This window comes from Vipera berus (genome assembly GCF_964194415.1).
Source record: "Vipera berus genome assembly, chromosome: 4".
NCBI classification, from domain to species: domain Eukaryota; kingdom Metazoa; phylum Chordata; class Lepidosauria; order Squamata; family Viperidae; genus Vipera; species Vipera berus.
The window spans coordinates 529,710-651,605 of record NC_138206.1 but is presented as its reverse complement, the minus strand read 5'-3'; the positions used below and the strand labels follow the sequence as shown (position 1 = coordinate 651,605).

The window sequence follows — 121,896 nt, the reverse complement described above, 5'->3', positions numbered from 1 at the left end:
GTTGCTAGAAGGCAAAAAAACGCTTTTAGTTGGACTGTATGCTCCTAATCAACAACAACAACAGGCTGACTTTTTTAGTTTACTTCATACAAAGCTTACTCAGTTGGATTACAAATCGTTTATTTTTATGGGGGATTGGAATGGCGTTTTGGACGTACAGATGGATAAGGCTGGTTTTTTTAAGCGTATTCCGTGTCATGCCAGACTGCCTAAGTCTTTTTTCGAAATGAAGGATGATTTGGAATTGCGAGACATTTGGCGTGACACACACCCGCATGAAAAGGATTATACTTTTTTTTCTGATAGACATCAATCTTTTTCTAGGATTGACTTTATTTTGCTGACTAATGATTTTTTTTCTAGGATTAAGAAGGTAAAGATTTGTGCAAGAGCTATTTCTGACCATAGCCCAGTATGGTTAGAGATTAATAAGAACAATAGAGATAGGCCCTCGTGGCGCGTAAATGAGAATTTGTTTAGAAACCAGAAAAATGTGGAAGAGTGTAAACAGCGAATGAAGGACTTTTTTGAAATTAATATGAATAAGGATACTTCTATGGATATGGTTTGGGATGCTAGCAAGGCCTATATGAGAGGAGTGTTGATATATATGAACAATAAACATAGACGTACTTTGGAAGCTAGAAGGAAAGAATTGGAGAATGAAATTAAGGAAAAAGAGAATGCTTTGATTTTGAATCCATTGGATGTGAAGACTAAGGAGGCTATCAAGCTATTAAGAGGACAATTTGATAAATTAATGGCTGACCAAGTGGCAACCAACTTGAGGTTTGCCAGGCATAATACTTTTTGCAATGCTAATAAGCCAGGTAGATGGCTAGCTTATAGACTAAGGAAAAAGCAGAGGGCTTCTAATATAGACAAAATTGAACATAAGGGGAAAGTAGTGTTTCAACAGGATTTTATTAAGGAAGCCTTTGTGGATTTTTATTCTAAATTATATGCCAAGGAGAAGATTAATGAAAAAGACATTGATGAATATTTGGAGAATGCTAGCATCCCGGTTCTTACGCAAGTACAAAAAGAGGAGATTAATCAATTGATTACAGAAGAAGAAATATTTACAGCAATTAAGGAGTTGAAGGTTGACAAAGCGCCAGGTACAGATGGTTTGACTGCGGCCTACTACAAAAACTTACAAATAGAGATGGTTAAACCGTTAAAGGAATTGTTCCAGACAATCCAGAGAGGGGGAAAGGTGCCTCCATCTTGGAGAACTGCTTTTATCTCTTTGATTCCGAAGGAAGACCAAGATGCTACTCAAGTAAAAAACTATAGACCGATATCACTATTAAATACAGACTACAAGATATTTGCTAAGGTGCTGGCTAATAGATTGATGAGGGTTCTGCAACGGGTGATTCATGGGGATCAAACTGGGTTTATTAGTGGTAGGCAAATGAAAAATAACGTAAGGCATATAGTTGATGTGTTGGAATTTTTGGAAAGGAACAACCAGATCCCTGCGGCGCTAATTTTTTTAGATGCTGAAAAAGCTTTTGATCAATTGAATTGGCAATTTTTGATGAAAGTTCTAGATAAAATGAATTTTGGGGAAAATTTTTTGCAACCAATTAGGGCATTATATCAAAAACAAACTGCCCGAATAATAGTTAATAATAGCCTGACAGAAGCATGTAATATTGAGAAGGGCACAAGGCAAGGGTGTCCGTTATCGCCCTTGTTATTTGTGTTAACATTGGAGATATTATTGGTTAAAATACGGAATTTGGAAAAAATTAAGGGTATACAGATTAGAGATCAGGATTATAGATTGAGAGCGTTCGCAGATGATCTGGTTGTTACAGTGACCCAGCCGGAGAACTCTGTTGTGAACCTGATGGAGATAATAATACAATATGGGAAGGTTTCTGGATTTAAGGTTAATATACAAAAAACTAAGATTCTGGCCAAAAATATGACAGCTTCGCAAAAGGCTCTTTTAGAAGGATTAACTGGATTTGAGATTGTTAAAAGGGTCAAATATTTGGGGGTGCTTCTGTCACCCTCTAATACAAAATTATACAAAAATAATTATGAAAAATTATGGGGAAAAATCCAAAAAGAAATGGAGAGTTGGGAAAAATTGCAATTGTCTTTGTTGGGACGGATCGCAGCAGTAAAAATGAATGTCCTGCCTAAATTCTTATTTTTATTTCAAATGATACCGGTTCTTAAGAAAGATTCTAATTTGGAGGAATGGCAGAGAGGTATCAATAAATTTGTTTGGGCAGGGAAAAGGCCACGAGTTAAACTTAAGATTATGCAGGATACTCGTGAGAGAGGTGGTCTTAAAATGCCCAATCTTAAACTATATTATGAAGCTGCTGCGTTAGTAGGAATAAGTGATTGGATTAATTTGACACAAGAGAGATTATTAAATCTTGAGGGCCACGACTTGTTGTTTGGCTGGCATGCATATTTGTTATATGATAAGAAGGTAGATAATGTGTTTAGAGTGCATATTTTAAGACAGGCATTGCTGAGGGTTTGGAAGAAGTACAGACATAAGCTAGATTGTAAGATACCATTGTGGGCAATTCCAAAACACGCAATAGAAAATATACATGCTGGTTTCAAACATGATGTGACTACGTACAAGGAGATTCTGAGCTTGGAAATAAATGTCTGGTGTTTGAAATCATATAGTCTCTTGCGAGATGAGAAGATTGTTCAGAATTGGTTTCAATATACTCAGCTACGGGCCAGGTGGAAAGAAGATCAGAAAAATGGTTTTACAATGACTGATGAAAATCTGATAAAGCAAATCAGAAATCAGGGTCCAGCACATATTAAACGGATATATCTTGCATTGATAGAGATTGACTCAGAAACAGAACTTGTTAAGGATTGTATGATAAAATGGGCCCAAAATATTCAAGAAGTTATTACAATGGACACGTGGGAAAAGATTTGGGTGAGGAACGTTAAATTTACACAAGCTCAAAATCTAAGAGAGAACTTTTATAAAATGTTTTATAGATGGCATTTAGATCCTAAAAAGCTTGCAAGTATGTATCCGAATTATCAACCAAAATGTTGGAGGTGCGGTGATGAAGATGCAACATATTTTCACGTATGGTGGACTTGTAAAAAGGTTAAGGCCTTTTGGATAAAAATTTGGTGGAATATGCAGAAGATTTTCAAGCAAAGGATAAAGTTTTGTCCGCAACTCTTCTTGTTGGGAATAATCACAGATGCTACGGTTGTGGACACTAAGTTGATGTTGAACTTAATTACGGCAGCAAGACTTTTGATAGGCCAATATTGGAAGAAAGAGGAACTGCCGACTATAGAAGAATGGACTTTAAAGGTTTCCGACCTGGCAGAGATGGCAAAGATTTCGGCTTATTTGAAAGATTACTCGCAAGAACGTTATATTATGGAATGGAGAAAATGGGTTGAGTATATCCAGAACAAATATAGGGTTAAGAAGTTTCATGTAGCATTTGAATAAGTCTTCCTTCTTTTTTTCTTTCTTTATTTCCCTTTTTTTTTCTTCTTTCTTTATTCTTTTCTATATATATTTAATATTACTAAGGTTTGTCCTATCCTATATAAGCTAGAGAGTGATGGATTTTAGAGTTTATGGTTGTTAGTATATGGTTGTTTATGATTTTTTTTTATACCTTGTATTTAGCTCTGGGAAGTCGGGGGGGGGGGAGGGGGGGAGGGGTAGGGAGGGAGGGAGAGGGGAGGGGGAGGGGGGACTGTTAAAGATAAACTGTATGTTAAAACTTTTCAATAAAAAAAAAAAGAATCAGACATTTATCTTTCTGTAGCGTCACAATGTATGGACTCTACGACATGAAAACAGTGCTGGACTTAAGATATAAACTAAACAAGCTAGACGAGCTTCAGGCTTTGCAGAATTTCAGATTTTCTTTTCCCAGTTTTTAGAATTTTACGTGGCTTTTTATGTGTAATCCGAGAGAGCTCCAGCAGTGAAAGGGTAAATAGGCAATCAGGAAATCATTTGAAAATAAGGTGTCATTCTACTTAATGTCTACTTTTGCTTTTAAATGTACATTTAATAATTTTTTTCCAAAAAATAAAATAAAAATAAAATACCACATTCTTCCAAAAAAGAAAAAGAAAATAGGGAGAAAGCAGAACTATTTAATTCGTTTTTTGCATCTGTCTTTACACAAAGGGAAAAAACAGTCCAACCTACCCAAACCAGTGCCATAAAAAACAGAATAGAAACGCAAGTTAAGATAGGCAAGAAAATGGTAAGTGAACACCTGTCCAGCCTAGACGAGTTCAAATCACCAGGACCAGATGGATTGCACCCCAAGGTTCTCAAGGAACTGGCAGACGTGATCTCAGAACCACTGAACTATATTTATCAAAGATCCTGGAGCACTGGGGAACTACCAGAGGACTGGAAGAGAGCTGATGTAGTTCCCATCTTCAAAAAAGGGAAAAAATAGATCCAAGAAACTACAGACCTATCAGCCTGACCTCAATACCTGGGAAGATTCTGGAAAAGATAATCAAACAACAAATCAGCGAACACCTTGATGCAAACAAAGTCATTACCAAAAGCCAACGTGGGTTTGTCAAAAACAGATCATGCCAGACAAACCTTATTGCATTCTTTGACCAAGTGACAAAATTAGTAGACCAGAGGAGTGCTGTAGATATAATTTACTTGGACTTCAGTAAGGCATTTGATAAAGTAGATCACAACCTACTACTTGATAAGATAGAAAAATGTGGGTTAGATAGCATCACCACCAGATGGATTTGTAGCTGGCTGACAGGCCGTACTCAGCGTGTGGTCCTCAATGGAACCGCATCTACATGGAAGGAAGTGTGTAGTGGGGTGCCCCAGGGCTCTGTTCTGGGCCCAGTGCTCTTCAGCATCTTCATCAACGATTTGGATGAGGGGATAGATGGGGAACTCATCAAATTTGCAGACGACACCAAGCTGGCAGGAATAGCCAACACTCCAGAAGATAGGCTTAAGATACAGGAGGATCTGGACAGACTCGAACACTGGGTGCTATCTAACAAAATGAAATTCAATGGTGAAAAAAGTAAGGTTCTGCATTTAGGCAGGAAAAATCAAATGCACAGGTATAGTATAGGTCAGGGGTAGGCAACCTCGGCTCTTTTATGACTTTTTATTGGTAGCAGTACCAAAGCAAAACAAAACAAAAGGGGTTACCTGTACCCCCTTATATACGGTCAGGTGCACTGGCAGCCAATCCTTTATTTGGGTTCCACCCTCAGCTAGGTGGTCTTTGCGCAAGAAAAGCCCACCAAGAAAGATCTCGAAATGAGGCAACTCTTCAGTGGATCTTACGACAGATCGGCACGCAACCACACCCGCCTGGAGCACCTTGTTTTCTTCCTGTCTGGGATTCCTGGCCTGGAACGTGCTCACCGCTGGATCTCCATCCCCTTCTGCTCCGTGTTTGTCATCTCCCTTCTGGGCAACTGCAGCCTGCTCTACGTGATCAAGACAGACCCGAGTCTCCACAAGCCCATGTTCTTCTTTCTCTCCATGCTGTCCTCCGTCGACCTGGTGTTGTCCCTCACCACCACGCCCAAAACCCTGGGCATCTTCTGGTTCAAGGCCGGGGAGATTGGGTTGGCTGGCTGCCTGGTGCAGATGTTTTTCCTGCACTCGTTTTCCATCATGGAGTCTGCAGTGCTCTTGGCCATGTCCTTCGACCGATACGTGGCCATTTGCCACCCTCTGAGGTACCACAGCATCCTGACCCATTCCCTGGTGGCCAAAGCCGGGCTGGTGGCCTTGATGAGAGCAGTTGCCCTGATGCTGCCCCTCCCCTTCCTGCTCAGGAGACTGTCCTACTGCCACTCCTTCACCATTGCCCACTGCTACTGCGAGCACATGGCCCTGGTGAGGCTGGCTTGCTCCAACACCCGCTTCAATAACCTCTACGGGATCTTGGTGGCTCTCCTGATTGTTGGCCTTGACTTGGGCTTCATCCTACTGTCCTACGCCAAGATCCTCAGAGCCGTCTTGAGCTTGGCCACCAAGGAGGAACAGCAGAAAGCCTTCGGCACCTGCCTCTCCCACGTGTGCGCCATCTTGGTCTTCTACGTCCCTGTGGTTCTCTCCTCCGTCATACACAGGTTTGGCCACCATGTTCCCGCCTACATCCACATTCTCTTGGCTAACTTCTACCTGCTCTTCCCACCAATGATGAACCCCATTATTTATGGGGTGCAGACAAAGCAGATCCGAGAGAGAGCTCTCCATCTCTTCCATCGCCAGCAGCTCTTATGAAAGGCAACCTTGTAAAGGAACTGCCTATTCTCAAGCTGCATATATATCCAACATATAAATTAGGATGCTTTCTACTCCGCATCTTCACATTCGTGAGGAAGAGCCCCTGGCAGGCAGCCTCCAGCTTGCCTCTCTGGCAGGAGCTTTGAGAACCTCAGTCCTCGCTCCGGCCACCATCACAGCTGGCCAAAGTAAGAAAAAAGTCTCCTCTACTGAGGCATTTTTGTTTGGTTTTTTGGGGGGATGCCCCATCGACGTCCGCTCTGAGCTTGACCCCAGGGCCAATAGGAGGCAGAAAGGAAGTGAAGGGGAAAGACTTCACACAGTGCCTGGATCTGTTGCCCACTGGACCTGGGATTATTAGATGGGTCTTGTTAGGCATGAGTCTCAGGTCTGGCCCAACACAGACAGAGAGGCAGTGTCCAGTTCTCTCCGAGTCCATGTTTATTCAGATCTGGTCAAAGGTGGGTCCTCTTGGTAAAGCTGGAAGAATGGAACTCCCAAGGATTTATTCAGCATCCTAGATACTATATTTCAGACATGTCAAACACAAGGCCCGGGGGCCGGATCCGGCCCACGAAGTGGTTTCATGCGGCTCGCGAAGCCATCCTGGAAACAGTGAGGGAACGGCCCCCGCTGCCTTGGCCCTGGCCCAGAGACCCTCCTCCTGCCAGAGACCCCCAGATCTGTCCCACTCCTGCCCAGGCCCCCATAGGCACCCTTGATGCAAACGATGTAGAGCTGGCCATGCCCACCCAGTAGGCCATATGCACTCTAGCCACGCCCACCCAGTAGGCCACGCCCACCCAGGCCATACCCACCCGGCCCCTTGAGGGCAACCGCAATGCTGATGCGGCCCTCAATGAAATTGAGTTTGACACCCCTGATCTATTTGGTTACATAAGCAGGAAATACATCTATTTGGTTACATAAGCAGGAAATACAGCCGTTTTTACAGCCAAAAGTAGGTAAGAAGCAAAATGTCATGGTTCCGACAGATGAAACTCTTCAAAGAACTTTGAGGCATTGTTTACCTTAAAGAATCTTTATTTGAGTAGCACAGCATCAGCACTAACACAGTCGAAGCCAAAAACTGAGTTCCTGTCGCCTGAGCACGTAGTGTCAAAGCACAATTCCCTCCTCCAATTCAGTCATAAATCACATTCCCCAATTAGTTTGAAATGCAGGCTTCCCCTCCAGTTCTCCAGTCCGCCAATTCTTATCATCTCTTATTTCAATAACCTTAGTTCTCACACTTGGTTCAGTACTGTTATGTCTAGCTACACTCTCATGCACATTCCTCCCCCCAGCATCATATAACTCTAACTCTAAGAGTAAAACATAAGAAGAAAATGGTTGCATCTCCATCTGTTGTCAAAGCAAAAACATTCGACGTTAGCAGCATTGACACAGAAGTTGTTACAATGTCGTTGCTCATCAAGTATATTTAGAAGCATATTTGGAAAGAAGCCTATTTAGCAAACCCATTGCAACCTATCTCTGGTTTCCTGTGACACCTCTCCTGAAATGTGGACAGTGACATTACAACTCATTCTCTTTCAGTGCAGGAATCTTGACCAGGGGTCTTTAAACTTGGCCCTTTTATGACTTGTGGACTTCAACCCCCACAATGCTGGCTGAGGAATTCTGAAAGTTGAAGTCCACAAGTCATAAAAGGTCCAAGTTTGAAGACCCCTGATCTTGACCATCTTAATCCTGATCAACAGTTTCTGTGGCCTGTGTAAATGGAAGGGAAGCTTTTCTATCTCTGTGTAATTCCAATATAAATTTGATTTTTCACTTCCAATAATGTCTGCTAACGTTCCTTGATCGCTATTCAATTCCACCCCGTTTTATCTTTTTAGTGGGATGAATGGATACTTAACTAAGGGCTCGAAGGCTGTGACCTCTCTGGGCATGGAAGGGATTTGATTTTGAGTTAGCTTGATCCATGTTCCCCATTTACTGGATTGCTTTTAATCTGTTTTAAAGTTTAACAAGATGCCTGGAGGATGATTCAAAGCGAGTCTGACTGGGCATAATTAAGACCTTGTGGCATTGTGAGTGATGAAACACAAATGCTTCTCTGCCCTTATTGTGTCTGCTGGTAGCTGTCAAGTGCAACCGCAGCCACTTCTGAACAGCACAACTCAGCAACTGTGATGCCTGTATTACAACAATCTACATAGGTTGCTTGCCTTCCGCTGGGAATGACCACATCCATAATTCATGGATCTTGGGGGAAGTCAAGCTTCTGCCTCTTATGTTCGTGCAAGGACTCCAGGCTAGGCCCTCACTTGATCCCTCCTTCCAGCCTAGCTGGTGGTTTCCTGACGTCCTGTTTAGAGGTCCCTTATTGTAGAGGCCCCCAACCTTTTGGGCACCAGGGACCAGTTTTGTGGAGAGAGGGTTTTTTCACAGACCAGAGAGTGTGTGGTTTTGTGTGCTGCCTGCTTCCCACAGATGGGACTTTGCTTGTTTGTGTGGACTGGTTGCTGACATGCTGCCACCCGGTACCACTCCACAGACCGGGGGTTGGGGACCCCTGCCTTATTGGGTAGGAAGTTCTCCCGGAATATCTGCTGGGGTATTGTGAAGATTATCTGGTGGATACCTTTGCTCGTATCCACTCTACCTTTGTTGTGTTGTGGGTTCATGGCCGCATGGTCAGACAACAGACAATGGACTCAGCATGGCAGCTTTTTATTGGTAGCAGTACCGAAGCAAAACAAAAGGGGTTACCTGTACCCCCTTATATACTTGGTCAGGTGCACCGGCAGCCAATCCCTTATTTGGGTTTTCCCGCCGAGCGCTTACCTGCCAATCCAGATGCAGTACAGCACCACCTGGTGGTCACAATGAGCTGCTGCTATATTTTATTATCCCCATACATAACAACCTTGGGGTCTGATACAACAGAGCAGACCGAGGTTCTTGGGGCTACAGTCTGGTGGTGTGATCTGGGATGAGTTGTCCAGCCTTGTTATGCAGGATCAGAGGTGTGGCTTGGTAAAACAAATGCAAGAAAATCGAAGTTGCCTTTTAGCTCTACGTGCTTATTCAGCTGAACAAAAATGGGCCCCTCTAAAAAAGAGGAATCCCCGAATGACAAGAAATCCTTGCATTTATACTTTTCGATTTCATAAGCAATCCTCCCAGCAAAGCTGGCACACATAAGATGAAGAATTCACCCAGAAAGGCTGGCACAGTATAGATAAAGGTAAAGGTAATGGTTCCCCCGCACATGCGTGCTAGTCGTTTCCGACTCTAGGGGCCGGTGCTCGTCTCCGTTTCAAAGCCGAAGAGCCAGCGCTTGTCCGAGGACGTCTCCGTGGTCATGTGGCTGGCATGACTAGACGCCAAAGGCGCATGGGACGCTGTTACTTTCCCACCGGAGTGGTCCCTATTTTTCTACTTGCATTTTTATGTGCTTTCGAACTGCTAGGTTGGCAGAAGCTGGGACGAGTAACAGGCGCTCACTGCTACGCGGTATAGATAAGACAAGAGGAAACAGAAATAGCGAAAGATGTTCTTTTGGGGTGTTTCCCTAAGGACACTGGGTGTTCCCAGGTGTCTCAGGAGATTGGGTGTGTCTCTGGGTGACCTTCTATGACTCTGCAAGTATCCGCACGTATTCACAATCCATGCTTTCTCCTGATTCCTGGTCAAAATCTCTAGTGATGGAGCACCCATAACTTCTGGAGGCAACCTGTTCCACTGGTTAATTGTCCTACCCTGTCAGCTGTGCCTTGGCCTACAATTTGTTATTTCTCAAGCCATCAGCACCATGGACCTCTCGGGGTTGAGCATGGGAGGGACCAGCAACTAAACCTTGGCGAGGAAGATATGGACACACAAACGGGAAGGGGCAGCCCACTTCCCTTCTGCTTGGGGACAGGCTGAGTTGGACCAACATGAGAGGGGATGGAGGCCTGGCCTGGGAGGGGAGATTGGAGCAAATCAGAGGGAGGGTCTTCCCAGCCTACAGGAGAAAGGTTGACCCCTTGTTTACCCCTGGTCAAGCTATCACTGCTGCCAGAGAAGGAGCTGTTGGTGGCTCCAGAGGGGAAAAGAGGAACCTCTCAACAAGGAGACTTCTTGAAAGGTCAAGGAGAACATCCAAGCAAACCCTACATCACGACGTTTGGTTTCACACGGAAACGGTTCATGTGGTGAAAGGGATCTGGTGAAACCTCAAGGCATTTCTGGACCCCAGGAAGTGCTGCTGACAGAACAGGAAGTGAAGTAGCTATTTTGCTATCTGGTAAAGTGTTTGTACGAGGAACAGAGGCTCCAGGGATGAGTTCATGACTGTCTGGCACAAGAAATCAGGAACCAAATGAGGACAAGTTTAATCCATGCTGCCTCGCTACAGGAATCTGAACTGCTGGTGGTTAAAGCAAATAGTCAGTAGACAAGAATCAACAAAATTCAAGGTGGGCTGGAATTAGATTTCTTGCGAGTGCAAAGGGATTCATGGCCGATGACATGTCTGATCCCTCCGTCCCTCAGGCTTATCCTGGCCATCTCCTATAATGGGCTAATTAAACTACTATCCATTAAGGGATGTTCTGAACATAGAACAACAGAACATTCCACCCACAACAATTCCTTCAAAACATTTTGGGAGAAAAGAATTTATTTGCATCCACATTGAACAGAAAGATCAAAATTCACAATATTTGTTAATTTCACACAGCACTATAATAGGTTGGCCAGTCTGCCTTGGACCTACAATTTTCTGCTTTGCATGCCCATAGCCATCAGCACCCGCACACGGATCTCCTTGGTCTTGGCCCCATAAACCATGGGGTTGAGCATGGAAGGGACCAGCAAGTAGAAGTTGGCCAGGAAGATGTGGACACTGTGGGGGATGCTGTGCCCAAAGCGGTGAGAAAGGAAGGAGAAAAGTGCAGGGGTGTACAGAATGAAGATGACTCCCACATGGGCCCCACAAGTGCCCAGGGCTTTGTGGCGGGCCTCCAGTGAGGGCAGGCGGAACACGGTCCACAGGATCCGTCCGTAGGAGATGAAGATGAAGGTCAGGTCTCCACCGGTAATGAGGAGGGACACAACCAACCCGTAGAGGTTGTTGGGAGTGGTGTTCCCACAAGCTAGTTTTACTAGAGCCATATGCTCACAGTAAGTATGAGAGATATTTCGGGAGTGACAAAATATCAGCCTCAGCAAAAGTAAAGGAATGGGTAAGATGACTACCAAGGCCCGGATAGCAATGGCTGCTCCAAGTTTGACCACCGTCCTTGGGGTCAACAGGGTTGTGTAGCTGAGTGGGTAGCAGATGGCCACATACCGGTCATAGGCCATGGCGGTGAGCGTCCCAGATTCCACCACACAGAGGGTGTGGACCGTGAACATCTGCACCAGGCAGGCAGAGAAGGTGATCTCTTGGGCCTTGGTCCAGAAGATGCCCAGCATCTTGGGCAGGATAGAGGTGGGCATGGCCATGTCAGTGAGGGCCAGGATGGAGAGGAAGAGGTACATGGGCTGGTGCAGGCTGGCTTCTGTCCAGATGAGCCAGAGCAGGGTGGCGTTGCCCAAGAGGGACACGGCGTAGATGAAGCAGAAGGGAATGGAGAGCCAGGCCTGGACACTCTCCAGTCCCAGGAGACCCAGGAGGAAGAAGGAGGTGGACGGAGCGTGGCCAGTGAGGTTGGTAGCTCCTGCCATAGTATTAAATCAATCAGATGCCTATCTCTCCAAGCTGCCCGGTCTTCTTACTTCTGAAACGTTTTGATACAATCTGCTGAATCTAAAAGTTGGCTTGCTTCCCCCCCATCAGCTGATCTGCAATTCCTTTGGACAATGCCTTCTCCTAAGCCACGGGACCTTCTGCTGCCAGTTGGAGAGTCAGTTTCCTGCCTCTGGATGACGAAGTGGGTGTTCCTCTCAGAGAAATGAAGAACGTGAGAAACCCCACTCCAGGCTTTGTGGCGCAGAACCTAAGAATAGCCCCCAACACAATTTCCAGAGCCCAGTTCCTCCTTAGGAACAATGAGGGGATTTCCTTGCTGCATCCAGCTGAGGCTCCAATTTTAGAATACGGGTTTTCCCAAGCCTCGCTATTCCCTTCTCACAATGAAGAATTTGAGAGCAGGGAAAGACTCACCCTGGCGAGAGAAGATCTGCGGAGAAAGGAAACAGGGACGGAGCAGAGCTCAGCTGCTATAGTTGGAGTCAAGTGACCCCAGCTATCGGTGCTCCCACCGCCCCTTGCACCGTCGGATGCTCCTGTCTGCGCTTCCAGTCAACCAGTGTGCAATTTCTATTCCAGAGCCTTCCGTATTTTAAAAGGTTTTTAGGAAGAGATTGGAAGCCATTTGTCTGAAATTGTACATGCTCTCTTCCTTAGGGGGTGGGGTGGAGGGTTGGACTTGAGGACCCCCAGGGTCCCTTCCCACTCTATTATTCTGCAGTGTTATTCAGCTGTTCTTTCTATGATCCCATGTATCCATCCCATCAAGCCCAAAGAAAGTCTGGAATGATGTAGGGGGTTGGGCTAGAAGACCTCCAAGGTCCCTTCCAACGGTGTTCTTCTACGTTGTACATTAGCTCTCTCCCCTCATTTCATCCCTTTTCATCCTGTTGGTTTGTAAAAATCAGAAGCCTGCACGTTATGGAGTTACTTCAAGGTTAACTATGTGGGGTCCTTTGTGCCCTCTGAGTTTGGTAATTTTTTTGCAGACGTTTAACCACCCAAACTAGGTAACATCGCTAGTCAAGTGCTAGTCAAGCTACGGTTAACTACGGTTTCCCAGTCAGGTTTGCACTCACTGGATTCATCTGGCATCCTTTGCTAAAGAGCTACACACCAGGCATTTTAAGGTGGTCATTTGCACACCTTGGTTAAGCAAGCGGTTTAGCTTATAATCATAGACAAAGAGGGCCTCAAACTTAAAGTTACTTGCCCCCACCCTGGGTATGCATTGGTTGCTTTTATCCATTTTAACATGGATTTTAATCTTAATTTTTCACATTTGATGCTTTAATGTTCTAATCCTGCAATTGTTTTGTTCTGTTATTTATAGTGTTGCAAGGCAGCCAGAGACACTTAGTAGAGAGATATGGGCAAATTTAAAAAAATAAACATCCGCATACTTTTTGCCGTGCTTAAAGAGGCAACACTGAGACTTCACATTCATGCACACATAGACACGCTCACACTGAACCTTTCCAAGCCACAACATGGACCCACCTGTGAGACTGCTAAGGTCCGGGTGACCCGGCCAGCAATGGGCCCCTCCATCTCCTCTGAAGAAGCAGCATACCAGGCGCAGAAACTTCCAGGGATATATAGCTCAGGTGCTGTCAGGTAGCAAAGGGACTGGATGAAGATGCCGGCCAGGCAAGGCCCCTCGGGGGCATTCTGGCTGCACCTGAGGCCCGGGGGCACAACGGCGTCACTGAAGTCCCACTGCTACTTGTGCCCCCCCCGAGGGGGTGAGGTCAGCTCTCCTCCTCCTTCCCTTCTGCAAGGGGTGGAAGACCTGGCTCTGCCAGCTGGCTTGGGGGGGGTCTGAAAGGAGGGCTTTCCCGTGGGGGGTGGCTGATAGATTAACAACAGATCCCATCTCCCCGCTTCTCACCATGCTCCCCACTCCCCATCTTTTTTTAGCTAGCTTGATATTTTTATAGTATTCCGTTTATATGACTAGGTTTGGGGCAATTTTATCTTTGACTTTGTAAGTTGCCCAGAGTTACCGCACGGTAAGGTGGGTGGCTAATATGTTTTACAAATAAATAAAATAAATAAAACGGGGGGTGGGTGGGTGGAAGAACTTCTCCAGGGTTTGGTGCCTCTGGGACAGATTCTGTCTTTAGGGTTACTGTTTCCTTTCTTTTGCTGCTGGTAAAAACCACAGGGAAGCGTCAAGTGGGGGGGCACCTCCAGGAAATCCCGGAGTGCGCTCGGTGCCTTCTCCTTTGCTGAGCCTCCCCAGGACCAACCAAGCACCTCACCTGGAGGCCGGGCTCGCCAAAAATGATATGCAGCTTCTGAGGTTTTGCTTGATAAAAAACACAGGAAACCAGATGTTGACTTTAATCTTTACGTTTTTATTCAGCTGAACAAAGACGGGCTCCTCTAAAAGAGAGAAGCCCCGAATGACAAGAAATCCTTGTATTTATTCCTTTTGGTGGCATAGGCAGTCCACCCGGCAAAGCTGGCACAGACGAGATAAAGATTTCACCCAGTCAGCCTGGCACACTTAGATAAGAAGTGAGAAAGCAGAAGTAGCTGAAAATGTTCCCTTTGGGGGGTTTCCCTAAAGACATTGTACGCTCTCGAGTGGGTTAGGACATGGGGTGTTTCCCTTGCTGCCCTTTCATGACCTGCGTCCAGGACTCTGCAAGTGCCCAAAGACAGCAGGGCCGTCTGCACGTATTCACAAGTGATACCCCTCCTAATTCCGGGTCAACAGGCAGGATCAGCAAACAGAGAAAGAAACCAAGATGGCAGCCTGGATGCTTTTTTGCACCCTCGGAGCGTTATTCTCAGGCCTGGTATGCAATTCCCGTGCGGAGGTAAAGGGAGCCGAAGCATTTTTTGACCCCAGAGAGACCACGTCTGGAAGTAGTTCAGACCGACACTCCCCTGATTCACGGGATGAGGAGGGTGGTAGGAGGAGAGCAGCAGAACCGGCCTCACAAGGTCCCAATCCTGCAGCCCGTCTCCATAAAAGCAGTTTTAGCCTTGCTGTGCAGTGGGTTCCCTGGCTCGATCTGCCTCGTGGGGCAGAATGCAGGGGACCGGAGAGGAAAGGGGGCGTCCCAGCCCAAAGAGTCCGGTAAGAGCTAGAAGACCCCAGTCCCTTCCTTGGCTTGGCTGCTGCCGCCTGAAGTTGGGCAACTAGTGAGGTTCAGGTAGAGGAAAGACAGGTAACGGCAGATGAACCTGCAGGCGATTCCTTTCCCCTCTGAGCCACAGGCGGGGACTCTGGCCTGGACTGAGATGAAGGTCGATCCTTCAAGGACATTTGGCAATCAAGGCTTGATCTGAAGGTAGGAGACCCATGTGTGCTCGAGAGGTCTTCATGGGAGTCACGTGCTCATGGACCCCCTAATTCTACCCCTCGAAAGAGCCCAGAGCCCTGGCGGTGCAGGGGTTAGAAGGCGGCGTTGCAGCTGACTGCCCACTGCCAGCAGTTCAGTGCTGACCAGCTCAAGGTGGACTCAGCCTTCCACCCTTCCCAGGTTGGTAAAATGAGGACCCAGATGGTTGGCAGTCAATATGCTGACTCTGTGAACCACTTAGAGAGGGCTGAAGCGGTATATACGTCTAAGTGCTGTTGCTATTGCTTGCATTTCCCTCTCACGACCGTGATCCTCTTGGGTCATCTGAACCTATTTCCCCCTTGGAGCGAAGGCCAAGGCAAATAGGACTTGAGCCGTGCTGCCTTCTCTCCAGCCGCCCAGCAGTGGGTGTCCACTTCCTTTCTCTACTGATGGAGTAGCATCACTTAAAGATGTGATTTTGCCCTTCGTTAAGTGCATAATCCGCACAGTTGGTACATTGTGAAGAAGCAACAGATGGAAAATGACCAAGGAGAGATCCAATCTAGAATTAAGGAGGAATTTCCTGACAATGAGAACAATTAACCAGTGGAACGGAAGTTGCCTCCAGACGTTGTGGGTGCTCCATCACTAGAGGCTTTCAAGAAGAGACTGGACGGTCATTGGTCCAGAAAGGTACAGGATTTCCTGCTCGAGCAAGGGGTTAGACTAGAAGACCTCCAAGGTCCCTTTGAACTATGTTATTCTGTTATGTCTTGTGATTTACATTCAGATGCTTGGCAACTGATCCATATTTATGATGGTCACAGTGTCCCAGGGTCATGTGAAGTGACCAAAACCTGCTGCAACCACCCAGCAGAGGGGGGGGAAATAAAAACCAAACACCCCCACCCCACCCTCACTGCCAATCCTCAACAGAAATGCTCACAACCATGAAAACCTCGGACAGGAGGAAGAGCGCTGTCAGGCAGGCAGGCGGGTGTCTTGCTCGGCTGTGGCTTGGGGGCACTTTTTTCAGTGCCATTGTAACTTCGAACAGTCGCTAAGCGAACTGTTGTAAGTCGAGGACTGCCTGTACTTCATCACTTTTTTCCCTTTTTTTTGGTCATCAGGTTTTTGACACCTTGCTAGGCGACTGGTGGTCCTCGGATGTTGCCATATCCTAAAAGTGGTACGGTGGGTGAAGAGGTTGAAAAGCCCTGCTTCAGATAACCCAGACTGATTGTGCAAAAGTGCAGAGTTGCAGGCCGTCAGTTATAACAACACAACCCTCTATTGTTTAAATCTCACTTTCATAACTTGAAACAAACCCTTCCAGGGGGGAAGAGTTCCTGGTGTGTCTCTTCATAATGAAGGGCAGAAATCTTGTTTTGTAAGTTTCAGACTCAAAAGAGTGAAGACACCTGATCTAATTGGTTCATTAAGATCTGAACTGTCCACACGGGTAATAATCATAAATCCTAGGGCTGGAACGGACCTCTTCTGGAATAATGGAAGCTGCCTCGTGGTTGGGGTTAGCCCTAGGACATCCTTCCCCAAACTATCAAGTTTACTTTTGAGAGCAGGTCTAGCTCCCATTCTTACATCTGGAGGGTCTTTTTCCAAGAGGCAAAAGTCCACTGCAGCCAGCCATGGATCTCCTTTCAGGGACAGCTACTTTTTATAGTGGTCGATAGCCACTCTAAATGGCTGGAAGTTATTCCAATCACAAGTATGACTACTGCTAGGACCATCCAGGTGCTTAGGAAACTTTTTTGCAACACACGGGCTGCCGGATGTCATATTGTCCGATAACGGGGCCCAGTTCACAGCGGCAGAGTTTCAAGCCTTCTTGAGGACTAACCTCATTAGGTATGCTACATTGGCTCCCTTTCACCCTTCAAGTAATGGGCAGGCCGAATGGATGGTGCACACTACAAAGGAGTCACTGAAGCGCATAGTGACTGGGGATTGGCACCACAGGCTGGCTGATTTTTTGCTTTGCCAGCATACTACGCCTTGTACAGCAAGAGGCAGGAGCCCAGCAGAGCTTCGCTGGGGAAGAAGGCTCATCACTAAACTGGACAGGCTGCACCCAGACCAGGTGGCAGCAGATGCCTCTCGCCCAAGGCCTCCGAGGGGGTTGCAAGTGGGTGATGGGGTGTGGGCCCGGAACTATGGGCATGGGAACTTGTGCGTGCCAGGCAAAATCGCTAAAATCTTGGGCCTTCTCTCATACGAAGTTTAGTTTAGTTTAGTTTAGTTTTTATTAAATTTTTATACCGCCCTTCTCCCGAAGGACTCAGGGCGGTGAACAGGGCATATAATAAAAATACAAAAATACAATAGTTAAAATAGAATTAAATTAATGCCCGAAATAAAACAATAAAATATACAAATATTTAAAACCCTAAATTAACTCCCCATCAGGCCAGGCCAGCTTGTTCAAATAGGTGGGTCTTTAACCCGCGCCGGAAGGAGCGGAGATCCGGTGCCATCCGGAGCTCAACCGGCAATTGATTCCACAGAGCCGGGGCGCCCACAGAGAAGGCCCTCCCCCTGGGGGCCACCAGCCGGCATTCTCTGACCGGAGGCACCCTGAGGAGGCCCTCTCTGTGGGAACGCACAGGGCGGAGGGGAGTTGACGCCGGCAGCAGGTGGTCCCCGAGGTATTCCGGACCCATGCCATGTAAGGAGTGACTCTGGATGGCGGGTGAGTCATTCACCCCCATATTGATCAGCTATGGAAGCGGTTCCCAGACCTCGTCACAGGTCTACTCCGAGAGCCAGAAACCGGTAGCCAAGCGGGGCAATTCACATGCTCTGAGGACCCTAGCAGTCAGAGCAATGGGGAGATGGTTGTAAATGGGCAAAGCCCGGGAGTGCAACATGGGTCCCCCGACAGGGAAAGTCAACCTGACCAATACAGCCGCTATGCTAACTCTGCTCCAACAATGGACCTTGGCTTGGGCCGACCTGGAATGTCCAGCCAGAGGGACTCGAGTCAGCCTGACTCTCATGGACTAAAGAGTCCTGGTCTACCCAGCTCGGTGGGCAAGCTGGTAGTTCCCTGGGACCCCCAGGTGATCTGCGAGGGTTCGGAAGCCTCCAGCTTATTTACAGGATTTTGTCCTTAAATAATTGTACGTGTAATGTTGTGTGATTACTGTAATTGCTGCCTGCTCAGGAAAAGTCTCTGTATTATTGAATACACTTGTACACTACTGTACTTATGCCTACTGCTATTTTGAACTATTGCAAATTCTGTAATTTGCTGTGTTTTATTTTTCTACTTTTGTTATTATAATGTGTGTACATTCTAGGGGGAGGGGTGTAATGTATTGGGCCCTGTTTAACTGAGTGTGGGTTTTGAATGCTGGAAGGTTGCTTAAGCAAGAAGCTGGCTAACAGCTCCCAGCTCCTCAGACAGCCCATCTCCAGGTCTGCCATTGGCTGCCTCTAGGGCAGCAATAGGTTGCTTTAAACCTATTGGCTGCCACCTAGAGGCCAGAGTATAAATAGCTGCATTGCAGCCCTGTTTCCCAGTTCATTTCCTGCACTTCAATAAAAGCGTGTTCCTGCCTGAACTCACTCGCCTCGTCTCTTCCTTCAAGAAAAGAACCCAGTACACAACACTGTTCATCTCCTATAATGGCCTAATTAAACTACTATCCATTAAGGGATGTTCTGAATATAAAACAACAGAACATTCCACCCACAACAATTCCGGGAGAAAAGAATTTATTTGCATCCATGTTGAATAGAAAGATCAAAATACACAATATTTGTTAATTTCACACAGCACTATAATAGGTTGGCCAGTCTACCTTGGACCTACAATTTTCTGCTTTGCATGCCCATAGCCATCAGCACCCGCACACGGATCTCCTTGGTCTTGGCCCCATAAACTATGGGGTTGAGCATGGAAGGGACCAGCAAGTAGAAGTTGGCCAGGAAGATGTGGACACTGTGGGGGATGTTGTGCCCAAAGCGATGAGAAAGGAAGGAGAAAATTCCAGGGGTATACAGAATGAAGATGACTCCCACATGGGCCCCACAAGTGCCCAGGGCTTTGTGGCGGGCGTCCAGTGAGGGCAGGCGGAACACGGTCCACAGGATCCGTCCGTAGGAGATGAAGATGAAGGTCAGGTCTCCACCGGTAATGAGGAGGGACACAACCAACCCGTAGAGGTTGTTGGGAGTGGTGTTCCCACAAGCTAGTTTTACTAGAGCCATATGCTCACAGTAAGTATGAGAGATATTTCGGGAGTGACAAAATATCAGCCTCAGCAAAAGTAAAGGAATGGGTAAGATGACTACCAAGGCCCGGACAGCAATGGCTGCTCCAAGTTTGACCACCGTCCTTGGGGTCAACAGGGTTGTATAGCTGAGTGGGTAGCAGATGGCCACATACCGGTCATAGGCCATGGCGGTGAGTGTCCCAGATTCTACAACACAGAGGGCGTGGACCGTGAACATCTGCACCAAGCAGGCAGCGAAGGTGATCTCTTGGGCCTTGGTCCAGAAGATGCCCAGCATCTTGGGCAGGATAGAGGTGGGCATGGCCATGTCAGTGAGGGCCAGGATGGAGAGGAAGAGGTACATGGGCTGGTGCAGGCTGGCTTCTGTCCAGATGAGCCAGAGCAGGGTGGCGTTGCCCAAGAGGGACACGGCGTAGATGAAGCAGAAGGGAATGGAGAGCCAGGCCTGGACACTCTCCAGTCCCAGGAGACCCAGGAGGAAGAAGGAGGTGGACGGAGCGTGGCCAGTGAGGTTGGAAGGACCTAAGAGGGGAGGAAGAAAAAGCAATTCTCAGAGAGAGTTTGTCAGCCTCGCTCACAGCCTTTGTCTCTCTCTCACTTGTGCAGTGAAGAGGGGCGGACGAAGCCACCGGAGAACAAGGGAATGGAAGCAGAGAAGCAGCAACTCTTTTCAGGGCCTGTTTCAGTAACATCTTTGATCAATTCGGCTTCCCCCCCTGGACTTTTCTCCTTGGAAGGTTGCAAAAAAGGGGATCACGTGACACCCCCCCTGTGACGCTGCGACCGTCATAACTATGAGTCAGTTGCCCAGTGTCTGAATTTTGATCACGTGACCACGGGGGGGGGGGGGAAGCTGCAACGGTCCTAAGTGTGAAAAAGGGTCACATGTCACTTTTTTCCAGGAAAAATATGATCCTCACTTTTGGCTCCTTCGCCAAATCGGGGTTCTGCTTATTTAATTGTAAAATTCATTGGCCCGAGCATCTTACCAGAAGGTAACTCTGTGGTCCTCCGTGGTTACTACTCACCCTGCATTTTCCCCCGCTCTTGCACTAGTCTGTGAATAAGAAAGGGGAAAGACTCAGTGCCTGCGGGGAGAGAAAAGAGAGAAAAAGAACAAGGGGTTTCAGGTGGAACTTCAGGGACCCTCAGCTCGGAAATGGGGCTTTCCAAGAGGGCAGCAACCGCTTTCGGGTGACGGACCGAAAAATCTGAGCTGCTCACCAATTCGTAGGAGGAAGAAAAGTTACATAGCTCAGGGATGAAGGGTGGAGTTCCTGGTCCTCTCTCGGCTCTGCTTTTGTGCTTATTATGAGGAGAGTCAGGAATTGGATCCATACCGTGGGTGTCCGTTGATAACAAACATTGTTTTCTCCTTGATTGTTTGTCTGGTGTTTCATTTGGTCACCACGGTGTAAAAAAGACGTTGAGACTCTAGAAAAAGGGCAGAGAAGAGCAACGAAGACGATCAGGGGACTGGAGGCTAAAACTTACAAGGAACGGCGGCTGGAATTGGGGACGTCTAGTTTAATGAAGAGAAGGACGAGGGGGGACAGGATAGCATCCTTCCAATATCTCAGGGGCTGCTCCAAAGAAGAGTTGGGAGTCAAGCTCTTCTCCAAAGGACCTGAAGTCAGGACAAGAAGCAACGGATGGAAACTCATTAAGGAGAGAACCATGGTAGAACTAAGGAGAAACTTCCTGACAGTTAGAACAATTAACCAGTGGAACAACCTGCCTCCAGAAGCTGTGAATGCTCCAACACTGGGAGTTTTTAAGAAGAGACTAGATAGCCATTTGTCTGAAATGACATAGGATTTGGGGGTTGGACTAGATGACCTCCAAGGTATCTCCCAACTATTATTATTATTATTATTATTATTATTATTATTATTATTATTATTATTATTATTATCATTATCATTATCATTATCATTATCATTATCATTATCATTATTATCATCATTATTATTATTATCTGATCAGGTAGCATAATTGGTGCTAATGAGTTTGGGGTTTGGTCCCTGCTTATGTACCATAGTTTGCCCTGCCAGCGACGGGATGGGTGCGGGTTTCACTTTGGCAGTTGCATAATTGGGTATTGTTTCCTGCTTGGTTGTTTGTCTAGTGTTAATCCCTGCTTTTCTGGCTGCTTGTTGCTTTTACTTTTTCCTTGTTAGCTTTTGCTTTTTCTCTTTTAAATGGTGAGCAAATGTGGTTTACATGTCTATTTATGGTTTTGTTTGAATGCCAACCTCATACCCATGAACACAAAATGGCAGTCAGAAGGCACAATAAAAACTCCCTAATCTCAGAGTATATGGAGACCCTCAAGCATAATTTCAACAGGAAAACCGTAAGCATCCGAGACCAAGCTAAATCCAAAAATGCCAGGGAATTCCTGGAAGGTTGGCATTCAGCCAAATCAGCCATCTATGAGCACAAAGAGATAAACCCACATTTACACACCACTGAAACGAGAATAAAAAGCTAAAAAGCAAACCAAGACTAGAAGGCAATTTCTTCAGTCAGCAAAACCCAGCGAAGCAGGGATTAACACCAGACAATCATACAAAAAGCATATTTGACATCAATAGATGCTAACAGTATTAATTTAATCCCTAATTCTTCTAATAAGGAGAAAACCACACCCCCACCACCATCCCCACACGGTGTAAGTTGTGATATATATACAAACAGGGAGAAAACCCCACACTCTTTAACCCTGACGATGCTACTGGGTTGGGTAATGAAACGTCTACAAGAAAACCACCAAGGTCAGAGAGCACCAAGGGCTCCACACTTCATCCCTGAACCCCTGAAATTCCCTTCTGTTGCGTGTCCCTCCTTAGCATTCTCAAGAAGGGGCTGAAAACGTTTATCCTCTAACTTCTACGTCAGGTTTTTCCAGGGGAAACACACCTGCCCCGCTATCTTTTCTCACAGTCCTTTGCCTCCACATCCATCACTGCTTCTGTGGCCCTCTAGATATCTCCTGGTTTGCCAATATCCTTCGGAAACTGGCAGCTGTGTAAATTAGGGCATCCCTGGTGACACTCTGGTCGGCAAGGGGAGAAATAAAACCTACGTGGTTTCTTCCACAATATATGGCTTTGTCCTCTTGGTCCCTCGTCTAGATCTTCTGACTTACCTTTTGGGGCCTCTTACCTGCCTTACCTTTTTCTACACCCTTCCCAGCCCCAGTGGGTTGGATGAGGCTGAGTTTGCTAGTTAAAAATAAACCTGGTCAAAAACATGCTCACCTTTTTCTCTTGGAAAGTCCCAAAGTGTATCTCTTTTCAGCATCTGCAAACAAGGCGAATTTAAGGTGAAGAGAGTTTAAGCCCCATGGCGGCTTGGCTGGCTACAAAAGCCCTTCCCTTTCCTCCCCTCCCCCTTCCAAGCGCAGGGCAGAAGGGAGGTGACCAGGAGGGGGGGGGGGCAGGCCAGACCCACAGATCAGCCTCCTTCTATCCCTGGCCAGGCCTGGCTCAGCCGGAGGGCGCTGCCCATTAGTGGGGAGCCAGGTGGGGAGGAGGGGACCCCCTCCTTTGCTCTTATTGCCTTGTCTGAGGAGGGGCTCCCATCAGGGCCAGGCCAAGGGGGAGGTGGGCTCCCCGGAGGCTTCCAGGTGCCCCCTTGCCCGCAGGTGGACGGCGGAGGCACAGGCGGGGCTGCCCAGCCGTTTTCCCTCCGGCGGACTCAGCGTCCAGCTCCAGCTGGTTCAGCGGAAAGGAGCAATTTTAACTGGGGAAATAAAACATATCTCGATGATACCAGTGGCTCTTCTGAGTTGTCCTGGGCGGTGTTTCCTTTCTATTCTGGGGGGACCCAGCAGAAGATGAATTTGGAGGGGACTTTGGGGGGGGAGTGGGAGTTGGGGACCCCCTCTTGCCTCTCAGGGTTGGGGATTAACTTCCTCTGAGTGGCCACAGCTGGTCTTTCTCAGCAAGGATGGGAAAAGAGGGCGACACATTTAGTAAAGAAAGAATTTCTCCTCCACCTTCTGGCCTTTGCCAGATTGGTCCGCCAAGTAGCAGTAGGCTATGAAATGGGCAGCCTATAACTTTAATGAAAGAAAGAAAGAAAGAAAGAAAGAAAGAAAGAAAGAAAGAAAGAAAGAAAGAAAGAAAGAAAGGAAGGAAGGAAGGAAGGAAGGAAGGAAGGAAGGAAGGAAGGACAAATAAGTGGGGGTGTCTGAGAGCCCCCCCCAAAGAAGGCTCCTCTGTTCCAAAGAGCAGCCCACCTCTGGCTTTCTAGAGCTGGGGCACCATCAGGTGGCAGGGCGACCCCCCCCCTCCCCTGGAGGGTCAGTGTAATGTATTGGGCTTAATTGATACACCACGTGGTAAGCTGGAGCTAGCTAATGGCTTCCAGCACCTCAGACACCCCGTCTCCAGTGCTGCTATTGGCTGCCCCTAGGCGGCAATGGGTTGCTTTAAACCTATTGGCTGCCGCCTAGGGGCCAGGCTATAAATTGCTGCAAGCTGCAGCCTAGTTCCTCAGTTCAGATCCTGCAAGCAAATAAGCTTGTTCATTGCTGAACTCACTCGCCTCGTCTTCATTCCTGCGCAACGAACTCACTACACAACAGTCAGGGCAGGGTCATCCGGGCGCCTTGATTGGTTCGCCACTGACCATGGGGGGCTCCTTCCTGATTTCAACCCTCTGGATGCAGGACCCTCCCGGCCTGGGGGGCATCTCTGCCACGGGGCTGGGTGGCTTTTTCGCAAGCCAGGCCGGGATAGGAGAAGCTCCCGTGGGCCTGGCAGGGCGTAGCAGGCGGCAGCAGTTATGGCCAGCTGGAGTGTGCGTTATCCAGATGGGGGTCTGGCAGAACGCCCCCCCATCTTTCCAGAGAGCCCCCAATATCTAGTGCCCCCTCCAAGAGCTGGGAGAGGGGGAGGTCAGGGGGAGATGAGAAGGGGGTTGCCTTGGGAAGTGTGGGGGGGGGATGGGGGGGAAGAGAAGGAGGCCTCTGAGTAATTATTCTCAGTAACAAGGAGCACCTTTGATTAATGTTTTTTATTTGTTTTTATTCATTTTCTAGTCTATAATGTTACTTATGCATAAATAAAGACGAATTATTCTACTTTTCTGGCTCAGATCCTAGTTTGACTGAAGGCACGCCAGGCTAAGAACCTGGAATTTTAGGCTCCTTTATTTTTTTTTTTAAAAAAAAGGTGATATGAACACTTCTAACCTGTCAGCCTTGGCCTCTGTTCTCACTTCAGGGGAAAGTGTTAATTTCCTTCTTCTTGGCCAAGCCAATTTCCTTTGACTCTGCCTCCTTAATAAACGCTTTTTGCATTGCCTGAATTACTTGGTGGTTCATATTTTCACATGGGGAGAGATTGCTATACATTAAACAAATAGCGCTGTTCCAATATTCGAGGGGCGCCTACGTGAGGGGGTCAAACTACTTTGCAAACTACCACCAGGCGAGGCAAGAAGGAATGGGTGGAAACCAACGAAGGACAGAAGCAACCTAGAACTAAGGAGAAATTAACCAGGGGAACTACTTGCCTCCAGAAGTTGTGGGTGCTCCAACGCCAGAGGCTTTTAAGGAGAGACTGGACAGCCTCTTGTCTGAGATGCTACTGGGTCTCCTGCTTGAGAAGTGGGTTGGACTAGAAGACCTCCAAGGTCCCTCCCAACTCTATTAATCTATGCTTCATTGGATGCAAGCCGCCCAGAGTTGGTTTTAAAATAGCCAGTTATACTCTTGCTACGAACTAGAGGTCTCCAAATTTGGCAACTTTTAAGACTTGTGGACTTCAGCTTCTAGTGTGATCCCCTTTGAGGAGACCCCTTTAAGTCCACAAGCCTTAAAAGTTGCCAAGTTTGGAGACCCCTGATACACGCAGGCAGGCGGACAAGTCTGTAAGGAAAACGTGTAGACTTTTCCTCTGGAGGCCTCCCCAGTCCTTCCCTCCATAGGGGTCTTATGGGTCATAGGGCTTATGGGTCCCCCTGGGTTGCAGCGCTCCAGACAAGCTGCATCTGCCCCACTCAGCACTGCATGGACGGGGAGAGGGGCTTAGGACAGACCACGGAGCTGCTGCCCAATTGCCTCTCCCCTGTGCCTGGGCAATGCCTGGGGGCGGGGGGGGGAGGAATTCTTTACCTTGGTGGCCCCCAGCCCACTAAAACCCAGTTCTTTCTTTAGCCAGCATCTCCTGCCACAAAAATTGGTCCTGTTTGCTCAGGTTATCCTAATGGACAGATGGGAAGATGGACGGGTCAACTTTATATTATTCACTTCTCAATATTCAGAAATGGGAATTGGAAAGGAGAAAAGCACCCCATTTGAGGAATTGGAGTGCACGGAGGCCGGTGATGCGATGACACCAGCCCTGGGAACCCCACTCTGAGAGGATAGAAGGGTGGGACTGGGACAGAACACCGGCGTTGGAATGGACCTCAGAGCTCATCTAGTCCAGCCCCCTGTTCAAGCAGGACCCTATACCATTTCAGACAAATGGCTGTCCAGTCTCTTCTTAAAAGCCTCCAGTGATGGCGCACCCACCACTTCTGGAGGCAACTTCTGTTCCACTAGTCAATAGTTCTAACCACAGACACACGAGTGTGATCTTCCTGGGAGCTGTGGGGTACCTCCATCCTCCACTGTGCTCGACGGGATAGACACACTTCTAAACAGAGCCAAAGAGAGGCCAGCTGCAAGGAGCAGGTTTATTCTCAGGTGGACATAAAACGTTTCTGTAGGGCCTTCACTTTGTTAAATGTCATCACAAAAAGGAGCCCTCAGTTTAGGAAGTTCTGGAATTAAGTTCTGGAAATCCTGCAGCCTTCGAGATATTGTCCAGTCCGGGAGGAAGCGATACTTAGAAAAGAGACAGAGGACCACTCTTTCAGGCTGCTCCCTGCCAGCCCCTCAAGGAGGTCCCTTTTTGGCCAACATCTTTCCCTGACCACCATATCTCAGTCCTTCATGGTGCATGGACCTCAAGCGAGAGACAGAAGCTCCAGTAGAGGCCAATGGATCTCTCAGGTTTCATAAGTTCTGAAGCCCTCCTCCTCCTCCTTTTTATCATCATCATCATCATCATCATCATCATCATCATCATCATCTCATGATTAATTTTATAGAGAAGCTGGTTGATCCCCTGGAGAGTTTCTTCTGGGGTGACTCCTCTGATAATGGGGGACAGGGACATACAGGCATCCCAGAAGAAGCTGTGGATCCAGCTGTGGTGAGCAAAGGTGCAGAAGAAGGCTTAGCAATGTCCATCCTGGGGTCAGTTTGCGCAGTCCAGGGATTGGGCAGGCAGGGGAGTTTCAGCCTCCGCAAGTAGGTCAAAAGTTAGGATTTTGGCCACCGTAACCGGAAGGCTGCAGGGACCGGTGGAAGATGGCAGTTGACTTGGGGCCCAATGGACTTCAGACGTGGTCTGTCTCCCTCTGCCTCCCCCTGGGAATAAGAAAGCCACTACCCACTTGGTTCTCTACACACCAGCGGCTTCAGTGAGGCTCCCTGTTCCTGCTGAGTCTCATGTACTTCAAGACCCGTTTTCGGATGTCCTTAGTCCTGGCCCCATAGACGATGGGGTTGAGCACGGGTGGAACCAGGAGGTAGATGTTGCTCATGAGGGCCTGGAGCAGGGGAGGCGCATCCTTCCTGTACCGGTGGATGACAGAGAGGCCGATCAGGGGCACGTAGAAGGCCAGCACCATGCAGAGGTGGGCCACGCAGGTGCCGGAGGCTCGGAGGCGCTGCTCCCAGGAGCTCAGCCCTAGGACGGCCTTCAGGATCAACAGGTAGGAGACCACGATGAGCAGGAAGTCCAGGCCCATCACCAGGCTGATGGCCACCAGACCGTAGACGTTGTTCAGGGTGTGTTCGTCACAGGCCAGGTTCATCATGTCTTGGTGGAGGCAGTAGGAGTGCCGGAGACCCCGGCTGCTGCAGAAGGACAGCCGGTTGATGAGGAAGGGCAGAGGAAGGAAGAAGGCCACCCCTCTCACCAAAGCCACGATGCCCACTTTGACCGTCACAGAGTTGGTGAGGATGGTCGAGTACTGGAGCGGGCGGCAGATGGCCACGTAGCGATCCACGGCCATGGCCAGGAGGATGGTGGACTCCATGCCCGAGAGGGAGTGGATGAAGAACATCTGGAGGAGGCAGGTCCTGTAGGCGATCTCCTTGGCGTCGAGCCAGAAGAGAGAAAGGAGCCTGGGCATGGTGCAGGAGGCCAGCGCCAAGTCCACCCCTGCCAGCATGCCCAGGAAGAAGTACATGGGGGTGTGGAGGGCCGGCTCCGCTTTTATCACCAGCACCACCACGGAGTTGCCCACCAGGGCCACCACGTACATGGCACACAGGGGGAACGCCAGCCAGAAGTGGGCAGCTTCCAGGCCGGGCAAGCCCCGCAGGGTGAAGCAGGAGGGGCTGACGAGGCTTTCATTCCTGGAGGGCATTGCCAGGGTGACATCCGGGGCTCCGGGGCTCAAGTCTGCGGAAAGGAAAGAAGGCAGAGTTGGGAAGGATGCCACCTGCTCCTCGCTCACTCCCCCCAGAAAGAGTGCCAGCCCTGGCAAGGGAGCCCAGTGGAGGGCCCCGGGCCCCGTGGCTCGATGGACAGCAGCCAGGAGGGGGCCAGGAAGAGGGAGGCAGGTCCCTGGGCCCATAGAGACGTCTGTGCAACCGATTGACCGGCTAAGCCAGGGATAGGCAACCGTGGCTCTTTTATGACTGGTGGACTTCAACTCCCACAATTCAGGAGCCAGCATGGGGGAACTATGGCCCCCTTTATGACTCGAGGACTTCAACTCCCAGAATTCCTGAGCCAGTCGTGCTGAGGAGAAAGGGAGAGGTTTCCAAGCTGAGCCATGCTGGCTCAGGAATTCTGGGAGTTGAAGTCCACGAGTCATAAAAGAGCCCAGGTTGCCTAAGCCTGGGCTAAGCCATGGCTTGAATTGCTAAGCCACCATGGGCTGGAGCCACACATTACAAGTAGTCCTTGATGTACAACCACAGATTAACCCAAAATCTCTGTTGCAAAGCAAGACAGTTAAGTGAGTTTTGTCCCATTTTACGGCCTTTCTTGCCACAGCTTTTAAATGAATCACTGCAGTTCTTAAGTTAGCATCTGGGTTGTTAAGTGAATCTGGCTACCCCCCCCCTTGACTTTGCTCATCAGGTGGTCACAAAAGGGGATCACGTGACCTTTGGACACAGCAATGGTTATAAATAAGAGTCAGTCGCCAAGCACCTGAATTCTGATCACCAGGCTGGGGGGAGGCTGCAGCGGTCATAAATGTGAAAAACAATCTTAAGTCCCCTTTTTCAGTGCTGTTGTAACTTTGAACGGTCGCTAAATGAAGTGTTGTAAGTAGAGGCAGTGTGTGGTGGTGGGGCGGGGGCAGGATCCAAGAGACCACCATTCGGTTCCAACCTCGGCCCTGGAAACTCTCTGGGTCACACTCACCCACCCCACAGGGCTGTCGGGGAAGGAAAAAGTGGGGAAGGAAGAGGTAGCCGTGAGAGGAGCCTCACTAAGCCACAATCACACCACAACAGCCCTCCCCCTCCCCCACCCGGCACTGAGAGTTGTGCAGTTCCAGCCACCGTTTCCTTTCTGTCATCAATCCGCAGGTGACAAGTTGCGAGTAAACATGAATGACTGCAAAAATGTAACTATACACACACACACACACACACACACACACACACATACATATATACCTCAAAAAAATAAAGGGAACACTTAAACAACACAATGTACTGTATTTAATAGTAGGATGTCTTATCTTGTGTTCCCTTTATTTTTTTGAGCAGTGTGTGTGTGTATGTATATCTGTATCTGTATCTGTATCTGTATCTGTATCTGTATCTGTATCTGTATCTGTATCTGTATCTGTATCTGTATCTGTATCTGTATCTAAAGGGAACTAAGGAGAAACTTCCTGACAGTGAACAGTGGAACACCTTGCCACCAGAAATCGTGGGCGCTCCACTGCTGGAGGTTTTCAAGAAGAGACTAGACAGCCATTTGTTTGGAATGGCACAGGGTCTCCTGCCTGAGCAGGGGGTTGGACTAGAAGACCTCCAAGGGACCTTCCATTATTCTGTGATTCTGTCTCTCTTTCTCTCTCTCTCTCTGTCTCTCTCTCTCTCACACACACATACAGACACCAACCCAGCAAATGTGCAAAACTGAAATTGTTATTAAAAGCTTGCATCTTACCTTGCAGGATCATTTCCCCCGTCTCCAACCGTGCACAGCTGGTAATTTAAATTCCCCAAGTAAATTCTTCCTTCTTTCTTCCTTCCTTCTCGGGTGCCTTTAACACACATCCTCCATGAAGGCCCTCCGAGTCTCCAAGTCCAGCTTCACAAGCCCCTCAGCTCCCAGCTAAGACCCCCGTCCTGGCCCCACCCAGATCTTCTCCCTGAGGAGGACCCTCCCCTGCTCCCCTGCAGGAAGCCCGTTGTGTGGCTGCAGAAGCCGAGGGCTCTGGTGGCTGTGAAGGATGCCTCGATGGAGCCTTCTCAAGGTCAGCTCCCGCCTCCCTGGGGACCAATTTGTCACTGCTGGGAAGGTCCCACCCAAGAAGGGCAGGGTCCAGGGGAGGAGACGAACGTCCAGGGCTACTTTAGGCATCATATCTGGAACTCTGAGTCCACCTCAAGAAGAACAAACCTCTCAGACACAAGCAGCCATTTCCCAGGCAGCCTCAAAAGAGAATTTAGAATAGAATAAGAGTAGAGTAGAGTAAAACAGAACAGAACAGAACAGAACAGAACAGAACAGAATAGAATAGAATAAAAATTAGAACAGAATGCAGATTTTATTTTCCTGGGCTCCAAGATCACTGCAGACGGGGACTGCAGCCAAGAAATTAAGACATTTGCTCCTGGGGAGGAAAGCCATGGCAAATCTAGACAGCACACTGAAAAGCAGAGACATCACCCTGCCAACAAAAGTGCGTATAGTCAAGGCTATGGTCTTCCCAGTTGCAATGTACGGCTGTGAAAGTTGGACCATAAGAAAGGCTGAGCACCAAAGAATTGAGGCCTTTGAACTCTGGTGCTGGAGAACACTCCTGCGAGTCCCTTGGACTCCAAGGTGATTCAACCGGTCAGTCCTAGAGGAGATCCACCCTGACTGCTCTTTAGAAGGCCAGATCCTGAAGCTAAAACTCAAATCCTTTGGCCACCTAATGAAAAGGAAGGACTCACTGGAGAAGAGCCTCATGCTGGAAAAGATGGAGGGCAAGAGAAGAGGGGGACGACAGAAAATGAGGTGGCTGGATGGAGTCACTGAAGCAGGAGGCCTGAGCTTAAAGGGACTCCAGAAGATGGTAGAGGACAGGAAGGCCTGGAGGAAGGTTGTCCATGGGGTCGCAATGGGTCGGACACGACTCCGCAGCTAACAACAACAACGAATAGAATAGAATAGAATAGAATAGAATAGAATAGAATAGAATAGAATAGAATAGAATAGAATAGAATAGAATAGAATAGAATAGAATAGGAGCTGGAAGGGACCTTGGAGGTCTTCTAGTCCAGCCCCCCTCTCAAGTAGGAGACCCTATAGCATTTCAGACAAGTGACTGTCCAGTCTCTTCTTGAAAACCTCCAGTGATGGAGCGCCCACGATTTCTGGAGGTTCCCCTGGTTAATTGTCCTCACTTCCAGGTTGCTTCTGTCCTTGGTCAGTTTCTAACCCTTGTTTCTCGTCCTTCCCTCTGGGATTCTCCCAAGGGCATCTGCTGTTTGGGGGTTCCAGAGCAGAGACTGTCTTGAGGAAGCCTCCGAGGCTTAGTGGTGGCCCCACCGCGGACGTTGGCCTGGCGCAACTGTTCTCCACCTTTTCTCCCATCTCCATCACAGACTGTCCACTTTCCTGGAGACCCTCCGAAGGCCTGGGAGCCCAAGCGCCATTTTTCCAAAGTACAACTCTCTTCTTGCAAGATTGTACTTCCTTGCTCTCTCTCTCCCTCTGCTTCACTGCATCCCACACCTACCAGCACGGAGGTTTGGAAAGGACAAAGCAAGACCTCCGAGGCTGGTTAGGGAGGCCAAAAGCAGATGTTACCAAGAAAACACAGCCAGCTGTGTAAGTTGCAGTTAGAGAAGACCCTGGAAGCTTATTGCAAGAAGACCGGTTGCTGGAAAGTAAAGCAGTGTGATATTTGGTTTGGGCGGTGATGCAAGCAGAGGCCTGGGTGGCGTCGGTCAACACCTCCACAAGGCGACTGCTGCCAATCCAAGCTGAACGGCTTCACTTGTAGGGTAAGAAATGTGTAACCAATCATAATATTACTCCTTAGAACTTCCTGTATCCTGAGGTCCTGGCACTCCGTCGCTGGAGGTTTCCGAGACAAAACTGGGCAGCCCCCGGTCTGAAGTGGTGTAGGGTCTCCTACCTTGAGCAGGCGGTTGGGCTAGATGACCTTCAAGGTCCCTTCCGGCTCTGTTACTCTGTTCTGTTTTCCTCCCCTCTCCCCGAGGACTGAGTAGGCCCTTCTCAGCCTCCCAGCTGGAAGAGGGCGTGGGACCCTCTGGGTGGCTGAGCACACAGACCCCCACCCCCAGTTGGCATTCACAACTTGTGAATGATCAACATGTAAGGGACCCCCGATATCCCTTCCGGGCCTTGGATTCTGTTTCATGCTCATTTGATGCAGCCCCCACCCCTTGTTTTTCTACAGAGATACAAATCCCCAAATCCGCTCCTGAGATAGGCTGGAGGCTGGAAAAGCTGCGAACTGAGGCTTATTCACCCAGGAGGGTTCACGGCTAATGCTTGAACTTCTTGCTCTGGGAATTCCATGAGGACGTTTCTGGGTGTCCTAGAAGAAAAGCCGGGTCAGCCACTGGCCGGCCAGACTTTCTTCCCAGAAGTGACTAAGGTTCCTCCCTAAAGGCAGGAAGGCACTGACTGGGACTTCCCCTGGCTTCCCCTTGGGGCAGGGAGAGGAATCTGGTGGGGAATAGGGGCTGGGGGACAACCCCACTTTGGCCGTGCAACTCTGAGGGAACCTCTGGGTGAGCCATCCCCGTTCCTGGGAACGTAAAGCGGATCTTGTAGCTTCCTGATCCAGCTAATCCTCCACTGTTTATTTAGCTTCGACATTTGAGTTGGATTTATTGGAAGACAAAACACCCCCCCCCCGCCATTGTCTTGGAGGAAATGCTCGGAAATGGCCTGGGATCTGGCAGTTGTCACCCAGCTGCCAACCTCCTCAGCCCTGCCCCCTTAGCAAACGCAGGAGACGACCAGCTCTGTCCCTTGGCCAGGAGCCCCTAGGACAGGGCTAGGCAACCTTGGCTCTTTTATGACTGGTGGACTTCAACTCCCAGAATTCCTGAGCCAGCATGGGAGAACTATGGCCCCTTCATGACTTGTGGACTTCAACTCCCAGAATTCCTGAGCCAGCATGGGGGAACTATGGCCCCTTCATGACTTGTGGACTTCAACTCCCAGAATTGGCTCAGCTTGGAAACCTCTCTTTCCCCTCAGCGTGGCTGGCTCAGGAATTCTGGGAGTTGAAGTCCACCAGTCATAAAAGAGCCAAGGTTGCCTACCCCTGAGCTAGGATGACCTTTCTGCAGCAGGATGTAGTAGGACAACAGGCAGAGCTGGGGGTGGGTGGAGTTAAACAGGTCACCAGCTTAGAGTCCTTAGGTGGCCACAAAGGATCCAAGTCCACTCTCCCACCCTTGAACTCCGTTGACCCTCATCTCCCACCAGTTCAGTATTGAACATTAATTGGCCAGATTTTCGTGTAATCAGCTTGAATACAGGTAGTCCTTGACTTACGACCACAATTGAGCCCAAAATTTACATTGTTAAGTGAGACATTTGTTAAGTGAGTTTTGGCCCATTTAACGACATTTCTTGCCACAGTTTTTAAATGAACCACTGCAGTTGTTAAGTTAGTATCACAGTCGTTAAGTGAATCCAGCTTCCCCTTTGCATTGGCTTGTCAGAAGGTCACAAAAGGGGGATCACATGATCCCAGGACACGGCAACGGTCATAAGTATGAACCAGTTGCCAAGCGGCCAAATTCTGATCACGTGACCATGGGAATGCAGCAATGGTCGTTAAGTGACTCAGAAGTCACTTTTTTCAGTGCAGTCATAATTTTGAACAGTCACTAAATGAAACATTGTACGTTGAGAACTATGGATAAATTTTCTGTACTGCAACTTGACTAGTGGTCCCGATCCTTTGCAGCTGACATAGGACCGCCCCTGCCCACCAGTTCTAGGGGGTCGGGATCCCCGTCTTCTTCTGCCTTGGTCACCTGCAGCCCCTCTCCTCTGCCTTGAGCAAATCCCTGCAATGGCCTGCGGGGGTCTCTCTCTCTCTCTCTCTCTCACACACACACACACACGCACACACACACACACCCCGTCTCCCACAGTCCCATGGAGGGCAGGAAGCTGATGGGAAGTTACTTGAGGAGGAGAGGAAGGAAGGAAGGAAGGAAAGGCCAGCTGGCCAGCCTGGCCTTTCCCTTCAATTTTGATCTATCTCACAGGTGAAGGGCAGCTGGTGTGCGTGTGTGTGTGTGTGTGTGTGTGTGTGTGTGTGTGTGTGTGTTTGTCAGTGTGCTCAGCCAACTGGAGGGCCCCAACTGGGAGGCTCGGCAGAGAAGAGCTTAGTCAGTCCTGAGGGTGGCGGAACCAGAACAGAACAGAAGAAGAGTTGGAGGGGACCTTGGAGGTCTTCTAGTCCAACCCCCTGCTCAAGCAGGAGAGTTTGTACCGTTCTGAAGAAACAGCTGTCCAATCTCTTCTTCAAAACCTCCCGTGATGGAGCACCCACAACTTCTGGAGGCCAGCTGTTCCAGTGGCCAATTATTCTCCCTGTCAGGAAGTTTCTCCTTGGGTCTCGGTTGGAACACAACTGCCCGACTGTGTATGGGGATTCTTAGCCCTCCAGATCATGGTTGCCTCAAAGGTCTTTTTCCAAAAAGCAACTGGAAATGTTTCTCAAAAGAAGCAGCTTTTCAGGGAAAACCCCCCCAATAAAGTCCAGTTGCCTTTTGAAAAGCCTCTTTGGGACCCCAAGTAGGAAGGCTGTGGTGGCCCAACCCCCACCGGGCACCCGGAGGCGCTGGGCTTCCCCTGTGCGAAGGGGAGCGTGGAAGACGGGTGTGAAAAAAGTGCATGTGGGTGGCACAGAGGGTGGCCAGGCCACAACCTCATCAGCACCACGGAAGGCGCAGACATTTCTTGCCCTTCTTCCTCCTTTGGAGACCTCCCTGTCCGAGCGGTCCCGTTGCGATGGCCGTTTTCTCCCGTCCCTTGGAGGGCTTCCAGGCTGGCTGACGAGGAGGAGGAGCGTTCCCAGGAGAAAGACGCAACGCAACGGAGTAATTTTGTTTGTGGCACAGAAGAGCCACAACTTCCCTGGAAATAGGAGGATAGAGGCACGAGGGAGAGGAGGGGGGGTCCCTTTGACCTCTCAGTCCTGGGGGTGAATGCAGAACTCAGCCTTTCTACCCAAAGTAGGGGTGCTCCGGACAGACCCCCCCATCATGGACTGCCCTTCCCTGCCCACCGCCACTGCCGGGTGCCTGTGGAGGTGGGAACATTTGTGGCTGCTATCTTGACTCCCCCCCCACTCCTGCGACCCCCCCCGCCAGCTGCCTTTGGCCCCTGGAGGCTGCTAATGTCCAGCGTTAGAGGCCGCCCTGCAGGGTCCCTGCCCTCCCTTCCCACCCCTGGACGGGTCCTCGAGAGCCTGTCCTGCAGTCAGCAAAGGCTGGAGTGCTGCTGCTGCTGCTGCTGCTATTTTTAAAGTGGAGGGTGGATCGCCCAAAGTCCTTGTAAGGGAGAAGGAAGAGCAGGGATTTTTCTATAAATAAATGAAAATAATGTGAACCGGAAGGGTGTCTGGGCTCCAGTTGGTAAAGCTCTGCTCCACTTGGGGCTTTCTTGGGAACTCAAAAGCTGGTTCAGGGAAAGAGCCTGGGGGTGGGCTGCCGGCTTCCTCCAGCCCCTGAGCCCCCCTGGAGGGGGGAGTTTTGGAGAAGAGAGGGGCAGAAGAGAAGGTGCAGAGGTAGCCGGAAGATCCCTGGGGGTCCCGCTTAGGAGGGGCAGCAGCTCTCGGGGGGGGGGGGATGGAGTGTAAGACCTCCTCCACCCCCAGGTACGGAGGGCTCCCTTGCCTGGAGGCTTTAATTTGCCCCCCTCCCCCCAGCAGGGAGTGGGCTCCATGGCTGCCCTTCAGAGCCCCTTCCCAGTCTAGGGTTCACGGCCTCTGCAGCTAAGGAAGTCAAAGTATTCTTCATCACGTTATCATAAAATGAATAAACAGAACAACAAGAGTTGGAAGGGACCATGGAGGTCATCTATTCCACCCCCCTGCTCAGGCAGGAAACCCTATACCATTTCAGACAGATGGCTGTATAGTCTCTTCTTTAAAACCTCCAGTGTTGGAACACCCACAACGTCTGGAGGCAAGGAGTTCCACTGGTTAATTGTTCTCACTGTCAGGAAATTTCTCCTTAGTTCCAGGCTGCTTCTCTCCTTGATGGGTTTCCATCCGCTCCTCCTTGTCTTGCCTTCAGGGGCTTTGGAGAACAGCTTGACCCCCAACTCTTCTTTGGGGCAGCCCCTGAGATACTGGAACCCTGCTATCATGTTCCCCCTCGCCCTTCTCTTCATGTCACACCTCTGCTCCGTGAGCTGCATTGGTTGCCAGTTGTCTTCCGGGTGAGATTCAAGGTGCTAGTAATGGTGTTTAAAGCCCTACATGGCAGGGGTCCGGAGTACCTTAGGGAACACCTGCTGCCGGCGTCTACTTCCCTCCGCCCTGTGCGTTCCCACAGAGAGGGCCTCCTCAGGGTGCCTCCGGTCAGAGAATGTCGACTGGTGGCCCCCAGGGGGAGATCCTTCTCTGTGGGCGCCCTGGAGCTATGGAACCAGCTATCGGTTGAGCTCCGGACGGCACCCGATCTTCGCTCCTTTCGCCGCGAGCTAAAAACATACTTGTTCGAGCAAGCCGGCCTGGCCTGAGGGGGGATTAGTGGGGTCTTTTTACTATTTTTATTGGGGTTTTTACCATGTATTAATTGTATTTTTATTGGGCATGTATTTAATTATCTTTTATTTTTTGTAAATCTCTGTGTTTTATTCTTGCCCTGTACACCGCCCTGAGTCCTTCGGGAGAAGGGCGGTATAGAAATATTAATAAATTAAATTAAATTAAATTAAATTAAACTAGACAGACCCAATTCCAGCAACTGTTCCTTATGTGTTTTAGTCTCCAGGCATTTCATCATCTTAGTTGCTCTTCTCTGCACTTTTTCCAAAGTTATAGTGCGGCGACTGAAACCTTAAGTCAGCCTCAAAGGGGCTACAAGACCCAATTGAATCCCACAGCAAACCAGAGGAGTATTTTCAAGGCTAGCCTGACTCCCCAAAAGCTGGGATGGGGGGACACCGAGTTTCAGGAGGGCCTTCTCAAACGTGGTGGGCTAAGTTCTCCATCAGTCTGTCATGTAGGAAAGTTATGACAGACGAGTTTCTATAGACTTTTCTAGAAACCCTTCGTTTGGTATTCTGTTCTTCCTTAAAGTTTCAGCGTCAGGGCAATCCAGACCCTCAGAATTTCCGACCGTGAAATCCTGCTTTTCTTCCTTGTAAAAATGTTGGACATTCTCTGCCGAATCTGCTGGGTCTTCAGGCCGTAGACGATGGGATTAAGGAGAGGTGGGACCACAATGCAGATATTGGCCGTCGGCAGGTGGACCAGAGAGTGCTGGTGCTTCCCGTACCGATGGAGCAAACTGACGCAGATCATGGGGATGTAAAAAATGAGGATGGCACAAACGTGGGAGACACGGGTGTTCAGGGCCTTGAGACGCCCTTGGCGGGATGCCATGCCTAGAACCGTCTTCAAAATCACAACGTACGAGGCAAGGATGATGACCACATCAAACCCCAACGTAAAAATGATAACAACCAAACCATACAAGATATTGACCTTAATGTCTGCACAGGCCAGCTTCATTACGTCAGGATGGAGACAGTAGGTGTGAGAAAGTCTCCTGGATTTGCAGAAATGTAGACGCTTAATCAGAAAGGGAAGCGGGAAGCAGACAGAGATACATCTAACTGCAGCGGCCACTCCTATTTTTGCCACAAGGGTGTTCGGGAAGAGAGTTCGGTATCTCAGTGGCTCACGGATTGCAACCACGCGGTCAAAGGCCGTGGCCACCAGAATGCCAGACTCCAGCCAGTGAAAGGCATGGATGAAGAACATTTGGGTGATGCAAGCATTAAATGTGATGTCCTTGGAGTCAAACCAGTAAACGCTCAGCGTGGTTGGGAAGGTGGACATGGAGAGTCCCAGATCTGAGCAGGCCAGGATGGAAAGAAAGATGTACATGGGTTCGTGAAGGCTTCGGTCGGTCTTGATGACAAAGAGAATGAGGCTGTTTCCAAGCAGTGTGGAGACGGAGAGCAGCAACAGAAGGAAGGCCATCCAAGCATTCTTCTCCACCCCAGGAATTCCAGTCAGGACAAAGCTTGGCCGGTTCAGGCTGCTGTCGTTGAACATTGTGGCAGCTGGCGCGCTTCCTACAGGAACACCTGATACAGCCACGTTAGGAAGCCACGGAGGTGAATAAAGACTGTTATGTACTTTGGAAAATATCTGCAGTCATTTGAAGTAGGTGAATGTTTGAGTTTACTCAGGCAGGCTGGAACACGAGAGCTTACAAACCAATTTAAAGAATGGAGCTCAGCCTGATCCTTTGTTCAGTTGTGTCCTCCCATGTCATCAGTGTGTCCTCTTCTTACTCTAAAATGTACTCCCGTTCCTTTTCTTGCTTCTCGGCATCATGAGGAACCTCGAGACCTCAACATTTTGGGACTCCTGGTGGCTTTGAGTTTGGACTCAGAGTTTAAAGACTTCCTCTTTTAGCTAGGAATCAATCGGGGGTCTGTAGACTGCCATCCCATAGCTCTCCTCTGTAGAGAAAACATACCAGATCCATTAGCTGCTCCTCATAAGGACTTGGTTTCCAGACCCTCATTTAGGTCAGAACAACCAGGTTGGAAGGGACCTTGGGGGGGGTCTTCTAGTCCAACCCGCTGCTCAGCAGGAGACCGTATCAGTTGTCCAATCTTTTATTGAAAACCTCCAGTGATGGAGCACCCACAACTTCTGCAGGCAAGGTGTTCCACTGGTGAATTGTTCTCTTCTTGCTGGCTGGCCTGGCTCTAAACGTGATCTGTCCTGGATGCCACCGTTCAAAAAGGGCAGCCAAGCAGGACCGCAAGTGTGGTCTGACCCACACAGAGTAGAGAACGACAATTACTTCCTACGGTCTGAACTTTATGTCCTATTAATGTACCCAAAGACAGCATTAGACTGTTTAGCAGCTGCGTCATGCTGGTGGGTTATGTTTAACTTTGGCTAAACGCACCGAGATCTCTTTCACATGGACCAGTGCCCAGACAGGGACCTTCCCCCCACCCCCAGACTCCTGCTTCCATTTTATCCTATCCAAATGCAAAAGCCCAGGCTCTACACAAGGCTGCTCATTAAGAGAATTTGGAAGTCCCAAAGGTGGGACTTGCTTCATTTTTCTCCTTGAAGACGTTTCGCTTCTCATCCAGGAATCTTCCTGGATAAGAAGGAATATATGTCTTCAAGGAAAAAAATAAAGTCCGGTTGCCTTTTGGAAAAAACTCCTTTGGGACAACCACGACCCGGATGATTGAGAATCTCCGTAGACATATAGCCTTGAGAAGCTTCACCTGGTCTACAACACAGTCTCCTGTACAGTTTTGGGCACACCACGGTATCCCTACGTTAACTCACTGCTCCGTGGCTGCACTGGCTCCCGGTGGGCTTCTGGATGCAGTTCGAGGTGCTGGTGTCCCTTTTACAGCCCCACAAGGCGGCTTCTGGTCTCTGCCCACCCCACCAGACCTGTAGGCAGGGCAGGCGTGCTCTGGGTTCCTTTGGCGAAGCTGAAGCATCCAGCAGGAGCTTCTTTTCTTTTGTGGCACCCGCCTGATAGAATAACTTCCCTCTGAACAGCCGACAGCCCTGACCCTCTTGGCCCTTCAGATGTCCTGGGATGTTGGTGGATCCGGAATGCGAGCACTTGCTTTATTTTGCTAAGGAAAGGTTTAAGGGGCTTTTAGAATTGGTCCTATTGTGTTTTTATCATTTTGGTTGCCATCCAGAATTATGAGGCGTATTTTTTCTTCCCCCCCCCCTTTTTCTTTCTTTCTTTCTTTCCCTCTCTCTCTCTTTTTCTCTCTCTTTCTTTTTCTTTCTTTTTCTCTCTTTCTCTTTTATCTCTCTCTTTCTCTCCTTTCTCTCTCTTTCTCTTTCTCCCTCTTTCTTTCTTTCTTTCTTTCTTTCTTTCTTTCTTTCTTTCTTTCTTTCTTTCTTTCTTTCTTTCTTTCTTCTTTCTTTCTTTCTCTTCCCCCTCTCTCTTTCTCTCTCCTTTTCTCTCTCTCTCTCTCTCCCTACTACCTATCATAAATGAATTCCACCTTATATATTTCAGCCCACAACCTGAGCTGATCTAGACATTTTCAATTTTTCACTTCTCATCCTGTCTCCTGTAATGTCTAGAGGCCTCTCTGGGTCACCTGCAAATTGGCTTTGTTCATTGGCTGCATTTAATGCAGCCTCCGTTCGCGAGATTGAGATAATGCGTGGCAATAACTCCCACTCCTGGGTGAAAAACAGACATTAAAACCTTAAAAAACTGCTCAGATTTTACCTTCAAACTTTAAGATGTGTGGACCAATTCCCAGATCTGCTCAGTCCGCCAGTAGGTTGAGGAGGACAGGTCAAACACTTAAATTAAGTGGATATCAAGAAATAATCCATGATTGAGGATATGAATTCTACTGATGATTTGCAGAGATATTCTAATCCAGGGGTCCTCAAACCTGACCCTTTTATGACTTGTGGACTTCAAGAATTCCTGGCTGAGGAATTCTGGGAGTTGAAGTTCACAAGTCATAAAAGGGCCAGGTTTGAACACCCCTCTTCTAATCTATCTTGGCCAACCATGTGACCTGCCACGCGAAGCAGCGCAGTCCTAACACATGGGTGTTTCTTTGGTGAAACTTGCTTTGATTCTGCTTGGCGGGCAGGAGAGCAGCAGCAGCAGCCACAACCGGAGGGCCTCTGGTGCCCCCTGCTGGCAACAGAAGGGACTCGCTCTCAGGGAAAACTTCTCAGCGAGGGGGGGAGTCATCCTGGACCTGCCCTGGCAAGAGAGATGGAGGGGTTTGTTAGAATATGTAGAATAGAATAATATTAGAATAGAACAGAATAGAATAGAGCTGGAGTAAGTAAAAGGGAAAGGAGTAAAAGGGAAGGAGGAGGAAGAGGCATTTGAACACCCTGGTGGGTGCCTCTTGGCTCTCCTACCATCCTGTAGGAGATAGAGGAGCGTAGCCAGCCCTACCAACAGGCTGAAGGAACAGCTTCTATCCGTGGGCTGTCAGGCTCCTGAACGGGAAACAACGCTACGTATGATTGACTTGCGAGGCCGGTGTGTGGTGCCATTAGCTCACACGGTGTAACAAGATGGTGGGTTTGTTGTCACTGAGTTGTGGTGGTGGGGGGGCACGAAGGGAGGCTCAGCCAATCTCACTGTACACAAGTTGTACTTAGGTAATAAAGGTTCATCCATTCATTCAGAAGTAAAACAGGAGAACCGTCAAGGGATCACTGACAGTGGGAGAGCAACTTCATCGATCCAATGACCAAAGGGAGTCGGGAGGCTTCGGCCTTTTCCCCGCCTGGCTCCGAGGAGGCCTCTTCTGGCTGGGCACGACTCCCCTAGGAGAACAACGGGAGAATTGGGGCTCCCAGCGGCCGCTGGCTCCTTTGGCTGAAGCTGGGAGAGGCTTCTAGACCCCCCCAGTGGCGGCTCAGCTCCAGGAGAGGGGGGCCTCGGGGCCAGGAAAGGGGTCTTCTTTAGCATGACGGCAGAGTTTTTATACTGCAGTGTTATAAAAGGGAAGTAGTACATTATATTGTTTGGAAACACTGGTTATCCATATATGTGTTGAGGAAAGATTGTTAGCCCTGTAAACAGTTTGAACCATTCAGGATACAAATAAAAAAAAGATTATCTATCTTAGTTAATAAAAACAGGATTATTAAGGTTTTTTTTTCAGTCAAAATTGAATGCAATGCAGGAAGTCCTCAACTTAGAACTTTTTGTTTAGTAACCGTTGGAAGTTACAAAGGCATTGAAAAAAGTGATTTGTGACAATTTTTCACACTTGACGACTGTTGCAGGGTCCCCCACGGCCACGTGATCAAAATTCAGATGCCTGACAACTGGCTCCTATTTATGACGGTTGCGCTGTGGCCGCGAGATCCCCTTTTGTGACCTGAGAAGCAAAGTCCATGGGGAATTCAAATTCCCTTAGCAACCATGTTACTAATTTAACAAACTCGATGCTTCATTTAACAACTGTGGCAAGGAAAGTCATAAAATGGGGAAAAATTCACTTAACAAATGTCTCACTTAACAACATAAATTTTGGGGTCAATTATGGTCATAACCTGAGGCCTGCCTGTTCTAAATAACTGCTGCGAGTTTCATTAAATATTTGTTGTACAGCACAATAAAGCTGACATCTTAAGCTCGTTACTTAATATTAAGATCTCCGTTGCATTCTATTTTTTACGCATATTGAAAAAGAAAAGTTAAAGCAAATTTGACTGCAATTAAAGTACCAATAGATTTAAAAAAGAAAAAATGGTGGAAAGAAGAAAGACTTTGCAGTTTCTGACTTCCTCTTTCTGCTTCTACTAATTCAGTTTTATAAACATTTGCGCCCCTTAGAAGTCAACCATTCTTGCTTAAATTTGGTTAAACTTCTATTGTGAATATATACCGTACTGTCAGATATTTTCAGAATTGTGTTTTTCTTTCAACATTGGGCAACATTTATCACAAACAAAACCAATTTAAGTTAAAGATAAAAATAGAAAAGTGGAAAAAAATAAAGAGAAAAAGAAAGGAAGAAGAATGTGGTTTCTGATCAATAAAAATAATCTTCCATGAGATTTCCAACATTTATTACTTTATGATTTATCTGTTATTATTGATAGAATTGCATACTCTCTATAGAATATTTTGTACCGCTTTTAGCTTGGTGTAAATTTTATAGATTATATTCCATAATTCTTAACAGAATCACAAAGTTGGAAGGGGCCTTGGAGGTCTTCTAGTCAACCCCCCCCTAAAGCAGGAAACCCTACACCATTTCAGATAGGCCCAGTCTCTTCTTAAAAGCCTCCAGTGATGAAGCACCCACAAGTTGGGAGGGAGGCAGCCCAACTTCACAACCCCCCCTCCAATTCCAAAACTGGAAGCAGCAGCCACCTCCAGGATGTACGTGTAACACCCGTGCAGGAACTCTTGTTGTGCAAAGGTTGTGAGTGGGAGAATTCAGGCGGGTAATTGGAGGAACACCTGAGGGCTTATGGGTATAAGCACCGGCCATTACCTGTAGCTGGGCAGTTGTTTTCTTGAGACAATAAGGAGATGCTTTGACGCCGTGTCGCTTCTTGCCTATTAACTTAACCCACTACAGTCGGCTTTCAAGCCTAAGGCGGGACTAGAACTCCCCGTCTCCTGGTGATGGGCCCAAAGTGCATCAGCAGCAAAATTGCCATTCTTGAATACCGGAGAACATGCCTGGATGCTCTTGTGTGTGGCTTCTTGCAAGTACCTGTAAGGAATCTATGGCATCCCTCCCCCCACACACACACAAACCGGTCTGCTCAGCTCTCTCCGTCTCTGCAGGAGGATTTGTAGCTGACCGGCCATCTGGACCGAAGCCCTTCTGGGGTCTCTACATCAGGGGCTCCTAACCAGGGGTGCTTGCCTGCCCCCCCGGGGTACGAAACGATATTCCAGGGGGTGCAAAAACCTGGGTTTTCAAAATTATAGTGTACGCATAATTTGTTGCCGTTATTTCAAACTTCTGCAAGGGGTGCGAGAAGTGTTCCAGGGCTGCGGGGTATAGAAAAGGTTGGGAGCCGCTGGTCCCCGTCTCCCTTACAGCCTGGGGTGGACAACTGGGCACTGAGGGCAGGAGGAGGGCAGGGCCTGGGCAAAGCAGGGCAAGACGGACCTCTCCCTTGCCAGGATGAGGAAGCTCCGGGCCTGCCAATGTCTCCCGTCTGCCCTTCCTTCCTTCCACGTGCCTCGCACGGAGGACTCAGTTGAGGCTGGCGGCCGCTGGCTGTCCCCGGTCAAGCCGCCCATCGGGGATCTGCACAGTTCCCACCTCTGCAGGCAGCAACCGGGACCCCTTCCTGCCTCTCCACTTGCAGCCTCTGCCGATGGGCCTCTCTGGGCAATGTCTGGAGCCGACCAACCCTCCATTTTGGGGGGGAAAGGGGAGCAACCGGCTGCAGGGCAGGTGGGGACTGATCCTCCTGGCAGTGAAGGGCCAAGCCTGGTCCACATGGCCCATAATAGCCAAGCCTGGCCCGACGGCCGGTCAAGCACCCCCTTAAATCACACCACCACCCATCCTCCACCCTCCTAAAGGATACATGCTGGCTTTGCAGAGGATCAAAGATACGGGGGGTCCGCGACTTACGACCACAACTGGGCTCAAAATTTATGTTGCAAAGCGAGGCATTTGTTATGACTTTTGCCCCGTTTTACAACTTTTCCTGCCACCTTTTTAAAGTGAATCGCTGCAGTTGTTAAGTAACAGGGTTGTTAAGTGAATCTGCCTTCCCCATTGACTGCTTATCATTGACAGAAGACGGTCACATGACCCCGGAACACGGTGACCGTCATAAATTTCATGACCCAAATTGGGGAAAATCTTCAGTGCTGATGTGAAAAATGGTCGTAAGTCACAACTGTTTAGTTCTGCCTTCGGCTTGAAACAACCACATTACTAATTCAGCGATTCACTTAACAACGGTGGCAAGGAAGATCGTAAAATGGGGCAAAACTCACTTAGCAACTATCTCATTTAGCAACAGAAATCTGGGGCTCCATTGTGGTTGTAAGCCAAGGACCACCTGTAAAAATCTGGCCGATGTGTCGGTCTATCGCCAGCTCCCCAAAAGCAAGCCTTGTGCAGTTCTTGGAAAAATAAGAGGCCTCCTTCAACCCCACAACCACAGCTTTCCAGGAGGTTGGTCTTCCGCCCTGGCACTGGGGAGGGGGGCAGAAGTAGCACACACCCCCGTTCTGGGGCAGGGATGGAATGGGCTGAGGTGGGGAGGGGCGGGAGGGGACGTCCCAAGAAGCCATGCGGACCTTGAAGAAGACAACAAACTTTATTATTATTAAATGCAAAACTGTTAAGGAAATGGCGCCATTGTGCCTAATGGAAGAGGGTAAACACAAAGCCACAACAAAAAGGCTTGGAAAGGAAGGAAAGATTCCCTGGGTGGAGGAAAGCAGCCGGCATTCGTCCAGGGGGGTTCTGCTCCTCCCACCCACCCCCCAGGCTGTGAAGGGCCGAGGCTGGCTCTCCCCGGGGCCACACAGCGGCAAGCGAGGTGAGCGGGAGGCGCCCTGGGGCCGGCTGGGGGACCCGAGGCCGCCAGAGGAGGGAGACTGGCGTCCGGTGGGTGGCACAGCAGGAGCAGCCCTTTGGGCGCAAAAGGGCGAGGCCGGTCAGCCTCCTGGCAGCGGCCAGGACAACCCTGGATAACGGAGAGCAGCTCTGGCCAGCCGGCGGCAGATCTGGCACGGTGAGAAGGAACTGGGGAGAGGCAGGACCAGCAAGGAAACTGCTTGCCTTCCCTGCCCCAGACACAATGTACGCCCTGGGAAATGGGGAGGGGGCGCCCCAGAGAGAGCAACACGGAGAGAGAGTACACGGGAACCCTGGGAGGTGGGGCTCCTGCCCCCCCCCACCTCCCGCAGCCTCCGGAGGACGTCCGTCTTCCCTCTCCCGGCCCAGAACTGGAGCGGCTGAACTGGCTGGCCGAAGGCGCCATCACTTATGGCTGCCCACTCGGCTGCAGAGGTGCGACAGTTGACTCTGGAAGGAGAGGAACCGAGGCCGGTGGTCAGAAGGGACCCCCCCCAGAGGAAATAGCCCAGATGGCCTTCCCCCCCCCCCCCGCAGGGCTGAAAGGAGCTCTCCCCTTGCTGACTCCTCCCGGGAGGGGCCAGGATGGAGAGCTCCCCCACCCCCGCTCAGGATGGAAAGCTGTGCAGGGGGGGGGGACGCAGCCTGGGCCCACTCAGGGAGGAGACGTCCCAGCAAAGGCCTCCTCCCCTTCCCCCCCCCAGCAGAGCTGCCCCCCACCTGCCAACCCGCAGAGGCCTTTTCTAGCCCTGCAGGCTCCGCCTCTGCCTCGCACCCGATTCCTTCCCAGCCTCTCCGGGGGCCCCGAAGTGGAGCCGGCCCCAGCCCTGCCGGTCCCTGTGGCCGAGCTGGCGGCCTTGCCTGCCCCCTTTTATTTTGTGCTGTTATTTCATGGCTTCGTGGAGGTTTTTGCCTCTGCAGGAGGGCTGGCTGTCCGGAGTCAGGGGGTGCTTGGGCATGGGGAGGCCAACTGTCTCTCCAGGGGGACCCCCGGCATTCGGGAAGGCTGGTCGACCCGGACCAGGCTCCAAGGAGCCCAGACAGGGGGAGGCCGCCGGCCCCCCAGGAAGAACAGAGAAAGAGCCAGACCCACCGACAGCTTCTTCACGCTGCCCAGGGCCTGGGCGTTCAGCCCTCTCAGGTCCTTCTCTGAGAGCTCGCTGGCCCTGATCCGCATGTTCTGTGCAGAGGAGAAAGGGCCGTTAGTCTGGAGTGGGACCCAGGCTTTCCTGGGGGTGAAACAAGCCCACCAACCCACCCCCCCCACAATGAATGCAGGAGCCACAAGGACCCCCGGCCCGTGCCCACTTGAAGCTGCCACCTCTGTGTTGAGAAAGAGAAGCCCCCATCCTGGAGAGAGGCGAGAGGGCAAAGGTGGCTTCCACGCTGCCCCCTCCCCCCCTGCAAGCGCCCGCAGACCCTTACCTCTCCTCCGCCCAGGGGCACCGTGAGGAAGACCTCGCTCCTGTCTGCCAGGGGGCTGCCGTTCGCCGAGATGCTGAAGACCCGCTCGTGGGCGGCAGGGGCCCGCAGGCCGGGCGTCTTGAAAACACTGCGGGCAGAAGCCGACAGGTGGTCGGTCAGGCGGCCAGCCCTCCCCAGAGCTTCCCCCAGCCCCGCACCGGAGGCCTGCCTGCAGAGGGGCTCACCTGGAGTCAAACTTCCCAGCAGGTGTGAGCAGAGGAGTGGCAGCTTTTGTGGGGTTCCCTTGGCCGGCCGGAGTGACGGGGTTCACTTTGGTGAGCCTGCTAAAATACCACAGCAGCAGCCGTCAGTGGCCCATTTGGGACTTCAAGCCGGCGGCCAGAGCTCTAGACTGGAATTCCTGGCCTGAAGGGACCTTGAGGGCATCAAGACCACCCCCTTGCTCAGCACGCCATTCCAATTACGGCACCTCGAGGGACAAGCCAGGGAAGATAAGCCCCCCACCTCCCTAGACCGCTAGTCTCATGAACGGGACTCCTGTGATTTAAATGACAAATTTCGTCCTCCCCTCTGGAAGAAAAGAGACCACGGCAGGCATCTTAGTGCCGGGAGGCACCTTGGGGGGCGGTGGGGGGGGTCTTCTCTCCCGACTCTGCTCTGCCCACTGCAGAGAAATGCCTGCCCAAACTCTTCTGGAAAACCTCCAGGGATGGAGGAGGCGCTGCTCCCTTGCACAAGGGCTCCAGAGACGGGAAATTCCTCTCCGATCCCAGCCTGGGTCTCTGGGTGTCCAAGCGTGGCCACCGGAACTGCTGCAGTTGTGGTGGCTGGCTGGGGAACTCTGGGAGTTGAAGTCCATATGCCTTCAGCTTCCCAGGCCTTACAAGCTCCCTCGCCCCTTCCTGCTATCGCGTCCCCTCCTTTGAGCCTGGAGTTCCTTTTCCTGGGATTTCGCCTCCGAGGCCCTCCCCACCCCCCTTGTCCTGCCCTGCCCTCTCGCCAGCTCCTCAGCCTTTTCGTGTTGTGGAGACCAGCACCCCATCTCGGGGGGGGGGGGGAGTCTGACCAGGGCAGTGTAAAGCAGCAGTAGCCCTTCCCCTATTCCTCTCTCACGCAGCCCAGGAGCGCGCTGGCTTTTTAGGCAGCTGCAGCACACTGCACCCCTGTGGTCTTCCAGGACCCCCAGATCTCCTCTGGAGGAGTTTCCAAAGCGCCGTGGTGTCCCCCCTCAGGGGTCTCCCTGAAGGACAACCCACCCGGCGTCTCCTTCACCTCCGTTCGCAGGGCTTGCTTCAACCTGCTTCAGTCTCCTACAGAGGAGAGTATTTTTAGCTCAGGGTCGTTCTGTGGATTCCCCAGCTGGGTTGCTGACTGCCCGTTACCTTTTAGAGAAATGCTTGGATCGGGTTGAAGGGGGCCGGGTCCTCTTGGAATTCGGAGGCCCTTTGCTGGTGGTCTGCGCCTGGAAGGCAGAAGGGGGTGTGACTCTGCCCGCCTTCGGCCACAGGCCCTTTGCTGTGCCAAGCCCCAACCTCTTTTGAGGCCGTAGGTCACCGGTCCATCCGCCCGCCCAGTTCATTCATTCGGAATAGAGCGGGAGGTCCTCTAGTCCAGCCCCCTGCTCAGGCAGGAGACACCATCCATACCATTTCAGACAAGTGGTTGTCCAAGCAATTCTCGAAAACCCACAACTTCTGGAGGCAGGTTGTTCCACTGGCTAATTGGACCGAGATGCCCTACGTAGTCACTCATGCGCTCGTGACCTCCCGTTTGGACTACTGCAATGCTCTCTACATGGGGCTGCCCTTGAGGACCACTCGGAGGCTTCAACTGGTGCAGAATGCGGCTGCGCGAGTTGTGATGGGGGTCTCCCGATACTCCCATGTAACACCTCTACTCCGCGAGCTGCATTGGCTTCCGGTTGCCCTCCGGGTGAAATTCAAGGTGCTGGTGATGACCTATAAAGCCCTACATGGCTTGGGTCCGGGATATCTGAGGGAACACCTGCTGCCGGCATCAAGTTCCCTTCGTCCAGTGCGCTCCCATAGGGAGGGTCTTCTCAGGGTGCCACCGGTAAGAGATTGCCGGCGGGTAACACCCAGGGATAGGGCTTTCTCAGTGGGGGCGCCTGCCCTTTGGAACCAGCTGCCAGTGGAGCTGAGGACTGCCCCCGACCTCCGTTCATTCCACCGGGGCCTGAAGACCTGGCTCTTCGAGCTCTCTGGCCCAGGCTGAGGATTAATTTATTTTAATTGGGGTTTTATTTATACAGGGATAAATTTAATCTTTTTTAAACTTGGTTTTTAACTTTTGTATTTTTGGTTTTTAATTACCCTGTAAACCGCCCTGAGTCCTCTGGGAAAGGGCGGTATATAAATGTAATAAAATAAATAAATAAATAAATAAATAAATTGTTCTAACTGTCAGGGAAATCCCTCCTTAGTGCCAGGTTGCTCCTCTCTTTGGTTAGTTTCCCTCCGTTGCTTCTTGTCCTGCCTTCTTCGGGCGCTTTGGGGAATAGCTTGACTCCCTCTTCTTTGGGGAAGCCCCTGAGATACTGGAAGGCTGCTATCGTGTCCCCCCTGGTCCTTCTCTTCTCTAGAATAGCCATACCCCAATCCTGCAACCGTTCATTTTTCATCCTTCTGCTGTCTTGTTACCCATTAACGTCCTATTGCTGGGACTTGGCAGAGAAAGACCCGTTCTCAGACAGAACCTTCTGGGCTTCGGGTGCAGCCCCCCCCCCGAGGGCTGCCTGCTTCCTTAAGACAGAGAAAGCGCTCGGCAGGCAGGGGTCCGGAGGGGAGCCGCGAACTTGTACCTTCCCTGCCTTCTGGTGTGCCACGTCCAGATCAGCCTGGTCCTCCTGCCTGGACTTCTTGACCGCAGGCAGCAGAGACGTCTCCATTTCTTCGTCGATGGTCTCAATGTCCTGCTTGGCTATGGGGGGGGAGGGGAACACAAACTCTTGGAGGAAGGGGGCGAGACAGGCGGGCTGGTGGGGGCAGCTGGGAAATGCTCGCTTCTCAGCTGGCTCCATCACAGCTTCTAGGGCAGGGGTAGGCAACCTTGGCTCTTTTACGACTCGTGGTCCCCTCTTTCTGGATTTTCTCAGGGTCAAAATCCAACCAGAAATGAAAGGCAGCATGTCAGGAGGAAGCCCAAATGTTTCTGTGGGTCCTTCCCAACCTCAACTGTCCATGCTCAGAGTCAAAAAGGCGCCATCCATCATCTGAAGGAACATGCCAGGTGGGAAGACGAGCCAGCTGCCTCCGTGCAGGTGGTCAGAACCCAGCTGGCTGGCGCTGGACGTTCCCGGGTGAAATGCCCATTGACAAGGCAACTTCAGTGGAGGGAGAAGACCCCAGACGACAGTCTTTTTCTCTGGTGTGGAGCTAGCTCGCCCCCTGTGGTGCACATTGGGAAATGCACATGCTTGAATAGCAGGCAATCAAGCTATTACTCTGCATTAGCATGGTTGTCTCCTGGCTAATGTAACATCACCGTACGCTAAATGAATAATAAACGACTTAAAATGGGGTTGATCTTCAAGGTCTCACTGCTTTAATGTTCACAAGATTCACAGATTCAATGGTATTAAACAAGGATGCCAACAGCTCTGAGTACAATCCAAAGCAAAACTCAGGGAATCATTTTTTCAAAGAATGTTTATTGGAGAGAAGACACCTGGAGGACAATAGCTTAGAGAAGATCCCCCTTGACCCACCAGATCCCACTTGGGACCAATAACTTATGAGGTGCTACAAAAAGCATGGAGGGGTGGGTAAAAGTGGGAGGGGCTGAGTCCAGGGAGGGAGGAGGGAGGGCCAGGCGGGGGCCAGGCAGGGGGGTCTCCCCAGAAGTTCTGCTTCAGGAGGAAGAAAGCGGAGACTCCTTCAGGGAGGACAAGGAGCGATGGGGGAGTCCAGTAGGGCAGCCCCAAGCCCAAGTGCTACTGCTACTGCTAAGCTTGTAAGCCGCCCTGAGTCTTCGGAGAAGGGCGGGATATAAATGGAATTAAAATTAAATTAAATTAAGTGGGAAAGTCTTTTGGAGAGTCCTAGCCAGAGGAGAGAGAGGGGCCTTGGCCCAGCATCTGGAGATCTGTTGATGCCCCCACCTCTTCTGAGTCCATGGAAGGCTTTGAGCAAGAGGGACTTCAGGAGCCCCAGATTACACTCAGATCAGGAGGGAGACATCCATTCCCTCCTCCCCCCTCAGGGGGGAACCTCCCGCCTTCCTCGGGCCTTTTTTGTGGAAATGGTGACTAAACCTGAGACGGTACACGGTGATCGGTGGCAGCAACTCGTGGGATACCACGGTGATGCCTCTTGGAAGCCGCATTATTTAACATTTTTATTAGTGACCAGGATGATGGGGTTGAGGGGCTTCTCGTCAGATTTGTGGATGATGTCAAATAGTGAGGTTGGGGAAAAGGTTGAGGATGACTGAATTTAACCTGGACGGTTGAAACTGCAGAGGCTGGCCAAGAGGAACCAGATGTCTTTCAACAGCGAGGAAAATAAAGCATTAAATCTGGGGAAGAAAGATATAGCAGGGATAACAAACAAATGAGCTGTTATAGCTTGGTAACCTTGCATTAAAGAATGACATGGATACGGTGGTTGACAACAAACTGACCTTGAGCCGGCCACGTCAGCCACTGTAGTTCTGAGGTCTGTCAGAAGAAGCCTCAGATCAGAGACCCTCAAAGCCCCTTTTTTGTATGGGAGAGACCACCAGGGAAGTACCCTGTGTAGTTCTGGGCGTCCTGTTTCCAGAGGGATGTTGAGTGATTAGAAGACGTTCAGGGAAGGGCAGCAAAGATACTAGAAGGATCACGCAGATATGCCCTGTGGGAACAAAACGAAGGAATAATAGACAATGCTGAGTCTTAAGAAAAAGACGATTGCAGGCAGATATGACCTAGCCACGTTGTGGGACCTCTTTGAGAAGAGGTTGGACGGACACCTCTTGTGGAAGTTAAATTGGATTTCTAGCACACAACATGGTAGACGACTCTCATGATCACTTCCAACTCCATAGTTCTCCATGACCTTTTATGGGGTCCTTGGTGCTCTCTGAGCTTGGTTGCTTTCTGGCAGATATTTTATTACTAAATTAGGTAACATCATCAGTGCTAGATGTTGGTGTCCTTACCACGGATGATGTTATCTAGTCAGATGATGAGGTGCAAAATGAGGTGAACCTATGCAAGAAACCAACCAAGTTCAGAGAGCACCAGGGACCTCACAGTTCAATCCTGAAGCTTATGTTCCCTACGCGTGTGAATGTGACCTGATCCACAGAGAAAGGCTCTCTTAAATCTCTTGGAAGGCCTGACCTGCCTTTCATGGAATTTTAGACAATCATATTTAGTACTAAGAACAGAAGCTTCTCGTTTTCGTGCACCACTTGAGGAAAATTTGCATTATCTTGTCTCGAATTTGCTTGGTTTTTATACTGTACACAATGGGGTTCATGAGGGGTGGCACCAGCAGGTATATGTAGCCCATAAAAATACGGACAAAGAGCGGGGAATCCTTCCCAAACCTGTGTATCACAGTTAAGCCAATCATTGGTGTGTAGAAGAGCACCACTGCAGAGATATGCGAGCCACAAGTGCCGAGGGGCTTGTGGCGGTCTGCCCGTGACGCCATGCCCAACACAGTCTTGAGGATCACCATGTAAGAGAAGAGGATAAGGACAGAGTCCACCCCCACTGTGGAGAAAATGACAAACATGCCATAAATGGTGTTGACGGTGATGTCCGAGCAGGCCAGCTTCATCACCTCCTGATGAAGGCAGTAGGAGTGGAAGAGGAGATTGGCACAACAGTAGCGATGTCTTCTGAGAAGGAGGGGAAATGGCAAGACCAAGACCACCCCTCTGGCCACAAATGCCAGCCCCATCTTCCTTATTCTTGGCATGGTCATGATGGCAGCATACCTGAGGGGGTTGCGGATGGCCACAACGCGATCAAAGGCCATGGCCAAGAGCACAGAGGACTCCATCAAAGAGAAGGAGTGGATGAAGAAGAGTTGGGTGAAGCAAGCAGTGAAGCTGATCCTTCTGGCGTTGAACCAAAAGATGCCTAGGATGGTTGGCATGGTGGAGATGGATAAACCAAGATCTGTGATAGCCAGCATGGAGAGGAAGACGTACATGGGCTTGTGGAAGCTTCGGTCTGTTTTGATCACAAAAAGAATAATGGAGTTCCCCAAAAGGGAAATGAGATATATGGCACAGAAGGGGATGGAGATCCAGGCGAGGTTGGATTCCAGACCAGGAATCCCCGTCAGCCAGACCACAGATGGGTTCGATCTGGAATTGTTGAGGAGTGCCAAGGAGTTGAAGGCTGTCTCAGGAGCACCTGGCATGTTCCTTCAGATGATGGATGGCGCCTTTTTGACTCTGAGCACGGACATTTGAGGTTGGGAAGGACCCACAGAAACATTTGGGCTTCCTCCTGACATGCTGCCTTTCATTTCTTGTTGGATTCTGACCCTGAGAAAATCCAGAAAGATGGATGTTAGTTGGGATGCATCCCTGGGAATAACAAAGCCCCCTCCGTCTGACCTGAATATGCGGATTCGTTGCACCAACTTCACCCAGAAGCTAAAAATCAGCTGCTGGGGAAAGCCCAGCCCTCTCTGTAGGATCTGCTGAGGGGTTCCTGGTTCCTTCTTTAAGTTTTCCCCAGCTGAGGTTAAACAGCAGGTTGAACCGATCCGCCAGGTGCTGGCTGAGCTCCAGAGAGAGAATCCTCAGCCGATCCAAAGGGCTCCGTGCAGAGAACACGCAGAGTCAGGAAAGAGCTGAGCCAGGTTGTCCCCGACCGGCTGGGCGTGTCGCATGGGTGCTTTGGCTGACCTGCACGCAGACCTTGGCTTAGGAAGGGCGGCTCCCCTTCCCTGGTGCTGGCTGAGGGTGCTCAGCAGTCCTTCCTCCCAAGCACCTCAGAAGCTGAGAGAAAGCGCTCCCCCCACGCTTGGCTCAGCCCTCAGCAAAGGGCTCTGCGCATCTCCCACAGCCATTCACAGGGGGGCTGCTTGCACTGCTGGCTCAGCCCCCAGACTCAGTGGCTGCCCGGACTCCCCCACAGCTCCTGGCCCCACACCGGGGCCCTTCCTTGTATGCAGCTTCCCTTCAGTGAAACGAACCCGATGGCTCTCCGTCAGTCCTTGGCATTCTCCCCCCCAGAGACCCCCACCAGGCCAGCTGCGGGAGTGATCCGAGCCTCCTCCTCCTCACAGGCTGATGCTTGACGTGTCCCGGACAGCTTTCCCGGTTCCTTGGGTTCTAGCTGGGAGAGAGGCTGGCTGGGTGGATTCGGCTGCCTTTATGAGCCTCTCCTGCTGACTCTCTCCTGCTGACTCTCCTCCTTGCCCTCCGGGATCTCACCAACCAGACACGGAAGGCAGGTCTCCTGGCAAGGGCAGCCTGGCACCACAGGGAACGGGGCTCACTTTGCCCTCCCCCATCAGGATGGGTGAGGTCAGAGCCGTCTCCTCCCTTGGGTCCTCCAGGGCTTCCCATGGTTCCCCCAGCACCCCCAGGAGAAGAGAAGGCCCAGGCAGCCTCAGTCCCGGTGGAGCCGGCCTCTCTTCCTCCTGGAGGCGGAAGGACAGGCGGGCTGCCTGGCCTGGGCCCTTTTGTCCCTCGCCCCCTCCCTTAGCAGCCTCTGGAGCAGTTTGTGGTTCCTAGACAATAGCGCAAACAGATACAACAACTGGGCCGCGACAATCTCTGTCTCCTGCAAGATATGTAGGTCCTGCTGCTCACCCCAGAGGAGACCGGCCTGAGAGCTGCTCAAGGCAGCGTCCTTTGTCCACGTGGTCAGTCAGGAATTCTGGGGAGCAGGAAAGAGGAATATTTGTGGCTCAGGGTTCAACTACGAGGAGTCCTGGCTGCCCTGGGACTTTCCTGAAGATGTTTCCTGCACGTCAGCTGCCACCTCAGGCTGCCTGTGCTCCTCTTCAGTGAGAGACTGCCACGGACTAGTGGGAGGGAGAAGGCAGGTCCTGTGTCTCTGCCAGACGCTGCTTCGGGGTCACCCAGGATACCCGCCGCGTGCCATCCTGCGCTTGAAACATCCTGCCTGAACCTGGCTGGCTGCACGGGGTGGGTGGTCAGCGGGAGGCAGCTTGAGGGAGGGGAGAGTTGAACTTGGGGATCTGGGCACGTGATTCTCCGTTCCGGTTATGCAATGTGCTGCAACTTCTATTAAGAAAAACTGGGCATGCTTTTCTGCCTCTCGAAGATCCTTTTAGGAAATATACTTTCCTGGCCTTTTAATATTTCCTTCTCTGGTGGGCTGACTTCTCACAAAGCGTTTCTGTGGGGAGGTTTATGTGGCGGCAGGTCTGACAATGAACCAGCCAGGTAACATCCTCAGTGCCAGCTATAATCCTGGGGAGCCCGGCCGTTGTTGGGGTTCCTGACTGAATAGGAAGCACTGGAACCAGCAGGCAGAACCCAACAGTTTCTGATCAGTAACTTCATTGCAGAGAAGCAGGGGGTTGGACTAGATGACCTCCAAGGTCCCTTCCAACTTTATTATTATCATTATCATTATCATTATCATTATCGTTATCGTTATCGTTATCATTATCATTATCACCATCACCATCACCATTATCATCATCATATCATCTTGACACCTGCATTTGCTTTGGATGTCTAGTTCCTCCTCAGGCATCACGCCTTTGGGTCAGTCCTTCTCTTTCAGCCCAGGAAGGAGGAAATGGCCAACCCCTCCTGAAAGAGTTGCTCAGAAAACTGCAGGGACTCCTCTAGGTGGCCTCCAGAACCAAGAATGATGCAAAGGCATACAAAGACACACACACACACACACACACACACACACACACACACACACACACACACACACAAACACAGTCTGGGTCTTGGCACTTTTATCCACCAGGTCTTTGCACATGGTTGTGTTTGTCCATGCTCTCCTGCCACTCTAACTCCATGCACTGAACGGTGGGTTCAGATGGACACCACACACTGGGCATGAATCTTCAAGGTCTGGTTCATTAAACTCCCTCTCCAGGACACCAGAAAGGTGGTTTGCTGGGCAAGACATAAGGAAGTTCCCTTCCATTCAGACCTAGATTCTCTTTTCTGAGTCGTTCGGAGTTCTTGGCTGGAGATATTAGAGACCATGCAGCCAGAAGGAGACCATGACTGAGCAAGAGTTGGGATCAGAATAGACTGGAGACCCTGTGCCATTTCAGACAGGTCCTGCCGTAATCCCAGATGTTGCTGCCTTCACAAGCACAAAGGCGAGATAAGCCATGACAGATCATGAGGAATGTCAAAGGAGCAGCTTCAGAGCTCACTTCATGAGACGTGGAAAAGAACCAGAGTTATTTTATTTTATTTTTATTTATTTATTTGGATTTTATTGACTAAACAGATGGGACAGATGCCAAGAGAAGAAAAAACATACTGTCAGCAAAGCTCAGGGAGATACAGGTAGTCCTCGACTTACAACTGGTTCAAAGTTATGACGGACCTCCCTGGGGGGGGGTACTTACGACCTGGTCCCAAACCTCCGATGACTGGAGTGTAGGAAGAAGAGGATCATTTGCCGTGTTTTAAGCAAAGTGAGAGGTTACCAAAATGGCTTATATTGCTCATATATATTAAAATTGCAACAAAGAAGGAAATCATTTTTCTTTTTTTTAAGAAATGGTATTCTTTCTTTCATATTTTTATTTCTTTCCTGCACTTTCTATTCTTGGCTTTTATTCTTTTTTTTTAGTTTGTATCTTTTTAAAGGTAATGTTTAAAAAATTTCAATAAAAATAAGAACCGCAGACGTGCTCCGGTTTTAAGCAAGGCATCCTCTGTACCGCAGAGGCCCTGCAGAGAGCTGAGATCAGGGCAGGGGCTGGGGGGGGGAAGGGAGGGGGGCGTTTCATGATTGGCAGCTTTGCCATTTCCAACTTCTTCCTACTTCTCCATGGCCCAGAGCCCAGAGCTCTGCGGTCAGAGGGAGACCCAGAGCCCCAGCACGGAGCCCCCAGGACCCCAGAGGCCCCGGGCTGCAGGTTGCCCATCCCAGACTAGGGAGGGAGGGGGCAGACAGCGGCACAGGGAGCCGTGCCCATCCCTCCTCCCTGCCCAGTCCAGTGCCCGAGGGAAACGGTGGCTCAGCGGTTGTTCCAGAGAGGAGCCTCTCGGGAGGCGCCCAGATGCCAGGTGCTCTCAGCGCCCGGCCCAGCAGTGCCAGAGAGGGGGCAGCACGGGTGAATAAATGCTCCCATCTCTGCTTCCCGCCCTCCAGCCTTGAGGGGAGGCCAAAGGCGCCACTTCCAGGCAGAGCAAGGGGTCCTTCCGTTCACTGCCTGTGGCAGGGCTTGCTGCCAGGACCGGCCGCTTGGGATCTGGGGTGAGTGAGGTGGAGGGTCTAGTTACATGTCCCTGAGTGCCAGTCTAGCTGGCGCCTCGCTCTGGTGACCACCAGTGTGCTGGGGGCAGAGCAACAGACGGACCAGGCTTCAGTGAGCTGGTTGGTTAGTTGAAGGAAACAGAGAAGCTGGTGGGCATCTCTGTCGCCTTCCTCCCCCTGAAGCTGGTTGTTCCAAGGCTGGTTGTTCAGACGTCATGATGATGATGAAGTTGGAAGGGACCTTGGAGGTCATCTAGTCCAACCCCCCTGCTCAGGCAGGAAACCCTACGGTACCATTTCAGGCAAATGGCTGTCCAGTCTCTTCTTAAAAACTTCCCGCGTTGGAGCGTTCACCGCTTCTGGAGGCAGGTGGTTCCACTGGTTAATTGTTCTCACTGCCAGGAAGTTTCTCCTCAGTTCCAGGTTGCTTCTCTCTTTCTCTCTCTTACTTTCCCCCCTCGAACTGACACCTGTGGATGCTACCAAGCTACACGCTTTAAAGCAGCCCCAGGAAAACTCAGCATTAGCTACTGCCAACCACCTTTTTGATTTATTTTACCCTGTGGCTATTTCATGGGCATTAAATAAGGAATATGTAAAGACTGGAGTTGCTGCTTGCAAAGCAGGGCAGTGGGCAAACATCGGAGGTTCAGCCTCCGCCTATCAATTCTCCTTGACGTTCTGCCACTCCCCGACACGTGCCATGGGGGAGGGGGCCTTCTGCATTGCCAGCGGGCTAAAAAGACCCCTCCCACTTTGTGCAGAACCTCCTGAACCCCAGGTGTGGTGTTCCTCCCCGGGAACCCAAAAAGCCCATTCCGCCCCTTGCGTTTGGGGTCAGCGGATAAAGAAAGACAACTTCAAATATGTCCACCAGCTTCTCTGTTTCCTTCAACTAACCAACCAGCTCAACTTCAAATATGGGGTGGGGAAACCCTTAGCGAGAAGGGGAACCTCTGATTCTGTAGCCAAAGACGCAGCCTCTTGAGATTGTGGCTTGTTTTGAGGGGTGGGGGACAGTCCAGAATAATATAGGGCAGGGGTCTTCCAACTTGGCCCTTTGATGACTTGTGGACTTCAGCTGCCAGAATTCTGAAACATCCTCCACCCATTGTAAGGCATTATAATCCACGAAAAGGGGTGAATCCCTCTGAAAGGGATTCACGTGGAGATCCAACTATCAAAGGCACGTGTGAGGGATAACCAGCCGTGGGGAGCAACAGTGCCGATTAGGGGACTGGAGGCTAACATATTGGATCTTTAGGAGAAACGGAGTGGTTTTCCTCCTCAAATTGTGGCTGCTCCATCACTGGAGGTTTTCAAGAAGAGACTGGTGAGCCACCTGGACAGTCCAGAATAATATAGGGCAGGGGTCATCCAGCTTGGCCCTTGGATGACTTGTGGACTTCAACTGCCAGAATTCCTCAGCCAGGCAGTTGAAGTCCACAAGTCATCCAAGGGCCAAGTTGGAAGACCCCCTGATATAGGGTCTCCTGTTCAAGCAGGGGGTTGGACTAGAAGACCTCCAAGGCCCCTTCCAACTCTGTTATTCTCTATTCTGTATTCTGATGTGGCAGGAGGGCAAAATTCACCCCTTTCTTCTCCCTTCCTCCGGCAGAGGTACTTGTGGATCCTGCGTGCACCATGCCTACAAGGAGCAATGTTTGCGCTTAATGGGAGCCACGACTCTCCCTCTTCCTTCATCCTGTTGGGGATTCCTGGCCTCGAAGCCTTTTACTACTGGATCTCCATCCCGCTCTCATCTATGTACGTTGTGACACTGCTGGGGAACAGCACCATGTTGTACGTGATCGCCACGGAGCAGAGGCTCCACAAGCCCATGTACCTCTTCCTCTGCATGCTGGCCAGCATAGACCTGGTCCTGTCCACCTCCACCCTACCCAAGATGCTTTGCATCGTCTGGTTCCGAGCTGGAGAAATCAGTTCCAAGGCCTGCCTGGCCCAGATGTTCTTCATCCATGCCTTCTCGGTCATGGAGTCCAGTGTGCTGGTGGCCATGGCCTTTTGCAACCCCCTGAGGTATGACACCATCCTAACCAGCCCTCTGCTGACCAAGATCGGCATCGTGGTGATCCTGAGAGGCACCATCTTCATTGCCCCAATCGCCATCTTAGCGGCACGTCTTTCTTACTGCAAAACCAACCTCATTGCTCACACCTATTGTGAGCATATGGCGGTGGTGAAACTGGCTTGCTCAAGCATCCTGGCCAACGTGGTCTATGGGCTTCTGGTGGCACTCCTGGTGGTGGGGGCTGATCTGCTGTTTATCACCTTTTCCTACTGCATGATTACCAGGGCGGTCCTGGCCCTGCCCTCGCGAGATGCCCGCTACAAAGCCTTCAGCACCTGCGCAGCTCACGTGGTGGTCATCCTGGTGTCCTACACCCCAGCTCTCTTCACCATCCTGACGCACAGATTTGGCCATCACGTGTTGCCTCACGTGCACATTCTCCTGGCCAACTTCTACCTCCTCTTTCCTCCCATGCTGAACCCCATTGTCTACGGAGTGAAGACCAAGGAGATCCGAGACCAAGTGGTCACCATTGTCCTTAGGAGGGCCTTTCATGAAGGACTTCACAAAGACGTTTGACACGACTCTTTATACGAGTCACTTGTTGAGATGGGCAGTTATAGAAATCAAATCAAGAAATAGGATGTCGTCTTCTGAAGAGATCTGAGGAGTTGGGTACGAGAATTGATGGAAGGGGGAGGATGATTGTGCTCTTCCAATATCAGAAAGAGGTCACACAGCGGGACAAGACCTCCACTCTACCATTCCAGATTTAAATTAAAGGAAGACAGATTGAGGGGGCAAGAAAGAGAATATACCACTTGATTAAGGTCTAGAATTCAAGGCGCTGGCCTGTAGATGAACACAAAACCTGAGGCTAAGAGAACTTTTGAGATTTGTGGAATGTGCTACTTCGTGTTTGGTTAGCTTTATCCACACTTAGACCATTCCTTGATCAAAGAGACCACCTTGTACTTAAAAGCTTTTAGGATTTGTAGCATGACAGAAATAAATATTTGTACTTGTCTGTGGACATAGTGCTCTTGAAGAATGACTACGGGGAAGGGCAGATCGATGCCCAGAACCAGCAGGGATCCTGAGGCCCAAGCATGATGGGATCCAGGGCTATGCTAGGATACACAAGCTCAAAACATACAGGAATAGAAATGCCCTACAAAACATTCTGAGATTTTTTTTTCTGGGCAAATGTTGTAGCAGAAAAAAAATGGTAAGTCAGGCTTTGGAAAGAACATAAACTTCTCATTTATCTTATCAAATGAGAGTTACCAATGGTATTTTCAGAGAAATGACATGGTTTTTTTTAATTTTAATTCTATTTATATCCCGCCCTTCTCCGAAGACTCAGGGCGGCTTACAAGCTTAGCAGTAGCCTTCATTCTATGTATATACCTGCTTATTAGGGCTTTCACACACACACCCCAAGCGGCATTATTACAAAGTCAGCTTATTGCCCCCAACAATCTGGGTCCTCATTTTACCTACCTGGGAAGGATGGAAGGCTGAGTCAACCTTGAGCCTGGTGGGACTCGAACCTGCGCTAATTGCAGGCAGCTGGTGTTACTTAAGGAGGCATTAGCCCACTGCTCCACCAAGGCTCTGAGCAGGAGATGTATGTATTTGGGCTGAGGGTGAAATATATTGTAAGGTTAGGACTCCATAAATCATCTAAACGTGTATTTATACATAAAATTTGGAGACCACCCATCTCCCTCCTGCAGCAAATAGACATCAAAAGCCAAGATATGTGTGAATATTATAAAAAAACAGTTAAAGAATACATTTTGTTTGCTTAGCGTGGACTTAACCAACACAGTGAGTGCAACTGATGCATTATTGCTTTTGAAATGAGAGATATCAGAAAAATAACCACTTTGAAGACAGTAGCTTAGCAAAAGATCTCGCCTCCGCCCAGCAGTTTACGCATCAGTCCCTTCTTGCCTAGTTCTTGGGCAGTTTTAACATTTTAACGCCTGACGTCGGATGCTTTTAATCTTTTTAAGACCACTACGTCCTTACATTGTTGAGAGCCGCTCAAAGGAGCTCCACAGCGGGACGGGCGCCATATAAATTTTAACAAATAAATAAAACGGCACTCTTTTAAGGCAGGGCTGCCCACCCTGGTCGACTTTTTCGAAAGACCCGCGGACTTAAAACTCCCAGAATTCCCCAGGGAGGATGGATCGCCTGGGGAATTCTGGGAGTTGATGTCCACGGGTCTTACAACTTGCACACAACGACTGGTGAGTTTTGGACACTCGTGAGCAAAAACGTTTCGGGAACAACCTCCTCCTCCTCCTCCGAAGGGACTACGGCAGCCCCTTAGCGCAGGCGCAGACCAGGGACTCCGGCACTTGCCTCTCCCCTTTCCCTGGCGGCCTGCGCCTTCCTCTCCCACCCACCCGCGCCTCCTGCAAAGCTGGCGGAGGAATTCTGGGAGTTGAAGTCCGCGTGCCCTTCCCGGCGAAGGCGGTTCTCCTTTTCCCCCAGGCACGCCTCCCGCTCCCGTCTCCGGGCCAATGGAGGGCCGAACGGGCGGCGGAAGAGGCGGGGCGCACGCGTCACTTCCCCCCCCAGCCAGGATAAACCTCCCGGCGTGCCGCGCGCGGGCTCCCTTTTCGCTCCGCGCGGCCAAGATGGCGGACACGCAGGTGGGTCCCCCTCGGGCCGGGGCTCGGGCGGCGGGGCGGCGGCGGGGCGGCGGCGGCGGTGCCCGGCTGAGCGCGCTGTGCTTCCCCCGCAGACGGAGCGGGCCTACCAGAAGCAGCCGACCATCTTCCAGAACAAGAAGCGGGTCCTGCTGGGCGACGCCGGCAAGGAGAAGCTGCCCCGCTACTACAAGAACATCGGCCTGGGCTTCAAGACCCCCAAGGAGGTGCCCGCGGGCGCCGGGAGGCGGGAGGGGCGGCGCTGGGCGGGGGGTCCCGGGGGGGGGTCGTCACGCCCGTCTCTCTCTCTCCTCGTTTCTCCCTGCCAGGCCATCGAGGGCACCTACATCGACAAGAAGTGCCCCTTCACCGGCAACGTCTCCATCCGGGGCCGCATCCTCTCCGGTAGGCAGGCAGGCAGGGAGGGGCCGCCCCCCCACAGCCTTTGGTTTCCCTTCTGTGTGGGGGGTGGGGATGGGCTAAGTGCCTGTGGAAAATGTCATGGTTTCCAACTGCACTTCCCCCCCTCTTCGAAAACGTTTCCCCTCTCATCCAAGGAGCTTCCTCCGTTCTGACTGACTGGTGGGGAATGGCTATGGAAAAGCCCCTGTGGGACAGCCCTGAGAGTTTCCATAGACGTTTACGCCCCCCCCCCACACACAGAGGTCTGATTGATGCACTTTAGGTTTTTGAACTGCTATATTGCAGTTCTGTTACTATGATTTCTTTTGCCTTGCAGCTCCAACCTAGCAGCGTCTTTCTTTTTGCTGACAAAGACTTAAAAGAGTTAAATGGGAAACTAGAATAGCTATTTCAAGCTTCTTTGGTCTCATCAGCTAGCCACAAAGTGTATGGCTAGCTGATGAGAGCAAAGAAGCTCGAAATAGCTATTCTAGGCTCTCAATTAGCTCTTTGTAAGAAAAAAAAATTGAATGGGGGTGGGGGGTCAGTTGTTAGCTCTCTTTAGAGTCCTTGAAGCCACTTGGAGGCTTATCTGTATTTTTAAAGTCCCCTGAATTGGGGTCCAAATGAGTGCCAACCCACTCAGCAGCCCATCTGCATCCGAAAGACAAAGGCCACCCTTTGGAATGTCCACATTCTGGACAGAGAGGACCCTCTGGTTTGAAGGAGGGGGTCAAAGAGGTCATCTGTGTCAAAGTTGAACAGCCCTCTCTCAAGAGGGGGGGGCGGGAAGAGGATGTGTACGACACCACCCATCTCCTGTTTACAACACAGACCTTTCAGCAGTTCCACACCCATTTGCACTTTGGTTCAGGTCACCCTGAGCTTACAGATGACCCCCCCGGTGGCCTCAGCTGCTCAGAGTGCTAATGACCAGGTGACTGCAAGGCCTATAGATCCTTCCATTCCCCACCAGTCATGTAGAACCAAAGAAGCTGCTTGAATGAGAAGTGAAGCTTTTTTTTAAAGCTAAGAAAGTCTAATTGTCTTTTGGAAAAAGTATCTGTGGGATATCCTGGTGGGCCACTGGCCTCTGCTTCTGCCCTGCTCTCCCCCCCCCCTTTTCTGGTGAGGTCGCTGTGGCAAGGGATGTTTTTCTCACGATGGTCTGCGGAGCCCCTGAGAGTGGGTGCTGTCGACGCTGCCCTTTGGCACGACTGATGCCCAGCCTGGCCTCGGGACCTTCCTGTCTCTCCCTGAAGCCCCAGATGGGCCCCCCAAGGGGTTCTTGGCCTTCATCAGAATTCCCTCCCTCTCCCAGGGGTGGTCACCAAGATGAAGATGCAGCGCACCATCGTCATCCGCAGGGACTACCTGCACTACATCCGCAAGTACAACCGCTTTGAGAAGCGGCACAAGAACATGTCTGTGCACCTCTCTCCCTGCTTCAGGTGAGGAAACGCCGGGAGAGGCTCCCTGAAGGCCTGCGGGGGGGGGGGGCTGCTGTCTGGTTGCCTTGGGGGGGGTCCTTGCAAACCTCCCTGTTTTCCATTGCGCAAGGGCCCCGGGGGAGAGGTCCTCCCGTGTTGGGTGGTATAATTAACACACACCTTTTGTCCTGCATGCAGGAAGACATAAATGGTTATGCTTTACATGTGTTAATTATAAAAAAATTTGACCATTAATCTCTGACAGAACAATTCTGTGCAGTGTAGCCCTCCCCCCACCGGCCTCTTCCCATGAAAGCTGGGGCAATGGCAGCCTGTATTTTTATGGCCTAAGGCAGGAGTGTCCAACCTCGTAACTTGAAGCCTTGTGGACTTCAACTCCCAGAGTTCCCTAGAAAGCTGTGCTGGCTGGGGAATTCTGGCAGTTGGGAGTCTTCGGGTTGCCAAAGATGGACTCTCCTGGCCTACAGCAAGCCTTTTGGTGATGATGTATGATCTCACGATGGTCTGCAGAGCCCTCGTATGAATGGGGCGTTGCTGAAGGTGCCAGTCTGGCATTCGCTGAACCAAAGAGCTTGCTTTACTTTAGCTTATCTTGGCCCCAAAATCACTGGCAACTGGGCAAGCCTTGGATAAGGCACCATTGGGTTGGCCTGTCCACTGTGGTCCTGGAGTTGCACCCCCACCTTTAAGCTCATCATTTTTTGTGCCCCTGGTGGGGCTATTGGTGCTGTCAAGGATGCTTGGGGGATCCTCTTGTATCAGCAGCTCCTTCCATGTGTGTGTTGGCCTGCAGAGAACAAGGTGACTCGTGTTGCGTGATTCCCTTCTCGCTTCCCAAGCGCCAATAACGAGGAGCATTTGGTTGAATTCAGACCACAGAAGAGTTTTATTATTGCTACCTCTAATACAAGAATCTAATCAACTAAGGATTAGTTGAGCTAAATTGGTGGTAGATAGCGTTCAAATAAAGTTCATTGAGAAAAGCAGTTCAGTTGGGAAGAGTTAGCGGTAAGAGGAAACCCAGCCACCAAAGGACACGGTGGCTGGGCATCATCAAAGCTGACCCTGGCCAGAGCACAGAAGGACTCAAGTAGTGCAAGATCGGAAGACGTGGAGAGAGCCCCTGGCCCGGAGAATCACCAAGAGTCAGACACAACTGAAGGGGTAACATCAAGGGTGAACAGAATTCAAGGGAGGCTGGACTTTTTTGTGACAATGCAGTGAGTCTAAACTGCTGACACCTTTAACCCCACCTTCCAGCCCAGCCTCTTCCACACCGTGGTCTGCATTTGACTTGCAGGCAGCTACTTTCAGATTGGGCAGCTTCAGGCCTGCAAGCCTGGTTCCATTTCTTGTTGGCCAGTCTAAAGCTCTTTCCTCCTCTTCTCTCCCCCCCTTCCAGGGATGTACAGATTGGGGATATTGTGACGGTGGGAGAGTGCCGCCCCCTGAGCAAGACTGTCCGGTTCAACGTCCTCAAGGTGACCAAGGCTGCCGGCACCAAAAAACAGTTCCAGAAGTTTTAAAGGCTATTTGTACTCTGCTTTGTATCAATAAACAAGTGGGTGTGATTTGGATGCTGTCTTCGTTAATGGCAGGTGCATTTCTCAACATTGGGAAGGGCTGGGAAATGGGTGCAAAAACACCCCGTGGCAGGCCTGATCTGGCCGCCTCGGGAAGAAGAAGCAGAAGTGGGTGTTGCACATTTCCCTGCGTTTTCTGTGCACGAGAGGTGGTGAAGTTCTTGGGAAGAAGGACTGGAAGGCCTAAGAATAACAACGGAGTGGGAAGGGACCTCGGAGAGGTCTTCTAGTCCAGGGCTTTTCAACTAGTGGTACGGGTACCACCTGTGGTACATTGGCACCTGGCAGGTGGTACGCGACCATCCTAGAGAAGTGTTAGCGGGGGAGGGGAATGAGCTGAACCGGTGGCAGCACCACACAAGCCTGAGCGAGAGACGGCTGGAGCTGCAGGGCTGTCAGGGCTCAGCGGAAGCACCAGGATCCAGCTGGAGCTCGGCGCCAATCCTGCCGCTTCTGAGCCCAGAAGAAGCGTCGATCAGCTGGAATGTTGCACCATCTCCAGGGTCTTGTGATTTACATTCAGATGCTTGGCAACTGATTGATATTTATGACGGTCACTGTCCCAGGGTCATGTGAAGGGACCAAAACCTGCTGCAGCCACCCTGCAGAGGGGGGGGAAATAAAAACCAAACTCCCCCCACCCCACACTCACTGCCAATCCTCAACAGAAATGCTCACAACCATGAAAACCTCGGACAGGAGGAAGAGCGCCGCTGGGCGGGCAGGCAGGTGTCTTGCTCGGGGGGGCACTTTTTCAGTGCCATTGTAACTTCGAAAAGTCACTAAGCGAACTGTTGTAAGTCGAGGACTACCTGTACTTCATCACTTTTTTCCTTTTTTTTTTTTTGGTCAAGTTTTTGACACCTTGCTAGGCGACTGGTGGTTCTCGGATGTCGCCGTATCCTAAAAGTGGCACAGTGGGTGAAAAGGTTGAAAATCCCTCTTTCTAGTCCAACCCCCTGCACAAAAAGGGCATCTTGTACTATTCCAGATAGGTGTCTGTCCAATCTCTTAAAAGCCTCCAGCGATGGAGCACCCACCACTTCTCTTCCGTTCCGTTCCAGTGATGAATTACTCCCACTGTCAGGCTCTTTCTCCTTAATTCCAGTTTTCTTCTCTCTGTTGTTTTTTGCCTTCTGGTGCTTTGGAAAATAAGTGGACCCCCCCTTCTTTGGGGCAGCCCCTCAAATACTGGAATACGGCTGTCATGTCACTCCTGGTCCAGTTCACTCTCGTCTATGGTTAGGAGACTTCCTAGGTATGCTTGAACCAGAGACCTGGGGCCATTGCACTGAAGCACAAGTCATAATTAGGGGAGCCCCGTAGGATTAGAGTGATCTAAAGAGGGCTGAGCCTCTTAGAATAGGCAGGTGGTTAGGACTTAGCAGCCAGACGCTTGTGGATATAATGCATCAGGGAGGCCATTAGGATGTAACTGCAGAAATGGAGCAGGACTACAAAGACAGTACAGGAAGTCCCCAGGCACAGGGAAATCAATGGTTAAGCGATGCAGACAGACACTTAAGTGGGGTAAACTCCCAATTTACAACATTTCATGAAAGGATACAAACTAATGAGAGCCTCAGCTGTGCTGGCTGGGAAATCCTGGGAATTGAAGTCCACAAATCTTAGAAAATTGCCAAGATTGGACACCCCTGATCCACAGTATCTCGCACCCCTCTCGAGGGAAATGCCATAAAACAGGTGTCAAACTTGCAACGTCACGTGACGGGTCGTGACATTGTGACTTTTTTGCCATTGCCGGCAACGGGGTGGGCGCGGTTTTTCTATGATGTATACGGCCCGTGGGCCGGCAGTTTGACACCCCTGCCACAAAATGTTTCTGGTGTTTGTGCTGTACAGTTCAGTGTGGGCAGCTTTCAAGGCAGGTGTGGTTCTGGAGATCTCCCTGATTTTTTAAGACCTTTGCCAGCCAAGGCAGCGAAGGCATTAGGAGCTCTGCCATGGTTGAAGACGTGGAGGAAACGGGTAACCTGTTACAAATTCCTCCATTTGGAATCGCACCCTTTCAGTGGAGATGAGAGATTTCAGGATCTGAAGCAAGGATGAGGTGTCCAGGGAACACACGGCGAGTCTCTTGTTAACCTACACAAGCGTTATTATTTACAATTGCTTCAGTACCATGTGAACAAATGTGCCTAAACAGGCATACTATCCTGTCCCAGTCCACACACAAACACACAGGGTTTCATGTGCTTATTCCATTTCACCAAGCCCCTTTTTTCATTCCCCAGGGTTTGACTGCAAGGGCAGCTTTTCAAGGATCTGTTCCCAACAAAGTCAATAACTAGTTCAAGTCACGGGGAAGTCGACATGGCACAACAATGTCCATACAAGTCCAAAGCACGAGGAGGTCCGTGTGGAGTCCAAAGGGGCACAATAGAGCAAAATCAACACAAGTCCATGGGTCAAAAGTGCAAAGAAATCAGCACGAAGTCCAGGAAGCCAAGGCATGAAGAAGTCAATGGGTTCAAGGAAATCCAGAGCACATATAAGAACGGAATTGTGAACGGTTGTCTCTGAAACCCCTCAGACTACAGAGGCTGAGGTAAATAGCTGCCAACTGATGCGCCTCATTAGGAGGGGTGAGGCTGCCTCCTTGCAAGTAGCCTCGTCGACCTCTGTTGTGCCTTCATCTGCTTGGTTCTGCACGTCCTAGGATCCGGCAGGGGAGGCAACTCCTGCTGACCATCCGCAGCTGCCTTTCTTCTCTGGCCAGCTGGTCATCCACATGACTGCAGTTGGACCCCTCCTGCCTGTGCAGCGGGCTTTTCATCCAGGCGCCCCTGATACTCCTGGCATAGCCTCGCCTTGACGGCCCACTCCTGCCATGGAGCTTCCAGGTCCCCCTGATGCTCCTCCACATCCTTCTCAGATGTCCCTGGAGCCAGCTCTTCTCTCTTGCTTTCTCCATCCCAGAGGCTGCCGGCAGAGTTGAGGCCTTTGAGCCTGACAAACGTGAAAAGGAAGCAAGACCCTCTCAGATTGTCTTTATTGTTAACAGGATAAGAGAATCTCGAAAGCCTGGCAAATTAATTCTTCAGATCTACTTATACCAAGCATAATAATGGTAAAAAGGCAAAGGTTCCCCCGCACATGCGTGCTAGTCATTTCCGACTCTAGGGGCCGGTGCTCATCTCCGTTTCAAAGCCGAAGAGCCAGCGCTTGTCCGAGAACGTCTCCGTGGTCGTGTGGCCGGCATGACTAGACACCAAAGGCGCACAGAACGCTGTTACCTTCCCACCGGAGTGGTCCCTATTTTTCTACTTGCATTTTTACGTGCTTTCGAACTGCTAGGTTGGCAGAAGCTGGGACGAGTAACAGGCGCTCACTCTGTTACGCGGCACTCGGGATTCGACCCGTCAAACTGCCGAACTTTTGATCGACAAGCTCAGCGTCCTAACCCACTGAGCCACCACGTCCCTATAATAATGGTAGTTACTCCAAATCTTTTTCTCACATTTTGTCCATTTTCTGAACTAAGGAATCTTTTTCAGCAATGCTCCTGCTCCTTCCTTCGCTTCTCCAGGAACGGTTACAGGCAGTTATAGGCAGCAGCAACAGCATAAATTCCTAACCTGCCACATTTTAAGAGTTCCCTCATGCTGTCTTTTCTTGGAGTTGAACGGAAGAACAGAAAGCTAAGAGAGCTGCAAATCACGGGTAAGATACATATAGTATATCTCACCCTTGGATTGGAAAGATGAAATACAGATTCCTTTCTCCTTGGCCAGCGCATAACTAAGGACACTTAAATCTTAATTTAATGAGCTCCCATTCAGCAGAATTCATACGCAACAGATCAAATGTCTATTCACATGTCCCCCCCCCCCAAATAATAGTGATTTGCATCCAAGATAGTCTGAACAAGGCACTGGAATCCACACTGATTTTATGCCGTTCTTTGCAAGCTGCATCATTTGCATGATTTAAATTGCCATAGATTACAAACGGTTGTGACATAACAGGCTTTCAGAAGGAAAGGATAACCACCTCCACACAAAACTGAGGTTTGTTGCAGGTGGGGGGTGGGGTGGAATATCCCACTTTCTCTCCCACACTCCAGGATCTAAATCTCACTTCTTTTTTGAAAAGAAAATTGAAAGCAATTTTTTTCCATGGAATTGGACCAGTAGGGAAAAAGAAGAGTAGGAATTTTTTTGGTGCCCAAAGATAGATAGATAGATAGATAGATAGATAGATAGATAGATAGATAGATAGACAGACAGACAGACAGACAGACAGACAGACAGACAGACAGACAGATAGATAGATAGACAGACATAGACATAGACATAGACATAGATATAGATATAGATCAGCACACTAAAAAGCAGAGACATCACCCTGTCAACAAAAGTGCGTATAGTCAAGGCTATGGTCTTCCCAGTTGCAATGTATGGCAGTGAAAGTTGGGCCATAAGAAAGGCCGAGCGCCAAAGAATGGAGGCCTTTGAACTCTGGTGCTGGAGAAGACTCCTGCGAGTCCCTTGGACTGCAAGGCCATCAAACCGGTCAATCCTAGAGGAGATCCACCCTGACTGCTCTTTAGAAGGCCAGATCCTGAAGGTGAAACTCAAATCCTTTGGCCACCTAATGAGGAGGAAGGACTCACTGGAGAAGAGTCTAATGCTGGAAAAGGTTGAGGGCAAGAGAAGAAGGGGACAACAGAGAATGAGGTGGCTAGATGGAGTCACTGAAGCAGGAGGCCTGAGCTTAAATGGATTCCAGAAGGTGGTAGAAGACAGGAAGGCCTGGAGGAACATTGTCCATGGGGTCGCGATGGGTCAGACACGACTCCGCAGCTAACAACAACATAGATATAGATATAGATATAGATATAGATAGACAGACAGATGATATAGAGAGACAGAGATAGAGATAGATTATATAGATAGATATAGATATAGTCTTGGGGGTGTATATATATGAGGGTGTACACACACACACACTGGTCCACCCATTTTGGAACATTTCTAAGTAACTCATATTTGCAAATAAAAGTTTTATTTTCTTTTCCGTCTATCTCGCATGGTTTATTGGGGCTGCCCACCCGACAAAAGGATCCAACCTTCCCCGGACATTTGTGCCCCACCCCTGGCATCCTCCCTGCCTCTCCCCTGCACCTCATGGGCCCCACTGGGCACCAGCATCTCTGTCTGCCCTCCTGCTGCCCAGCCCCCTGGGGCCTGCAGCGTCCCGCCAGGAGAGAAGCAGCCTGGAATTAAGGAGAAACTTCCTAACACTGACAACAATGAGCCATTGGAAGGGAAGTTGCCTCCAGGGTTTGTGGGTGCTCCCTGCTGCTGGAGGTTTTCAAAAATAAACCAGACAAACATTTGACCAGAATGGTATAATGTATAATGAGAAGTGTGTGTGTGTGTGTGTGTTTGAGCTAGATGATTTCTAAGGTCCCTTCCAAGTCTCTTATTCTGTTCTGTTCTCCAAAGCACCTGAGGGCAGGACAAGAAGTAACAGGTGGAAACCTATCAAAGAACTTATCAAGGCCAAGCTAGAACTAAGGAGAAATTTCCTGACAGTGAGGAGAATTAACCAGTGGAACAGTGAGCCTTCAGAAGCTGTAGGCGCTCTATCACTGGAGGTTTTTAAGAAGAGACGAGACAGCCATTTGTCTGACATGATCTAGGGTCTCCACCTCTATTCCAAATTGAATTCCCCACTGACTTTGGTTGTGGGAAGCTGGTAGAAAGTTGCTTGGTGTGAGTGCCATGGATTTGATTAAGAGAAAAGGATCTGCTTGTGTTTCCTCGTTGCCAGTCATAATCATAATCATAATAACAAAGTTGGAAGAGACCTTGGAGGTCATTTAGTCCAACCCCCTACTCAGGCAGGAAACCCTATACCATTTTGGACAAATGGCTGTCCAGTCTCTTCCGCTGTTGGAGCATTCACAGCTTCTGGAGGCAGGTAGTTCCACTGGTTAATTGTTCTCACTCTCAGGAAATTTCTCCTTAGTTCTAGGTTGCTTCTCGCCCTGTGAGAAATACTTGCAGGATGGACTAGGGCTATTCTTATCTTGCTAATTGTATTGAGTTTTTCTTAGCAATGATAAAAACTAAATACGACTAATCTACGCTATTGCAAATAAAACGTGAAAGTAAGAACAGGGACCTTTCCTCCATCATATTATGAAGCCTACCTTACTCTTCAACCAAGAATTCCATTTTTTGGGATGGGGGGGCGGGATAGCACAGAGGGATGTGAAGCTTTGAGCAACTTGGGTACCAGAGCAACTCTGAAGGGCCAGTTTGCATAAAAAACACACAAGTGAATGTTACTGGCTTCCTGCTAACTTTATATGTAGATCAGGGATCTCCAAGCTTGGCAACTTTAAGACTTGTGGAGTTCAACTCCCAGAACCCCTCAGCCAGCATGGTCTTAAAGTTGCCAAGTTTGGAGACCTGGATACATGAATACAAGAAGCTGGGTCTTTGTGCTGTAGTGTACCAGGGTGATGGTAGAAAGAGAGAGAGTTACCTTGCCTAGTGGCCATTTCACTTTTGTACACAAGAAAATTTGTGCCATGTGCACCAAATCCCCTTGTCCCTTTGACGTGCAAGTGATAGGTGAGAAATTTGATTACTGGCCCTGATTTTTCTGGGGGAAAATTTCACAAAACAAGAAATCAGAGCCTGACAGCCTAGATTTTGCTTAATGTGAAGGCCAAATTCTTTCCATTGTCCAGTTGCACAACCCCAGTTTTTGCTGCAAAGCTCAACAAAGAACAAATGCATTTATTTTTTTGCATTTAGTGGCCAGAATGCTCAACAGCAAGCTATATTTTCTGAAATACACATGCATAGGGCACTGTATAATCTTATATTATAATTCAGGGACTCTAATGTCAAGAAGGAGATTATATTCAGTTCAGAGAAATTTGATTGCAACTTTAGTACATTGCAGTCTTTTCCAAATTGACGCCCTCCCCGTAGGGAAACTGATGGTGCATTTATGGAAATATGACAAGCAACCAAAGAATAATCTGTGCAGGTTCCATCCAAAGCATGGCAGCACATCTGGAGAATGACACAGTGGTTGACATAGCATCAATACTAAAGGGAGGAGGCTTAACAGAGTGTGCATATTATCATTCAATATCTTTAATTTCACACACTAACAAAGCAATGCTTAGGATCATCTAATGCAGATTAGAGCCTGACATGAGAAAAGAGATGTGCAGGATGGTTTTAGAAAAGGCAAAAAACATGAAACGTGACTGCAGAGGCAGGTAGGCTAACTGAGAAAGGAAAAAATATAAAAAAGAAATTAATATGCTACATTCAGAATAACAGAATAGCAGAGCTGGAAGGGACCTTGGAGATCTCCTAGTGACTGTTCAAGCAGGAGACCCTGCCCCATTGCAAAGAAATGATTATTCAACTTAAAAACCTCCAGTGACGGAGCACCCGCAACCTCTGGAGGCGAGTCATTCCACTGGTTGTTTTCACTGTCAGGAAATTCCTCCTTAGCTCCTGGTTGCTTCTCTCCTTGACTAGTTTCCATCCGTTACGTCTTGTCCTGCCTTCAGGGGCTTTGGAGAAGAGGTGAGACCCCCTCTTCTCTGTGGCGGCCCCTCAAATATTAGAACATTGCTATCATGTCTCCCCCGGGCAGTATTCCAATATTTGAGGGGACGCCACAAAGGAGAGGGGGCAAAAAGGCCCCTGATTTTGTTGAACATCTCAAGCTGTGGAAGATACTTAAAAATGGGGATCCTAGAATACCTCGCTGTCCTTGTGCAAAACCTATTCAAAGATCAGAAATGTCATGGTGGTGGCACTGACCTCCCTAGAAGGTTGGTGAGACAAGGTCCTTCTAGTTATTGCCTGGCCATCTAGCATTGAAAGGATTTCCTTGTGGGAGGCAAACAAAAGGAGTGTGACGTTGTCTTTCTGTGCAGAGATTAAGTACTCCTGCCTTCCCTTTGGCTACATCTTCCAGAGGTTCCTGAGCATCTGGAGGAGACGGCCAGAGATCTCCTTGGTTTTCATGCTATAAATTATGGGATTCATAAATGGTGGGAACAGGATGTAGACGTTGCCCATGAGCACATAGACAAAGGGAGGCGCATGTTGCCCAAAGCGGTGTATAATGGACAGTCCGAGCGCAGGAACGCAGAAGGCCAGGACAGCACAGAGGTGGGAGACACAGGTGCTCAGGGCCTTGAGAGGGCTGCGGCCGCTGGAGACCATGCCCAGGGCTGCCTTCAGGATTAGGCTGTAGGAAAGGAGAATGAAGAGGAGGTCAGAGCCCATGCTGAGGAAGATCAGGACCAAGACGTAGTAGTTGTTGAAAGTGGTGTCACTGCAAGCCCGGCGAATCAGGTCCTGGTGCAGACAGTAGGAGTGGGACAATGTAGGGTCTCTGCAGTAGGGGAACTTTGCCAGGAAGTAAAAGGCGGGCAAAAAGCCAAGGGTGCTCCTCAGAAAGAGGGCAAGTCCAATTTGTATGACTCTGGTGGTGGTCAGCAGCTCGGAGTATCTCAGAGGGTACCTGATAGCCACGAAGCGGTCCATCGCCATGGCAAAGAGCACGGCGGACTCCATGAGGGAAAAGGAGTGGAGGAAGTAGGCCTGAGCAATGCAGGCTTGACTGCCAATCTGCCTTAGGCGGAACCACAGGACACCCAGCACGGTGGGCATCGTGATGACACAGAGGCCCACGTCGGTGGCAGCCAGCATGGCCAGGAACTGATACATGGGCCGATGCAAGCTTGGCTCAACCCAGATGATGTAGAGAATGGAGCAGTTGCCCAGCAGGGCAACCAAGTAGACACAGAAGATGGTGATGCCAATCCAGCCGTAAGCCGTCTCCAGCCCAGGAAAGCCTCCCAGGGCAAACGCTGCCACGCTGGCATTGGCGAGGGTAGCTGACGCCATGGCAAGTCACAGCGAGTGCCTGCCAGTGGTGTAAAATGCTGAATTGTCACACAACCTTCTCGAGATGGTCCTTCACACAAGAACCAAGCCAGCCTGGCGCTCTCGAATATCACGCTGATGATCTCTCCTGACTCCTTCTTGGGCCAGGAGGCTGACCCAGAAGCATCTTCCTGACTTTTAATAGGTGGGAACCTGTCTATTTCAGTGCATCGAGGCAAGGCTTCTTCTTCAAGAGCGCCTTGTCTCTGCTCCAAGCCGGGCAATCGAGAGATTCTTTGTGAGAGACAAATTCAGTTTTTCCTCTCTTCTTCTTTGGATGGGATTCATTCCTAGCTATGGTCATAGCCCGGGTTGCTAACAGTCCTTATAAAGGGAGAGGGTGGCTGAGGTGAGGCATCTGGGAGTCTTCAGCCAAGAGTAGAGGGGAATCCATGGAGACGGACGTTGCTGTGTCTTGGTGCTCTGCCTTGCAAGCAGCTGCCAGCCCTGAGCCTCAGCTGAGGTGCCTTCGGCAGTCTCTCGGGGGAGGGAAGGACCAAACAGGGCTGCAGTCCCACAATGGGAGTCTTCTAAGCGTACAGTGGGTTGGGTACCGTATGTGTACACTTGGAGAGTAAGCAACTGAATTTCATTTTTAATGTGTGCAGTTGTGCCCACAGTAAAAAACGACAATGAAGGTTATCTAATACTATCTGCTGTTGGCCTCACTAAGCTGTTGCTGGAGCATCTTCCTCCCTCCCTCCCTCCCTCCCGTGGTCATATATAATTTTGGGGTGTCTGTTATAACTTTGAACAATTGTTAAGTGGCCTTACAGGCGGGAGAAGCCCTGCCATTTTCCTGTGCATTCCCTGCCCTTGGGATGACCTTCCCCTTGGGTGTGTCTGTGTGGTCACTCTGTGCCCATCTTACGGACTGTCCATAAACAATTAAAATGTAGTTGTTGACCTTGCCTTGGCATAGGAAGGGTGGGGTGGGGTTGAGTCCCCTGCTTTAGTGTGTGTGTGGGGTGGACAGGAATGTCATGTGAAGTTGGTCTTCTGGTCATCTGTATTATTCTTTTATTTTTATTATGTTCTCTTTCCAGGTAAGCCCCCCAGTTGAACGGTTCTGAAATTGCCATTCATAAATTAGAGGCAGCACATTGATTATGGGGGTGTGTGCCCATAACCCCTTAACCCCTTAACCCTTCTCCTTCTCTTCCAGAGCGGAGGGGAGGTAGACTCATCTCACATATGACAAAAATAATCAAGCCTTTTTTTAAAAAACACAAGGGAAGATATAACCATTCCTTTTTAATTTTAAATAGTTACATGTGTGGAATAAGAGTGGAACAAAGCAGAGCAGAACAGAACAGAACAGAATAGAATAGAGTTGGAAGGGACCCTGGAGATCTTCTAGTCCAGCCCCCTGCTCAAGCATGAGAACCTTTACCATCTCAGACAGGTGATTGTCCAGTCTCTTCTTGAAAACCTCCAGTGATGAAGTGCCCACAACATCTGGAGCCCAGCTGTTCTACTGGTTAATTGTCTTCACTATCAGGAAGTTTCTCCTTAATTCCAGGTTGTTTCTCTCTTTGATAAATTTCCAACCATTGTTTCTTGTCCTGCCTTCTGGTGCCTTGGTGAATAACGTGACCCCCTAATAAAATAATAATAATAATAATAATAATAATAATAATAATAATAATAATAATAATAATAATAATAATAATAATAATAATAATAATAATAATAATAATAATAATAATAATAATAATAATAATAATAATAATAATAATAATAATAATAATAATAATAATAAAAATAATAATAATAAATAATGATGATGATGATGATGATGTTGGAAGGGACCTTCGAGGTCATCTAATCCAATCTTCTGCTGAAATAGGAAACCTTATACTTCTTTGTGGCAGCCCCTCAGATACTGGAAGGCTGCTATCATGTCACCCCTGTTTCTTCTTTTCTTTAGCCAAATCCAAGTCCTGCAGCTGTTCGTCATATGTTTTAGTCTCCAGCCCTTTGATCATCTTAGTTGCTCTTCTTCTCTGAACTTTTTTCCAAAGTCTCAACATCTTTTTTTGTAGTATGGTGACCAAAACTGGCTGCAGTATTCCAGGTGTGGCCTCACTAGGGTTTTATAAAGTGGTACTAATACTTTGTGTGATCTTGAGTCTATGCTTCTGTTTATTCAACCCAGGATTGTGTTAGCTTTTTTGGCTGCTGCTGCACACGGCTGGCTCACGGTCAAGTGATCGTCCACTAGGACTCCAAAGTCCCTCTCACAGTTGCTGTTTTTGAGCCGGGCCTCGCTCAATCTGTAATACCTTTGATTTTTCCTGCCTAGGTGTAAAACTTTGCTTTTCTCCACATTAAAACTCATTTTGCTGGATAGGGCCCATTCTTCAAGTTTGTCAAGATCTTTTTGGATCCTGGGTTTGTCTTCTCAGGTGTAAAACATTGTTTGGAAATGGAAGCGATAGCGCTGTTAACCCGGACAGCATCTGATTTTATTTTATTTTATTTTTGGGAGCAGGAGGATACCACTGGATGATGTGAAGCCTTGAGCAAACTGGAAAATATTAGCAGAACAACTGTAATGAAAAACATATTTATGCATATTTTATGGAGACATTAATCACCACAGGAAATAAATAAGAGTTCAAAACATATAAACTGTTGAAGTAATCTGGCATAATATCTCTAGTTAAAATTTGCTCCTTATTCCTTACGATGACTTAACATGGTCACTGTCAGCCATTCAGTTATGTCCGACCCTTGGCCACTCTGTGGATCAACAATCTCCATGCCCCTCTGTCTTGCACTGCCTCCTTCAGACCCTCCATGGTCATCCTGGTGCCATCCTTTTAGGGTTACGGTTAGGTCACCATGAACTTACAGAGCAAAATGGACATCACCAACAAATTCGGAATTCTTGGGTATGGTTAGGAGGGCACTTACTTTTCTAGGCTGCCCTATCTATGTTTCCTGGTAAAATACATGGGAAAATCCCGTTGGAGGAAAATTCCACTAAACTAGTGTGCTGCTAATGAGTACTAGGCAGCCCTTTCTCCTCTCTCTTTCCCAAGTGTCTGAGTTGGGATAGACCTGACACCCACACCTGCGCAGCAGTTGCCCTACCGCTTTAAGCTCTCTCCCCAGCCAGCACTGCCACATTGGTTGCAAAAGCTGTGTTGAGAGACAGCTGGGGTGTTGGTGATTTGTGAGAGAGAAGGTGTGCATCACTCTGCCACAGTAAAGCAGCCAGAAAATGATACTATCCTCCACTAGTAGAACTCACAAGAGGTAGTAGTTGGTGGTGCAGTAGCAGTGGGGAACGATGGCAAGAGAGGTGAGCAGTAGCTTGTAAATAGCCTGCTAAGCTTGTAAGCCGCCCTGAGTCTTCGGAGAAGGGCGGGATATAAATGGAATTTTTTTAAAAAAATGCTTGGGTTGCCTACAGACCCGTGTTGTTGTTTTGGCTCGGCTCTCTTATGTTTTGGAGCCCACTGACTTAAAAAACTCATGACCACAGGGTGGCAACAGTGGGATATCCACAAAAGAGGTGGGCTATCCAACACAAGGTGGCAATCGCATAAGTTACATGAATCACTCAATGAAAAGAATACAAGCTTTGGGTGAAAAACATGTTGCAAAAGGGAATCTTGGCCAACGGGCTACCACAGACCTCATACCAGTACCTACATCTGGGGTGGGAAATTAATTTCCTAAGGGGCTACATGAGAAACTGGGACTGTTGTGGGGACCACTGCCCCTCCTCTCTAGCATGGGCTGGACAGGACCAGCTGAAGGGCTGGGCTATGACCTGTGGGCTGGACAAGGACAGCTAAAGGGCCAGCTATGACCCATGGGCAGCAGGCCTGGCCCACATTGAACAAACATGGAAACATGGAAAGGTAGAGGGGACAGATCCTGCCTTAGAAGAGACCATTTTAATAGGGACAGGAATCTGCTTTTGGGTTATTTGACAATTTGACTAATTAACACTCCCATGAAGGCAGTTCCATATACTAATAATACAGAGATGTTAAAGCAACATGTCAGAGCATGCACAGTCTGATTGTGTTGAGGTAACCCAGGAGTAAATACAGTAAACAGTGGTTTGTAATTAAATGGTGGTTTATATTACAATATCTACAATTGTACACTAGAAAGAAAATGCGTACACGTGGTGATTCAGCAAACTCCAATATAAAGCAGTTACAGCAGTCAAACGGAGGAGAAAGACTCCAGCAAGGCCTTCCCTTTTATACTCAAGATCTTAAAGGGATACACACGCCTGCTGAGTCATGCCTAACACTGCATCATTCATCTCACATTACACAAGCCGGTTAGCTTCTAAATCATTACCTTGACACAACATCAAGAAGAAAGGCTTCAATTAATTAAAAGTAAGAGCAGCAAACTTGGAGGGGGACCGAAAGGAGCTTCCAGAAGATCCTCTTAGGGATCTAGTGCCTCACACAGAACTATAAATCTCTAGGAGTGATCTGAAAAGGTTAACAACATAAATGACAGTGGCCAGAGTAGAGGCCTCCTTCCACCAATCAAGGTTTGTCCTATACTGTGACAGTAATTGCCGAGATTTGTTTTGTTCCCTGCCACGGTTAGATGAAAATGAGGGAGCATCTATTGTCCTCAAAGGGAGCACCAGAAAGAAACCAAAACAAAACCTCTGCCTAAGGACACAGGACACTAAGCAGACAAGTCCTCATGAATGACCAGCATCCACCAAAGACCTCAATCAACTGGAGACCACTTGATGGCCAGAGAAAAAGGAAGGCCACAGAAAACCTGGTGCCAAACATTTCAGGATCCCCAACCGATCACAGCGTCTAGCGGCAGCTAAGATGAGAAGAGGGAGAAGGAGATTTGGGGAGAAGATTCAGACAGATCTGGGTTTGACAATGACCTTGTTTGGGAGGAACACTCTAATGACCTGTTCCCGAATCTCCTTGGTTCTCACTCCATATACAATGGGATTCAACATAGGAGGAACGAGAAGGTAAAGGTTAGCCAGAAGGATATGAACATGGGGAGCCACGTGGTGACCAAAGCGGTAGGTGAAAAATGAGAAGAGTGCTGGGCTGTAAGATATTGTGATGACACAGAGGTGGGAACCACAAGTGCCAAAGGCCTTGAACCTGGCCTCACTGGAGGAAAGCCGTAGCACTGCACGGACAATGAAGAAGTAGGAGAGGCCAATGCCTAGAAGGTCCCCTCCAATGACAATCAAGGCCACACTTAGCCCGTAAGCGCTGTTGATTCTGGTGTCTCCACAGGCCAGCTGCACCACGGCCATGTGCTCACAGTAAGTATGATGGATAACATTTGTCTGACAGAAGGAGAGTCTTTTGATCAGGAAAGGGCAGGGGCACATCAGCAGGGTTCCCCTGACAACCGCTGCTATCTCCATCTTAGCAACCAGTGAGCCATTGAAGAAAGAATTGTACCTGAGAGGGAAGCAGATGGCCACGTAACGATCTACAGCCATGGCCAGCAGCACTGCTGACTCCATCATACACAAAGCATGAATGAAGAACATCTGGGTCAAACAGGTATTAAACTGGATCTCCCTAGCCTGGAGCCAGAAGATGGAAAGCACCTTGGGCAATGTAGAGGTGGTGGCTGCTAAGTCAATAGTAGACAGCATGCAGAGGAAGTAGTACATGGGCCTGTGGAGGGCTGGTACTGATACTATGACTAGTAAAATGATAGAATTCCCAGCAATAATGATGACATAGCCAGTGCAAACTGCCACTGAGAACCACATGTGGTATGCCTCCAGGCCTGGGATGCCTTGCAAGACAAAGATAAAGGACCAGGAGTATGTCAAATTGCCCATCATTCAGGTCATCCAAGATGAACCAATCACTTTGGCCACCAGCTTCACTGAAGATCGTAGCACCTGTCAATCAAAGCAGAGAAAGAGATAGGTGATGAGGTTGGTTGTTGGGACCAGAGGCTTAGTCTTCCAAGCTTTCAGACTTGCCTTGGAGCCCATTCTCAGGGAACGTCTCTCTCTCTCTTTCCAGGATGTCTGCACTGGGCCCTGCGCAGTATTTACGCGGTGCCTGGTTGTGTTGTGTGTAACTTTTAGTTGAGAAAGTGAGCTTGTCGGCGAGAAAGTGCTCAGAGCTGCAGGAAACCAAGAATCTTTGTAGCTCAGGGTTGAACTTGGTTGTTTTCTTGCAGACATTTCATTATCAAACTAGGTGACACCAGTGCGAGAAAGGAGTGGGATTTGCAGAGTGGAGGAGGAAGAGAGGGGGACAAAAAGGAGGAGGGGGACTGGGAGGTCCTTGATGTTCTCTGAGCTTAGCTGTTTCCTTGAGGGCGTTTCATCCCTTGTGATCTGTCCCTGGAAACGACCAGTGCCTACAACCGAGCTCAGAGAGGGCCAAGGACTCTTCTGCAGGAAACCTTCTCATTCTCAGCCTCCTGTGATACTACTGTGCAGGTCTTGCTCTCAGCTAAACTATGGACAAATCCTCCTTGGCAGAAACCTGGAAGAGCTTCAAAAGAGGATAAGGAAATAGCAAGTACTAAGAAATGATCTGGCATTTCTTTTTTTCTTTTTGAGCTACGAAGGAAAAATGCATTTCTAGTGACAATAGCAAAGCCGGTTCAGAGCATATTCCCAGACTTTTTATCTTCTGAGACGTAGTGTTACATCTTCTTCTCCATCTTCTCCAGAATCAAGACTGATCTTCATCAGCATTAGGGTGACATGGAGATGTCATTGAACTATCTAATGGTCTTGATGGGACTCTGAACCTCAGAGATTCATCATATTTTCTTCTCATCTGAAGTAACCATTCCCACATGACCTGAATAACCCATTACCTTGAAATTCACCACCACATCGAAAAGTGCTTTTCATTTTTTAGAGGCAGAAAGTAAACGGAATGTTTAGTGTGAGGTTCTGTTTTTTTAAATAAAACTTTAAATAAATGTGGGGAAAAAAGAGGTGGCAGCTCTGGGCTCCCAGTGATAGCAATGTGCTTTGGTAGGGGTGGGGATTAAAGGGGCAACTGTACAAATAAAATATAAATAAGAGAATAGCAGAGTTGGAAGGGGCCTTGGAGGTGTCCTAGTCTAACCCCTGCTCAAGCAGGAAAGCCCTGTATCATTCCAGACAAAGGGCTGTTCAATCTCTCCTTAAAAGCCTCCAGTGGTGGAGCACCCACAACTTCTGGAGGGAAACCGTTCCACCATTTGATTGCTCTCACTGTCAGGAAATTCCTCCTTAATTCCAGGTTGTTTCTCTGCATGATTAGTTTCCATCTGTTTCTCCTTCTCCTGCCTTCAGGTGTTTTGGAGAATAGGTGGACCCCTTCTTCTTTGTGGCAGCCCCTCAAATATTGGAACAGTGCTATCATGTCTCCCCTAATCCTTCTTTTCATTAAATCAGACATACCCAATTCCTGCAACCGTTCTCATCTGTTTTTGCCTCCAGTCCCCTGAAAAGGCAGAGAAATGTTGGCTACCAATTTAGGAATTGAACTAGGAAGCCAACTAGGCTAGCAAACAGGATGCGTCTCTTGGGCTTGAACACTCACCAGGCAGAGACAGCTTTGTGGGGTCCTTTACAGTGGGGTGTTGTGCATCCTCCGGGCCCCGCTCTTGTGTAGCACAAGTGTTGCACCTTCCATGAGAAAGGAATCTTTATGGTCTTGAACAGACCAAGTGAAATCCTTGCCTGGAATTCAAACTCAGCCCTTCTCTGGTTCCTTCTTGCTTTTTTATGCCTTGAAGAGCTCTCCCTGCAGTATTGCCGGCCCTGGAGACAGCCTAGTGCGGGCAGGAGCCTCTGCAGAGCAGCCCGGCCCATCGGGGCACATGGATGGACTGGAAGCCATCGCATCAGGCGCCATGTGGATCCAGCTTTTCCTGCTAGTCCCTGGAAGTGTTACTGCAAAACACTGGCAAACGAGCGTTGCTTTGGCTCCGTGGAATTTTTAAAGGAAAAGAAATAGTGGAAGAGAAAATAGGATCTTGGTCAGGACAAGCAAACCATCCCTGTGTTACATTCTCAGGTCTTGGAAACCCAACAGAATAGAATAGAATTTAGAATAGAATAGAATTAAGAATAGAATAGAATTAAGAATAGAATAGAATAGAATAGAATAGAATTTAGAATAGAATAGAATTAAGAATAGAATAGAATAGAATTAAGAATAGAATAGAATAGAATAGAATAGAATAGAATAGAATAGAATAGAATAGAAAAGAAAATATGGAATGGAATTGAATGGAATGGAAAATATGGAATGGAATAGAATAGAATAATAAAATACAGAATAGAATAGAATAGAATAGAATAGAATAGAATAGAATAGAATAGAATAGAATAGAATAGAACAGAATAGAATAATGGAATAAAATAGAAATACATAATAGAATAGGACAGAACAGAACAGAAAACAGAACAGAACAGAAAACAGAACAGAATAGAAATAGAATAGAATAGAATGGAATAGAAAATAGAATAGAATAGAATAGAATTAAGAATAGAATAGAATAGAATTTAGAATAGAATAGAATAGAATAGAAAATAGAATAGAATAGAATTAAGAATAGAATAGAATTAAGAATAGAATAGAATAGAATTAAGAATAGAATAGAATAGAATTAAGAATAGAACAGAAAAGAATAGAATAGAATAGAATAGAAAATATGGAATTGAATGGAATGGAAAATATGGAATGGAATAGAATAGAATAATAAAATACAGAATAGAATAGAATAGAATAGAATAGAGAATATAATAGAATAGAATAGAATAGAATAGAGAATAGAATAGAATAGAATAGAATAGAATAGAATAGAATAAAAGAATAGAATACAATAGAACAGAACTGAATAGAATAGAATAGAATATAGAATATAGAATAGAATAGAATAGAAGAATAGAATAGAATTAAGAATAGAATAGAATAGAATAGAATTAAGAATAGAATAGAATAGAATTAAGAATAGAATAGAATAAAATAGAATAGAAGAATAGAATAGAATTAAGAATAGAATAGAATAGAATAGAATAGAATAGAATAGAATAGAATAGAATAGAATAGAATTATGGGATAGAATAGAATAGAATAGAATAGAATAGAATAGAATAGAATAGAATAGAATAGAATAGAATAGAATAGAATAGAATGTGGAATGCAATAAGAATAGAATAGAATAGAATAGAATAGAATAGAATAGAATAGAATAGAATAGAATAGAAGAATAGAATACAATAGAACAGAACAGAATAGAATAGAATAGAATAGAAGAATAGAATAGAATTAAGAATAGAATAGAATTAAGAATAGAACAGAATAGAATTAAGAATAGAATAAAATAGAATAAAATAGAATAGAAGAATAGAATAGAATATAGAATAGAATAGAATAGAAAATAGAATAGAATAGAATTAAGAATAGAACAGAAAAGAATAGAATTAAGAATAGAATGCAATAGAACAGAGTAGAATAGAATAGAATAGAATGTGGAATGGAATATAATATAATATAATAGAAGAAAAGAATAGAATTAAGAATGAAATAGAATAGAATAGAATAAATAAGAGTAGACTAAAGAATAGAATAGAATAGAATAGAACAGAATAATAATAGCGGAATAGAATAGAATAGAATAGAATAGAATAGAATAGAATAGAATAGAACAGAACAGAACAGAACAGAACAGAATAGAATAGAATAGAATAGAATAATAGCGGAACACCTGCTGCCGGCATCAACTTCCCTTCGCCCTGTGCGTTCCCACAGAGAGGGACTCCTCAGGGTGCCACCGATCAGAGAATGTCGATTGGTGGCCCCCAGAGGGAGATCCTTCTCTGTGGGCGCTCCGGAACTATGGAATCAGTTACCGGTAGAGCTCCGGATGGCGCCCGATCTTCGCTCCTTTCGTCGCGATCTGAAGACGTTTTTGTTTGCACAAGCCGGCCTGGCCTGATGGGGGATTGGTGGGGTTTATTCTTGTATTTTTATTGTAGTATTTTTGGGGTTTTTTATAAATGTAGTATATTAATTGTTTTAAAATCGGGCAATTATTTAATTTCCTTTTAATATTTGTAACTTTGTATTTTATTCTTGCCCTGTGAACCGCCCTGAGTCCTCAGGGAGAAGGGCGGTATAGAAATATTATTAAATTGAAATTGAAATTGAAATTGAAATTAGAATAGAATAGAATAGAATAGAATAGAATAGAATAGAATAGAATAGAATAGAATAGAATAGAATAGAATAGAATAGAATAAAGACTAGAACAGATTTCTTTTTTGGCCAAGTGCGAATGGACACCCAAGGAATTTCCCTCCCTTGCAGAAGCTCTCAGTGTACATATAAACAGCAAGTGATAAATCATGATCATAATCATCACAAAATACAGTCATCATAAACCATAAGATACAGCACTCAGTGATCGTCTTAGGATACTAAATAATCAATCAACATCAATTGCAATAGGATACTAAATAAAGGCAGTGAGCATAAATCATGAGCTACAAACAACAAAATTATTTATTTATTTATTTAAGAAGCTAAGGAAATAGGTAATAGGCAAGATGAAAAGATGAGAAGGATAATAATTCTGGGAGTTGAAGTCCACAATAGAATAACAGAATTGGAAGGGACCTTGGAGGTCCTCTAGTCCAACCCCCTGCTCAGGCAGGAGACCCTATACCATTTCAGACAGGTAGCTGTCCACTCTCTTCTTAAAAGCCTCCATTGAAGGAGCACCCACAACCTCTGGAGGCAGATCGTTCCACTGGTTGATTGTTCTCACTCTTAGACAATTTCTTCTTAGTCCTAGGTTAGTTCTCTCCTTGGTTAGTTTCCATCTGTTGCTTCTTCTCTTGCCTTCAGGTGCTTTGAAGAACAGGTTGACCCCCATCCTTTTTTTGTGGCAACCCCTCAATTACTGGAACCCTGCTATCATGTCACCCCTGGTCCTTCTTTTCATTAAACTAGACATACCCAACTCCTGCAATGGTTCTTCATATGTTTTAGCCTTCGGTCTTAAAGTTGCCAAGTTTGGAGACCGCTGGACTAGAAGATCTCCAAGGTCCCTCCTGGCACGTGGAGTCTACCCTGTATTCTATGCTCTGTGAAGCTGGAGGGTGATGGGAGTGTGTGAATTGACCGGCCATGTGAATTGTTTAAATAAATAAAACCATATTGCTAAATGTTTATATATAGATTGGCATCTCCTGCAACTTTGCATGCTTGCAATTTTAATATTTAAAATTCAGTCGTAAGATGGATGGACGTTTCTCTGCTGTGCCTTAAGTTGCATTCCTGACTTGAGGAAGGGATTGATGACCTCAGATGAATATTTTTTGTGCCTTCTTTAACACGCTTTATAGTGACACAATTTTCAACCTTTTCAATGGATTCAAATAATGACTGGATTTGGTTTTTTGCAAAACAAAAACCGGACCGAATTTGTAAAGAAGAGACTGAACAGCCATTTGTTCAGAATGGCATAAGATCTCCTGCTTGAAAAAGGGGTTGGACTAGAAGACCTCCAAGGCCCCTTCCAACTCTGTTATTCTGTTAACCCAATTGCTTTGCTTGTTGAATATGAACTTGATAACTTTAGAGAGATCAGAGTTTTGTCAGATTATTATCCCAGGAGTCCTGAATCAAAGAATGAATATTTTCAGAGGATGGAAGCCTTAAAGTCACATTAAAAGTGCTGTCCAGTAACTGAGATGCAATAGACAACATCACCACCAGATGGATTTGTAGCTGGCTGACAAACCGCACTCAACGAGTGCTCCTCAAGGGCACCACATCCACACGGAGAGAAATAAGCAGTGGGGTACCACAAGGCTCCCTCTTAGGCCCAGGACTCTTCAATATCTTCATCAATGACTTAGATGAGAGAATAGAAGGGGAACTCATCAATTTTGTAGATGACACCAAACTGGCCGGAGTAGCCAACACCACAGGAGACAAGCTCAGGATTCAAAAAGATCTTGGCAAACTTGAAGAATGGGCCCTATCCAACAAAATGAGTTTTAAAAGCAAAGTTTTACATTTAGGCAGGAAAAATCAAAGATATAAATACAGATTAGGTGAGACCTGGCTCAAAAACAGCCACTGTGAGAGGGACCTCGGAGTCCTAGTGGACGATCGCTTGACTGTGAGCCAGCCGTGTGCAGCAGCAATGAAAAAAGCTAATACAATCTTGGGCTGTATAAACAGAGGCATAGAATCAAGATCACATGAAGTATTAGTACCTCTTTATAAAACCCTAGTGACCAATTCTGATCACCACACTACAAAAAAGACGTTGAGAGCTTGGAAAAAGTTCAGAGAAGAGCAACTAAGAGGATCCAAGGCCTGGAGACTAAAACATACGAAGAACGGCTGCGGGATTGGGGTTTGGCTAAAGAAAAGGAAGAAACATGATAGCAACGTTCCAGTATCTGAGGGGCTGCCACAAAGAAGAGGGTGTAAAATTATTCTCTAAAGCACCAGAGGGAAGGACAAGAAACAATGGTTGGACACTGATCAAAGGGAGAAGCAACCTGGAATTAAGGAGAAACTTCCTGACAGTGAGGACGATTAACCAGTGGAACAGCTTGCCACCAGAAGCGGTGGATGCTCCATCACTGGAGGCTTTTAAGAAGAGACTAGACAGTCACTTGTCTGAGACAGTATAGGTTCTCCTGCTCAAGTGGAGGGCTGGACTAGAAGACCTCCAAGGCCCCTTCCAGCTCTGTTCTATTCTAATTAGATCCTATCTTAATTTTTTGTTCTAAGGAGTGCAGCCTGCAATTTCCAGCTGCCGTACAATGGAAATTAGCACCAGATGCTCCCTGTTTGCTTCCGGATGTGAGTCCTTGGTGCTTTGGGGGAGGGGCATGCACCTCCTTTCTGCTGGGGTGTTCAGAAGGAATTCTTCCTCCTCCAGACCTGGCGGAGCACCCTCTGGCGGATCTCCCTGGTCTTCATGCCGTAAGTGATGGGGCTGAGAGTGGGAGGGAGCAGCAGGTAGAGGTTAGCCAGGAAGACGCGGACGTGGGGGGCCGCCCTGTTTCCGAAGCAGTGGGTCAGAATGGAGAAGAGGCCTGGCACAAAAGGGATGAGGATGACGCAGATATGAGAGCCACAGGTGTAGAAGGCCTTGAGTAGAGCCAGGGGGTTGGACTAGAAGACCTCCAAGGTCCCTTCCAATTCTGCTGTTCTATGATTCTAACATTTCTAATATTTATTTTTTATTTATTTGATTTCTGTGTGCAAAACCACCGGATTGCTATCGAATTCTTTAATCCAGGTTTGATATAGTCTGTGTCTGTTTTAAAAATGTTCTTCAGCTTTTGATATAGGTATGCTGTGAGTTTTTTATTATTATTGGTTCGTTGCACAGTCAGCCTGATGTTCAGACTGGATTTGGCCTTTTTTTTTTTAACCACCTATCGAGTCCTTTCCAAGGACCTGGGATGAGCAGATGTGTTGTTTGATGGGGTTGAAGGTATATTTGCAGGATGAAAAGTGTTTTGAGTAAAGCTGCCTTTTGCAATAGACCGGTGGGGATTTTGTCAATGCCGATGGTATTCAGATGCTTCGGGATTGCACCCGAGGTGCCTATCACGGCTGCTTCAGTATTTTTATTAATTTATCAAAATGTAAAATACAGAAATAAAAAAATTAAAATAATGGGAAAATAAGGGAGAAAAGGGGAAGAGAGAAAAATATAAAGGGGAAAAAGAAACTATGGATTTAGGACTCCTTTTGATGCAGTAGAGTAAGGCAGTAACATAAAACATATAACACAAACGGTACAGGGTTTCCTGCCTGAGCAGGGGGATGGACTAGAAGACCTCCAAGGTCCCTTCCGACACTGTTATTCTATGACTTTCTGAACCTCACTCAACTCTTTTTAGGGTAATATATACTTTCTATAACAACGAACCCGTCTAATTAGTAAAACCCAAAATCAAAGTTTCATTTTTTCCCCACCTCGAGCACAATGTCCAAAAGTGGTTTCCAAGTAGAAATAAAATGTCTTCTTTTGTTTAGTCAAAGCAGTCAGCTTAGTCATCTCTGCTAACTCCATCAACTTTTGCAGCTGTTTGTCCACTGTGGGAATCCAAGTGTCCTTCCATTTTTCTGCAGAATATTCCTGCAGCTGTCAACATATGTAACATCAAACTTCCAGATTCTTTTTTCAGGTTCTTTATCCATTAAACCCAAAAGAAAAGTCTTTTTTTCAGAGACTTTTCCAAGGCGCCTATTACTCTTGGTACCACCCTTGCTTGCCTTTGCCACAGTCGTTCTATTTCTATCTGCAGGTCTTTATATTTTGTTATCTTCTCCAGTTCTTTCTCGTCTATTCTGCTGTCTCCAGGCACTGCCAAGTCCACTATCCAGACTGTTTTGTCTTTCTTATCGACAATTAATAAAAGGGCCTTGGTGGAGCAGTGGGCTAATGCCTCCTTAAGTAACACCAGCTGCCTGCAATTAGTGCAGGTTCGCGTCCCACCAGGCTCAAGGTTGACTCAGCCTTCCATCCTTCCCAGGTAGGTAAAATGAGGACCCAGATTGTTGGGGGCAATTAAGCTGACTTTGTAATAATGCCGCTTGGGGGGTGTGTGTGAAAGCCCTAATAAGCAGGCATATACATAGAATGAAGGCTACTGCTAAGCTTGTAAGCCGCCCTGAGTCTTCGGAGAAGGGCGGGATATAAATGGAATTAAAATAAAAATAAAATTGTTACCTCTGGGGTGTTATGTGGGCAGGTGCCTGTATTATTATTATCAGGTTTATTTATTTATTTATTTATTTATTTATTTATTTATTTATTTATTTATTTATTTATTTATTTATATTTATATACCGCCCTATTCCCTGAGGACTCAGGGCGGTTTACAGGGAATTAAAAATCCAAAATACAAAAATTAAGAACCAAATTAAAAAATATTAAATTGACCCTGTACTCAATTAAAAAGAACCCCAAATTAAAAATTTCTCCTCAGTCTGGGCCCGAGAGCTCGAAGAGCCAGGTCTTCAGGCCCCGGCGGAATGATCGGAGGTCGGGGGCAGTTCTCAGCTCCACCGGCAGCTGGTTCCAGAGGGCAGGCGCTCCCACCGAGAAGGCCCTATCCCTGGGTGTCACCCGCCGGCAATCTCTTACCGGCGGGACCCTGAGCAGACCCTCCCTGTGGGAGCGCACTGGGCGAAGGGCGTTTGATGCCGGCAGCAGGTGTTCCCTCAGATATCCCGGACCCAGGCCATGTAGGGCTTTATAGGTGATAACCAGCACCTTGAATTTCACCCGGAGGGCAACCGGAAGCCAATGCAGCTCACGGAGTAGAGGTGTTACATGGGAGTATCGGGAAACCCCCATTACAACTCGCGCGGCCGCATTCTGCACCAGTTGAAGCCTCCGAGTGGTCTTCAAGGGCAGCCCCATGTAGAGAGCGTTACAGTAGTCCAAACGGGAGGTCACAAGCGCGTGAGTAACTGTGCGTAGGGCATCTCGGTCCAGATAGGGACGCAACTGGCGCACCAGGCGAACCTGAGCAAAAGCCCCCCTGGTCACGGCTCCTATATGGTCTTCGAAATTGAGCCATGAATCCAGGAGGACGCCCAAGTTGCGAGCCCTATCGACGGGGGGTAACACCTCACCCCCCCATCATTAAGGATGGAATAACTTGGTTAACCCGATATGCCGATATGCACAGCCACTCAGTCTTGGCGGGATTGAGACGAAGCCTGTTTCTCCCCATCCAGACCTGAACCGCCTCCAGCCACCGGGACATCACGGAGAGGGCATCACTGGGTTGGTTCGGGGTGGAAAGAAAAAGTTGGGTATCATCAGCATACTGATGATACCCCACCCCAGAACCACGAATGATCTCGCCCAGCGGCTTCATATAGATGTTGAACAGGAGAGGCGAGAGAACCGACCCCTGAGGAACTCCACAAATGAGAGACCTCGGGGCGGATCTCTGCCCTCCTGTCAACACCGACTGCGAGCGGCCCTGGAGGTAGGAGGAGAACCACCGTAGAACGGTGCCTCCCACTCCCAGCCCCCTGAGACGCCGCAGCAGGATACCATGGTCGATGGTATCGAACGCCGCTGAGAGATCTAATAGGACCAGGACAGAGGAACAACCCCTGTCCCTAGCCCTCCAGAGATCATTCACCAGCGCGACCAATGCCGTCTCCGTGCTGTGTCCGGGCCTGAAGCCCGATTGGTACGGGTCCAGATAATCAGTTTCCTCCAGGAACAGGGGGAGCTGATGCGCCACCACACTCTCAACAACCTTCGCCAGAAAGCGAAGGTTGGAGACTGGACGATAGTTGTTTAAAACAGCCGGGTCCAAAGCAGGCTTCTTGAGAAGGGGTCTCACCACCGCCTCCTTCAAGGCGGCAGGGAAGACACCCTCCTTCAAAGAAGCAGTTATCACTGCATGGAACCAGCCTCGTGTTCCCTCCCGAGCCGCATAAGCTAGCCAGGAGGGGCACGGATCCAACAAACAGGTGGTGGTGCTCAGTCTCCCCATGATCCTGTCCACATCATCAGGGGAAACAGGGTCGAACTCATTCCAGATAACGTGCTCAAGACCGCCTGATTCCTCCACATTAGACTCTGCCCAGTCAGAGTCCAAGCCGGTCCGGATCCGAGCGATTTTGTCCGCCAGATGATGACTAAACTCCTGCCATTCATCTTGCGGTTTGAGCAACTCTTTGAGTTTAACTTCTGACATGAATTCCATCGAATAAGAAAAAGGTGCTTTTGAAGTGGCCAAAGCTATTTTTTTTCCATTTTGTAGCTGAACCAGCTACATCTTCATCCTCACCGTCATTCTATCCTCAGCATCCTGTTTGATGTCTCCATCTTTGCCTGCAAATGTGGCGCAGACGGCATCCTTCATTTTATAGAAGTGAGTATTTGCAGCTGAGGGTTGAAACGAGGGGTCCTTGGTGCTCTGTGAGTCTGGTGGTTTTCTTGCAGAGGTTTCATGACCAGCTAGGCGACATAATCGGCGCTGATGATAGTTGAGTAATAAAACATCTGCACGAAAACCACCAAGCTCAGAAAGCATCAAGGACTCCAGTGTCTTATGGCTTATTGGTTGGGATATCCCATGTTAGGTGAATAGTTTGTTAATTTATTTATAGATATGCCACCCACCTCACTGTCAAGTGATACTGTAGGTGAGCAGTTTGATTAATTGATTGATATACTACCCGTGTCACTGTCAATCGACTCTGTTGAGTTATGTAATGTTAACCTGGGCTTAGAGTTTGGCGTGTTCGGTGAGCGCAGTTTCTTACGTCTTTTCCAGGTCTACCACAGGTACAACTCAACAGAATACTTTGTGATCTGGGATGGGTGGGGGGGGTGTTGTTTCCTTGTCTCTGCTTTGGACCCCCTGCACCCATTGATGACGCTCTCTGCCACGAGGGCCTCGAAGCCCCCGTTTCCGGTCCCCTCGGCTAGGAGCTCTCCGTTCACCCGGGCTGGGTTTTCTGCCTGCAGCATTCAGCGGCTCTCCCTCCGCAAGGCAGCCGGGAAGCAGCGCGGCAGCCCAGTTAATGGTTAACGGTCCCTGCGGGCCCTGGGCGGACGCGGGCTGGATTCCCAGGCGGGGAGGCGGCGGGCACTAATAGCGGCGCCCCTCCCGAGCTGGCCGGAGCCTTCCCGAGCAGCTGCCCCGAGCGCCGACGCGGCCCGGAGGCGCCTCCCAGCCACCGGTGAGCCCGCAGCGCCCGGGACCCCGCCCGCCTCTCCTGGCCGCCGGCCGGGGCCGGGATGGCCGAGGCAGCTCCGGGGGCCACGCCCGAGCCTGGAGCGGGCCCGCCGAGGGCTCCTTTTGCCCGGGTGCGCTGGGGGTGGAAGCCCCGCGGCGCCCGGCGGCGCCCTCTGGCCGCGTCGCGGCTGGAAGCCGGGAAGAGCCCGGGCGGCTCCGGGCGGCGGAGCTCTGCGCAGACGGGGCGGGCGCGGGACTCGGGTCCCGAGCCCGGCCGGCGGGTCGGGGAAGGCGCCGCCGAGGACTCCGCGCGATCCTTCCGCCGGGCAGAGATCCTCGCCGGCTGCGCGGTCAGCGGACGGCTCGTCCGCCGCGTCGGACGGGACTCTGGGCGAGAAGGGCGTGGGAGGGGAATCGGGGGTCTTGGAGGGAAAGGAAAGGCGCTTTGGGCTGCCCTTGAAGGACCCTTTACTCGCTAGCCGGGACACAGAGTCGGCTGGCATCCCGAGTGAGTCTCCAGCCGCTGGGAAAGGTTGCAGGCGTCGGGTCTCCGCCCTGGCTCCCTTTCCCGCTTCGGCTAAGGCTGCGTCCCCACCATCTGCTGAAGGAAGCCAAGGACGCGTCTTAAAGCGGGAGTCACGGGGAAGATGGAGCCAGTTTACTTTGGCAGCGCCTCTTAATCCTGGGCGGGAGGGGGGCGGGGGGGCTGTCCCTGGACGCGTTTCCCAAATGGGCCTGGAACAGCCCGGGGCGCCCCCCTAACGACCCGGTTAATCATTTCTGAAGCTTGCAGAGTGAAATTCCTACCCGCTCAGCCTTCCTGCCTCCCGGCCAGTCGGACGGGCTTCCCTCCCTTGGCACAGTGCCTGATGCCAGCCGTCTCCGCTCCTGAGCAGGCTGAGGGGGGTCCTGGGTTAGCTGCCTTGCAAGGTGCGGAGAGCAGGAGGGTCCGAACGTGCATTTTTAGAGATGCCTCCTGTCCACAGGGTGACTTTGGCGCAAGGAAGCAACAGCAAAAACAGAGAGACTCAGCCGGATGTCCAACTGCTGCCGCGAGGGAGGAGAGAAGGAAGGCGGCACCCAGGCGCTTCGGGAAAGACAGTGCCGGCAGCCCAGAGGGAGCCCAGGCCGGCGAGCGGAGTCCTCCAGTGTGCGCTGAAGGTGGTGGAGCCGGCCAGGAAGGGTGGAGCAAGAGTTGTGCGCAGGTAGGAGAGAGCAGTGCAGTATGGGTCCTGAGGCTGGGTGGGCCGGGAGGCAAAGAGGTGGGTGCAGCCCAGGCGCTGAGCCAGAGGTCTCATTGGTGAGTCCACCGGGCCTCTGAGGCTCGGCTGTGGTCAAAGGGGGTTGACGCTCCCAGCAGTGGGGGTCCAGGAGGGGGACCAGGACTGGGCCCTTGCAGGAGGGGAGCTCCGTTCCAGAGCCCTGAGAAAGAGAAGCAGCTGAAAGGGGAACCCAGACTAAAACTCAACACTGGTGGAGAACTTGGAGACACTTCTTCCTTCTGCTGTAGACCATGAGAGGAGGGCATCCCCTCTTCCTCCTCCTCCTCCTCCTCCTCCTCCTCCTTCTCACCAGCCCTGCCCTGGGCCCTCTCGTTCAGAACTTCTTGAGATGGGCTGATGCTCGGATTCTCGCTTTGTCTTCTCTGTCCAGGAGCCAGGATCCCACTGGACGAAGCTGCTCCCCCATGGCCGCCCTTAACGACAGCCGCTTTGACCCCATAACCTTCGTCCTGACGGGAATCCCTGGCATGGAGGCATCTCACATCTGGATCTCTGTCCCCTTCTGCCTGATGTACGTGGTGGCCCTCACGGGAAACGTGTTTCTCCTCTTTCTCATCGCCACAGAGCGCAGCCTCCACCAGCCCATGTACTTCTTCCTGGCCATGCTGGCAGTAGCTGACCTCATGCTGTCCACCTCCACGGTGCCAGAGATGCTGGCCATCTTCTGGTTCGGGTCCAGGAAGATCTCATTTGACGCGTGCATCGCCCAGATGTTCTTCACCCACTTCAGCTTCATTGCAGAGTCCACCATCCTGCTGGCCATGGCCTTCGACCGTTATGTGGCTGTTTGTGACCCACTGCGCTACATGACCATCCTCACGCCTTCCGCGATAGGGAAAGTGGCCATCGCCGCCATCGTCAGGGGGCTCGCCATCATGTTCCCCCCCATCTTCCTCCTGAAGAGGCTGCCCTACTGTGGCCACAGCACAATGCCGCACACCTATTGCGAGCACATGGGCATCGCCCGTCTGGCTTGCGGGGACATCACCGCCAACATCTGGTACGGCTTCACCACGACCCTGCTGTCCTCTGGCGTCGACGTGGTGCTCATTGCTGCCTCGTACGCCTTGATCCTCCGGGCCGTCTTCCAGCTGGCCTGCAAGGAAGCCCGGCGCAAAGCTCTGCGCACCTGTGGCTCCCACATCTCGGTCATCCTCTTGTTCTACACGCCGGCCTTCTTCTCCTTCCTCACCCATCGCTTCGGCCACAACATTCCTAGCTGGATCCACATCTTGTTGGCTGACCTCTACGTGATTGTGCCGCCCATGCTCAACCCCATTGTCTACGGGGTCCGAACGAAGCAGATCCGGGAGCTGGTCATTCGTGTGCTCTCCCAGAGGGGGGGGACCTGCTTCTGAACCCCGGACCACCTCGGCCAAACTCTGAGGGAGGACCTGGGTTGAAGGCGGCTACAGGGGGAGAACTGCCTCCCTCTCCGGGGAAGGAGATGGGTCAGAAGCCGCGAGAACTCTTGTGGCGCAGTTGCACTTCCAGGTCTTCCTCCTTGTTGCAGCGGTCACTGTGGCTGCAGATCCATTAAAGCTGCCTGCTCCTTGCCCGTCCCTGCCTGGTGTGGTGCCTCTTCCCTGGAGTCAGCTGCCCGGGTGGGCGGGAGAGCGGTCAGCTGCCCTTCTCGTCTTGCTGGTGGGCCCTCAGGATCTCTCTGGCTGGCCTCTCTCAGACCGAGAGCATTGGACAGTCCCCCCCCATTCAGTCCAGGCTCTTCTGTCTCAGCCACCGATGCTTCTTTGCGAGGGGGGAGAGTGGCTGGGAACCTCCTCTGCCTCCCCCCTTAAGTCCAGGGCTGTCTCTGGCTGTGAGGGGGGAGAGTGACTGAGTATCTCCTCTGCCCTCCTCCTGGAAAGTTGTTCCTGGAAAGGGTTTGGATGGGATGGGCCTTTTTGTCCCCCCTCCCCCAATGGGGTGGTCTTTTCTGTGAATCGCTTGAAAGCATTGGAGGAGGGGGCTGTGCACATCCCAAACTCCTGTGACGGGCTCCTGCCCTTTTGCCTTGCAATGCTGTAGATGAAGGTTGGGGCCGCTGGACAGATGTGAGCACGAAAACCCGAGGGGACACACACACACACACACCCCTGCAGAATCACAAGGGGGAACTAGGTGAATTGGGGCCCAGCAGAAGAATGCCAGAGACACCCCCTTCCTTTCCTTCTTTTGCCCCAGGCCAACTTCTGTGCCCCACTGGCGCTCCCTCCCTCCCTCCTCCCTCCCTCCCTCTTACACACACACACACACACACACACACACACGTCCTGCTTCAGATGCCGCTGTGAGTCCCTTATACGCCGGAAAATACGGTAGATTCTAATAGTTTAGTTCCTAAAGAAGTAATCCTTTAAATAATTTTAATGTCCTCCTCTAGTGCAGGCTCTTTCATGACTCGTGGACTTCAACTCCCAGAATTCCTGAGGCAGCATGGCTCAGCTTGGAAACCTCTCCCTTTCCCCTCAGCATGGCTGGCTCAGCATTTCTGGGAGTTGAAGTCCACTAGTCATAAAAAAGAGCCAAGATTGCTAGGCCTGCAATAGGCTTAGGAAAGCCAATAAGGGAGCTGGGTTTTTGGGGGGTTTTTTGCAAAAAAAAAGGTGCCGGAACACCGTTCTGAGCGTTCTATGAGAAAAAAAAGCCCTGCCTATACCATCCATTGGTCCTCAATGGAACTGCATCTACATGGAAGGAAGTGTGTAGTGGGGTGCCCCAGGGCTCTGTTCTGGGCCCAGTGCTCTTCAATATCTTCATTAATGATTTGGATGAGGGGATAGATGGGGAACTCATCAAATTTGCAGACGACACCAAGCTGGCAGGAATAGCCAATACTCCAGAAGATAGGCTTAAGATACAGGAGGATCTGGACAGACTCGAACACTGGGCACTATCTAACAAAATGAAATTCAATGGTGAAAAAAAGTAAGGTTCTACATTTAAGCAGGAAAAATCAAATGCATAGGTATAGTACAGGTGGTACCTTGCTCAATAGTAGTAACTGTGAGAAGGATCTCGGAGTCTTAGTAGACAATCACTTCAATATGAGCCAGCCGTGTGCTGCAGCTGCCAAAAAAGCCAACACAGTGCTAGGCTGCATTAACAGAGGGATAGAATCAAGATCAAGTGAAGTACTAATACCACTTTACAATGCTTTGGTAAGGCCACACCTGGAATACTGCATCCAGTTTTGGTCACCACGATGTAAAAAAGATGTCGAGACTCTAGAAAGGGTACAGAGAAGAGCAACCAAGATGATTAGGGGGCCGAAGGCTAAAACATATAGGGAACGGTTGCTGGAATTGGGTATGTGTAGTTTAATGAAGAGAAGGGTGAGGGGTGACATGATAGCAGTGTTCCAATATCTCAGGGGCTACCACAAAGAAGAGGGAGTCAAGCTATTCTCCAAAGCACCTGAAAGCAGGACAAGAAGCAACAGATGGAAACTAGTCAAGGAGAGAAGCAACCTAGAACTAAGGAAAAACTTCCTGACAGTTAGAACAATTAACCAGTGGAACAGCTTGCCTCCAGAGGTGGTGAATGCTCCATCACTGGAGGTTTTTAAGAAGAGACTGGACAGCCATTTGCCTGAAATGGTATAGGGTTTCCTGCCTGAGCAGGGGGTTGGACTAGATGACCTCCAAGGTCCCTTCCAACTTTACATTATTATTATTATTATCTCAGTGCAAAACCTGGGTTGAAACTTAACATTAAGAAAACCAAGATCATGGCATCTGGCCCTCTCAATTCCTGGCAAATAGATGGGGAAGAAATGGAGGTAGTGACAGATTTTATTTTCCTGGGCTCCAAGATCACTGCAGATGGGGACTGTAGCCAAGAAATTAAAAGACGCTTGCTCCTGGGGAGGAAAGCCATGGCAAATCTAGACAGCACACCAAAAAGCAGAGACATCACCCTGCCAACAAAAGTGCGTATAGTCAAGGCTATGGTCTTCCCAGTTGCAATGTACGGCAGTGAAAGTTGCACGATAAGAAAGGCTGAGCGCCAAAGAATTGAGGCCTTTGAACTATGGTGCTGGAGAAGACTCCTGCGAGTCCCTTGGACTGCAAGGCGATCAAACCGGTCAGTCCTAGAGGAGATCAATCCTGACTGCTCTTTAGAAGGCCAGATCCTGAAGCTAAAACTCAAATCCTTTGGCCACCTAAGGAGAAGGAAGGACTCACTGGAGAAGAGCCTCATGCTGGGAAAGGTGGAGGGCAAGAGAAGAAGGGGACGACAGAGAATGAGGTGGCTGGATGGAGTCACTGAAGCAGTAGGCCTGAGCTTAAATGGACTCCAGAAGATGGTAGAGGACAGGAAGGCCTGGAGGAACGTTGTCCATAGGGTCGTGATGGACACGACTTCGCAGCTAACCACAACAACATACCATCTCAGACAAGTGAGTGTCTAGCCCAGGGGTAGGTAACCTTGGCTCTTTTATCACTCGTGGACTTCAACTCCCAGAATTCCTGAGCCAGCATGGCTCAGCTTTCCCCCCGGCATGGCTGGTTCAGGAATTCTGGGAGTTGAAGTCCACGAGTCGTAAAAGAGCCCAGGCTGCCTACCCCTCCAGTAATGGAGCGCCCACGATTTCTTGAGGCAAGCTGTTCCACTGGTTCATTGTCCTCGCTGTCAGGAAGTTTCCCCTTAATTCCAGGTTGCTTCTCTCTCTGCTCTGTTTCCAACCATTGTTTCTTGTCCTTCCCTCTGGTGCTTTGGAGAATAAGTTGACCCCCGCCTCTTCTTTGTGGCAGCCCCTCAAATACTGAAACGCTGCTATCATGTCACCCGTTTCTTCTTTTCTTTAGACGAGCCAAAGCCAAGTCCTGCAGCCGTCCTTCGTATCTCCAGGCCTTTGATCATCTTAGTTGCTCTTCTCTCAACTCTTCCAAGGTCTCAACGTCTTTTTTGTAGTATGGTGACCAAAATTGGCTGCAGTATTCCAGATGTGGTCTTAATAGGGTTTTATAAAGCGGTACTAATACTTCGTGTGAACTTGATTCTATGCCTCTGTTTTACCACCCAGGATTGTGTTAGCTTTTTTGGCTGCTGCTGCACACGGCCGGCTCACGGTCAAGCGATCGTCCACTAGGACTCCGGGGTCCCTCTCACAGTGGCTGTTTCTGAGCCGGGCCTCGCCCAATCTGTACTTGTAGCTTTGGGGTTTTCCTGCCTAGATGTAAAACTTTGCTTTTCTCCACATTAAAACTCATCTTGTTAGGTAAGGCCCATTCTTCCAGTTTGTCAAGATCTTTGTCAAGGGTGGGCTTCCCTTGCTGGCTAACTCACAGCTCACTCCAAGAGTTCGATCCTGACCGGCTCAAGGTTGACTCAGACTTCCATCCTTTGGAGGTGGGTAAAATGGGGACCTGGATTGTTGGGGGGCAACAGGCTGACTCCGTACACTGCTTAGAGAAGGCTGTGAAGCCCTGTGTCTAAGTGCTACTGTTATTGGGGAGGTCCTGCCTTCTTGCAGACCTTTCTAAGCATGCAACCAGAATGATGTGCAGTGTTCCAGGGGCACCAGAGATTGGCATATCACAATATTGGTGGCTTGGTTTTCATTCCTTTTTCCAGTACTTCCTGCAAGTAATCTGAATCCGTATCATTCTATAGCCTCCCAGAGTCACTTGGTTGAGTTGGGCAGCTATAAAAAATGAATGAATGAACGAACGAACAAACAAACTGCTCTTTGATACATACATCACTTTGCCGAGCCCAACCATATTATGACTTCACACGATGTCCTGACTCACACAGCAGACCAAGAGAAAGGCTGGGTCCCTCACAACACACTGGACATTAAATCTTAAATCTAGTGTGTTGTTATGTGGGCTTAGCCACCAGCTTTACACAACCTCAACATTGCTGTGTTCAGCTATCTAAAAAGAAGAGGAGGTGAGCTGTTGTGGATGGACTTGCTCAGCTGTGGAGAGCAGGACCGGGCCCAGCCAGGGGTCCTCAGCGGCTTTGCAAAATGGGGTCCGTACAAATCCTTCCTTTTCATCTCTCCACAGCCAAACGGGAGAGACAGGATGAAATAAAGCAGCAAAGAAAAAACCTCCTCTTTGGCAGTGGTCCAACCCCACTCGTGCCCCTGTGGGTTTTTACTTGGAGTTATGGGCACTTGCTTCTGCAGCTCTGTGTGTGTGTGTGTGTGTGTGTGTGTGTGTGTGTGTGTGTGATTGACCAGCAGGAACCATCTGGGGTAGACGTCGCCCTCTCGCTCTTCCTCCTCCGGGGTCTCCCAATTATGAGCTAGTTGAGCCCCCCACCCACCCCGGGCCAGATAGGCATGTGGGCCCTGGGCAGGAGGTCTGCCATGACAGTGGCCTCCTGTGGGTGGGTGCAGTTATCATCCTCCCCCACCTCTGTGGCCACTGTGTTTTTAGAATAACAGACTTGGAAGGGACCTTGCGGGCACCTCGCCCAGCCCCCTGCCCAAGCAGGAGACCCTACCCCATTTCTGACAGATGTACGTCCAGTTTCTTCTTGAAAGCTTCCACTGATGAAGCTCCCACAACTTCTGAAGGCAACTCCTGTTACGTTGGTTGCTTGTTCTGTCAGAAAATTTCTCCTTATTTCTAGGCTGAATCTCTCCTTGATCAGTTCCCATCCGTTATTCTTGGCCTGGCCTTCTGGTGCTTTGGAAAATAGGCTGAGCCCCTCCTCTCCGTGGCAGCCCCTCAAACATTGGAGTACTGCTGTCATCTCTGCCCCGGTCCTTCTCCTCACTAGACCAGTCCTGCCCAGTTCCTTCCAATGTTTCAGCCTCCAGTCCCCTAATCCCCCTGGTTGCTCTTCTCTTTCGAGGCCCCTGAGGAAATCAAAGCGCTCTGGACGAGTGAAAGGGGGCTTTGAACGTCCCTCACCAAACCAGCCACCGCCACTACGGACCACTGCAGCATCTCTGGAGCTTCTCAGCCTTTTTGGGTCATGATTGTCCCAAAGGTGCTTTTTTCCAAAAGGCAACTGGACTTTCTTGGGGGTTCCCCCCCAAAAAAATCTTTTTGTTTCTCATCCAAGAAGCTTCTTTAGAACTGAGGTAGGCAGCTGCTGACTTCCCGCTCTGCTCAAAGGTGGGCTGGTGGCCCCCAAGCCAGCCTTTGGAATCTTATGTTTAAGTGTCTTTCCAAGAACATAAAATAATCTTCATGGCACCATATCTGGACCTTACACTGGCACATATTATTCATATTGATATTATCCGTTTAGTCGTGTCCAACTCTTGGCGATTCTGAGGCCTAGGTCTCCCCACCTCTTCCGCCCCTTCCCTCAAAGGCTGCCCCCTGGTGGAGCCAGGCAGAATGGTGGCTTCCTTGCAACTCTCACCCTGCCCTTAAGATGCAACAGCCCCCCAACCCCCTGAAGATGGGGCTCTTCCCACAAGCCTCAGGGGAGGGCGAGAGCGGCGGCCCCAAAGGCTGTTCTCTGGCCGGGTGGAGGTTGGGGCACCGGAATTCTCTGTGTGGTGTTTATGTGATTGTTGTTAAGGGTTGTTATTGTGGCTATTGCTGCATTATTGTTTGGGAGCTCCCAAATAAATAAACAAACGCTTCTGGAACGCAAGACTGCTGCACCTGGCCTCAGCCGTGGGGAAACCACAGGGGGTCGCTCCCTTGGGGGGGGGCTCCTCAACCTGGTTCTCTGCCCTCCTGCCTCCGAGCCCCACAAGAGGGCTTGAGAAGGGCGGGCTTTGAGCCGTGCCTCTGTCTGGTGCGGCACCTTGCTCAGTTCCCCACTGGACATGGGGCAGGTTAGGCCAGCTGATCTCCCCCCTTGCCCCCCCCAGCCTCCCCATTAGCTCTCTTGCCGGCATCTTCTGCCCTTTTCCCAAAGGGCCCCCAGGCCCGCATGAGCTAAATTTGGAGAATATTGGGGGGGGGGCAGTGAGAACTTAGCAAGTTGTGTCAATTTATTGTGCGCTCTCCCCACCCCATGTAAGAAATAATTAAGGTTTGCTTCCCCAGTTTCTGGGTTGAAGAGCAGTCCTATTTCCTTTCTTAACCTGCAGAGCTTGGGATGGAGGAGGACGGGGGCTCTAGAGAGACAGACCCCTCCCCCTGCAAAGGAAGAATGCCCCCCCAGAACCTGCATAGTTCAGTGAGCTCAGCAAATGGCAAGACTGTTGCTTCTCCTACTCCTTTCCCTTGACCCCCAACCTGGCCTCACTGGGGTGGCGTGAGGGGCTTTGGGTGACCCTCCCAGGACCACAAAAGCACAACATTCTGCTGGTTCCAAAGAGGACTTTTATTGCGTCATCCGTGGGCTGGGAGGGGCTTCAGAGCTGGTGAGGGGGGGCAGGCAGCGGTTATGCCTACTGGGGGGCCTAGTGGTACCGGAGGGCCAAGGAGTGGGCCACCACACGGGTCAGCTTCTGTCAGGCCAGGACAATGATGAGGACATCGCCAAGAAGCTGGAAGAGAGGAGGGGGATGGTGACGCCTGCTGCCAGAGGAGCTTTGCTGGCGCCTCTGCCGTTCCCCCCTTCCCCCCCCCGCCCTCCTTCTTCACCTCCTGGGCAGCGCCAAAAGGCCAGGATGGAGGCTCAATGGTCCCTCTGCTCCAGCTCTGCCCTGTGACCGGACGCCCGTCCCTCTCTTGGCAGATGGGAGGCTTTCCGAGGGGGCCGCTCAGAACGGAGCCCACTGCCCTCATTTCAGCATTGGCGAAGTTCAGGGCAGGGCCCAGCTGGCAAATGCTGCCCGGCGGGGAGACTTCCGGTGCCAAGGAGATGAGGGTCCCAGCCCCGCAGGGAGGGGGGAGGGGGGTCCCCCTCACCCTGAAGTTCCCGGGGTCCACGTCCAGCTCGTAGTTGGCGCTGGGGCCGGAGAGGTTCCCGAAGCGCTCGAAGAACCGCTGGGTCCAGGGGTACACGATCAGCAGCCTGCCAGGGGAGAGGGAGAGAGAAAGGGGAGGGGGAGGAGATGGGGGGGTCCCCGCGGGGCCTGCCCTGCCCTCCCCCGGCCCGGCTGGAGCTCTTACCTCTCCAGGACGGCCTCGCCGACTTCGGACACGTCCACCTGGCTCCTGGAGGTGATGAGCTGCTGCTCTTCGGCCGACCAGCGCGACATGCTGGCTGATGGAGGACGGAGCGCTCGAGAGGCTCTTGGCGAGAAGGAGGGAGGGAGCTGAGCCCGGACCTCGGGGCCGACTTTTATACCCTGCGCCCGGCAGCCCCGCCTCGCCCTCGGTTGCTCTTCCCCGTCCTGCTCCGGCTTCCTGGGCGCAGAAGCGCTCCGGCGGCCCCGTTGCCTGGAGAGCCCCCCCCCCGGTGCGGTTCAGCGCTGGGCTCGTCTCCGGGACGCCGCTGCGCCTCTGCTGGGCCGGCAGCTCCAGGTGCGTCTGAGCCCAGCTCCGCCCGACCCGACCCGACCCGCTCAAGTGGCCGAGCAGCCGGCTGCCCCTCCGCCCGCCCCTCCTCCTGACAAGGGAGCTCTCCCCGGCGGGGCCGCAGCCTGGGACAGCCTGGTCGGCCGCAGAGAGGGAGAGGGAGGCGGGAGGGGGCCCGGAGCTTGGCGGGGGGCGACGCCCTACCCTCAGCCAGGGTGGCGGGGGGGGGGGGCTGCAAAGGGCGACTGTCGGCAAGGGGACTCCGCAGCTGTCGGCGTTGCCAAGTTTGAGAAACACGGATGGAGACCCTGGAGAGGGGAGCGTGTGAATCGCCAGCCTCGTTTCTGCCCCATCGTAATCGGGGAGGGGGGACACGGAGAGAATCTTTAGCTGTCCTGTAGAGATGGAGGTCAAGGATATGAAGGGACGTGCGCAGAAGACTGCCTGCCCCGGTATCTTGTTATTCCCGTGTCTATGAGCCGATTCCAATTAGCCTTGCCAAGGACTGCCAAGAACCAGCTAGATAAGAGAGGCTCTGCCCTGGCACGGGATCTTCGGATGTTCTCTAAGATTGACTGGGTAGTACACCAATAAACAATGCTTTTGCTGTACCTATTTCCCGCTCGTTAAAACTGTATAAATACAATAAACTCTGCGTAGGCAGACAGACATATTTGGGACACCCTGCGTTGACTGGTCTCTGAATGCCACATATGGCCCGAACAGGGACAAAATAAATCTTTAAAAACAAACAAAAAGAGATTTGGAAGAGGGACAATAGATCTTTAAAAACAAATTAATAGGGATCATAAATCTTTAAAGACAAACAAAAGGAACCTGGGGGGGGGGAGCAACTTTCAACATATTTACCTTTGTCTGGAATAGACCCCACGAAGCCCCTGCCGGACGCCACAGCTGTGCTTTCTTCCGTATGATCAAGCAGGAACTTCGGACTTGTTAACCAAGAGGAACCTGCGAAGGCACTTGCCGATAGTGGCCTTGTAGCGTGATCTGCAGGATTAAGTTCCGATGGAATGCAATGCCATCGTTCATTGAGGATTTCCTGATCCTTTCTACACGATTGCTGACGTAGACGTAAAAACGTTTTGTCTGGTTGTATATGTAACCCAACCCAGGACAGCTAAAGATTCTCTCCGTGTCTGTGTAAAATTTAATGTCATGCATGTGAATGTCCAGCTCACGCAATATAAAGTCTACAATCTCTACAGCCGATACGGCCCCGCAAAGTTCAAGCCTAGGGATTGTGTGCTCAGGCTTGGGTGCCAACTTGGCTTTGCCAAACAAAAACCCTACGTGGGTCCGGTTTATAAAGTCTTTTACCTTGAGGTAGGCAACAGCTGCTATGGCCTCAGTGGATGCGTCTGAGAAAATGTGAATTTCCCTGGTCTGACTTGCTGTAAGGGAGACTGGAGTGTAGCAGCGTGGTATGTGAATTCCATCCAAGGCATGTAGAGATTGTTTCCAGGACTCCCATATTGGGAGCTTGTCTCTTGGTAGTGGTGCGTCCCAGTCTTTAGTAGACTCTGAAAGCTGTCGTAGTAAGGATTTACCCTGTATGGTGATGGGAGCCACAAAGCCGAGTGGATCATATAGGCTATTCACTACTGACAAAACACCACGTTTGGTGAATGGTTTATCAGCAGAGCTGACGTGAAAGCCAAAGGTGTCCTTTGATAGGTTCCACCGTAGGCCAAAACCTCTCTGTTCGGGGGGCGTGTCCACTCCCAGGTTAAGGTTTTTAAATCCTTTGGCATAATCACTGGGCTGGAAGGCTTTCATAACTGCAGCACTGTTTGAGGCAAATTTGTGGAGTCTAAGATTAGCTTCAGAGAGCATACTTTGTGTCCTTTGGAGCAGGTCTATGGCTTCTTTGTCTGTGGGTAAGGATTTGAGTCCGTTGTCCACATAGAAGTCCCTCTCGACAAAATGTCAAGCATCTGCACCATAGTCCTTCTCACCTTCAAAAGCAGTCCTTCGCAGACCATATGTTGCAACAGCAGGTGAGGGACTGTTTCCAAAGACGTGTACTTTCATGCGGTATTCGGTTACTTCATTGTCCATGTTGTTATCACGTTGCCACAGAAACCCCAAGAAGTTCCTATGGTCTTCTCTTACTTTAAAGCAATGAAACATTTGCTCAATGTCAGCGGTTATGGCGACGGGTTCTTTTCTGAACCTCATGAGTACACCTACAAGGTTGTTGGTTAAGTTTGGACCAGTGAGAAGAGCGTCGTTCAGGGACACACCTTGATGCTTGGTGCTGGAGTCAAACACTACCCTGATTTGCTTTGGCTTGCGTCGATGATCCACACCAAAGAAAGGCAAATACCAGCCCTCATCGTGCTCTTAAAGAGGTGGGGCTGGCTCAGCATGGTCGTTGTCGAAGATCCTTTTCATAAAAGCAATGAAATGGTCCTTCATTTCAGACCTGTTCTTCAATGTTCATTGTAGTGAGTTGAGTCTAGATGGTGCTTGATTGCGATTGTTTGGGAGTCTGGCTCTGGTAGAATGAAAAGGTAAAGGTGCGACCCAGTTGTTAGACATATATTTGGAGAATGCAGTGTCCATCACATTGATGAATTCTCTGCTTCAACGGACATGGCTATTCTGTTGTCATCACGTGTAGTACGAAACACTGTGCTGCCTAGGTTGTTATCACAGGTGAAAATCAGATACCTGGATGATGTCAAGAGGTTTCTCCTTCACTTCATAGTGGTGAGGACATTGTCTGAAGTGAGATGCACGCCCATTGCTTAAAATGTTAGTTTTAAAGGAGTTGATCTCAGACGGTGTGCGCATCCTACTTAAGCATACATCTCTCACTATTACCCATCCTAGGTCAAGTCTCTGTGCATATGGGGCATTGTCAGGTCCTTCGCACTGCTGGCGTATTCTATGAACTCTGAGAATGTCCCTTCCCAGCAAGACTAAGATGTCTGCGTTCATGTCCATTGGTGGAATCTCCGTAGCCAGGTGCCTTAAGTGGGGATGGTGATACGCAGCTTCTGGGGTGGGAATCTCTTCCCTGTTGTCTGGTATTTGATCACACTCAACCAATGATGGCAACGGTATGCCCTTAATCACTTTGATATGAGAAATCACGAACCCATCAGCTCTTCTGCCAGAAGTCTCCACCCGACCAGAAGAGGTGTTGAGCGTGTATGGTGTTGCATGTCCTTCTATGCCAAAGATATCAAAGAACTTGGGAGGGATCTGTTGCTCTGCTCATCTATTGTGGCGTACATCCTGACAGACCTTTCGGGCTGACCCTTTGGATATATCTTGACTAGACATATCTTGGCACAGCATTTGTGAGTGAAATCTTTCCCACACACTTCAGTGCATGAAGATGACACATTTGTAACTGGAGCATGACGTTGTCGCTCCCCGCCATGGTTTGAAGCAGGGTTGGATGCAGGTGGTAGCTGTGGATTGCCTGGAAGTGGAGCAGGATGCATAGCTGTAATGTGCTTGTCGCTATTGCATTCTGTGCACTTGACAGAGGATTTACAGTCTTTCACAAAATGATCATAAGAAGCGCAGCACCTGTAGCATATTCCAAGTTTTTGGAGAACCTCTTTCCGCTCTTGTATAGTCTTGGCTCTAAGCTCACGACATTTCCTGAGAGGATGAGGGTTTTTGTGAATAGGACACTGACAATTAGGATGTTCATCTCCACCAGCTGAACCACTCCATTGAGCAGGGGATGGTACAGGAGGAGAGATGTCCATCTTTTTTGTAAACACAGCTCCATGTAAGTTTCTGTGTTTAACTGTGGTGTTATCATACCTTGATGATGATGATGCAGCAGACACACTGGATTGAGGGTGGTTGAAACTGGAATCATTTCCTTTCCAGGTGTTTCTGCCGGTGAACCTTGATGATGATGATGCAGCAGGCACACTGAATTGAGGGTGGTTGAAACTGGAATCATTTCCTTTCCAGATGTGTCTGCCGGTGAACCTTGATGATAATGATGCAGCAGGCACACTGAATTGAGGGTGGTTGAAACTGGAATCATTTCCTTTCCAGATGTGTCTGCCGGTGAACCTTGATGATAATGATGCAGCAGGCACACTGAATTGAGGGTGGTTGAAACTGGGATCATTTCCTGTCCAGGTGTGTCTGCTGGTGAACCTTGATGATTATGATGCAGTTTGAAGTCTTGGCGCACCTGCTTCTGGGCATTGAAGAGGTGCAGGCCTCTGCAGGCTTGGGTGGATAATAACAAACTGTGGCAAGTTCTTAAAGAGATGGGCGTACCAGACCATCTTATTTGTCTCTTGAGAATCCTATATGTGGGCCAAGAAGCAACAGTGAGAACTGGACACAGAACCACTGATTGGTTCAAAATTGGGAAAGGAGTCCGGCAAGGCTGTATACTCTCACCCTGTCTATTTAACCTATATGCAGAGCACATCATGAGAAAGGCAGGGCTAGATGAATCAAAAATTGGAATTAAGATTGCCGGAAGAAATATCAACAACCTAAGATATGCAGATGATACCACTCTAATGGCAGAAAGTGAAGAAGAACTAAAGAGCTTCTTGTTGCGGGTGAAGAAGGAGAGTGCAAAACGTGGGTTGAAACTAAACATTAAGAAAACCAAGATCATGGCATCCGGTCCTCTCAATTCCTGGCAAATAGATGGGGAAGAAATGGAGGTAGTGACAGATTTTATTTTCCTGGGCTCCAAGATCACTGCAGACGGGGACTGTAGCCAAGAAATTAAAAGACGCTTGCCATGGCAAATCTAGACAGCACACTAAAAAGCAGAGACATTAGGCATATGGTGTTAGCCTACAATGTTGTGTTGAAAATATATTAACCATGATCTTATGTCTTTAAGATGTTAATTGGCCAATGGGTGTGTAAGTGTTCTTATGGCCATAAGAGGGAGCTAATAACGTAGCTTCTTTCTCTCTCTGAATTCACTGCTCTCTACTATTACTGTTTTTGCTTTGTTACCTGAACTGTGTATTGACCTCTGGACTGGTAAGAAGACTTTGTATTTTGGATTGCTACTTGGACTGTTTATTTTTGACTGTGCGTTTTTTGTTCTTACACCACCTTAAAGTAAACTACTTTTTGCTTTTACAACTCAGTGTACTCTTGTGTGACTCTTGCTGCTCTCAGTACCCTTACTTGTCTGTGCAACTCTTTGGTAGCACAAGGAGACCTCTGCACAACAAATTCCTTAACACTGGTTATGGGCCCAGGCCTGTACTGAGAGTTAGTACACACAGTATTCCTAGCTGAGTTTGTGTTAGCTATTTGGTGTAAAATGGCACAAGAACTGTTGTCAGGCATCTCCTGGATAACCCGGTTGGATGGGACAAACTATGTTTCCTGGTCCACAAAATGCTGCTTGCTTTTGCGCAAGGAAGGACTATGGACTGTAGTAAATAACCCACCTGATACTACTGCTTGGGATGCAAATAATGAAGAGGATGCAAAGAAGATAGACGACTTTAAATGAAGCAATGAGAAAGCTCTTTGCATTATTGGACTAACACTGAATGACCAGCAGCTTGTCCATATTCGTGGTGAGGAGTCTGCTGCTAGGTGTTGGGGCGTTTTGTAAAGGCTTTATGTTCGAGACAGTGTGGGTGCACATATACACCTTACACGTAAGCTGTTTAGGGCTCGTCTGCAGAAGAATGGAGATATGCTGACCCATTTAAACTACATGAAGGCAACCTTTCAAGAGCTTCATGAAAAGGAGCTGACTTTTTCAGAGTTGCATCAGGTCTACATTATTCTGTCATCTTTGGATGAGAGTTATGATGAGTATGTTTCTTCTTTGGAAGTCCTGACCAGAGAGGAACTGACATTGACTAACATTACTGGGAGACTGCTGGAAGAGTCCAGAAGGAGGCATGACAGAGACCAGCTGAGAGAGACACAGCTACGAGAGGAGCAGCCATTCACCACTGCTTACAACGTCAAGAAATGCTATTCTTGTGGGGCTAGAGGGCATATAGCCAAATTCTGTAGAAAGGGAAGAAAACAGAATGTAAATAGCAGTGGGAAGGCAAAGAAGGGCATTGGTTTGGCTGTTTCTGGTGAACCAACATCCAAAAATAATGAATTGTGGGTTGTTGACAGTGGGGCTTCACAATGCATTACTAAAGTGAAAAAAAGGTTTATTAATATGAAAAACAGCAATCAGTGTTTCACTGGCCAACGGTTGGAAGATGAAGGCCTCTGGTGAAGGTAATTCCTATTGTCCATGCATTAATGAACAGTTACCTATGTTATTTATACCTAAACTAAGATTCAACCTGTTATCTGTAAGGGAATTGGTTAAAGTTGGGTTTGTGGTAACATTCAGAGGGGAGCAATGCACTATTGAGAGGAATGGAAGCTGTGTAACTGCTAATTTGAAAAATGGTTTATTCGTTCTCACAAGTAACCAGGTTAGTACAGTTAAAGCTAACTCAATATGTGAGAACAAGAAGCCACATGATGAGTGCATACATTTACTGCATAGGCGGTTAGGGCATGTAAACTTTAACTCACTACGTAAAACAGTTGAGTTAGTAGAGGGAATTAAACTGAAGCCATGTAGTAAGTATTTGAATTGCAATGCCTGTAATCAGGAAAAGAGTAAGGCAACTCTTGCAAACAGGTTAAACGGCTTCAAAACAACTGTTCCTTTGGAAGTTGTGTTTGCAGATTTAATTGGACCCATGAAACCAAGTTTAGGAGGGTCATGTTATATTTTAAGTATCCTTGACCACTACTCTCGATATGGTTTTTGTTATCTGCTTAAGTCAAAGGCAGATACTTGCCAACAATTTGCAAACTAGCTCAAATTCATCTAGAGAAAAACAAAGAGAAAGGTTCAGTGCATAATTACTGATAATGGCACTGAATTTACAAACAAACGCTTTGCTGATATGCTAGAATCAGCTGGCATTGAGCATAAACGTTCAGCTCCTTATAGGCCTCAACATAATGCATTTGTTGAGAGACGTGGGCAAACATTACAAGCCATGATGAGAACCATGTTGAAAGATTCTGGCTTAACAGATAGACTGTGGGGGGAGGCAGCAAAATGTGCAAACCATGTTCTGAATATAGTGGTTAATACTTCTACTGGTAAAATACCATATACAATATGGCATGGTAGAAAACCAAACCTTGATTATCTGCACACGTTTGGCACCCCAGCTTTGGTCCACATTCCTGCACAACTCAGGAGTAAATGCCAACATAGGGCTAGGCAATTATACTTCGTAGGTTACGAAGCTAACCATAGGTCTTATCGTTTCTGGGAACAAGGCACAACTAATGTATATAACAGTGCATGTGCAAAATTCCTTGAGCACGTTGGTTGGGATAGGTTAGAGCAAGAAACTGTTAATACTGATCCTCTAGTGTTTGAGGACTCCTCTGATAACGTAACTAGTAATGATAATATATCTCCTGTAAATATAAAAGATGAAGAGGAGATAGGGGAGATAAAAGATGAATCAGAGGAAGGAAAGGAGACAGAAATTCAAAGCCCTGTAATTCCTTGGGGTTCAACGCACATCAGACGTCCACCTGATCGCTATGAAGCAAGTGTAATATGTCAAGTTAGTGTAGAGCCATCTAACTATGATGAGATCAGGATGTATCCTGAAAAGGAACAGGCATCATGGAAAGCTGCAATGAACAGGGAGTTGAAGTCTTTGCAGGATCTTAAGGTCTATGAGAAAGCAAAACTGCCACCTGGTGAGCAAGCTATAGGTTGCAAATGGATATATAAAATTAAGAAAAGAGTAGATGGAACTGTAACCCATAAGGCACGTTTGGTTGCACAAGGTTTTGCCCAAACTACTGAGGATTATGACGAGGTGTTTGCACCCAGTCTGAGGGCAACTACTTTGAGAGCAGCTTTAGTATGGGCGGCTAAAAACCAATATATGGTTAACCATGTAGATGTTGAAACTGCATATTTACATGCTCCATTGCAACATACTATTTATTTAAGAATACCACCAGGATTGACCAATGATAGAGACCATGATTGTTGGGAATTAAAGAAAAGCCTCTATGGATTGAAACAATCAGGCTATGAGTGGAATACATGTTTAGTTAATGAGTTGAGTGCAATAGGTTTTGTAGCCAGTAATGCTGATCCTTGTTTGTTTAGAAGAGAACACAACGGAGCATTATGTTTTCTTTTATTATTCACAGATGATATTGCAATAATAACAAGAACTGAGTTAGAAGCATAAACTATTATTTCAAGATTGCAAAATAAATTCACAATTAGAAATCTTGGAGAAATAAGCCACTATTTGGGGTTAGATATTGTGAAAACGAATTGGGGTTTTAAGGTGTCGCAAGCCAGTAAAATATCTCAGTTATTAAAGAGATACAATATGGAAATGTGTAAACCAGCAAAAACTCCGATGGCTATGGATTTTAAGGACACTAATGTTGAGAGTCCTGTATTTGATAAGACTATGTACCAATCTTTGATAGGAAGTCTTATGTATCTGAGTAATTGGACTAGACCTGATATTTCTTACTGTGTAAACCAGTTAGCTAGGTACAACAATAATCCAACTGTTAGACACTGGCAATCAGCTAAACGAGTATTAAGGTATCTGAAGCAGACTATTCACTACTCCTTATATTTAGAGCCAAATCGTGAGTTAATCCTTACTGCATATGCAGATGCGAGTTTTGCCTCTGATACAAGCACTCGTAAATCTACCTCAGGGTTGGCTGTAATGTTGGGTGATTCTTTGATTGGATGGAAGTCCATCAGGCAAAAGCACATAAGCCTGTCTACAATGGAGGCTGAATTTTCATGTCTATCAGTGTTATGTACAGAACTGCTAGTGTACAAACAATTATTGTTAGATATGGGTTTAAATGTAAATGATCCATTTATTGTGTATGAGGACAATCAAGCTGCGATACAGATGGCAAACAATGCTGCAGTAAGAACAAGATCCAAATATACTGATCTTCGTTATTTAAATGTCAGACAATGTATCAAAGATAAATTAATACAGCTAGAGTATTGTTCATCTGATGTAAATATTGCAGACCATTTTACGAAGGTACAAAGTGCTGTGAAACACAAGGCTAATTGTGAAAGAATGTGCATAAGATTGTAAGGGTTATATATTATTCTACCCAAAGGGGAGAATGTTAGGCATATGGTGTTAGCCTACAATGTTGGGGTGAAAATATATTAACCATGATGTTATGTCTTTAAGATGTTAATTGGCCAATGGGTGTGTAAGTGTTCTCATGGCCATAAGAGGGAGCTAGTAACGTAGCTTCTTTCTCTCTCTGAATTCACTGCTCTCTACTATTACTGTTTTTGCTCTGTTACCTGAACTGTGTATTGACCTCTGGACCGGTAAGAAGACTTTGTATTTTGGATTGCTACTTGGACTGTTTATTTTTGACTGTGCGTTTTTTGTTCTTACACCACCTTAAAGTAAACTACTTTTTGCTTTTACAACTCAGTGTACTCTTGTGTGACTCTTGCTGCTCTCAGTACCCTTCCTTGTCTGTGCAACTTTTTGGTAGCACAAGGAGACCTCTGCACAACAAATTCCTTAACACGCTTGCTCCTGGGGAGGAAAGCCATGGCAAATCGAGACAGCACACTAAAAAGCAGAGACATCACCCTGTCAACAAAAGTGTGTATAGTAAAGGCTATGGTCTTCCCAGTTGTAATGTATGGCAGTGAAAGTTGGACCATAAAAAAGGCTGAGCGCCAAAGAATTGAGGCCTTTGAACTCTGGTGCTGGAGAAGACTCCTACGAGTCCCTTGGACTGCAAGGCGATCAAACCGGTCAGTCCTAGAGGAGATCAACTCTGAGTGCTCTTTAGAAGGCCAGATCCTGAAGCTGAAACTCAAATACTTTGGCCACCTAATAAACTGAAATATTAGGTGTTATTGCTGCCTTGAATTGACTTTATAGACACACCCACACACAAACACATACACACCCACACAATCCATGACCTGTTGAGTCATCATTTCACAGATATTCCTTACTTAAACAGAGAAACAGAATGATATGGGCAGGTGAAAAAGCAGTGGAAGAAGCAACTTTTGACTTCCTACTAGCTTCCCTATTGATTTTATTTGCATGAAACTGGCAGAGAGCATTGGAAATGATTATGTGACCATTGCTGCCTGTTGTAAATACAGCGGCACTGAAACAGCCACAACTTTGCCAGATTTCAATCCCATGAAAGTCATATGTTACAGATTTTGGACAAATTGTGTTAACTTAGCTGATTTGAAGTACATTAATTAAAAATTGTACTATTAGGATACATCATTTTGCCAACTGAAGACTACAGACAAAGAAACATGAAAGTGTATGTATGTATCATTATTATATCATATTATTATATCATTATTTAGAAGGAAGGACTCACTGGAGAAGAGCCTAATGAGGGAAAGGTCGAGGGCATGAGAAGAAGGGGACGACAGAGAATGAGGTGGCTGGATGGAGTCACTGAAGCAGTAGGCGTGAGCCTAAATGGACTCCAGAAGATGGTAGAGGTCAGGAAGGCCTGGAGGAAGGTTGTCCATAGGGTCGCGATGGGTCGGACACGACTTCGCAGCTAACAACAACAAGAATAGAATAGAATAGAATAGAATAGAATAGAATAGAATAGAATAGAATAGAATAGAATAGAATAGAATAGAATAGAATAGAATGTGGAATGCAATAAGAATAGAATAGAATAGAATGTGGAATGCAATAAGAATAGAATAGAATAGAATAGAATAGAATAGAATAGAATAGAATAGAATAGAATAGAATAGAATAAAAATAGAATAGAATAGAATAGAATAGAATAGAATAGAATAGAATGTGGAATGCAATAAGAATAGAATAGAATAGAATAGAATAGAATAGAATAGAATAGAATAGAATAGAATAGAATAGAATAGAATAAGAATAGAATTAATAGAATAGAATAGAATAGAATAGAATAGAATATAGAATAGAATAGAATAGAATAGAATTAATAGAATACAATAGAATAGAATAGAATAGAAAATAGAATAGAATAGAATAGAATAGAATAAGAATAGAATAGAATTAATAGAATAGAATAGAATAGAAAATAGAATAGAATAGAATAAAGAATAGAATAGAATAGAATAGAATAGAATAGAATAGAATAGAAAATAGAAAAGAATAGAATAGAATAAAGAATAGAATAGAATAGAATAGAATAGAAAATAGAATAGAATAGAATAAAGAATAGAATAGAATAGAATAGAATTAATAGAATAGAATAGAATAGAAAATAGAATAGAATAGAATATAGAATAGAATAGAATAGAATTAATAGAATAGAATAGAAAATAGAATAGAATAGAATAGAATAGAATAGAATAGAATAGAATAGAATGTGGAATGCAATAAGAATAGAATAGAATAGAATAGAATAGAATAGAATAGAATAGAATAGAATAGAATAGAATAGAATAGAATAGAATAAGAATAGAATTAATAGAATAGAATAGAATAGAATAGAATAGAATATAGAATAGAATAGAATAGAATAGAATTAATAGAATACAATAGAATAGAATAGAATAGAAAATAGAATAGAATAGAATAGAATAAGAATAGAATAGAATTAATAGAATAGAATAGAATAGAAAATAGAATAGAATAGAATAAAGAATAGAATAGAATAGAATAGAATAGAATAGAATAGAATAGAAAATAGAAAAGAATAGAATAGAATAAAGAATAGAATAGAATAGAATAGAAAATAGAATAGAATAGAATAAAGAATAGAATAGAATAGAATTAATAGAATAGAATAGAATAGAAAATAGAATAGAATAGAATATAGAATAGAATAGAATAGAATAGAATTAATAGAATAGAATAGAAAATAGAATAGAATAGAATATAGAATAGAATAGAATTAATAGAATAGAATAGAATAGAATAGAATAGAAAATAGAATAGAATAGAATAGAATAGAATAAGAATAGAATAGAATTAATAGAATAGAATAGAATAGAATAGAATAGAAAATAGAATAGAATAAAGAATAGAATAGAATAGAATAGAATAGAATAGAATAGAATAGAATAGAAAATAGAAAAGAATAGAATAGAATAGAATAAAGAATAGAATAGAATAGAATAGAATAGAAAATAGAATAGAATAGAATAAAGAATAGAATAGAATAGAATAGAATTAATAGAATAGAATAGAATAGAAAATAGAATAGAATAGAATATAGAATAGAATAGAATAGAATAGAATAGAATTAATAGAATAGAATAGAAAATAGAATAGAATAGAATATAGAATAGAATAGAATTAATAGAATAGAATAGAATAGAATAGAATAGAAAATAGAATAGAATAGAAAATAGAATAGAATAGAATAGAATAAGAATAGAATAGAATTAATAGAATAGAATAGAATAGAATAGAATAGAATAGAATAGAATAGAATAGAATAGAATAGAATAGAATAGAATGTGGAATGCAATAAGAATAGAATAGAATAGAATGTGGAATGCAATAAGAATAGAATAGAATAGAATAGAATAGAATAGAATAGAATAGAATAGAATAGAATAAAAATAGAATAGAATAGAATAGAATAGAATAGAATAGAATAGAATAGAATAGAATAGAATGTGGAATGCAATAAGAATAGAATAGAATAGAATAGAATAGAATAGAATAGAATAGAATAGAATAGAATAGAATAGAATAGAATAGAATGTGGAATGCAATAAGAATAGAATAGAATAGAATAGAATAGAATAGAATAGAATAGAATAGAATAGAATAAGAATAGAATTAATAGAATAGAATAGAATAGAATATAGAATAGAATAGAATAGAATAGAATTAATAGAATACAATAGAATAGAATAGAATAGAAAATAGAATAGAATAGAATAGAATAGAATAGAATAGAATAAGAATAGAATAGAATTAATAGAATAGAATAGAATAGAAAATAGAATAGAATAGAATAGAATAAAGAATAGAATAGAATAGAATAGAATAGAATAGAATAGAAAATAGAAAAGAATAGAATAGAATAAAGAATAGAATAGAATAGAATAGAATAGAATAGAAAATAGAATAGAATAGAATAGAATTAATAGAATAGAATAGAATAGAAAATAGAATAGAATAGAATATAGAATAGAATAGAATTAATAGAATAGAATAGAATAGAAAATAGAATAGAATAGAAAATAGAATAGAATAGAATAGAATAGAATAAGAATAGAATAGAATTAATAGAATAGAATAGAATAGAATAGAATAGAAAATAGAATAGAATAGAATAGAAAATAGAATAGAATAGAATAGAATAAAGAATAGAATAGAATAGAATAGAATTAATAGAATAGAATAGAATAGAAAATAGAATAGAATAGAATAGAATAAAGAATAGAATAGAATAGAATTAAGAATAGAATAGAATACAGTAGAATAGAATTAAGAATAGAACAGAGAAGAACAGAATTAAGAATAGAATAGAATAGAATAGAATAGAATAGAGAATAGAATAGAATAGAATATAGAATAGAATAGAATAGAATTAAGAATAGAATAGAATAGAATAGAATAGAATAGAATAGAATAGAATAGAATAGAATGTGGAATGGAATAGAATATCATAGAACAGAAGAATAGAATAGAATAGAATAGAATAGAATAGAATAGAATAGAATAGAATAGAATAGAATAGAATTAATAGAATAGAATAGAATAGAATAGAATAGAATAGAATAGAATAAAGAATAGAATAGACTAGAATAGAATTAATAGAATAGAATAGAATAGAAAATAGAATAGAATAGAATAGAATAAAGAATAGAATAGAATAGAATAGAATAGAATATAGAATAGAATAGAATAAAGAATAGAATAGAAAATAGAATAGAATAGAATAAAGAATAGAATAGAATAGAATTAAGAATAGAATAGAATAGAATATAGTAGAATAGAATTAAGAATAGAATAGAATAGAATAGAATAAATTAAGAATAGAACAGAAAAGAACAGAATTAAGAATAGAATAGAATAGAGAATCGAATCGAATCAAATAGAATAAAGAATAGAATAGAATAGAATAGAATAGAATAGAATAGAATAAAGAATAGAATAGAATAGAATTAAGAATAGAATAGAATAGAATGCAGTAGAATAGAATTAAGAATAGAATAGAATAGAATAGAATTAAGAATAGAACAGAAAAGAACAGAATTAAGAATAGAATAGAATAGAATAGAGAATAGAATAGAATTAAGAATAGAATAGAATACAGTAGAATAGAATTAAGAATAGAATACAATAGAATAGAATAGAATTAAGAATAGAACAGAGAAGAACAGAATTAAGAATAGAATAGAATAGAATAGAATAGAATAGAGAATAGAATAGAATAGAATAGAATATAGAATAGAATTAAGAATAGAATAGAATAGAATAGAATAGAATAGAATAGAATAGAATAGAATAGAATAGAATAGAATAGAATGTGGAATGGAATAGAATATCATAGAATAGAAGAATAGAATAGAATAGGATAGAATAGAATAGATTAGAATAGAATAGAATAGAATAGAATAGAATAGAATAGAATAGAATAGAATAGAATAGAATAGAATAGAATAGAATAGAATAGAATAGAATAGAATAGAATAGGAAGGGACCTTGGAGGTCTTCTAGTCCAGCCCCCCCCCCACACACTCAGTCAGGATAACCTATACCCAGTGCTTTTTTTCTAAAAAAAAAGGTGCCGGAAGTCTCATCTTGGTGGGCGCAAGTGGGGGGGGGCGGTGCTGCTGCAGTCACAGGTGCGAAGGTTGTTGGCGGTGGGCTCCCCCCCGGAGCTCTATATGGCGGGGCTGCGCGGTGCGGGCAACGGAGACGTGCAGGCCAGGCAATCTTTTAATCTTATGATTTAAAATATATTTTTTTTCTATTGTAAGTTTCCCCAAACCTCACCATGTGGATTGCATACAAATATTATATACTTGGTAAATAAAGGTAGAACATATGTTAAATATACGTCAAATGATAATATGCTTCCCTACAAAGTCAATTCTTGCTCAATGGCAGACCAAGGAGTTAACTCGGAAAGGCAAGAGGAAAATCTAGAAGAGGTCTGTGCAACTTGTAGAAGGGAAAGGCCCACACTGATAAATTAAAAATCTTTGTGGTCTGCAAAGGAATGCCGGTGGGCTAATCAATGATTTGGTGACTAGAGGAGCATCTGCAGTGTTGGAGTTCGTGGTCACGGTAAGCCATGGAGGCACTAGGCAACATGACTTTCAGGGCAGTGGTGGTGATTTTATTACTTTAAAAAAAAAGTCTGTGCTCTGTCCAAGGGTGCTTGGTAGGCTGCATGTACAGGCCCGGTCTAGAATTTATTTTGGAGCATTCAACTATGTAGAGCAGGCATGTCAAACTCATTTTGTTTGAGGCAACTTTTTATAAAAGAATTGCCATTAATTTGTTTTAATAAAATAATTTAAATCAATTTTTAACTTGATTTCAAATTAAATGAATTATATTGGTTGACAATGAGATATTTTTTTAGTACAATTGCCAAATGCAGTAAACAGGTTTTAGGTATATGTTACTGGAAGGAAAAAGCAACCCCTGTTGCGTTACTGATCCCAGAGAAACATTTGCATGTATGCAGGTATCCTTAGGGTGCCATAGTTATGGATTTAGAAATATTGGTTGCAAAGTTGGCATTTCTGGATGTAATACAGATATTTTGGACTTATTTTTATTTCTTTGCATGTTTGATATTGTTAAAAAGGCATATGCTACTGACTACGCTTATGCACATATGTAACATGATTTATTTATTTATTTATTTATTTATTAGTTTTTATAAACCGCCCTTCTCCCGAGGGACTCGGGGCGGTGTACAGAGGAAGGAAGGTATACAGACCGAACAATAAAATAATAAGAAACACTAATAACACAAACTGGGACCCCAATTAACGTTATCATGCCAGGCCAGCCTGCTGGAATAGGAAAGTTTTTAAGTCGCGACGGAAGGTACGGAGGTCAGGGGCCATCCGGATTTCGGTTGGTAAGGTGTTCCAGAGGGCTGGCGCACCCACTGAGAATGCTCTCCCCCTGGGGGCCATTAGCCGACATTCCTTGAGCGGTGGCACCCTGAGGAGGCCCTCTCTGTGGGAGCGCACAGGACGGTGGGGTGCTGACATCGGCAGAAGGTGCTCCCGTAGGTAGTCCGGACCCATGCCATGTAGGGCTTTGAATGTCATTGTTAGCACCTTGAACTTCACACGGAAGGCAACCGGAAGCCAGTGCAGCGCACGGAGGAGAGGTGTGATATGGGAGTATCGGGAGGCTCCCAAGAGTGTTCGTGCCGCCGCACTTTGCACCAGTTGAAGCTTCCGAGTGGATCTCAAGGGCAGCCCCATGTAGAGAGCGTTACAATAGTCTAGGCGAGATGTCACAAGGGCATGGGTGACTGTACGTAAGGAATCCAGGTCCAGATAAGGCCGTAGTTGGCGAACTAGCCGAACCCGGGAGAAGGCCCCCTTGGTCACAGCTCCAATGTGGTCTTCCAGGGAGAGCTGCGAGTCTAGGAGGACACCCAGGTTGCGGGCCCTATCAACAGGGGGAAGTAACTTGTCCCCAATGTTAAGCAGTGGGACGTTCTGAATCTCCTGGCTTGCCGGTACGTACAGCCATTCAGTCTTGTCCGGGTTCAGTTGAAGCCTGTTTCTCCCCATCCATTCCCGGACCGCTTTCAGGCAGCGGGACATCACGTCTAGGGCATCACTGATATTGTTAGGAGTTGAGATAAAAAGCTGGGTGTCATCAGCATACTGATGGTACCCTACTCCAAAACTGCGAATGATCTCACCCAGCGGTTTCATGTAGATGTTGAACAGGAGAGGCGAGAGGACTGACCCCTGAGGGACTCCGCAAGCGAGAGGCCTCGGGGTCGACCTCTGTCCCCCTGTCAGCACCGACTGCGAGCGACCCTGGAGAAAGGAGGAGAACCAACGCAGAACCGTGCCTCCCACTCCCAGTCCCCTGAGGCGTCGCAGCAAGATACCATGGTCGATGGTATCGAAAGCCGCTGAGAGGTCTAATAAGACTAGGACAGAGGCATGGCCCCTGTCCCGGGCTCTCCAGAGATCATTCATCAGAGCGACCAATGCCGTCTCCGTGCTGTAGCCCGGCCTGAAACCCGATTGGTACGGGTCTAGATAAACCGCTTCATCCAGGATCTGAGGAAGTTGGTGCGCCACCACGCTCTCAACAACCTTCGCAAGGAAGCGAAGATTGGAGACTGGACGAAAGTTATTCAAAGAGGATGGGTCCAAGGTGGGCTTCTTGAGGAGAGGTCTCACCACCGCCTCCTTCAAGGCGGTGGGGAAGTGACCCTCACTCAGAGAAGCAGAGATGACCGCTAGGAACCAGCCTCGTGTCGCCTCTCGAGCTGCATAGGCCAGCCAGGAAGGGCACGGGTCCAGTAAGCATGTGGAGGAGCTCAACCTTCTCATAATCCTGTCCACTTCCTTAGGAGTTACAGGATCAAATTCTTCCCAGATGACGTCGACAAGACTGTCCAAGTCTTGTTCTTCCATCTCAGCCCAGTTGGAGTCCAGACCAGTTCGGATCCGAGCGATTTTATCCAGCAGATATTGACCAAATTCCTCGGCTCGACCCTGCAAGGGTTCCTCCCTCACCTCTTGGTTTAATAGGGAGCGAGTCACCCTGAACAAGGCAGCCGGGCGATTATCTGCGGACGCGATGAGGGTGGAAAAGTAGTTGGATTTTGCCACCCTTATCGCAGCGAGATAAGACCTGGTGAGGGTTCTTAGTCGCAATCGGTCGGATTCGGATCGACTGGACCTCCAACGGCTCTCTAGGCGCCGTCTCCGACGCTTCATCTCCCGGAGCTCCTCGGTGAACCATGGGGCTCGCTGGGATCTGCGTCGGGTCAGAGGCCGCAAGGGTACAACTCGGTCCAGAGCCTCCGTGGCTGCCTTTTCCCAGGCTTCCACTAAGGCTTCCACCGAGTTGTGAGCAGGGGGTGCATGCGAGTCCCTAAGCGCTGCCTGGAACTTATCAGGGTCCATTAGGCGCCTAGGGCGGTACCATCTGACTGGCACCGTGCACCCACGGTGGGGAGTGGCAAGGGGGAAGTCTAGCCGCAGGAGGTGGTGATCGGTCCATGACAGGGGCGTAATAGTTGTGGCACCCCCACCGACATCATCGCGCCACCGTCCAGACAAGAACACCAAGTCTGGGTTGTGGCCTCTCTCATGAGTCGGCCCAGAAATTATTTGCAACAGGTCCATGGCCGTCATGGAAGCCATGAACTCCCGAGCCAGTTCGGACGATCCTCCCAGGGACGGTAGATTAAAGTCGCCCAAGACCATGAGTCTTGGGAATTCAACCACCAACCCTGAGAGGACATCGAGTAGCTCGGGTAGGGCCGCCGCTGCACGATTAGGTGGTAGGTACGCCAGCAGCAGACCCAACTGCGCCCCTGGGCCGAATCTCAGTAGGAGAGACTCACACCCGACCATCTGAGGGACGGTGGTCTCTCGCGGGCTAAGGGATTCCCTGATGATAACTGCCACTCCCCCGCCCCTCCCATGAGCCCGGGGCTGGTGCAGTACCTGGAAACCTGGCGGGCAGAGGTCAACCAGAGGAACACCCCCCTCTGGGCCCAGCCAGGTTTCCGTGATGCAGGCCAGGTCCGCATGCTCACTCTCCACTAGGTCACGAATGAGGTGAGCTTTGTTAGCTGCGGACCTTGCATTCAGATAGACCAGCCTTAGCATGGGAGGGTGCGCACCTTTGCTCCCGGGTCCTCCGGGGGAGAACAGAGGGTCGGAGCGTCTCACCGCCTGTACAGGGCGGAGATGACACTCCCGGTGACGATACGGCCCTCTGTCTGTGCACCTTCTGCCATTCCCCACCATCCTAGGGATGGGACGCCACTGGGTGTTATCGGCGACTGGTCCTCGTTGTACGCCGTCGCGGACGGCCGTGGGCCTGGCATGCGTTATGGTGGCTGGAAGGCGTGCCTTTCCCGCGCAACCATAGTCTCCTCCCTCCCCCCTCCCTAACCCCACAAAAAACTTAACTAAAAACTTAATCAGGGGCTTCTTGTTGGGTTTATGCTGGAGGCCCCTGACCCTGCCCGGCCATCTCTCAGAGGCCCAGTGGTTGAGCCCGTCATCAAGATTGGATGTGATGCAGGCGGGTCGAACCCACGAGAGTGGGGAACCCCTGAGGGCGTGCAGTGCTATGCTAGAGTATTGAACAAGCATAGTCACAGGTGGTTCTGGGAAGGCTGTCCCCTGGATGGTGCATTTGCAGGAGGGTCGAGTCGGGTAGGTGCGTATCTGGATCGTCGCCCTGCCACTGCCACTTGGCCGGGCGAACCCCCAGAAGCAGGCCACTCCTCATCCTCTCACGATGGGTTGTGTCTCTGCTTCCGGAGGTGGTCCAGAACGTACTCTGGGTGAGGC

General features: G+C 48.1%; 12 protein-coding genes across 12 annotated transcripts; 4 read left to right on the top strand and 8 right to left on the bottom strand.

Moving 5' to 3' along the window:
- Positions 1 to 5,305: 5,305 nt before the first annotated feature.
- Positions 5,306 to 6,283, top strand: LOC308668028 (olfactory receptor 52K1-like; the record flags this gene model as incomplete). Its single annotated transcript, XM_081327688.1, has 1 exon — positions 5,306 to 6,283. One exon carries the CDS (start codon positions 5,306 to 5,308, stop codon positions 6,281 to 6,283), a length of 978 nt encoding a protein of 325 aa, XP_081183814.1.
- A 4,731-nt stretch (positions 6,284 to 11,014) lies between these two features.
- LOC308668027 (olfactory receptor 52D1-like) lies at positions 11,015 to 11,971 on the bottom strand (the record flags this gene model as incomplete). Its single annotated transcript, XM_081327687.1, has 1 exon — positions 11,015 to 11,971. One exon carries the CDS (start codon positions 11,969 to 11,971, stop codon positions 11,015 to 11,017), a length of 957 nt encoding a protein of 318 aa, XP_081183813.1.
- A 392-nt stretch (positions 11,972 to 12,363) lies between these two features.
- On the bottom strand, positions 12,364 to 27,993 carry LOC308668026 (uncharacterized protein; the record flags this gene model as incomplete). Its single annotated transcript, XM_081327686.1, has 7 exons — positions 12,364 to 12,426; positions 13,497 to 13,677; positions 19,131 to 20,076; positions 20,583 to 20,642; positions 22,818 to 22,860; positions 23,198 to 23,273; positions 27,074 to 27,993. 7 exons carry the CDS (start codon positions 27,991 to 27,993, stop codon positions 12,364 to 12,366), a joined length of 2,289 nt encoding a protein of 762 aa, XP_081183812.1.
- A 9,149-nt stretch (positions 27,994 to 37,142) lies between these two features.
- On the bottom strand, positions 37,143 to 45,516 carry LOC308668025 (olfactory receptor 51H1-like; the record flags this gene model as incomplete). Its single annotated transcript, XM_081327685.1, is given in 5 exon segments — positions 37,143 to 37,166; positions 37,168 to 38,132; positions 41,256 to 41,361; positions 45,010 to 45,259; positions 45,434 to 45,516. Coding segments are annotated over 5 exon segments (1,428 nt in total).
- LOC308667843 (borealin-like) lies at positions 44,829 to 49,614 on the bottom strand. Its single transcript, XM_081327374.1, has 6 exons — positions 49,357 to 49,614; positions 47,918 to 47,997; positions 46,760 to 46,858; positions 46,536 to 46,662; positions 46,204 to 46,290; positions 44,829 to 45,560 (listed from the first exon to the last, which is right to left on the bottom strand). Exons 1-6 carry the CDS (start codon positions 49,573 to 49,575, stop codon positions 45,516 to 45,518), a joined length of 657 nt encoding a protein of 218 aa, XP_081183500.1. The 5' UTR covers positions 49,576 to 49,614; the 3' UTR covers positions 44,829 to 45,515.
- Positions 49,615 to 51,916: 2,302 nt separating this feature from the next.
- On the bottom strand, positions 51,917 to 52,915 carry LOC308668024 (olfactory receptor 51G2-like; the record flags this gene model as incomplete). Its single annotated transcript, XM_081327684.1, has 1 exon — positions 51,917 to 52,915. One exon carries the CDS (start codon positions 52,913 to 52,915, stop codon positions 51,917 to 51,919), a length of 999 nt encoding a protein of 332 aa, XP_081183810.1.
- Positions 52,916 to 58,600: 5,685 nt separating this feature from the next.
- On the top strand, positions 58,601 to 59,551 carry LOC308668023 (olfactory receptor 52P1-like; the record flags this gene model as incomplete). The annotated part of the gene is made up of 1 exon (XM_081327683.1): positions 58,601 to 59,551. The coding sequence occupies one exon, from the start codon at positions 58,601 to 58,603 to the stop codon at positions 59,549 to 59,551; it is 951 nt and encodes a 316-aa protein (XP_081183809.1).
- Positions 59,552 to 61,546: 1,995 nt separating this feature from the next.
- Positions 61,547 to 65,066, top strand: RPS11 (ribosomal protein S11). Its single transcript, XM_081327375.1, has 5 exons — positions 61,547 to 61,641; positions 61,734 to 61,865; positions 61,968 to 62,043; positions 63,362 to 63,491; positions 64,894 to 65,066. Exons 1-5 carry the CDS (start codon positions 61,627 to 61,629, stop codon positions 65,015 to 65,017), a joined length of 477 nt encoding a protein of 158 aa, XP_081183501.1. The 5' UTR covers positions 61,547 to 61,626; the 3' UTR covers positions 65,018 to 65,066.
- A 7,978-nt stretch (positions 65,067 to 73,044) lies between these two features.
- Positions 73,045 to 73,995, bottom strand: LOC308668022 (olfactory receptor 51B6-like; the record flags this gene model as incomplete). Its single annotated transcript, XM_081327682.1, has 1 exon — positions 73,045 to 73,995. The coding sequence occupies one exon, from the start codon at positions 73,993 to 73,995 to the stop codon at positions 73,045 to 73,047; it is 951 nt and encodes a 316-aa protein (XP_081183808.1).
- Positions 73,996 to 78,898: 4,903 nt separating this feature from the next.
- On the bottom strand, positions 78,899 to 79,684 carry LOC308668021 (olfactory receptor 52P1-like; the record flags this gene model as incomplete). The annotated part of the gene is made up of 1 exon (XM_081327681.1): positions 78,899 to 79,684. One exon carries the CDS (start codon positions 79,682 to 79,684, stop codon positions 78,899 to 78,901), a length of 786 nt encoding a protein of 261 aa, XP_081183807.1.
- Positions 79,685 to 93,422: 13,738 nt separating this feature from the next.
- Positions 93,423 to 94,376, top strand: LOC308667835 (olfactory receptor 52B2-like; the record flags this gene model as incomplete). Its single annotated transcript, XM_081327365.1, has 1 exon — positions 93,423 to 94,376. The coding sequence occupies one exon, from the start codon at positions 93,423 to 93,425 to the stop codon at positions 94,374 to 94,376; it is 954 nt and encodes a 317-aa protein (XP_081183491.1).
- A 6,868-nt stretch (positions 94,377 to 101,244) lies between these two features.
- Positions 101,245 to 103,347, bottom strand: LOC308667845 (uncharacterized protein). Its single transcript, XM_081327376.1, has 4 exons — positions 103,221 to 103,347; positions 102,003 to 102,123; positions 101,532 to 101,904; positions 101,245 to 101,434 (listed from the first exon to the last, which is right to left on the bottom strand). The coding sequence occupies exons 2-4, from the start codon at positions 102,089 to 102,091 to the stop codon at positions 101,399 to 101,401; spliced, it is 498 nt and encodes a 165-aa protein (XP_081183502.1). The 5' UTR covers positions 102,092 to 102,123; positions 103,221 to 103,347; the 3' UTR covers positions 101,245 to 101,398.
- Between the last annotated feature and the right edge of the window lie 18,549 nt (positions 103,348 to 121,896).

What these genes read in the sequence shown, in the direction of transcription:
- LOC308667843 (XM_081327374.1), bottom strand. Translation starts at nt 49,575, where the DNA reads ATGGAGCCAGCTGAGAAGCGAGCATTTCCCAGCTGCCCCCACCAGCCC. An exon ending in TCCAAGCATTTCTCTAAAAG is followed by an intron (nt 46,859 to 47,917) that starts GTAACGGGCAGT and finishes GTGGTATTTTAG; the next exon opens with CAGGCTCACCAAAGTGAACC. An exon ending in TGCCCCTGGGCGGAGGAGAG is followed by an intron (nt 46,291 to 46,535) that starts GTAAGGGTCTGC and finishes TCCTCTGCACAG; the next exon opens with AACATGCGGATCAGGGCCAG.
- RPS11 (XM_081327375.1), top strand. An exon ending in GCTTCAAGACCCCCAAGGAG is followed by an intron (nt 61,866 to 61,967) that starts GTGCCCGCGGGC and finishes TCTCCCTGCCAG; the next exon opens with GCCATCGAGGGCACCTACAT. An exon ending in CCGGGGCCGCATCCTCTCCG is followed by an intron (nt 62,044 to 63,361) that starts GTAGGCAGGCAG and finishes TCCCTCTCCCAG; the next exon opens with GGGTGGTCACCAAGATGAAG.
- LOC308667845 (XM_081327376.1), bottom strand. Translation starts at nt 102,091, where the DNA reads ATGTCGCGCTGGTCGGCCGAAGAGCAGCAGCTCATCACCTCCAGGAGC. An exon ending in GGCGAGGCCGTCCTGGAGAG is followed by an intron (nt 101,905 to 102,002) that starts GTAAGAGCTCCA and finishes CTCCCCTGGCAG; the next exon opens with GCTGCTGATCGTGTACCCCT. An exon ending in CTTTTGGCGCTGCCCAGGAG is followed by an intron (nt 101,435 to 101,531) that starts GTGAAGAAGGAG and finishes CCTCTCTTCCAG; the next exon opens with CTTCTTGGCGATGTCCTCAT.